Consider the following 143,107-nt stretch of genomic DNA (forward strand, 5'->3'; position numbering starts at 1 on the left):
CAAAGGGTGTGAACACTGATATATCCCCCTCCTTGTTTGGACAATTACTACAATATAATATTTACTAAACTTATTAATACATATCATTGAATTGTTTAAAGGTTCTAAGTTTGGACCTGCATGCCTGACATCAGTGAATCAAATGATTTATTGTTTTATTCATAATAATACTCTTCTGGGCATATTTCATATACCTAGAAGGAGATTTCTGAACATACAACTGTTAGCTTGTTAGCTTGTTAATTTATTTATTTATATTTCAAATTTCTGTCACTGCCCATCTCCCCCAAAGGGGGACTCTGGGCGGTTTATAACAAAATAAACAAATTAAAACCATAAAACATAAATTACGATACAGACTATCATTATAAATATAAATATAAGATCCTTCTGGTGAAAAGCTCTCATTCATTGGGAATAGTTAATTGATATTAATTGACCTTTAATTATTCAAATGGAAGGATCAGTTGAAAGATCATTGATTTTAAAGTTAAAGCTATGTATTATTGAAGATTTTATATTAGGCCCTTTTTATGATTTGGATGAAGTTAGCTTTTTGAGTTGGATATAAATTTAGATACATTTAACTCAAGCATTCTCAAACTGTGTGATCCTGCAACCCCCTAACATGATAAATGAATTTGGGTGACCCCCCCACCTCCACCCTTCATGAATTAGATGGCTTTTTGGCTTTTAGGCAGGGCAAGAATTTAATACAGCATTTATTACAAGATTGATTGATTTTTCAAATTTATGTAGCTGCCCATCTCACCAGGATGTGTAAAAGATGTGTAACTTTCATCATCCTTTCTTGACTTTTATCAGATCTACCTGTAGATTACTCCTCTTTTGATTCTCTCTTACCACACAGCAAAACCTTTTCCATTTTGAAAGGCTGCAGACATAAAATGAAGGGTAAAAATATTGAATTTCACAAGTACAAGTGCTTCTGCAAACAAGCCAAAGCTTACACATATACTGTATCACCACACCAGAAGTCATTAGCCAGCAGGAAATCATCTCTAAGCCAGAGGTTCTTAACTTGAGGACCTCCAAGGGGGTCTGTGGATAGATTTCCAGGGGTTCATGAACTTGGATGAAATGTGTTTTTTCATTCAATAATGTATATAGGCCACAAAGTAATTTGTGGCCTCTGGACTCCCAAAATGTTTGTTAACTTAAATAAATCTCACTGTCTAACATTATTATATCCTAAACAACAACAAACAACAACAAAACTTTTTTTCACTCATAGACCAGGAAAATTATGTCCATTTCAATAATTCCACTAAAACTTATATGCGATAAATGATAACTTAAAAGCTAGGATTGCTAGTACAATGTATAAAATTAAAGCACTAAAATTAAAATATAATTTTAAAATATAAAATATAAGTATATTCAAATATATACTGTATATAAATAAAATTAAAGCACTAATATCTCTATAAAAATTCTTAATATCAATACTAAAACTTTAGATTGTAGGGGGGCCTCTGAAACTACAAAAATGATGCAAAAACAAATAAAGATTTTTAAAAATTCTCAGTAAGTTCACCCATGACTAGTGTCTTAAATCACTTACCTGAGAGGAGAAAGTCAAGAAGAAAACTTTAATTATGGCTTATACCCATGTCAAGAAAGAAGAAAGAAAACTTCTTGTGTACATTGGTAGTAGGGGCAGATTTCGTCCTAAAAAGATGTCTTGTAATTGATTTAATGGATTAATAAAGAAGCGCTCATATTTCTGTATTACATCTTGTTTTTATATGCATACATGCAGATTACTGTGTTTGAGCATCAATGATTTATGTTATAATACAATATCTATGTATTTTAATTTATGTGTTTAAAGACTTTTTCTGAGAAGGGGTCTGTAGGTTTCACCACACCCCAAGGGATCCCTGGCGCAAAACGGTTAAGAATTCCTGGTCTCAGCATACTGAGTTTGGGGAAGGTTTTGACACAAGGCCAGACCCAAAGGTTTAGCACTCTCTCAAAACATGTTTCAAATTTTGCTCCCCAGTTTGCCTGCCCAGGCAAAGCAGAAGCCCATTTTGGCAAGTCTGTGCAGGGAAAGCAATATTGCTTTTAGCACTCTGGACATTTCTCCCTGTTGAGCCTAGATAGATAGATAGAGGAAAGAATAAATTGTGATCCACCTTGTAAGTTGTTCATGAGCCTCCAAGGTGTCACAATTCACAGTTTGAGAACTCCAGAGTATAGCAATATTTGCTCCGCTTCTTTTGCTGGATCTGCTAAGGGCACGACAGAATAAATCCAAGCCTCTGACCAATTCTCCATTGAATCAAGAAGCCACTTTTTTTTTTGTGCCTTATTACAGAACCATCAAAGTAAAAACAAATTTTGCTGTTTTATTTGCAGCCTACTGATTTGAAGATTTGACTTCCACGGAATTATCCTCGAGAGAGAGGGTTTACCAAGGATACAGGGTAAGCAGTCAAACGCAAGACTAATCATTCTCCAAGCTTTCCTGCAGCCTGGTTCAGAGACAACATTGTGTGAAACTGACTTCCCAGGTGCTTAAAAGTGTAGTTATTCAGTAATGGAAGATGGGTAATAAAGCAGGCATGTGGATTTTCATTATGATTTTCATTATGATTTTCATTATGATTTGATTTGATTTGATTTGATTTGATTTGATTGGCAGTCCATCTCACCAAGTGACTGGACAGTGAACTAAATTTAAAAAATAAAAACAATTCAAATAATACAAACATTAAATAATTATTATAATAAAATAATTATATTATTATCATTGTTGTTTCATTTTAAATGCATTAAAAAAAAAAAGGATGGAGTTTTTCTCCCTCTTTCTCTCTCCAGTAATACTTCTTGATTTTAAACTGTGGTCTTCAAATTACAGTTGTGTGATTGTTGTTCTTGTTCTTGGTCAGATTAAATGAAGTCACTTTGGGCAGGAAGTCAGTAGATATTAATCCCATATTTTTCCCTAGGAAATGATCAAGGATGTAATATAATACTTTAGCGCATAAACATCTTTTAAGAAAAGGAAGTGAATACGGCATTGTCCGCTTGCCTTACAAGGATGAACCTGCCAGAGCTTCAAAAAGTCGTCATTTTGCAACCTTGAAATCTTAAGAGTTTGGGTCCCATGCACAAAAAGTTCTCCCACTGGAATTTTCCTGTTGGGTTAATGAGAATATGAGTTATCAGTTAAAACCCTAATAGATCACAGACACTCCAGCAATTGCAGTTCCTTTTTTAATTTTTTAATGCAAACCTGTTCATAAGAATGCAGCTGTCTTTCATTTCCTCTGACACAAAATGCGTTTCCTAAATAGCCATTTACCGGGATGCAACGTACTATAGATTTCCAAAAAGAGATGCAGGAACAGAGGAACTCCCACTGGGGTGATGGAAAATTCTTGCTCCAGTTACTTATGGCCATATCAAACTGTAGGCTAGCTGTGGACACGGACCCACAAGTGATTTAGAGTCTTGACGTCAGAAGCAGGGGAAGGATCTGTATTTGTCAGTTCTAAAGGAGGCTGGGGATTTTAAGGGCTTAAATAAGGCACTGTTTTACCCCACCAGACAATAATCTTTGACCTCATTCAGTCTGGTGGCTACGGAAAGATGTTGGCTGGCTGTACTTTGTCTCAATGTACGTTCACTGTTCCAAAATCTTTTAAGAATTGTTCCAAAACCAGTCTAGGGGAAGCAACTGCATTGAGTGGTTCTTCTGCATCCATTATGATAAAAATGGTAATAGCCCCAAATAAATGGTTGTAATGCAGGCATCTCTCAAGAGCCTCTTCCTGTATGCAGCCCTCAGCTTCTCTGTGTGGGGTTATTCTCATGGAGTTTGTGGTAACAGCAGCAATTTTCATACAAGTATTTCAGCAGTGCTAGGGTCTGCTTAGTTACTGAGTACCCTAACAGTCCACTTCCACTTTGAAGTTTTTCTAAATGATGTGAGTGTGGAGCCAGCCTCGATGGTAGGAAAATCTGTAACTCTGTAATAGGAGACAAACTTCTCATGTAGAAGAGACTCAGATACAATCATTGGCTCTTGGAAAAGATCCCTGCCTACACTGCTGGTCGTCAGGGCACACTTTCGTGAACTCAGTGGATCCAGTTCTAGCTCAGCCTGAGACCATTTTTAGTCTTGTCAACCGGTAGAATGGTTCACCCAGCCTGTCCATCAACTGGGTAACTCTCCCAAAACAAAACAGAATGGGACCCAATTTGGTATGATGGGAGAAGCCAACAAAATAAAGTTTGAGTTTGAAAATGGGCTGGATTTGGTCAGGGGCTGCAAAGGAAAAAAAAAAAAAAGTCCCCAAGGCATCCTCTGCGTGGGGCAGTGGGCAGTGGCTCAGAATGCTGGTGACTTCTCCATTTTAATCCCACTCCCTCCTTTTTGGTCAGATGAGTGTATGCAGCCAGCCCTGTGTTTCCCAGTGTGCACAAATGCACAAACATGCAAAGACATTCTGCACAAACACACACAGACACACAAGTTACCTTGTTAAGCAGAAAACAACTTGGATGCATCCTATGACCGCTGCTGTTTAAGAGGTTAGAAAGGATTGCAAAAACCATGCTCTGCATGCTTTTCCCACCTTGTTTATCATTCCAGGTATGATTAGGTGTCCTAATCCTAGCTGCAAAGTTTGGCTGTGATATTGTGGAATTCATTGTTTGTACCTGATAAGCTGGCCATTTCCAGGGAGGTGCCCCAACTTGGGGCAGCAGAAATAATTTGATGGGATGGCAATTGAAAGCCCAGGATGTCTCTTGTTGGGAACACAGTTTGGTTAATCAGATACATGCAGTATTATCCTAAGTTCACCAGGATGTGTTTGTGTAAACGCACATCATAGTGTTCAGCGCATGAAGTCCCTCTTGGGGGAGATGGGCGGTAACAAAATTTGAATAACAAATAAAATAAAATTAAAAAGTTAGATTAGTACGTAAGGCAAAAATTTACAGTTCTAACAACTGCAACTCAGCTTCATCAGCTGAATTCTCCCTTGAAAGAAGCAGATGGCATCAGATTTTGGAAAGATTCTATCATGTCGGTATTTTTGCAAAGGAGTGGTTTGGGCTGCTGCAGAAAAGCAAGCTGATAATATGTACGTTTGCAGAAAGTAAGCATGAACGGGATTAATCTTGTAGTATTGCAGACCTTTTTGAGTAGAGAAAATATCTGGCTCCTCAGGTGCATGGGCCTGTTGTGCATGCAGCCTGTGAACATGCAAGGAATGGGGAGGCCACAGAGCCCTGGCTGGGTGGGAGAGACTAAAGCCCAGCAGGAGTTCAGAAGGAATCCATCTGCTTGAATAAATAATGGCTTGCTTTAATCTTAACTACCTTTCCTAGCAGTCGGGAAGAGTTGGACAAAGAATTGTTTTTGAGGTTCAGTAAAGAATGCATAAGAGCAGCAAATAGTTGTCATTTCTGGTCAGTTCTGTGTAGCTTTAACAAGCTCCTTGGCTTTGATTTGGAAGGCTGTTCTCCCCTTTTCCAGTGACATTCCAAGGAATCTTTGCCTTATCCTTTTCCATCCTGACTATCTGGAAACGCATAATTGCTGCTTAATGTTTTAATTCTGTCCTGTAGTGTCATGTGGGGGCCACATTTTCCAAGCTATGTGAGTTCTGTCTTCAGTTTTCCCGATAAATATTTGAAGCCTTTATTTAAATATTGGGCATTTCCTTCTATCTTGCTGGACTAACTTTCCAGACTCATTGACAGTGTAGATCCCTGTTGAAATGCTCTTAAAATAGAATTAAAGGAGACAAGCTGATTAAGAACACTTTTGGATTTTCTGATGCTCTATCTTGAGTGCACCGTTCCAGATTTACAGAATAACTTTGAGATGTGAGAATTGCTTGGAAACCCTCAAATCTGAAGATATTGTTTCAGGGCTACTAGCCATATCTGGAATGCTGAGAACTTTGGAGAGGGTTCTTACGGAACAGCTGTCCTGGGGAACCTAGTTCAATTGCAAACCAGTGATGGAGCAATTTGCAATCTGCATGCCTTCAAGCCTCCCTTGCAGGATGTTTCCTGCCTCTTTCCTTGTATCCTTTTCCTAAACAGATAGGCGCTGCTTAACCAGGCATTACAACCACCCAGGATTTTTAATTTACAAGAAAATGCATTGAGCATAGGCAGATGTAAGTTAGGCAGCTGCCTCCCCATAGCTTCCTGAGTTTGATGCTTGGATGAGCCAGGAAGACAGACCAAGGAATGCTAGCTGCGTTCATGCTGTGCCTCAGCTTCCTCGTGCTATTTTCCTTTGTGATCTCTCTCTGCACATAAGTGCATGAGCAAGACAGTGAATCTCCAGTCCCCGCCTATATCTTAATTTCCTCCTTCTTAGGAGAAAACAAGGGTGTATATCACCCCGCATAATCCCAGCCTAAACTAAATTGCAACCACCCTGGAACAGAGCATTGTTCTTTCGCTCTTCCCTCCGCAATTTTATATTCTTCGAGGGGAGGGGTTTTTGCAAAAAGTGTGCTTCTTTGCACCTCTCTCTAGCTATGCAAGTAATTTCATTTCTCAGTTACCTCACGTTGGCCTCCAGTCCTATGGAGCAGAAGAATCTGTATGAGAGGACTATATTATATTAATAATATAATTAAATTAATTATTACGGTAAATTAATAACTATCATGCAGTTTAAGCATCATGGCCTGTCAGTTTTCAGAAGGCGGAGCAGGTATGCTAGGGCTGACATTTCAGGATATCGTGTCTGTCATTGGGCACCAAGCATGCGAAGGAGACAGTGAAGCTGATGAATTAAATACAGATTTATGCGATAACAAGAGGGTCCAAGCCAAATTTTTCCTGGGAAAAGAACCAAATATGAAGTAGCTGTGCCTTTCTAAACATTGCCACATGCACGTGGCTTCTAGCCTTCCCCCAAGATGATTTAAATTGGCGCAGGAAGCAAAGCGGTAGATGCCATGTGTCATGAGTGAGGATGGCGAGCAGGGGGCTCCCATCCAGGCTGTCAAGCGCATGCGTAGCACTGAGGAACTGTTCAGCCATTCAAAGAGACACAGATCGGGACCGCCTTAACCCTTGGGGGTTATATGTCTGGGTTTTCCCACGCTTCTTCAGTTTGTTAGGATTCCTGTTAAGTACTAGCAATAAATATTAGAGACCAGTTCCTTGTCTCAGCGTGGTTCCTGGCTGTTAGGACACCATGTTTGTTTTTAAGGAAGACCCCTCCTTGTGTCGTCTGGAGATTCACCAAATTCTTGACTTCAGACAGGTAGAGTCTTTGGTGGTGGCTGAAGCATCATCTTACCATGTTATCTGGGACATCTGTTCATCATGAACTCTGAGGAAGGAGGCTGGGTCCTGTCTAAGACGACCTCTTTAAAACCCCTGCCCAGTCTAGCTTTTGCAAGGAGCATGTGAAGAGGAAGCCACCGACATCTGCAGAATTGTCAGTGCCTTTTTTGCAAGATCCAGTGGTTTTAGGTAATTATTGTCCAACACCCCACCCCACCCTTTTTTTTTTTTGAGCGGGGAAGGTTGTTGAGACAAAGTGGCAGACCAACTTTGAAGCACCCTAGAAGAAGTAGATTATCTGGAATCCTTTCTCGGTAAGGTTCAGTCCCGGATATGGGACTTAAGAGAGCATCGTTTGTTCTCTTGGATGGCCTGTCTCAGGACTTGGATGGCGGTAGTGCACCTCTCCTGCTCTTTATAGAGAGAGTGGTGGCTTTCGATATTATCGAGATAGGCAGGTTGGAATAAAAGGTACTGTTTTACTGTGGCCCTGCTCCTTCGTGTGGGTAGTTTCGCTCCACCAGGTGGTTGTGGGAGATACGATGTTGGCCTGATGGCCTCTGAAATGTGGGGTGTCACAGGGGTCTGTCCCTACTCTTTAGCACCTGTAGGAAACCTCTAGGAGAGTCATCTGACCATTTGGGATGCGGGATCATCAGTAAGTTGATGATACCTTCATATCACCACCCCAGTCTGTAGGGGCAATGCCTACAGGGTGTCCTCTCTCCATGCGTGGTTGCATTTTTAGGTGTGGGAGGGAGAGAAGAGGCTGAGATAGAACCCACATAAGACAAGGTTTCTGCTTATTATTTTATTAGTATTTTTAACTGTACCATGGATAATATTTTTCTGCATTGTATATCATGCAAGCCACTCAGCATTGTTGGACTGTAGTGGGGTATAAATGCGACAAATAAATAAAATAAATATCTGGAGCAAGAAAAATCATAAAATCCAGCAAGCTTGGGGCAGAGCATATGTTTTGTTTTCAAGGTATTTTGAACGTTGCAGATGAAAAACAGCACTTTGGCTATCCGTCCATTTCCAAGGGCAGTTCTGTTAGAGTTCAAAACTGGCGTAACTGGTCCCGTGTGTCTTGTTCTAGTTGGTGAAAATACAGTAACAAGGTTGAATACAATTGTGCATTTTTAGTAGCAGCTTGTTAGACAAGAGTTTCCCCCCTGCTCTCTACACTCTTTCCCCAAATCATCATCTTCATCTTCATCACCATCATCTAAATGTATATGCCATCCAAATCCCAGCAACTCTTAGTAATTATGGAATTACTGCTGGTGATGTGATTAGCATCTATGGATTTCCTAAGTTTTCCTCCTCTTATGGGAAATCATGAAAGCTTTGCCCTGTTTGGACTGGCTTTGGAGTTACACAGAGTAGAAATCCATGAACCACATGATTCCTTAGGCACCAAGACAGGGAAGATCATTTTCATGGGATGTCCCTGGTTATCCCTGGGTCCCTGAAAATCTGTCCTAGAGAGTTGGTGGACATCCTGAAAGTGTGTGCAGTCCTGTGGGGTCTGAGGGAATATAAAAGTGTGGGTGCAGCTTGCTTTCCCCCCCAGGTGGCTTCCTCTAACAAGGAGCCTTTGGTAGCTGCCCATTTTCTCCACCAAGTAGGACTTCACATCTGGCCAGCTCTGGATCTAATCCCTTGTAAACTGCCTATGCTCACTCCCTGTAGTGAGTTTGTTGATTTCGGCTCTTCGGTCTGATGAAAAGAAGACAGGGAAGACTTGATAGCCATGTGCAGGTGCATATAGAGAAGCTACAGGGGAGATACTCAGGAACTGTTTCCCATGGCCACCAAAAGTAGGGCTGAAAAATAGGTATAAGTTGCAGCTACCTAGATTGTGTGGAAATGTGAGGATAAAGTTCCTGACGGTAAGATCTGTACAAGAGTGGAACAGTCTACTGTGGAGCTTGTGGGTTTTCTACCTATGGAGGTTTACAAGCATAGGCTGGACAGCCATCGCTTATGGATAGTTCACATGGTTTTTCCTGTACATTCCAGAGGGTTGGACTAGATGATCCTTGTGATCCCTTCCAACTCTGTAATGCTAGGATTCTGTGATTGTTCTGCAGGGAAAATCTACATTATGGCTAACAAGCCAGGCTATGGTTATTTTTATCACTTAAAACCTAGAATTGTTTTGGAATCAGGTGGCACCTAAACCAAAATCAATCAAGAAAGCATGCACACACTTCCTATGGGCAAATTCTGGCCATCTTGTATGTGATTTCAGTCCTGTTTTAAAGGAGGACGAAATGGACTTGAGTTCAAAGCAGCAGTCCTTAATCTGGGCACCCTCCCTCTAGATTCAGTAGGGTTCCCAGGCAAAAGTGGAGAATTCACTTCACTAAAGAAGTCAGATCTTCTGGATAGAATGCACAGGAAATCCATTTTCCTAAGACTTCTTTTTTTTATCCTTGTGCACCGAAGCCTGCAGGGAAATAGTTTACAGAGGCAGTGTATGGAAACTGAAAGAGAATTGGTCATCAGGACCGGCATCTGGTGTGCCAACTGACTCATTTTAACTGGGGCACTAACCAAACTTGCAAACAGGCTGGAAAAGAATAGTTTTCTGTGTGACACAGCGGCTTGTCATGGAGGCTCACTGTGAATGTCTGGAATTAGAGTGATGCATTCCTTTCAAAAGGAAGAGGCTTGTTCAGAGATTATGATAGATTGTGCAGGGCTTGAATGCAAAAACTGCCCTATGGAAAAGACAGCACAATCTCTAATACATGTTTTCTAAAAGAAATCAAATCCTTGGGAGAAGAGCAATGACAAATCTCGATAAAATAGTTAAGAGCAGAGACATCACACTGACAACAAAGGTCCGCATAGTTAAAGCAATGGTGTTCCCCGTAGTAACATATGGCTGCGAGAGCTGGACCATAAGGAAGGCTGAGAGAAGGAAGATCGATACTTTTGAACTGTGGTGTTGGAGGAAAATTCTGAGAGTGCCTTGGACTGCCAGAAGATCAAACCAGTCCATCCTCCAGGAAATAAAGCCAGACTGCTCACTTGAGGGAATGATATGAAAGGCAAAACTGAAATACTTTGGCCACATCATGAGAAGACAGGACACCCTGGAGAAGATGCTGATGCTAGGGAGAGTGGAAGGCAAAAGGAAGAGGGGCCGACCAAGGGCAAGATGGATGGATGATATTCTGGAGGTGACGGACTCGTCCCTGGGGGAGCTGGGGGTGTTGACGACCGACAGGAGGCTCTGGCGTGGGCTGGTCCATGAAGTCACGAAGAGTCGGAAGCGACTAAACGAATAAACAACAAACAAATGAATCAGAACCAGCACACGTTTTTTTCAGCTTTAGGGTTTGCAAGACTTAAGAGCATTAGCTAGTTTTCCTGAAGTGATCTTGATTTAAAGACCTGCCGATCAGGAGTCTTCATTTTGCATTGGGGGAACTTGCCCTAAGTTAAGTTTCACACTCAGCGGTTGAATGTGAATGGGAGGCTACGCATAATAGATATAATTTTTAAAATATGCAGAAACGGTGACGGTGTATTAGTACTTAATTACTTCATGCCATTCTTAAAAGCAGGAGTCATTTGGGAAATACTCTTAAAATGTGATGTTTTTGAGTTGTAGGGTTGACAGTACATCACTTCCAGGTGATTATAAAATACTAACTCCTTCGGAAAAAGTAAGCAAGCTTTTATGGACTGTCTTAAATGAAAATTTTCCTTTCATTTTATAGGACTGGAGTATAGCTTGATGCTGTGGGTATAGCATAAAAATCATCATTTAATTTGGAAACCCAGGGGAGACTTCAGAAAATCAGAAGGACGGTGGCTTTGGGATTCAGCTTCCTGACACACTTGTGCTGTGTGTCAGAATTGCTGATCAAACCTTCTGGACGTGTGAAGATCTGGGGGTGGGGAATGGAAGAATAAGAAGGGAAGTGCGTAGCTCCCAGACAATGGAACAAGGTCAGAAATAGAACTGGATCTCATGGGTCAAAACTATGATCCTTCCAGCCGAACATCCTGTCTTTGACAGCAGTCAGTTTGAGAAAGTTCAGAGGAAATGTATGAAACAGCCTGATGTAGCAGAATGTCTTACTAGGTTAGACAAAACTGCATCTAGTATCATGCTTGATCTCATAGAATCATAGGGTGGGAAGGGACATTGGAGGTCTTCTAATCTGAAAGTTTTTGAAATTGTTGAGGCTACAGAACATGTTTGTTTGTTTGTTTGTTTGTTTATCCCCCCCGAACCTCTGATCAAGAGGCAAAAGTCTAGTGATAGAAAATTGGCTGTTTGAGTGGACTCCTCCCCATCGTTGTAATCTCTTGCATAATCCTAGGATTTCAAGGAACACAGTTTGAAAAACTCTGTTCTAGTCAACTCTAGACAAGGGTTTCTCAACCAGGGTTTGGTGGCACCCTAGGGTTCCGCAAGAGGTCACTAGGAATTCCCTGGGAGATCACGATTTATTTGGGCAACTTCACATTAAAGAGGTAAGTTTCTTTATTTTTAGTTTAAGAACATGGTTAATGCATATATACAGGCATCCACATGAAACAAATACACTTTTGAAACTTCTGGCCTATCTTTGAGCCTGAATGTGCAGGGGTTCCCCAGGGCCTGAAAAATATTTCAAGGGTTCCTCCAGGGTCAAAAGGTTGAGAAAGACTGCTCTAGTCTAACTCCTTGCCCAGGGCAGGAATCCTCAGAAGGTCCCAGATGAGTGGCTGTCCAACCTTTGTTTGGAAACCTCCAGTGATGGAGTTCCCATGACTTTGAGAGTCAGGCTGTTCCACTGCTTCATAGCTCTCATAGTCAGGAAATTCCTTTTTATTTCAGATTTGGATCTCCCTCTGTGAAGCTAGCCTGTTGGTTCTTATTCTACCCTCAGATGCTATACAGAATAAATCCACATGCTCTTCTGCAAGAGTGACCAAGGAAAAGCCTCACTGATGCAATCATTTCTAACCAACCCAGTGTATGTTGAATGAACTTTGTTAAGGAACGTCAAAAACAATTATTTGTAATATCAAAAGCATAAATTTAAAATAATCCCTCCCAGTTTGGAGAAGGCTTCCCTAGGGCGCAAGAAAAATTTCCATATAATGCTATTTGCTTTGCGGAGCTCATCTTTTCATCCAGGACTCTTCACCCCACCCCCCACACTTTTTTTTTATTTTTTCCACAGTGTTCTTCCTTATTTGTATCTTCTTCCCTCTTCTCCTTATAGAAGTCTGAAGTCCTATCAGCCATGTGAAGTTCACCTGATTTCTCTCCAGCCTTCCTTGCAAGGGATTATGGGGAGGAGAACTACTTGGGAAATAGGGATGAGGGAATAGAAGTGATACACTTAAAACCAACACCGAAAAATGGTTATTCAAGTCTCCAAACAATTTGCTTAACTACATCCCGATACCAGCAAGTATGAATGGGTGTCCTGTGCCCACTTAGTTATTACGACCTGCTCTAGTTCTTTCGGCAGATATACCATTTATCTTTGTCTGATTTTGTCCCAGCATCTACCACGTGTCAGTTCTTGGTTATTTCTCTTTTGAGACTTTCTAGAGCACATTGCTTTGTGGGGAGCGAGTTAATTTTGCCACTGAAGACTTCCTGGCCCAGCAATCCAAAAGTAGCTGCTTATTAAATGGAACTTCTCTTTTGAGAGTTATGACCTTCCCAGGCTCTCTCCATCCACCATCCATGACTAATTTTGGGGTCATATGGAAGAGACAATTTCTCCTTTATTTTTTTTCTATCAGAACACAATGGAAGTATTTAAAAGGTTGTTGGCCCCAATGGGAAATGTGGATTCCTTCTTTTCTGCCTCTACACCACAACGGTGTAGTAGCTTACCACTTTGGGCTAACTTACTCAGAGGAGCAGATAGATTTTGCTAGAAGAAGAAAAATTCTTGCTCTTGAATGTGATGCTAGGTTTTCTGAAATCTGTATATATTTCAGAGAATTTTAAAGCCTGCTTGTGCCTCTCAGTCTTATTAGCTTGCTTTTGCTTTTGGGGGGAGGCTGAACAAATGTCAAAATGCTTTTCCAGATGGAACTTTAATTCTCAGAACCCCAGCCTGACTTTTGCTCATATTGACTAGGAATTCTTGGAGCTGTTTGGGAGAGATCTTGGAGATGATTTTGAGGGATATGAAGGACATCAATTTGGGGAATGCTGGTCTTAACTTGATGCAACTAACTTAAGGAACTGTTTGATGCATTACTTTATTTGTTGTGTTTTATGTCACCATAATTTATTTCAATTTCTGGCAGTATAAAATAGACCTTAGCCTTCAAGGCCGAGCTCAATTCAGTGAACAAATCCTCTTTAATGGCTTTTAGTGGTTGCAGCAAAGATAAGGCCTGGAATAACAGAGAGAGACTGCTGAGAAACTTCATAGCAGAGGACTAAGGAGAAGTTTGTCATTCTTACTTATTTTACTGCGTTTCTACTGTACCTTTTCCCTAAGAACTCTATGTGGCACGTAGGATGGACTTCCTGCAGTGCAACCTGTGAGGCAGGGTAGGCTGAAAGAGGGAGCGACTGGCCCAAAGTCATCTGAGGCTGAATGGAGACTTGAATCTGGGTCTTCTCAGTCCAAGTCCCACAGTGTCAATAGTACATGTAGTGCGCCACATGGATCATACAGGGCGATAGTAGTTGTGGTGCCTTTGGATTACCATGGAATGTAAGAATGGGCTAACTAAGTCAAGTCTAAGGTTTCACATTGTGTCTGGAGGACTGTAGTAAGCCAGTATAGCTGTAGAGTCCTGGTGTAATTTCAAGGATTTTACCCTTGAAGACAGGAAAAGGATTGAATGGCTGTGAGTGATGTGCCCAGGCAGCATTGGTATCCACCTGTTTCCTCCAGCCAGCTGCTCTCTTTGTACTCCTGGGGTCACCAAACGGTGTGCAAAGACCAAGGATCCTGAATGGATAATGATCAGACCATGCCTGACATCTTGATTTTTAAAAGCCGCTTCAGTTCTACTCAGAAGATCATCTACGCTATCTTTTCTGCAGTCTCGATGTATTCGAGGTAGTCATGACAAGCTTTTAGTATCAAACCAAAAAAATTCAGCTTAAGAGGAAATTGCCTTTGCTTGTTGGGGAAACCACATTCTACATTGCTGCCTCATTTGTAATGTTTGGACTTTTCCCCCTGAGTTCTGTACCCAGGCAATTCAAATTCTGTGCTAAGAAAATACCAGGTGATCAGCATCATCAAACAAATGGGATAAGCTTCTGTATTTTTGACCTTAGTGTGCATAGTTTTGGTTTCATCCAAAATACAGTGCTTGAAGAAATGGATGTTTCACCTTATCAGCTGAATCTTTTGCCATATCACTCGTTTCTGAGATTTTAACTTGAGTAAGCCATATGCTTTCAGGCATCTTTTTGTAGGCATAAAATGCTAGAACTTGACAGACTGAATTGTTCCTTCTCCGTGCTGTTACAAAATAATGTCATCTTTATAATCTCTGCTTAAGATACGTCTTCAAGCAGAGGGAGAAAATAACATTTGCATATGAACATGGTAAAGACACTTGAAGAAATATGGGAATGTGCTGGATTTCTCACTCTGTGTGTGTGTGTATTTACAAGGGTGTATAGGTATGAACCAGTTTGGTGTAGTGGTTAAGGCACTGGGCTAGAAACCAGGAGACTAGAAACTGGGAGTTCTAGTCCCACCTTAGGCACGAAGCCAGTTAGGTGACCTTAGGCCAGTCACTCTCTCTCAGCCCTAGGAAGCAGGGAATGGCAAACCACTTACAAATAACCTTGTCAAGAAAACTGCAAGGACTTGTCCAGGCAATCTCCGAGAATCGGAAACAATTGAACAAATTAAAAAAAATATAACAAATTAAAGTCTCTTGCACTATAGTAATTAAGTTAGTAATGGTAACATCTCCAAGCCGATCTCCTGGTGACTTTGTGGACATACTCTGAATTTTTTCTGGAAATGGTTGCCATTTTCTTTCAGAGTGAGGTTGGATTTTTCTGGTTGTTGGCGGTATTTTCTTACTTCAGTGCAGGATCCTTAGAAAAAGATATTAAGTAACCCATGTGTAGACAATTCCAGTTTATTCAAAAAGATTCTTTTTCATGAGAAATGCTCCCCTTTTATACTCATATTCACTGAGAGAGCAGAAGAGGTCCTTAGTGTATGGAGGATTTATTTAAAGCTTGCAGTCCAAGTTCTCTGCAAACTTAAGGGCTTATCTCCTCATTCTTTGAGTATGTTATTACTTAATTGGTGAGCCGAAAACTCCTGTTACCATTCTTCCTTTATTGGTAGTCTTCCATCCAAGGCCTAAACAGGCCCAACTTGGTTAATTTCTGAGGCTGAGAAACTCAACAAAGGAGCTGTCCCCCGGTTAGACAGTTAAGGTGGAACAAAAAATGTGTTTACTTTCCAGGAAAGTAACCTGTAACAAACAAAAGGAAGACAATTAAAAAAATAAATGTATGTAAACAAGTTGGAGAATTGCAAAGCCATTGACTGCCTGGGGAATTCTGGGAGTTGAAGTCCACACAGCTTAAAGTTGCCAAGGTTGAAAAACAGTGGTCTAGACTGATGCAGGGTTTAAATTGAGGTGAGGATAAGAATTTAAATTGGGATGAGGCTCAGTTTAATCCTCATCAGTTTAACTGTTCTGTGCATCTGAAGTGTCTACCTTTTAGTCTGAAAAGCTGCTAACTAGATTCCTCCTGACTTTTGGCTACCATAGACAACACTGTTCTCCTCCCGCAAAGCATTTCATTGGCAGTTGAGATACCTCTCCCCTTTTCTCCCCATAAGGAAACTCCTTAATACATATATGAATAAGAGGTACGTGGACAGACATACTGTAATAGTGATCTCTGATTCTGACGGGTGTTCATGCTGCTGCTTCTTGCTGGGAAACCCTTGTGAGGTCCAGCAGCCAAAATATGTGGACTCATTAGCCATGACAAGTCCCATTGCCCAGGCTGCACCACGAGGAGGCTAGTCTACACTGCACCCCAATGTCCTATATTCTATACACTTTTATTTATATATATATAAATAAAAGTGTATTTATATATTGTGTTCTGCTACGCCATACAAAATCAATTCTGACCGGTGTTCCGTCCCCATGGCTTTGTGCTTAAAAAAGTTGTGCCTTGCCACATAATCTTCGTCACATGGCTGTTCTTCATGCTTCAAATTCCATGAAGCCAGAAAACCACCTGATACAGCCATGGTTGCCCTTAGCAAGACCAGCTCATGATACTTAGTGTAAATGACAACATGGCAATAAGCTAAATTAGAGGGGCAAGGCAGATACTCTTCCTTCCCTTCATCATCTCTGTACCTCTTTGCTCTCCAGCCCCAGGTAGATTCCCCATCTCTTTCTTCATAACAGTAGGTCCAAATATTCTTATAATTTCTGTGCGGTTTTTCAAGTTTGTTAATGTGAAATGGACTCGGAAGCCCTTCTGCATAGACCAAGGTCTGTGATTCAGGTTTCTTGCTTCTGGTTGTGGCTACCTTCCACCATTAAGTATCATCAGTGAAGGGTTGATATCTTTACATTTGATTAAGGGCCTCCTGTACAGAACTTTCTGTGAGGGAGAGAACATGGTACAGTCGTTTATAGTATGTGGCTAGTTTACATAGAGAATGCTGTCGTTACACATGAAAGGACTTCAGATAAAATTTGAAAGTTTGGGAATATTTTTTTTATTAATTGTCTCTCTTATCACAAACGTCGGTTACAGATGGGCCTCTCTTAAGCTTAAATTAGGACTGTCCATAGTCATGAGGAGGGTGCATTGTGAAAAGACCCCCAAGAAACATAATTGTGCAGACATGGTCAGTGGTGATTGAAACTCAGAAATCACAGCTGGATGCAACATCTGGAGCTATGCTTGAGGATGGCCCCCATTTCCATTCCTTTATTATGCATGACTCCTGGCTCAACCCAGATCTCTAGATGTTGACGCTCCATCTAGAACTGTGACGTTCCCGTAAATCTTCATTCAAAGACCTTTTGTCCTGTCCTGTAACTGTTCTCTCTTTTCAGGACCTACTTCTGTTGAGAGTTATTTTGTGACACAAATAATTCCTAAAGAGTAGAGGCTGTAAAGAACTCAGAAGCAATATTAATTGATCAGGGTTTTAATTCTCTGCACATAAAAGAGACAAGAACACTCTCTATCAAGTCATGTAGATTCTCCATTGGGAGAAACTAGGATGTGACCATTCATTTTAAGAAGTTTAGGCAGGTCCGAAGAATTCATGTTTGCTTTCTGAAAATTTCAAATAACCAGAAAATCCATTTAAGAGCTTAGCACTAGGAGAGTGATCAGAAATTAGGCCCAGCTGCTTTTCTAGTAATCACAACTAGAGAGTATGCAGACCCATTCTGATTAAGATATGAAAATTTAATGTAGGCATCCTGATCCTGTGCTGTGTTTTATGTCAGTCTTAAGTGATGACTCAACTGCAGTATGGAACGCCACCAAAATAGATTTAGAGTTCTCTACCAAAGAAAGTTGAATTCTATTCTATAATTCCACTCCCATTGCCATAATCTGGCTTTCTAGTCATAGAAGAGGCAACAGCTTTAAGAATTATCCAAGTAGTAAAAGCTTATTCAGTTGTCTCTTTGACTACAAACATCACAGCAAATGATGCTTATGTGCTTTTAACCATCACCAGAAAAGCTTGAGTAATGAAAGGTCCTGAGGTTTCTCAAGAAGCTGAATTCTTCTTGAATTGTAGCTGAATTGTAACTATGAATAGTCCCAGGGCCCTAAAGAAGTTTAGCATATTTGCAGACTTGCTTACAAGACAGTGACTGACCTCCTCAAAAATTTTAAGTGCTTGGGACTTGAGCCCATGACTATACTGGATTACAGTATTGCTTCCTGACATGAACATGGGCAGATGTTGTTTACAAAGATTTTTTGAAATAATTCATCCAATATGTCTTCACAAGAAGAATAAAAGTGCTTGGCTACCAGTGGTAGAAACTGGCTGATTGGGGGTTTTGCACAGTTCTCTGGAGAAAAATCAAATGAGACAGCTTGAAAAGAAGACTCTGGTCCAGCCTTTCTCAACTTCTTTGACCCTGGAGGAACCCTTGAAATACTTTTTGGGCCTCGGGGAACCCCTGCACATTCAGGCTCAAATATAGGCCAGAAGTTACAAAATTATGATATTCGTTTCATGGGTAGGCCTGTATATTTGCATTAACGGTGTTCTTAAACTAAAAATAAAGAATGAAACTTATCTCTTTAAAGTGAAGTTGCCCGAATTTGAAACAATTCTTTAAATAAATCATGATCTCCCAGGGAACCCCTAGTGACCTCTCGCAGAACCCTAGGGTGCCACGGAACCCTCGTTGAGAAACCCTGTTCTGGCCGGTCCAAGGAAGAGAAAGAATGTTTAGAAGAATAATAAAAGATTACTTACATTAGACCTGACAATAGATGTGACTTTAATCTAGAGGTGGGGATCTTCTTCCTTATTATTGTTGCTATTATGGAGTGAAGGGGTATCTTTTCCTGCTGGAAAACCATGAGAAGTTCTCAAATGAATAAAACAGGTGATATTTCTGCTTCTCAGTAGTGGACATGTCATAAAATCCTGCAGTCCTCCTTAGAATCATCGGGCATTACCCACAGATATTTGTTAAGGAAAATGGCAGGAAGCTGAATATTTATGTTTAAAAAGTCTTGATACTTGTAAAACTGACTTAAGACAATACTGTTGTGCATTTTTCCTACCCCTTTGCAGACTTGGAGATGTGGACGTGGTTGAGTTTAATGGCTGCAAAGTTAGCCTCCATCTTAAAAAGATAGGGGTGAACTTTAGACTTGGTGATGTGCCCTCCAACTAGTCTGAGCAGATGCTTTCCAATTGCATGGCTGGTAATACAGCCCAGAGTCCATTAACCAGAAGGATGGGAAGAAACAATTTGGAATTTAAACCCTGGGGTTGACATACACGTATGTTTGGTTTTGCATTCTGCAGTAGGCAGCTCTTTATATGATTTCCTTCATTTCTGCAATAGTACAACCAATCTACCATTTTCAAGTCCTTGAAGTTCTTGATAACAGCAGGAACTTCAAGGACTTGATAATACTAGATAAGTTGCTTTATCAGCTTATCCTAAATGAGGGATTTAGGTTATTGAAGAATAGAGATTTATTGTCATGCTTGACCCGAAATGTGACAGTGCCAACAAAAGTTGAATGCTAAAAAGAAGCGATCAAATATTTTAGGTTTAATCTCTTTTCCCCCTCTTTATTTTTCTGTCTCAAACTGCCCATTTCCAAGATAATGATATTTTTAATGCACAATTCTCTCTCCTTGTCAGTAAATCAGAGCCAAAATGATCAGGAGCCAACGGCCCTGATTCTCTCTGGCAGAAAATCATGTACTGGTTCAGAGCATACTTGTGGCTTCTGTACATTATGTGCCAGTGGGATTTCCTTTGCAGACTAAAAGAGGAGGAAGAGTTGAATAGTTCTGGAGAAGATAGGAGGAACAGGCTGGAGAAAGGGAGAGGAAACATTAAGAGGAACCTTCCAAATGATCTCCTGTCGAATGAGATCTGTTGGGGAGGTAGTTTTAGAAGCCATCATATCACGTAGCTATGTTTTGCCTTGGCTAATGTCAATAACTCCCATCCTTTTTCCTAAAATAGTGACTTGTGGAATAGTTTACTGGTTGCCCTGTACTTCCAGCTGGGAATGGAAAGTGAGGGGGTGGACCACAACATGTATGTTCTGTGTATTTCCAGATGCCATAAGACAGGTCAGGACATTTAAATTTAAGAAAATGCCGTCTTGCAGATGGCTCATCAAATATATTTTGATGAATCATAATCAACTCCATCAGTTGTATGGTATAGAGTCCTAAGAGATTAACATTTTAGAAACAAATAGTATTTTTGCAGGGCAGAGAGAATGAAGAAGGTGAAATGAGGAAGAAAGGAGACAGAGAATCGTGACCAAGATAAAAATCAAGCATTCTTGCTTTCTTGTCAGTCTAGTACAGTAAAATAACTCAAGAGCCCTATGGCAGGTCCGAGACCAATAAATCTATTATCAAATGTGTTTATAATTCTGAGAAATTTATACAGTGGTGCATATGCACATTCTCTCTTTTCCTGTTGGACCATTATTCTTCCAATTCTTTTGCATCTTTGTGGAACGAAAAATGGACACTGAACTTCCTTGGACTTCTTATGTTCTGGTGTATTTTTTTCATTGTTTTGTTCCACTTGCATTTTTTCGTTTGTTTTTAATTATAGTTTTGTAAGCACCCCTGGAATATTTGTTGAAGGCGATCTCTCTCTCATATTTGTTCTGCTGATTTACTGGTAATGACAAATCAAAAGAGGTTTATTTGGGTAGATTATTGCAATAGTTGCCAAACTTAGTTTATGTGGCTCACTCATGTTACAGTAAACAGTATTACATCCTGCCATTGTAGGCTGTTTTTAGAGCCAGCATGTTATAATTAATTGTGTTTACATTCGTTGGGCAATTTCAGATCAGTTGCCATTTCAGTGGAACCTCCATCATGGAGTTGTTATGACATAATGCTATAATTTTTAGGGTTACCATTCTTAGAAGTGTCAGAATATATATATGATCATTAAAAATAAGTCTCAGAATGCATTTCTTTCCCAAGTAAGCAAAGATTCATAAGCAGCTGTGTGTGTTTGTATGCCTGTGTGAAGGAAGTATCATGACAACAACAACAACAACAACAACAGAATGTGGATTTATCCAGGCTGGGTGTTTAATGTTATATCTTTCCTGAAAAATGTACTTGTGAGTAAACTTTATTGTACCAAAAACTTGAAGAATCTTTATGGGACTGAAATATCTATTCAGTGGATGATGTTGCAGTGTTAATGAAGAGAAGAATGATTTTCATTGGGACCACACAGATGTGTATTTCTTTTTTTAAAAAAATGTAATTTTTATTAAACGAACATTCTACATGAGATTAAAAAACGACGAAACCTAGAAGGAAAAGTAGAAAAAAGAAAGAAATATGAATAAAAGAAAAAGGGAAAGTTGACAAAAGAAAGAAAAAAGGGAAAGAAGGAGAGATATTTAAAGAAGCGACTTCTGATCTTCTTTGCAGCAGTTACAAAATAGCTATTACCATCTCCACCCTCCCAAAGTACATACCATGGTTCCCTTCTTCCCATAAACAAACCTTTTAAATTAATAAATCCCCAAATCCCCAATCATTTTTACCCATTTTCAGCAAAAGGTTAAGAAAGGGTTTCCAGTCTTTTAGAAAAAGAATTGCAGTTCCCTCCTTAACCAGGCAAGTCAATTTAACCATTTCTGCACACTCAGCCATCTTCACAATCCATTCCTCCATTATGGGTATTTCTGTGTTCTTCCATCTTGGTGCATATAATAGCCTTGCTGCAGTTACCTCATATAAACAAATAGTCCATGAGCCTTTCTAGTTGACTATCCATAAGTCCTAATGAGAAAAATTCTGGTTTCATCTCAATATAAATTTTTAAAAACCCTCTGCATCACCATATGTATTTGTGTCCAATAACTTTTTGCCTTTTCCCAAGTCCACCATGCATGATGATATTTCCCTTCACATTTTTCACATTTCCAATAGTAATTAGAAGTACCTTTATATATCTTTGACAGTTTCTCTGGTGTCATATACAGATGTGTGTTTCTGACATGCTGAGTCAAAGCAACGCAATGTGCCAAATTTCAGGTGCATTCACACTTGTAGTTGGTCTACCTGAATGAAGTAGAAATATCCCCAAACAGTGCTGACAATGGACAATGTATTGTCCTAGCCATCCCTCCATACAATGGATGGAGGCAGGGCAGGGACCAGATATCTTCCAGATATTTTGAAGTACAACTACCAAAAGACTCTTTTTTTTTTTAGGTTATATGTTTGTAGTCTAAAACAGCAGTTCCCAACCTTTTTGGCACCAGGGACCGGTTTCGTGGAAGACAATTTTTCCACGGACTGGGAGGGGGGATGGTTTTGGGATGATTCAAGCGCTTCCTCTTTTTCCCGACCTTTTATTCTTTTTTCTTCGCGCTGTTTGGAGAGAACAGCCAATGGGCTTGCTTTCTCTGACAGTAGGCGGAGCTCAGGCAGTGACACGAGCGATGGGGAGCGGCTGTAAACACTCAGGCTGTAAATTCGCTCGCTTGCCCACCATTCACCTCCTGCTGTGCAGCCTGGTTCCTAACAGGCCACGGACCGGTACCAGTCCACGGACTGGGGGTTGGAGACCCCTGGTCCAAAAGATCTAAGTGACACCTAGCATAGCCTAGCCCAGTGAAATGAGGGAACCCAGTTTGGGTCACTTCAGGTTCCATCATGATTGAAGAAATTGGCTTGGACTGCAAATCAGTCATTGGTTGGGACACCAACCAGAGGCCTTTCGGAAATAGCTGAGTCCCAAAACGTTTGCAGTTCTTCTAAGGCCCAGTAAAAAGGACCACATCTCAGCAGTTGGCAGCATCTACTTGACCTTGGCTGATCTTGGAAGTTAAACAGGGTTGGCTGTAGTTAAGACTTGGATGGGGGACAGCCTGGGAATTCCAAGGTTGTTGGCTAGACTGAGAAGTAAAAAAAAAAAAAAAAAAAGCTCTGGGAATAGGTATTGGCAAACCCCTTCCGTAATGCAGCCAAGAACCTGCACAGATGTTGTAGTCACTAGGCATCAAGTTCAACTCTTACTGTCTTTTTTGTTTTTAATTGCAAACTATGCTTGCGATACACACATAGTTAAGAGTACTCTTCTGGCTAATTGAGGGATTGTGTTAAAACAGGTTGCCCATTCTCTTTGGCTTGGTTTAGTTAAACAAAAAAATGGAAAAAAATTGATCTAGGCAATATTTTATAGATGAAAGGGTCAGGTATACTCATCAGTCAATGAATATTTACTGCAGTTTGTTCTAAATTGACCATAATGACTCACATGAAAGTCCTTCGCTGCATTCGGACAAGGAGCTGCTTCTCAGGATAAGTGCTCTCTACCTCTTAACATTACAAAGGAAACTATTTTTAATATGTTCATGAGAAGAGGGGTTTGCTTTCCCACTTGGAGCTGACATGGCCCCATTTGGAGATCTTGGGAGAAGCTCCCCAACTGTTCTTTGATAGGGAGGATTCCTTTTTGGAAAATTCTCTCATTTTCAAATTTTATTTATTCGTTTGCTGCAAATGCTTTTATGTGGCCTCCATCATTTTGACCCTGCAAGCGTCAAAATATAAGCACTAGAATAGGTATCTGGATAATTTGTGGATCCTCCGAAAACTTGGTGAAATTGTAAAGTCACTGATTTTTCCCCTTTTTAATTTTTTTTCTGGGCTTCAAGCTTTAGTCAGGAAAATAACTTTATCTTGTGAGGGACTATACCACTGTTTCTCAACCTTGGCAACTTTAAGATGTGTGGACTTCAACTCCCAGAATTCCCCAGCCAGCATGCGTGGACTTCATGCTGGCTGGGGAATTCTGGGAGTTGAAGTCCACACATCTTAAAGTTGCCAAGGTTGAGAAACACTGGACTATTCAGATTGCAGTGTGGATGGAAAGTTACTACCTTTGTCACAGTTTCCTTATAATTAATTTGCAGCCCTAAACTATTGCTTTGATTTATATTTAAACAATTGAACTTTTTGAAGTAATCACTTCAAAATTTCATATAAACCGCAGATAGTCCACAGAAAAGCTCAAATGACTGGAAAATAAACTCATTTTTCCATGTACAGGAAACTTTTTTCCATGGGAAAATATTTACATTTTCAGCTTTCCAGCAGGAAATCAAAAATGATGTAAACCGGGAAGAAATTTCATCAGTGCTATTTCTCTGCTTTAATTTGACTCAGAAATTGGAAATGGAATTTTGTTACCTGATTATAACAAAACAACAGTGAGCAGCCTGTTGAAATACATATTTTTTTTCCTATGATGCAAAAGTAATATTAAAAACTTCGTGGGGTAGTTAATTTTAATGATCCATATATCCTCCTAAATGACATGGATCAAAATAGTCTTGGGCTGTGCCTCTCTTCCTGTTGCCTATGTAATTTGCTTGATAATGTTCAGTTACTATCCCTATTACGCACTTAATATGTCAATTTCTGAAAGAGTATTAGGACATATTAGGAATACCAGATAAACTTCAGCCTTTAGTTAAAAACATGTTGATTCGTGTTCACCCTTATCTGTGTCTGCAGTTATATAAAGAGTGATTGATTATGTGCCATCAAGGTGGTGTCAACTCTTAGTAACCATATAGATGGATTTTCTCCAGAAGAATCTGTCCTCAGCCTGGTCCTTCAGATCTTCCAAGGGTGGGCTCATCACCTCTGTACTTGAGTCCATCCACCTTACTGCCTATCATCCTCTTCTCTTTCCTTCCACCTTTCCCAGCATCAGAGCCTTCTCAAGACAGCTGAGTCTTTGCAGAATGTGTCCAAAGTAGGATAATTTGAGCCTGGTCATTTGTGCCCCAAATCATCTTTGGGTTGATTTGTTTCATGATCCATTTGTTTGTTTTCTTAGCTGTCCATGATCTTCTCAGGAGTCCTCTCCAGCTCCAAAATTAAAAAATATAAGAGTTTTAAAGAGAAAGAAAAAGTGTGTATGTGTATAATATTAATAAGAAAGAAATTTGGCAACTTTTTTTTTAATGCTCATGTCCAGTTCTCCAATTATTGTGAACCCAGAAAATTGCTCATACTTGTTTGAATTGCTTTCCTTGAGGATTTTGATCCTGGTTACAACCAACCCAACTTACTTTTGTACGGGGAATGTTAGACAACTTTTCCACTGGAGAACTTTTTATCTTGTCCTGCTAGTTAAGAATCTAAAATGCAGGATCGGTTACAGGAAACAGTAGTCTGTCTTCATTCATGTATAAGGTATAATAAAAATAGGATTCCAAGTAATAATATTTAATAGTTATCAAATGTCCAAAAGAAAGGCTGACTATGCCAAGACTAACAATCTTGTCTGACAAACATTTTGAAATATGATGGACTTTTCATGCTCCAGAGCTATAGTTCAGAGGTAGCAAATAAAAAGCAGAAATATAATATATGCCTGGTGAAAGATTTTTAAAAAAAAGAAATGTAGCATATGTTCCTAAGAAAAACAGTTCACATTGATGCTTTTCAGATGAACAAGAGGTATGAATGGATTCACAACGCACTTGAGTATCATCTTAGCAGGCAAATAGTCTTCTCATTCATTCATTCATTCATTCATTCATTCATTCATTCAATAATGGGTTTATACCACCAGACTGATTATCGGGATTGTCATCATCAACGAAACCCAATCTGAGATCTTCTGGGAATTTTGGATGTCAACACCCATACATCTTAAAACTCTATAGTGGTTTATTTCCCATAAGAGCATAGAATTTTGTAATGGAAATGTAATCTTGGAGGCCATTATTTCCAACCACTTCTCTGCTCAGTGCATGAATTTTGTCACTAAAGCATTCTTTATGTTTCTCTTGAAATGTCTCCAGGAAAGGATCACTTACCACCTCCAAAGTAAATCTGTCACACTGTTGAACAGCTTGTAGTGTTGGAGAACTTTCTGTGTATTAACCAAAATCTGCTTTGGAGTATTATTTAAATGTTAAATAATTGATATTTATCAATGTACCACAATCTGTTTTCTGGCAAAGTAGAACTATTAGTTCTAGTCTTGTCTTCAAAAATGGAGACCAAGTCAGTTCCATCCTTACTTTTATCCTTTGTCCTCTCTTATCTTTCCATATCTAGGCCCTCACTTGTGGGGTGCTGCAGGACTCAACACTTTCTCCTCTCTTTGTTTAACATCTACATGAAACCACTGGGTGAGGTCATCCATCAGTTTGGGTTAAATATCATCAGTATGCTGGTTATACACCATTACACATCTCAACTCCAAGGTGACCAAGTGCACTGTGTAGGTCTAGATAGGGAGGAACAAATTCAGGCTTAATTTTGACAAGACTGAGTGGTTCTGTTTGTTTGGTTCTCCCAGTTTTGGGGTTATTTCATCTTTAGTCTTCAGTGAGGTTGTACTTGCCCATATGAGACTGGTGCGCAGTCTGAGGGCCCTTGAAGAGCAAGAGGGGCTTTGCACAAGGCTGTCTGGTTGCACCTATTCCTGGACTAGGAGCCCCTTCAGACAATCACTCACACCTTGGTCACTTCACAATTGGATTAATGTAACGTGCTGTATATGGGGCTGCCCTTGAAGACCATCTGGAAGCTACAGCTGGTCCGGAATGAAGCGGCATAGGCAGCAATGGGAACGTTGTGCTGTGTGCACGTGTCCCTGCTGCTTCATGAGCTGCACTGGTTACCAGTCAGCTTCCAGATGCAATTCAAGGTCCTGGTTATCACCTATAAAACTCATCATAGCATATTGCCTGGCCACTTGAGGGACCACTTGTCTTCATAAGTTTCTCCCCATCCGGTGAGGTCAGATGGAATGGGTGTGCTGTGGCACCTTCCAAGCAGACAATGTCGTATTATGGGATCCAGGAAGCATGCCTTCTCAAGAGTGGCCCCTGCCCTCTGGAATGACATCCCCCCAGGCATCCATATTGCTCCCACCTTAAGGCTTTCTGAAAACTGTTAAACACTTGGTTGTTCTCCCAGGCCTTGGGACAGGATGGGATTGAGTCCCTTCAGTTTTTTGTTTGATTTGTGTAATGGAATTGGTCTTCCATTTGGCTGTACAGGTAATCCTCAACCTATGACCATTTGTTCAGCAACCATTCGAAGTTAAGACGGCACTGAACAAAGGGTGGTTATGACTGGTCCTTGGAGTTCCAGCTGTCCCAGCATCCCCACAGACACATGATCATGATCTGGGTGCTTGGCAACCAATTTGCACTTAAGCTTGGTAGCAGTGCCCCACAATCACATGATCTCCATTTGGAACCTTCCCTGCCAACTTCCCCAGAAAGTCAATAGGGAAGCCAGGAGGGAAAATAGCAGGTGTGCATCTCCCCCACCGCACCGGCCACTCATGCACCCTCCCCAACCTTCCCCTGCACCCTTGAGCATCCCTCCCACTCCCTCCCCCACCCAGCAGCAGCCACTTACCTGCCTGCCAGCCTGGGACTTCCAACTTCCTGCTGGCTTCCCCATTGACTTGGTTGTGGGAAGCCGGCAGGAAGTTGTCTCACTTAATGACCATGGGATTTGATTAACAACGGAAATTGGGACTGCAGGGATTGCTGTCGCCAATTGATGCGGTCGCGCTTTACAACTACATTGCTTAGTGACAGAAATTCCAGTCCCAATTGCCGTTGTAAGTCGAGGACTTCCTGTATTCTTTTTTCATATATGTTGTTTTCTTTTAATTGTAACCCACCCAGAGTCATTGAGGAGTTGGACAGCCTCAACATTGAATAAATTGTGCTCTTTTTTTCACAAATTACAGGTCAGGTAAAAATGCTTGTGATATGAAAGCTTCTGATTTTTTATTTTTTACTTTATGGGCTTGCATATCTCCACATAGGCTTCTTTGTTGCAAAGATTTTTTTTTTTTTTAAGCTGGGAGCATGATTTGTAAGGTCCAAAGTAAATGATTGACATCTGAAATCACGTTCATGGTCCTTCTGATAGTATGGACATTTCAGAAGGTAATGGTGGGGAAGGGGTAGCTTAAAATTTCTTTTTCCTTTTGGTTTTGGCTACCAGTTCCTCTTTTAAGATTACTCCATGTTGTAATGTGCTTTGCTAAATTGTATATTAAAAATTAAGGAGGAAAGAGAATTCTATGAACACCAGATTTGCTCTGGATTTTATTCTCTCACCCCACCTAACTACAAGAACAACTTGTTGAGTATTTAGATGTATGGTGGTCTGTGGGCGGGAGTTCTGTTGAGCTGCTAAAAAATATGTGTTTAACAGTTGAACTGCAGCTTGTTGTCCCTGGATTTATTTTCTCCATCCTGTGGAGATCCTGATGGTCTGGCTCTTCCAGTGTTTTGGGCTCAGCTCCATCAGTTGGAGCCCTCCTTCAGTTGGGCTTATTCTGATCTTATTCAAGATTTTTTTTATTAAAAAAAGGTGCTTTCAAAGATTGCTCTGGATTGTTAAAAAGAAACAAAAGTTTGTGTTCTTAATATTTCTCTACATAGATGCTTCACAAAAACCTTGAGAAAACTATCCACAAAGTTACAGCTCACACTGTAACAACTGCTGTTGTTGTCAACTCATACTTAGTTGAGTGTTACGTGTGAAACCAAGCATTTGTGGTTTATTCAGTAGTCATCAAGCATGTTAAACGAAGCACAGCTCAACATGATTGGTAACCCCAGTTGAAGGCTACGATGGTGGGTCAGTTGAAGATGGGGATGTGGTGACTGATGCCTTGAATGAAGTCAGATTTTCACAGTAGTCAGAGTAAACTTACAAGCTTTCACTTATGAACTAACCTTGATTGCTCTCTTAGAGAAAGATTTAACTTCATTCATCTCTCTCTGAGCAAAGCATCCCATACATTCCTTCATTTTGCATTATAGAGAGTTACTGCTTTGAAGATCATGCAAAGCTTATGACAATTGATGTGGAAAACCCCTGAGAACTTTTTCTGCTGAAAACAGGGTTAATTTTTATTAACAAATAAATTAAAGCTTCATTATGCATCAGGCTACAATAATAGCTAACCCTAATCATTTGCTCAAGTGAATAGGATTGACTATAATTATGCTATATACTTATGCTATATTAATACATTTTAAGGAGGAAAAAAAAGGATGTGGAAATAGATAAAAGGACTGGGAAGTTCTGAATTTATTATCAAGGAGGGGAAAAATGGTTATTGAGCAAAAGTAAAGTGGAAAACAGTAGAGCCAACAGTTTGTTTTATTCTGCCATTGGAACATGCCAACTGAAAATTGTCACCCCTCATATTTATGGCAGTGATTAGGAGCAAAACAATCCTGCCAAGGACAAAATATAGAACTTCTAGGTGACTAGCAAAATAAAGAATCTTCACAGGATAAGAGATTGTAGGTGTCAGTCATGTTGAAAAAAAAGCAACAGACAATTTACAGGGTTGCCAACTGAGCAGTACAATGCTAAGTTCCTTCCTCTTCCTCTTCCTCTTTCTCTCTCTCTTTCCTTCCATCCATCTTGCCAAGGCAACTTTGGGCAGTCTTCACAGTTAAAAAGATCAGCATAAGAATAAAAAGCAAAGATACAAATATAACAAAGGCCAAAAAAAAAAAAATTGGCAACTGAGGATAACCCATCAGCAGTCAATGTATAATACCTCCCAGGCTCAGCCAACCTGCTGACTCCACGTCTGGGAGAACAGCCAGGTCTTGAAGGCTTTTCAGAAGGCCTGCAAGGTCAGGACCAGTCTAATCTCAGGTGAGATGGTGCTTTTTTCTTCATCAATGAATCAATCAATCACTTTTCTCTATTAATTCCCATACAAATCAATGGGACATACTCATTGCAAGCGGTCCATGCAGGAGTTGGGTTTTGTGCATGTTTATTTCACAAAATGGAGGACTTGAGGGGTGGTGAGGGAAAGACAACAGACAGGTTCTGCGCTGACCATGTGCAAACGCTGGCGACAACAGACCCTGGTGACACACAGTCAGAAAGAGGGACAGTGTCAGAGGCCAGGGCATTCAAAATTGCTTGTGTTTTTTCTTAGTCCCCACGGAAACCAACCTGGAGAAGCTCTTTTAGCTGCACCATCATTATCCAAAGTCAGAACTTTTGGAATTTGTAATTCTTGGAGGTTGGTAGCTTATTTTAATTAATTACTATGTTTTTGTTTCCATAATTGTATATTGCCTACAACTTGTGGGAATTTGCAATGATGTACCATAATTATCCAAAGTCAAGACTTCTGGGAATGGGCAGTCTTTAGCTCTGAGGTGTTATTCGACTGAAAATTAGACTGGCAGTGGTATTTTTTACTTTTAGTGCCGGGCAAACATTCTCTGCTATTGGGCCCTTTAATCAACATTAAATACTAATCTAAATAGTAATGTGGAGAAGTTGAAGATCCTCCACTGAAATTTGGCAGTGATCGATTTACAGTTCCTTTGTAGGTCAATACATATTGTACTTGCACTGCGATCATTTTTGTCATGGCATGTGGGAAAGACCTTGGGAAACGGGGTGAAGAGGCACTGCCAAGGGAACGGTCAGATAAGAGAGGGCAGAGCCCACAGCTGCATAATGGATGGAGAAAGAGGCTCAGAAGGGACCCTCCCTAGTTTCTTGGGCTGTAAAGGAGATTTGTACTTTCAGACTTGCAAGATTTTGTTAATGTAGCTTTACAGTGAAGTAGAATTAGCTTAATCTGATCATGTTTCCTGTCTGGTTTACCTGGAAGGGCCGTCTGGTTTACCTGTCTTGCACTTAACAACCATCGCAGCATCCTGTGGTCACAGGATCACCATTTGTGTGCTTCACAGCCAGCTTCCAAAAAGGAGGGTCGATAGGGAAGCCGGCAGTAAAATCACAAGTTGTGGTCACATGGTGTCTCCCTTAACAACTGTAGGGGAGCACCCTCGCCAGTTTCCTTTCTGGTAATAGGGGCTTTGTAGTTGGTATGCCATTTTGTCATGAGTAAGGATGGCGAGCAGGGGGCTCCCATCCAGACTGTCAAGCGCATGCGTAGCACTGAGGAATTAGGTAGCCATTCAAAGAGACACAGATCGGGACCGCCTTAACCTTTGGGGTTTATCTGTCTGGGTTTTTCCCACGCTTCTTCAGTTTGTTAGGATTCCTGTTATGTACTAGTAATAAAGCATTAGAGACCAGTTCCTTGTCTCAGCGTGGTTCCTGGCTGTTAGGACACATTTCGTGAAAACGCATATTAGCATACGCTCCAGTTTGCAAATATATCCAGCAACCCTGAATGTTAGAGCCTCTTGGTGGAAATCCTCTTTAATGGCTGGAAGAACTCAAATGACTTGACGTGGACCATCTTTTCCACATTTAAATTCCACCTGAAATGTGGCTTTGGATTAAAGATAATGCTTCTATGGACTAGTTCTGGCATGCAAACATTGGCTTGCAAACCTTGGGGGTCAACTGCCCCTTGGTCCTCCCAGCCTACTCAACTGCTGAGAGTTCCTATAACCTAACGCACAGAGGGTTTCGACTTGTTAAGAATTGCCCTCACATCTTGAAGACAGGAGCGATGTTGTGAAAGTGACTGCTTTGGGCCATTGATTCCAAATCTTAAAAGGGGAATTAAGGTGAACTAGAAGATCTGGGGTTTTCAAATTTCCTCAGGCCACAAAACTGTTTAGTTAAAAGGAAAAGAAATCTTGGAGTCCCTGATCAAGAGGCAAAGCTCTAGTGATAGAAAATTGGATCTGTTCGATGGTTTTTTCCCTCTTAATCTCACAGAACATCACTGACTTTTTATGCAATGGCAGGGATCTGCAGAACTCAGGTTGGAAACCCCTACAGTAGGAAGTGTTGTAAATCTTAGCTATCGTTGGAATACAATCCTCTATATTAGTGTTTCTCAACCTTGGCAACTTCAAGTTGTGTGGACTTCAGCTCGCAGACTTCCTCGGCCAGCATTATCTCTACATTATCATGAATAAATATGTGCCTACTCCAAATACTTACTGCATATTTTGAGGCTGTTATGAGATTCTTCTTAAATAATGTATTTTACTGTTATCTAGATTGCTTTTGATGCAGAAGCCTAATATACTGTATGTATTTATGTTACATTGCAGACTTGCAGTATATTTTATAACACATAAATATTTAGCTATGTCCCCAACACACATACAACTACACACAACCACACACACTTATAGATGCACAGTTCTCAGTGCAGCTGATTTCATAGAATGGCCGAGAGTTTCTCTGTTACAGACAAGTGAGTTCAGAATTCATTGTGAAGGTGGTTGCTGTTCTTTCATAAGCAACATCATTCATATTTTCATTCACAGTGAATGCTACAAAGGCAGACTGTGGCTTTATCTTGCGACTTTACCAGCAGTTAACAATAGACGGATGATAAAACCCTGGCAATCAATTTCCCTGAAATTGAGGCTGGGCACGGAATATTCTATATTAGTGGCCAATCTGGAATGCCTTCCCAGTTCTATGATCACGAATGACCTGCATCACAGGAAGCTGCTGGAAGACACCAACTAAAACACAGAGCAGCTGGTGAGGACACCCGACACCAGAGGTCTGGACTATAAACACTTTTGATAGAACAGTGGCTTACAAAACAACGATACATGGGAAATTAATTTGTTTTTCAGAAGTAAAAATAAACTTCAAGATAGATCAAACTAGCAAGAGTTAACTTCCTTAATTTCAGTTTATTCACCTCACCTCTTTTAATAGATTCCTTGGATTCTTACCTGAATTCTTAATGCTCCCCTGCCAAGTGTTAGTTATGATTCTTTGTGAAATTCAGAGCCCACTCGTTTAGATGTTATAAATTTGGAAGAAAGATAGCTTTCTATATTTGCAGCCCCTTTTATTTCTTGTGATATTTTTTTGCCCAGTATTTTATTTATTGTTCTTTAACCCACCCAATAACTGAAGTTAATCTACCTGAACTGAACCATAACAAAAGCAGCAAGGCTTTATGACATTTATTTATTTAGTGCCTTACCATTAAATTAAATCATGCTTGTGTGTGTGTGTGTCACAAAAAATGCATAAACATATAATACATATTAACCAGGAGCCTTGCCTGGTTATCTGGGATCGGTTTGAACCTGCTGGGCCTGAGGAAGTGGACAGAATCCTCAGGACTGCGAGCTTGGCCACCTGCTCTTTAGATCCATGCCCCTCATGGCTTGTTAAAGCAGCCTGGGGGTGTCGTGTGAGTGGGTTCTAGAAGTGGTGAACTCCTTCTTGAATAAGGGTGTTGTTCCTTTACGTCTTAAGGAGGCCTTGGTTTGCCCCTCTTCAAGAAGCCATCGCTGGATCCCACCATACTGGACAATTTTCATCCAGTATCTAACCTCCCCTTTCTGGGGAAGGTGGTTGAGAAGGTGGTTACACAGCAGCTTCAGAGGACCTTGGATGAAGCAGATTATCTGGATCCCTCTCAGTCAGGATTCAGACCTGGATATGGGGCGGAAAGAGCATTGGTCACGCCTTTGGATGATCTCTGGCAAGAGCAGGATAGGGGTTGGGTGTCCATCCTTGCCTTACCTGACCTCTCTGCAGCTTTTGATACCATCGACCACAGTATCTTTCTGGATCAGTTCAGGGGATTGGGGATGGGTGGCACTGTGTTGTGCTGGTTCACCTCCTTTCCCTGGGGTCGGTTCCAGTTGGTGATGATTGGGGAGGAGAGATCCTGCCCCCGCCCCCCACTGTGTGGGGTGTCACAGGGTTTAGTGCTCTCTCCACTCCTATTCAACGTCTACGTGAGGCCATTGGATGAGTTCATCTTTCTCCATGGGGTGAGGTGATACCCAATTATACATCTCTGACGAATTAAGCAATGCTGTGAATGTCTTATCCTGGTGCCTGGAGGCTATGAGTGTCTGGATGGGGAACAGCAGGCTTCGACTGAACCCTGGCAAGACTGAGTGGCTGTGGGTTTTGGAGCCTGCCAGTTCTAGGACTATGCCACCTTTGGTGCATTGGCAGTATTTCAAATTATAACAGGCCATCAGAACTAATTTGCAGAGGCTGTCTTTTATCTAAATCACTTTTCTGCAGGAAAATCCTCATCTAAAGAATGAATTCTCTTTTATCTCTCTCATATGACTTCATTCTGAGACTATTACTTTCTAAAAGGATAGCTGAGTCTTAGAGAGCTGGGAGGGGTATATGTAATAAACAGTTTTGGCTCCCATTCTCACTGATATTGTCAAATAAGCTTTTTGTCTGCCAAAGCAGAGTTCAAAAGCTCTCTGAATACTTTGTTGTTGCAGGTGCAACAATTAATTGTTGGGGATCATGTTAAAAGATGATCCCAGGGGCACTGCATTTTCAGTTATTGTTAAATCTTCTTTTCACAACATGGGCAAAAATGAAAGAGTAACAGGAAATGAAGAAAAAAGAAAGAAATTGAACCATTCTTCAAACTTCCAGACTCTACTTGGTTTCTTTCCTTAGCTGGGTCTTTTTATCCCCAGAGTCCAGAATCTGATACTTGAAAAAGTGTGGTCATTCTCAAAGCAATCTTGTAGTATTAGTTCTTTTTCTTGCTCATTCCTGACATTGCTCAGATCCTCATCTACTTGCTTCTAAGGGAACTCAAGTCTTTCCAACGTAACATTTTTCATGCATAGAAGACATTCATATTCTTTGATTAATTATGTCCCATTAAGTCATTTTTGACTGCTAGTGACCACATAGATAGACCTTCTCTAGGGGGATCTTCCCAAACCTGGTCTTTCAGATCTTCCAACTCTGCACTCATTGCCACTGTAACTGAGTCCATCCCCCTTGCTGCTGGTCACCCCCTTCTTCTCTTTCCTTCCACCTTTCCCAGCATCAGAGCCTTCTCCAGAGAGCTGGGTCTTTGCATAACGTGTTCAAAGTAGGATAATTTGAGCCTGGTCATTCCTGTCCCAAATCTTCTTTGGGTTGATTTGTTCACTGATCCATTTGTTTGTTTTCTTGGCTGTCCATGGTATTCATATTCTTTAAATGTTGTATGGTGTGGTGTAGCTGTTAAGGTAGTGGACTAAGAGTAGGGAGGTCCAGATTCAAGTCTGTCCTCAGCCATGGGAACTCACTGAGCACCTAAGAGCCAGTCACTCTTCCTCAACCCAACCTAGCTCACAAAGTGGTTGTGGGGAAAAACGAGAGGAGGGAATGTGGTATATAGGTATAGCAAACTTGTTAGAATTTGCTGCATTGGATTTTGAGTTCTAAGATCTTTAGCTCTTTGCTAAAAAACAAACAAAACCCAAAACAGTTGGATTGTGTTAGTAAAGAGAACTTTAATACAGTGGCATACGAGTTTAATAAATTGTTATTAATAATCTCCACCAACTAATGACCATGCCTTATGTCTAAAAACATCCTGAACTTCTAACCCTGCTGATTTTTATCCTGCCTCTCTTTTTGAAATCGCTAACTTGTTGAGAGTTCAACATCTGTTTTTTTTTTTTTTGACACAAACATCTTGGAACTGCTCCCTTCTGGAAATAGCAGCTTACTCCAGGTGTCTGTCTTGATAATAAATCTCCTGCAGTCACGTGAGTTTAATCCCCTAATATAAAATGCTGCAACACTTTGCATGTCTAATCACGCCTTTCTTTTGCATAGTGGATTATGTTGCTGTCAAGCTGGGTTAGACTCTAGTTTTCCCAACAGGGATCTGAGCAGCTTGGATCGAGATCCTTCCTTGTATCTGCAGCAGGACGTCTATTCAATTCTGCCCTTTGAACACTTCGAAGTCTACAATCCTGGCCGGGAAGAACATAGGGAACATACGGTTTCTGGAGAAAGCACTGTGGTTATGGATTAGGGACCTTAGTATCCAAACATGGTCGGCTTTCATTGATCTTCAAACCCATCATTTTGCAGAATTCACTGGCAAATAGCATCCTTTATGGAAGTTAATTCTCTCCCCCAAACCTGATTGTAGCAGCTAAACGCAATTTAGCTGGCTAAAACAAGGGTTCTGTTTCCACTTGCAGAATCTGTCTTAATAAAAGTAAATGACCTGCCAGCCACATTCCAACCTGATTCCATTCCTTTCCTAATCTCACAATTTATTTTATTAAATGCATTTATTAAACCTCCTAAAGGCTAAATGAGGTCATCTTGGAGACCCTCCAGATTCCTGCTAGTCACCGTCTTCAGATTTTTCAGTGCCCTATTTAAAACAATGGCCTCCTTTAAACAGTCCCCGCTCGCAAACTCTGTTCGATTGGAACGTACAAAAATAATGGGCTTTATCTGACTCCTGCAGAACTGTAATGCATTGATGGTAAGGCAGTACAAGAATCCAAATTAAGGCATCCCAGAAACAACTAGTCTCTCTTGGACACATCCTACAAAGGGGAGCTCACCACTTCTCTAGGTTGCTGATTCCCCTGTGTTTTTTTTTTAATCGTATGGCGTAGCAGTTCAGAGTTCATGCTGCTTTTTCTTGCTGGGAAATCCTTGAGAGGTCCAGCAGCCAGATGTGTAGACTCTTTAGCCTTCATGTTGCCCGGGGTGCACCATGAGGAGGCTAGTCTACATTGCACCGAATTGGGCTGGGAGAAAGTGACTGGCCCAAGGTCTCCCAGCCGGCTTTCGTGCCTAAGGCGGGACTAGAATTCTCATACCACTCCTGATTGGCTCTTGGGCTGAGAAAGAGGGACTGGCCCAAGGTCACCCAGCCGGCTTTCGTGCCTAAGGCGGGACTAGAATTCTCATACCACTCCTGATTGGCTCTTGGGCTGAGAGAGAGGGACTGGCCCAAGGTCACCCAGCCGGCTTTTGTGCCTAAGGCGGGACTAGAATTCTCATACCACTCCTGATTGGCTCTTGGGCTGAGAAAGAGGGACTGGCCCAAGGTCACCCAGCCGGCTTTCGTGCCTAAGGCGGGACTAGAATTCTCATACCACTCCTGATTGGCTCTTGGGCTGAGAAAGAGGGACTGGCCCAAGGTCACCCAGCTGGCTTTGTGCCTAAGGCGGGACTAGAATTCTCATACCACTCCTGATTGGCTCTTGGGCTGAGAAAGAGGGACTGGCCCAAGGTCACCCAGCTGGCTTTGTGCCTAAGGCGGGACTAGAATTCTCATACCACTCCTGATTGGCTCTTGGGCTGAGAAAGAGGGACCGGCCCAAGGTCGCCCAGCCGGCTTTCGTGCCTAAGGCGGGCCTAGAACTCACAGACTCCTGTTCTCTAGCCCAGCACCTTAACCAGTGGACCAAACTGACTCTGATTCCCCTGTTGAACTGCTCTTACTATTAAAGTCTTTTCTAATATTGAGTCAGAATCTGCTGTCTTGCAATTTAAATCCATTATTCTATGAGCAGCACTCTGAAACCATGGAGAACAGGCTGACCACCTTCAGTTACCTGAAGAGGGCTATCGTTTCACCCCTTTCTGCTGTCTTTTTCCAAGGCCAGACACATCATGTCCTCAGTCTTCATGAGACTTAGCTTCTAGTTCTCTAATCATCCCTGTTCCGTTTTTCTGCATCTCTTCTTCCAATTTTGCTGACTCCTTCTTGAAACGTGTTTTCCCAGACGGGCTCTTCGGCCAGAGCAGAATAATCTGGAACAGCTGTTTCCCATAGCTTGGAAAATATCCTTTTCTGGGTGGAACCTAAAATTGCAGTTGCCCTTTCAGCAACCATACTACACATCCGACTCAATTTCATTTGCAGTGGTCTGCAAATGGATATAAACAATGTTCTGAAAACGTGCAGAAGCTTCAGTCGAGAAAGTGAAGGAAGTGAAAATGAATCCTGACAAAGATTTTTGATAGTAAAATATTATTTAAGGACAAAGGAAGAAAAGGAAGTGCCCTGATGGTTTTCAGGTCCATAGAAGTTGTTTGGCTAAATCCTTTCCATTCAGTCTCTCAGTTCTGCCTTTTGAGGGACAAAAAGTGGAAGGGATCAGCCCACTTGGGAAATGAGCCAACCCCTGTCAGGCCACGTTAAGAAGAAAGAGTTGTGTAAGCCAATCCTACCATTCTGTGCTCTGCTCATAGTAAACTGGAATTAAGTCTTTGTTAAGCCTTAGCCCATTCACACATCCCCATAGTCTCATCTCCTGGGAAGTCAAGTATTCTTTCAATCAATCCAGCTGGAGAACAAAGAGAAAAATAATTTAAACGTTTCTGGTAAAGAGAGGCATTCCAGTGGACAAAGAGTTATATGGGTGCTTGTTTGTACAAGCGAACGAGGTCTCAAAAGGAAGCTTCAAAAGTTTCTTGTCCAAATTATAGAATTACAGTTTGTAATTCTTCACAAAGTAGTAAGAAGAAAGCTTAGTTTTTTATGAAAACATCCAGTGACGCAGCCTCATTAGCTGAATTTAGCATCAAAATGCAGTCCTTAAATACATAGAATTTATCCAAAAAGGTGGGGACCTTAATGGCATATACTTGATTTTCTTCCCTTGTTTGAAGAATGCTCCTGATGCAACCCAGCATCACTTGTCCATAGTGCACATTTGGAGACTGTCACTTGTATATAATAATATAACCTGGTACAGATATGGGTTCAGCAACAATCACATTTTTCCTCCCCTCGCCCCCATCTGCTTTTCTTCCTTTTCTTCCCAAATATCTCATTTGTTGACCTGCTTTTGGAAACTCAGAATCTTATAACTATTTTACCGACCTTCACCCAGGCTGATAAACATGCAGTTTCTACCGATTCTGAATTTTTTCCAGAAAAATGTAGGTTCTTTGAAAATGAAAAGGAAGAGAGCAAGGTACAGCTCTTCTGAACTCTCCCCGCCCTCCAAGGCACTGGCAGATTTTCCACCTCCCATCAAACATTTTGAGGAGATGAGGTGGTGCTGTTTCTGTAGATCGTAAGAGGTGATCAGCATTTTGCAGAGGCTGGTTAGAAACAAATTTCCTGTCGTACACATAGGGAGAGAAATAGATTAATAAGGCCAGAAGGAAGGAAATGCAAGGAATATAGTAATTGCATGGAAGGGCAATGTCTTAAAATAATTGTAGCTATTAACAATTGGGACTGATAAACGTTCTGGAATAAATAGTGATATTATATCTGCGAGAACCAGTTTGGTGTCGTTGCCTAGGTGCTAGACTAGACACCAGGAGACTGTGAATTCTAGTCCTGCCTTGGGCACAAAGCCAGCTGGGTGACTTGGGCCGGTCACTCTTTCTCAGCCATAGGAAGAAGAAGGCCAGGGCAAACCACTTCTGAAAATGTTGCCAAGAAAACTTCAGGGACATGTCAGTCAAGACTGACTTGAAGGAACACCTCCACCCCCCACCTCCCAAAATCTACAGGGTAAAAAAGAAAAGTCCAGTTCAGTTCCAGTGATAAGAATGGAATTCCTTGATCAGGGTTAATCCATCTTCTTAAGTTTACCTGTTTTGTCATCTGTGGCCTGACCTCCTCCTGCTCTGTATAGGTCAAGCCCTACATCACTGAGCAAGATGAAGAAAGTAAGAACATCACAGATTTCAGGAAGGTGTCTTTGGAGTAAATGTAGAATCTTGGTCATGGGAATTTCCCACTCTCATTTATAGTGATTTTATTTGGGATGCTTTTTTGTACATTTCTCTCTGCCTGCACCGAGCTGCAGTTCATGAAATAAGCTGCTGATGGCCGCCACGTTCTCTTGATTGTTTGGATCTACTCTCTCTTCTGATCCCCCCCCCATCTCTTGCAGCAGCATGGGAAAGTCAAATGTAACAGAGGTCAAAAAAGTCAAGATGGCAATCGTGGAGCACTATCGAAACTCTGCCCCGTGACTCTTTGACCCCTCCTGCAGATCCATTTGGTTTAATGCTCTTCCTTGGGGTCAGGGAGACAATCTGCTTTCCTTTTCATATGTGCCAAATCTTTGTAAGGAAGTGTTCCTTTCAAAAGCCTCCCCTATTCTAACATGACCTAATTGTGGTCTATATTTATCCTTGAGAATAAGGGACAGGAGCAGCAAGTCCCCTGTGTTTTAATGCCATTTCCTTTTCTGGAGGCCTGAGATGAAAAAAAAATCGTGCCATTTCTTTGTCATTTCCTTCCCTTCAACTATAGAAGATTCCTTCTCTCCTGGATCCAACATAGCCATTTTTGTTTGGAAGATGTTATGCAAGATGCAGTATTGTTGCTTTAACATTCTGGGGTTCATACAACTCCTGTATGACTGTAAAACCCCTCATTGCCAGCAGGGCACAGAAGCAATCAACACAGCTTCCTTGTTGGGCATGTCTTGTGACCTAGACCATCCAACACAAAACCAGTGGTAACGTAATAAAGAAAATTCCCCCCTATATTATACTACCAGATGGTTTATCTTGGGTTAGAGATGCCCAGCAGGTGGGTAATTGATGGTCATTAAAATTACCAGAAGGATCAAGAATTACCAGGAAGAGAAGAGACGGAAACAGGATTTACAGTGGAGGAGTAGGAGCAAAGAATAGGTTGGACAAGCTTAATTTAGCAAAGGTGAAAGAGTTTCCTATGTGGGAAGTATAAGACAACAGAAAAATGGATGGTCAGTGGCAGGTAATTCTCTTCCTTATTCATTGATGAGCTCCAGCATCTTGCAGAGAATTTTGGGACCAGCTTCAGCGGACGTGCAAAGGAGGTGCACGCTGTTTACATGATGTCCTGTTGTAAAAGTCCATGGTAGAGGACAGAAGGTGGCTCACTGTCACCCCAACTTTGCTGGAGGAATTCCTGATCAGCTTCTGATTGTGAGGATACAGGGAGGGACCCCAGGGGAGACAGCAGGGAGCCTAGCCTTTCAGATGTGTTTCCTGAAACGGAAAAGTGGGGTGCTATGGTTATGGATCTTAATCTTGAATAGCATTTTTTCCAGTTGTTAGTGTGGGAATTGGCTGGCTTGACATCAATCACAAATTATCAGAAGAGCATCTGGAGAGTTACTTGGGTTAATGATTTGCTCCCGTATGTTTAGGACCTTGTTTCTTCTAAGCTATCTAAAGTACAGGCTGTTTAAAGTGCTGCTGGCCATTTTAACCTCTTTCTCATCATATGATTTTCGTTTCCATCCCCTCCTGTCTTCAGCCTTTGAATAAGCAGCTTTGTCCAAACCTGCCTTGTTTTCCATTTCTGTTCTTTTCTCCTCCCCTTCCCTCTCCCCACAAATGCTGCTGTGCATTTTCAGTCCCCCAAAGGTGGTGCTCTTGAACGCTCCTTTGTCATCTTAGGAACAGCCAGACGTTCTAGAAAGGATGATGCTCCTGTCCATTGCTGGGCAAAAGCATTTAGCCAGCACTAAATAGGCATGGTTATCCTTTTCAGCTTGTTAAATATTTAACAGGCATTCCTGGTTCTGCACCAAGGCCATTGGATTTAAAAGAGCTTTTAGCTTTGGGTTTAAATATAAAACCTAGGTTACAAAGCGCCATGGTGATTTTTGGAGATGACCTTGGCCAACCCTTGCCCTCACTTAACAATCACTTAACAAACATGGGCATCTGTTGTGGGGATGCGGCTGATAATATGGGGATCCTGTGACTGACATACTTTAGTCCAGTGTTTCTCAACTTCGGCAAGTTTAAGATGTGCGGACTTCAATTCCCCAGCCAGCGCTGATTCTAATGGCTCTGGAAAGTTCTCTGTCCAATGGATGGATGGATTTCTTGTTGTCTGTTTTTTATCTCTCTCTCTCTCTCTCTGTTTTTTGGTCTGCCTTTTTCCCCATTTTTGCCAGTTAGTATTTTGATATTTGCTGATGTTTAATAACTGATCATCAAGCTACATTACTTTTGCTAGCTGAAATGGGTGCTTGCTCTGATTTCAGTATGTGGATTGACTGAGAGCCTGCTGGCTGCAAACAAATCTGGAAATTAGTGATTTTCCAACCCTAGTATGGGTGTTGGTGTGTCTTGTGTTTTATCACTTACTCTTTCATTTCCTCCATTTGCTGCATTTATCAAGCTGCCTTTGTATCAATTTTTATTTTTTTAAATATATTTATTATACTTATTTTTATGTTTTATACTCCTGCATTACTTTCATGACACCTACAGAATTAGTTTTACATGTACGTAATAAATGGATGGATGGATGGAAGGAAGGAAGGAAGGAAGGAAGGAAGGAAGGAAGGAAGGAAGGAAGGAAGGAAACAAGTCAGAAGAAAATGGCACAAGAACATCAGGAAATCTCTCCTAGATCAGACTGGAAAAAGCTTCTGCCTTCTAATGGAATTGGTTGGTCAGAAACGGTGCTGCCATCCTTTTGACTTTGGGCCACCAGAGACAAACATGGCTGTCCTCATTTATTTGCTTATTTATTTAGTTATTTAGTTAGTTATGAAGATTTGTAGGGCTGCCCATCTTGAGCACAGTTGTGGGTGGCTCACAACGACAGTATAATTACTAAAAGACAACGTGACAAAGCCCAGTGTCTCAATTTACCTCCCAGTGCGTCAGCACTGAGGATGTGCCGCATCAACTCTCTGCAGGCTCCCCCACTCTACCCCAGGGCCAGTAAAGACCCAGGTTTTGATGGCCTGCAGGAAGGCTAACAGGGTGGGGGGTCTGCCAGATCAATGGGGGAGGGTGGTCCATAAGGTAGGGGCAGCCACAGAAAAGGCACCCTGGCAAGATTTCAGGGAAGGGGCCTGGAGCATGCCCACCCTATCTGATCTAGTGGGATGGGTAGATACCCTCAGGGGGAGGCAGTCCTGCAAGTAACCTGGCCCCATCCCACATAGGGCTTTAAAAATAATAACCAGCACCTTGAACTGCACCCAGAAGTAAACTGGGAGCCAGTGCAGCTTGCGCAACAGGGGTTCTGGACCAGTACAGAAGCTTCTAGGAATGTTTCTAGATCTTCCTCTTGATGCAGTCAAATGTCCATGGAAACCCAAAAAGAAGACGTAAGGGAGTTGCCCTTCCTGTGCATGTTCTCACTCCAGTGAGAATGGGGGACAGATCGCTCTTGATCCTGAAAGGGAAACGAATAGCCAAGAGAATCTCTGTAGCTCAGGGTGGAGTCCTTGGTGCTCTCTGAGCCTGGCTGTTGGCTTGCTTGCAGACGTTTCGTGACCTGACTAGGTAACATCATCAGTCCCACCGATCATCAGTCCTGCATCAGCGCTGATGATGTGACCTAGTTGGGTCACGAAACGTCTGCAAGCCAACAGCCAAGCTCAGAGAGCACCAGGGACTCCGCAGAGTGACCTTATCTTCCACGGAACACGTGTCGATTGCTCAGCACTTAATAGCAACTTGCCTTCCTCCTGCTTGACTTTTTTTTCCTGCCTGCTCAATCCTCACAACATTCAAAGATCCTAGCAGACATTTTTCAGTTCCCAGCTGGTACTATGGGATGCAAAGGCTATTCATTATGACAAGGTGTAGCTAGAGTTTTAAATTAACGGCTACCCTAGCATGGGAGATTCACCCTGTGACAGATGACGTCATAAACTGCAATGGTGAGTGGAAACAAACCTCAAGTTTTATCTCGCAGTGGCAGATACCATTTTTGAATTCTGAAACCCATCTTAATCTTCAAAGCGTTCCCTGCAGGAAAATTCATTCCTTGACTCAACTTTTACATGCCTGAGGTAGCCTCCTGCAGTTTTCTCTCAGATGCTGTGTATTCAGCTTTAGATAATCCCTTCTTTCTCTCTTTTTTTAAGAATGCATCCATTTTTGTACATACAGTTTTGGGCTCAAAAAAACTTTTTTGTCTGAATGAGAGCTATATTATTGTGGCAAAAATAGTGTTTTGTTTAAGCAATAACTGTAGAGAGTGTGCTGTGCTTGGAAAGATTTGTTCACGTAGTTATGCATAAAATATGAAACAAGAATGAAAAAATATGGGTAGTCCTTGCTTAATGTTGGTTTAGCGACTGTCTGGCGTTATGACAGTGTTGAATACACTGACTTACGACTGTTCCTCATGGTCACGTGATCACAATTTGGGTGCTTGGCAACTGTTGCACATTTATGATGGTTGCAGTATTCCAGGGTCACGTGATTGCCATTTTTGACCTTCCGAGCCAGCTTCTGCATGATTTGTTTAACGGCCATGTGGTTGCTTAGCAACCATATGATTCGCTTAACGACCGCCGCAAAAATGGTCATAGAATCGGATCCAGATTTGCTTAGCGACTGTGTCACTTAGCGACCTAAGTTCCAGTCCCAGTTGTGGTCGTTAAGTGAGGACTACCTGCAGTTGGTATAATGCAGAATGATTTGTTTCTTCATTTTTTAAAATGTTTTTCTTACAGTCTGACAGGCCATAAGTGCTAGATAGGCAAGATGCCAACAGAGTCTGTTACACTAGAATAGGTGGGTCACCATCATCTCAAGACAATCAATAAGAACTTTAATTGATTACCCCTGAGAGGATGGTGACCCACCCCTGTCCTATTCTAGAGTAACAGGCTCTGCTGGCACTTTGCATATCGGACGCTTAGGGGCTGTCAGACTACGAGAACAAAAGAAGCTGGCTGACACGAAGTGCTGTACGGGCATCTAGTTTAATATTGTTGACTCTGGCTGGCAGCATTTCTCCAGGGTTTTGGATAAAGAGGGGGCATTTCATTGGCTGCTCCCCATTCCTTTCCCTCCCTCCCCAAATATTGTGGGAAGCTGACAACTGAACATGGTACAAACCAGGTGCTACGCACTCTGGTCTCATTTCCATGTCAGTTAAACAGAGCAGGACTGCAGATTGCCTCTTTGATTGTCTCATTAAATTTTAAATTAGATTATCCTTTCTCTCATTAAGAAGACCCATTTGAAGACAACGGGTCAACATCACCGCATTACCCAGCAGGACAGACAGATTAGCTGAGTAGTTAACTTTAAGCCAGGTATAGAAACGTTCGCCGCGTTTGGCCACAAACATTTGATACACATGCCAGCCATCAGAGATGGGCCCATTACAGGCTAATTTAGAACGTATCAATTTGAACAGGCCTGACTGGGATAAATAGGTAAGTTGTTGAATCCCTGAGGCATGTCTTTAGAGCTCAAGTGATCTGTTAACCTTGTTATATCTCCTTTTGCTTCTCCTTTCTGGTTTTGTTGCTGTTCTATATAACCTGGGCCATTGAAAAATGGTGAGGCTTTGAATCAGTGGGGAAGATAATACGGATGAATGCTGGGAATGTGCTACCCACATCCTATGTGGTGTTTGAAGAGCTTCTGGAAGTGGATGGATGGAATGTCCAGAGTAGGACGTTGCATTTTGATCCGAGTGAAGTTGGAGCTTCTTATCATTCTTACAACGTGCTACTGAATAATGAGATGAATTCTTGCTCTGCGACATCTGATTCGAGGGCACTTAACACCACCACCACCCCCAAATTATATAACCCAAAGGCCAGAAAATATTCCAGAGTCAGAAATGATTTCCCACACTTCTTTCTCACCACTGCAGTGTTGGATGTCCAGCTGGTGGCAACTAAGAACGGGTGGCCTCCTGCTCTGAACATGGCCTCCTGCCTTCCCAATTTTGCCATTGTAGAGGAAGGAACCTACAACTCTCCGTTGTGGAGTATTTAAACTCTTGCCATTCAGTTCCTCCTAAATCAGTGTTAGGTTTGGAGAAAATACCCAGTGTTCCATACCCTTCCTTTTAAGATGGCTGCTTCTAACCTTTTCCATGTCAGTGTATTTCTGACTCATCCTAACTGTACAATTCTGTAACTTCATTGGCCCATGAAGTTCATGGCCGTTGTTGACTATGCATAATGTCCACTGCATGAGAAATCATCTTGAATTTTTAGCCCAGGAAGGCAAATACGATTTAAGAGATGTTACAGAGACTTGCTTGGATGGCTTCTGGGGGTGGATTTGAAGAATCTCATTTGTTCCAAAGGCACATAAGCAGTGGAAAAGGAATTGGACAGGATGTCAAAAACATCCAGTACAACTCAGAAATTCAAAGGAATGAACTTGGTGATAGTGTAGAACGCATCTGGGTTAACGTACGTAGAGGGATGAATAAACGCATTATTGTGTCGCTTACTGTTTCCTGTCCAACCTAGGAGAAGATGGAGATGATTCCTCTCAGGAGCTAATTTCATATCGTTCAGAGATGCATGAAATAAGAGATGGGAGATTTTAAATATGTCAGCATCTGTTGAGAGACGAACTCTGCCAAGCATAGTCCTTCCTGGAAATTATTGACTTGTCTTGCTGACAGCTCTTCAGAGGGGAGGAGGATGGCCCAAGGAGATCAACTGTCCTTGACTTGATCCTAACTGAGAGGAATTAGCTAAGGAAGTGGAAGTAGCAGGAACGTTGGGGGGCGGGGTTGAAGTGGAAAGTGACTTGTGATATTGGAGTTACTGATTTTAAGGGTAACAGGTTGAGTGGATCAAGGACATAGGCTGAACTTTGAGAAAGCAGATTTGAATACATTCAGAGCAGTGATAAGTAGTGTTCTGTGGCAGGAAAACTAATGGGAAAAGCCACTGTAGACGGGAAAGAGATGCTTGAAGTTTGCAAACAATTCCTTTGAAGAAGAAAGGGAAGTCCAGAGAAAGAGCCAATAGGGGCTGCACAGAAAACTTTCTTAGTCAGAGAATACTTGCATCCTTTGAATGAGTTTAGATCTCCCGGGCCAGATAACCGAAAGAAGTAGCAGATGGATAGGCTGAACCTCTGTGTGGTTTTTGGAAATCTGGACTGGAGCAGATTCATTGTTGTCTCTATCTTCAAAAAAGAGGATCCAGAAAACTGTGACATTGACACCTGGGAAGATTCTGGAGCAGATCATAAAATGATTGCTTTCAAAACAGCTGCAGGTCAATGGAGTGATATTTTGATTAGCAAACTTATTAATACCAATAGAAGAGAATATCTGTAGCTCAGGGTTGAACTGTGAAGTCCTTGGTGTTCTCTGAGGTTGTTTGTTTGCTTGCAGATGTTTCATTACCCGACTGATGTTACCTAGTTGGGTAATGAAATGTTTTCAAGCAAACAAACAACCTCAGAGAACACCAAGGACTCCGCAAACATATTAATCACAGACTGGATGGCATAACATGTAAACACATATCACATAAAATTGGGATACATGGCTATCTTTGGCTTGAAAAATCATACTGAAAGTGATCAGTGGTTCCTCAATAAACTGGAGAGAGAGAGATACTGACCTTTTGGCAGCTGCCTCAAAGCAAAAGTAATTTTTTCCAAGCAAGATTCTCACAGAGTCTTCTTTAGCAGGATTTATTGAGATGAAAAGAATGAGGTTACAAGAATTTCAGCAACTGAACTAGTTCCCATTTAGAACCAATTTTGTCAGAGTATCTTTCTAACAGTCTTCCTATAATATGGAAGGGAGGTGGATCTTTGCATTGATAACTGAGAATTTGCAGCTAGCTATTCAAATAGCTACCTCCCAAATCTTTATCAGTCTGGAAACCCACCATTACAAATATTGAGCAGAGTACCACAAGGATTAATCCTAGATTGTCAGTTCCTAAGTGTTTTCTATGAATGATTGGATGGAAGGAATGCTTACCAAATTCGTAGATAACATAGAGTTGAGATAAGTAATATCCCAGAAGCCAGAATTAAATTCAAAACATTTATTTAGATTCTTGCACTGAATAGGCTTTTAGATTCAGTGCTATAAATTAAGCTACCCAACTCCATATTTATTTCGTTGCTTTTCAGCAGTGGCTCAAAACAGATCTCCAGATCATCAATTTTAGCATTGCAGCATGGAACACTCCTGTCTACACTTACAACAATCCTGGTGGCTTTATTTTTGCAAAAAGTGAGCATGTGGTGTCCAATTCTGGATGAGATCCCAGGGAGGGAGATTATAATCTTTTTGGAAGCATCTCCTCCCCAGTTGCTATTTGTGCGGTTGCAAAAATGTAATGCACCACAGTCATGAGTGCATCCAAATTCTTACAGCCAGAGCTGGTTGGACCTCACAGTTCTGAGTGTAATTTTTTGTTTTTACTTTGCTGAATGTGAGGCATTTGGTGGTGCTTGGGCCTGATTCCAGTAACCTTTAGAAGCTGGGCACAAGCACTGCCCTTCTTCTGAAACTTGGCTTGGTGGTTGCACACACCTATCACAATTGCATCTCAGCACTGACTTGCAGTTTTCCTGTACCATGATTAGAAGTCCACCATTTTTGAACAGTTGCTATAGCAACATAACTGGGATTCTCCACAGTGTAGCTCTTTGCTAAAGAAATGGTTATTTCTGTTTTTCTGGATGGTGCTTAGAAGGATTGATGGTTTGCAGAAGTGAAGATGCCTTCAAGTTAGATATCTGAAGCTGCAATGAAGCATCTTCTCACCTAAAAGTATTTGCCATCCAGTAGAAACATACTGTTGTCAGATGGCAACAGAATTATATCAGATGAGCACCATAGCTTTGTGGAAAAAGCTTCCTTTACAGCAAGACTTAGGAGTTGGAACCTTCTCCAGATCTTCCCCACATATTTATTTTCGTTATTTTTTTATTTATGCAAGTTCTCTACAGCCTCAACCCCCTAGTCATCAGAAATCCATGGAAGGATCTCTTCCCCAGCCATGAGCTTTATCGATCTCATGATGCCTCCCAAATCAGTGGTTAGAATTGCCTTGAAACTCTAGTTATCCAAGGCCATTTCCCCCCTGAACCTTTCCCAAAGTGTGAAGCTACAGTCTCTCCCTGGCAAGAGTGAACAGTTCTCCTTTCCAGCACCAGATCTATATTATCTCAGAGAGAAAAGAGGTGGACAGAGAAAACAAGATTTGCAGAAAACAAGTGAGGAACCTTCTCAAGGTTGCCTGTGCCAGATGAGATAACCTAAAAGGCCAGATTTAGTCCTTGGGCTGAAGGCCATACTCCACCTCTCTTCTAACATGTAGGTCGTCATTCATTTTAGGGGCCTATCTTTATCGGCGTATCTCAGAAGTCATATGGAATCGGCGTATCTCAGAAGTATGGAATCTCTGTCTAATCAAACTAAATTAGACACCATGGTTTGAATATTAGCCAGCTTTTTTATTTGCCCTGTCCACCCCTTTCACTGTTTTTTATCTAGCCTGATTATGAATCTTGGCTTGCTCAGAAGCTTACAGTCTCTTTTATGATACTGTAATGTATAAGGGACAGCTGATTCAGGTGGAATGAAGTGTATCAGAAACACAGAAAGGTAGAGTTGGAAGGAACCACAAGGATCATTTGAAGGAAACCAGTTAAACCATCCGTGAAATGTGGCTGTTGAGTCTCTTCTTAAAAACCTCCAGCGGTGGAGAACCTGCAACCTCTTTAGGCAGACCCTTCCACTGTTGTTTAGATCGTACCATCTAAAAGCTTTTCTTTCTATTTCAGTGAAATCTAGATAGCTGCAACTTTACGTATTGTAGAGGGGGAGATTCCTCCCCTTTCCTCTGTTCTTTTACCTGAAGATACTATCTTGTGCTTGGCTTTTTCCTTCTCCAGATAGCTGTGAAGTTTGCAGACCTTGGGTGGCTTTCAAACTCATTGCACATCGATTGCACCAACCATCATACAGTAATAGGAGTCTCAAGGTGCCGAATGCCCTAGGGCAGCTTATCCACATGGAACACATTTTTTCCCAGCCACCCACGGCCTCCTGCTATTCAGATTATTGGGAACATTCAGCCATTTCTTACCCTAAATTTCATAATCCTTTAAGCCTTTCAGGTAGAGGCAGGTGCAGGCCATTGTGCTGCAGAGAAGGGAATGGTAGATCTTGGCCTCTAGAGTAAACCAGGTTACAAGTGCAGAAGTTTGCAGCCATTGACGGCCTAGTTAGAAAGCTCTTTGTTTTAAAATTAGGCATGTAAGTCAGCACAGTGTTATAAACCTGGATACAAAGGCAAATGATTTGGAAATATCAGGCCATTGTACGTACAAAGAAAAACATGCTCGTTTTCCTTTTTTCAAACTGCCAACAAGAGTGGTGATGAGTCATCTCTATCTGCTTTAACTACAGAAAGAAGGGTGGGGGAGGAAAAGGATGGGTTTCTGGCAACTTCTCAAAGCTAATTTCTAAGCTGCAGAGACTCAAGCGGAGAATTTACATCAGTCTATTTCAGCACACAGGAGCGGGTTAGCAGAAATCTCCCCAAATACTTGGTTCAAGAAGAGATCCATTGATTCACTTCTGAGAGTGGGACTGGGCAAAGGGAGATCCTCATGTGTTTGTCCATATCATACAGGTGGAGATGGATGCACCCAAAATTAGCCCACAGAAAAAAATAATTGAAAAGGTAAAGGTGACTTGACTTTTTTTTTTTATTATTACTGTGAATCTCTTTGGTCCATAATACACTGATTCCTCTCCAGACTAGAGCTAGCTTTGAAGCTTTCTGGGTGACTTTAAGCAGATTAATGTAATAGTAACCTACTTTTTTCAGAGTAGCTGAGAGGAAGGAGAAGGGCCACACGCTGCTCCTTGGAGAATCTGATAGACCACCTCTGCTCATGATCTCAGTAAATGGCCTTAGCCACACCATGCGCTACCCCACTTCCCTCTTTTCCATTTGCAGTTAAAAATAATGCCAAGCTCTCTTAGAAGATGGTGAAATATTCCAGAATTCTTTGAAACAGAAACTTTATTGTATGCCGCCCAGAATCACATTTTGTGAGATGGGCGGCCATATAAATATGATGGATGGATGGATGGATGGATGGATTATAGGCAGGCAAACAAACAATGGTTCCACCTTGGGATTCCAGTAAAAAGGACTGATTTCCACTTCTAGCAACCAGAACCAGATAACGATATTTCCAGATCAAACTCGGTAATTGCCACCCAGCCAGAAAACCCCAAGACTTCCTTGTGGAATAGATCCATTGAAACAGGATCATGCAGGAATGTTTTCCTTCCTTGCCTTTTCCCGCTTGTGATGAAGAGGCATGAGGTCAGCTATGTTCTAGGGAGTCTGCAGGATGCAGCAGTCGCCCAACAGCTGTGTGTATGTTAATATCACAAACATTTCCCCTCCGTTTCTGAATTGCTAAAATGGAAGAGAGTGTAGGGTGGGAATGCATTTGTGCTGAGTTGTGTTCAGTCATCAGATCCTTCTAGCAGGTTGCAAAATGTGACTGCTTAAAAACTATTGGGGTGCTGCTGCTTGATAAATACACTTCCTGTGGAAGTGAAGATGTTGCCTAGCCTGGCGATGAAACGTCTGCAAGAAAACAACGAGGCTCAGAGAGCACCAAGGACTCCACAGTTCAACCCTGGGCTACAAATATTTGCTTTGATAAACACCTACATTATCATTATGGTTTATCCTTGTATTGTAACTTTGATTAGTTGTGGGTTGTTTTAGTTTGTTTTTATTTATTGTGGATGCCTTACCAGTTAAGATGTTTTGGTTCTATAGTCTCTACTGATTTAGCAATATATAAGTATAAAAACAACTGCAATGTTTATTTTGTTTTTGTTAGGAAAATATCCCTTCAGTGCAATACTGTTCAAGAATTTTAAGTTCTTGCTTTTCTATAATATGATACAGGCGACTAGTCTCTGACTATAAATACAATGTATTTATTGTCATGCTTTGAATCTTTCGTATTAAAACTTAGCCTTCGGTTATGGCCGTCCTCTATTATACAAGGAGAAGGACACTTCAACACAAAAAAAACATTTATTCTTTCAAAGAAATTTCACCACTGTGCCCTTCACTGTTGAAAGGGTGTTCCCACTTTTGATTGCAGTCCCTGGAGTCTGGTATTAATAAGCTGTTCAGAGTGTCCAAGAAACTGGTTGTTTCTGATAGATGTTCATTCCCATCCTGTCAGCAGCTTCTCAATACATCTTCTGAAATCTAGAATATGTTTTCCCAGCCACTGTTTTAAATTTCTGTATCAGTGCTAAGATCTCAGCAGGAACATCTGAAAAAGTACATTGCCTTCTATTGCTCATTAAACTGCACAGTCTTCCTCCCCCGGGTCATCTGAATGATACCCACCTTGTGCACTTTCAAACCAAAGAGAATACTTTAAATGCCATTGTTGGGATTGAAAACTGATGTAATGTTGGGACAATAGGCCCTGAGCTGGACAGAGCTGGACAGAGGCAGAGGACTTGGCTTTTGTATCATTTCTACCAGGCAGATTTTCAACAGGAGAAAGAAGCTATCCTTTCTTGGCTCCAACTTGCCTTCAGAAGTCCCAGTGAAAGAACCTTCTTGAAAATAACAGATGTGGAGGCTAGTAGAACATTTAAAACTTAGTAGAAAAAAAAATAGGAACTGTGCTGGATTCTATTTACCTCTTAATTTTGTTTTTGATTTGTTTGGAATTGGAAATACAGTCCTCTGGTGTGATTTAAGTGGTTCAGTTTTTAAAATGGAGTAGCTCAACAGCTTCTTGAAGAAATCTCAGTTGTACCAAGTTAGCATGTTCTATCAGTCAGGTGTCTCTTTGGTCTATGGCAATCATGTGTCTAATTTTCATCCAGGCCCTCATTTTGTCTGCAGACGTGCTTCCCTTCCTTTCTAAAGCCCTAAGAGATAACTCTAAATGAAATGTGTAACCATAAAGTTCCTGTTGTTTAATGTAATAAGATTTCCCTTGTTCTCCTTATATAATAGTGAGATTTTTTTTTTAGTGAGTCGCTTGTTGGAGTGAAGGTAAGTTTGGCAGCTAATGCTAGAAATTGGGAAATCTATTAGCTGCTTATGCAAGAATTGGGAAAGAGCAACCTTGAGGCAATGAATTTTAGAGAATAGATGCTACCATGGAAGGACATTTGCTTCTACACAAATGAAGAGCTCTGTGTTCCTTCAATTACCCACTCGGGAAACTACCTGTGCATTCATGTTACTTAATCCAAGGAAAATGTTTAGCTACAAGGAAAGCCAGCATTGGAGGACAAGATATGTTGCATAAATCAAGCACATTTGCGTGACTTAAGGTACACAGTTTTTAAAGTTTCCAATGGTAGAGAATATCTGTATCTCAGGGTTCAGCTGTGGAGTCCCTGGTGCTCTCTGAGCTTGGTTGTTGGCTTGCAGACATTTCATGACCCATCTAGATAACAACATCTGTGTGAGCATCGTCAGTGCACTGATGATGTTATCTGGTTGGGTAATGAAACATCTGCAAGCAAACAACCAAGCTCAGAGGGCACCAAGAACTGCACAATGTTTAAAGGATCATTGCTCATTTTCCTTTCTCTGACTGTCTGGTGCAACTAGCTGAAATTCAAGAGCTGCTGTGATAGCAAATTGGCCTAGTGTTCAGCAGTTGGCTTTATTTACAAATAATGCACCAAGTCTCTTATGAAAAGTGTTGTGGAAAGGGCCATTAAGAACAGTTTTCAAAAGAAAAGGTATTTGTAAGGACAGAGAAAGACCTAGATTTAGGTTCGCAGTGGATAGTATCCATAATAATTTCGTTTGTAGTTTCTGCAGTCAGAAATAGGCACTCCTTAACACCTCACCTATTGTTTAGCAGTGTAAAGGGCAACTCCTATTTCTGTTTTGCTTATTGCACAACATGAGAGGCAGTTTTGTGTAGTGGTTAAGGCATCAGGTTAGAAACCGGGAGGCCATGAGTTCTAGTCCTGCCTGAGGCACAGAGCACCTTGGGCCAGTCACTTCTTCTCAGCTCTAGGAAGAAGGCAATGGCAAACCACTTCTGAAAAACCTTGCCAAGAAAACTGCAGGGACTCGTCCAGGCAGTCGCTGGGAATCAGACACGATTGAACAGATAAAATATATAATATAATATATTGCACAAGAGACCTTCACGAAGGTATAACACTGCTTGTTGTTTATAGGCGAAGACCGTGGCATCACTGTGCTTTTCCTTTCCCACATCATTGCATCTGTTGTACTCAGCTATTTGATAATTTTTGTCAGGTGTTTATATGAGTGTGGCGTAGCAAAGTCATTGCTGAAGATGTGAAGAAAAATCCTTCTAGAAGGATCCCTTGAGTTGCCCCAGGTCACTTCATTAAAACTGCCACCACCCCATTCATTCAAATGAAGGCAAGTAAATGGGCAGTAGCTACAGAAGTAAAGAAAACTGTATCTTCTATAATGCAAAAAGCTCTGATTGTCTATTGACTGCATTGTAATTTCTTTTGATTTGTTTCCGGTATACAAAAGGCCTGGATTGAAAGACTCATGACAAAAAGGGACTTTTTAAATGTCTCAAACAGCTTCCGCCCACATCCCATTTCAGGCCCGAGAAGTTTCAAAAGCAGTTTGTAGCATGTTGTCCAAAGGAGATCCTCCAAAATTGTACAGGGAAGGTCTGAGTGTATGAGCCTGTCTAAAGAGTAAAATTTTGAATACTAACCTGTTTGAGGAGTTTCCTGATAGAAAGATCCACCAGAGGAGCAAGGAAACAAAAATGATTCTAATGTGAGGAGAAAATGGTTGTAATTCTTTTCTGAGTGACGCACTTCACTATTCTGGATTGATGCTAGAGAATTGACTTGAAGCAAATTTGTATATCTACTTGCTTTGTGGAAGGCCTGTGAATGCAGTTCATGTTCCTGGAATTTGACAGGAGATCTGCTAAGGATCTTGTCATGCTGTCAGTTGTAGAAGTGATGCTTCTAAGACAACTCAGATGTAGGGAAAAAATAGGTATCAAAGTATAAAGGCTAATTCTGCATGAACTGAGAAAGTGGTGGTGTAAAGATCCCAGATTTCCTCTGTTGGTCCACACACACCCCACGCACCCAAAAAACCAGACCTACAGACAGAGTTGCAGGAGCAAAACTAGATTAATTTGAAATGTGTCTTTCAGAAGCAGATCATAGCGGTTGCGTCAAACAGTTTTACTTCTGAGTTGGTAGAGCTTATAAGTTGGGCGATGTGCCCAAGACTTTCATTATTTCTTTCTTGACTGTATATCCAGAGTTGAGCAAAGATGGAGTGGAAGCAAAGTACGAACTAAGTAGAGTGCCAGCAGCCATCACAGGAGATCTAATCACAATCAGCCATTTTGGCAAATTCTGGCAGGTCGTCCTCTAAAGAAACAAGCTGGTAAATCCTTTATGACATTTACGATGAGGCAGAAAAAACATGATCTCATACGGCAGGAGCGGAGAGCTCCCATGTATTATATGTTGTTTTTTTAGTTGTAAATCACCCAGAATAATTTACAAGTTGGGTGGCCTGTAAATAAAATAAATACATTGACTCCCAAACCTTGGCTTTATACCTCTGTAGCTCCCACTGAGTTTCCTCAATGGGAAAGACACGCATATTTTTATGATGGACTTAAAAGTATAGTTCCTCCCCAAATCATCACTGGAATTCTGGCCTCGCCATGCGTATGACACAGTTGTACCCAGTTTGTATCACCTGCCTAGACTCTGGCCCTTGCTCTTTCAGAAATGTTAAATGGGGCTCCTAGATACCCAAAGATTGTGTATCTCTCTTTGGTAGGCCATCGTGGCTGGGAATTTTGGAAATTACGGTTGCGGCATAACTGGAGGGCACCAGCCTGCATAGTGACAATATATTTTATGCAACACCCATATGGAGCTGGTATAAACCTGTATCACCACGTTAAGTGGAAAATGTGGTTGAATAGTATCTATTATTGAGGAAGGAACAAAGCTTTTGAGTGGTGGGCTGAGAAAGTGGGGAAGATTTTGCAGCCCTTGTGTCACAACCCTAGGTTAGCACAAAGCGTGCCCATGTCAAATGCATGTTGTGGCTGTGCTGTCACTCCCTTTATCTCTTTGACAATTGACTCAAGACACACCTAAAGCCACACAGTGACTTTATAATTTCAGGTATAAATGGACAATTAAAGTTACCCCATCTAGTCATCTTAAATTCTACCTCTATACGGGTAGTCCCCGCTTAGTGACTGCCTAACTTAGTGACCATTTGAAGTTACAACGGGGCTAAAAAACAACTCGGTGACCAGTCATCACATTTACAACCGTCGCAGCATCTCTCGGCTCTTTCTTTCACTTGCTTCTTTAACCCGTACCAAGATGTCCTCCTACACAAAGAGAAAGAAGCCCAGTTCAGCTGAAGGAAGTAACAAGGAGCAAAGGAAAACTGAAGTAAGCACAGTCGTGGCCACATGATCCTCACTTAGCAACTGCTTTGCTTAATGACTGAGTTGCCGGTCCCAATTGTGGTCGTTAAACGAGGACTACCTGTAGACTGCCTGGCTGTCCTAAGATCCCAGCAGAACAGCTCTCCTATTCCTTTCATATTAAATATCATTTTATAACCATATCCTTTAAGATGTTGTGTTAATGGTTTGGTGCCTCCTGAGTAGCACCAGGAGTACTTTCCCTGGGTTGCTAACAAAGGTTTTCTTTTTATTTCTCAGGCCAATATGGGTATATGCTTCCTTGTTATCCTATTCAGCAGCTGCTTAACATACCTAGGTGTTGCCAATATGACTTCAGGTGAGTTATGTGAGTGTCATTTTGGGAGACTGGCTAAATGCAGACATAACATGATCTGTTAGGCATGCTGTATGTCTGCGTGGTGTGCTTCTTGGCTATCAGCATACTTTTATTTCATTATAATATCTCTGCGTTTGTAGGTGTATACTTAAATCTGCATCTTTGAAACAGTACGTGAAGTGCCAGGTGTTTTAATTCCTTCTTATCCTGTTTATTCTAAGGATAAGGGGATTAGACACTGTTTTTACGTATACATACTTGTATGCATTCATGTCTGAGCCGGAAGTAGAAGTCAATTATTTATATCACAGAAAGTGAATCACTGTCTTTTAATCAATGGAACAAACAGCATCACAGGATAGCCACAAAAAGCTATAAACTAGCTGTATTTTAAGGTTACACACACTTTACATTTTAAAGCTGCCATTTAGTTTGACATCATCAGGAAACTAGGACTGTGTCCAGATTTGGGGGAAAATAAGCAAAACTGAGCAGAGATGGGAATGGTCTGGAAGGCAGTTAAGTACCTGTAATAAATATTAGGACATTAATTCTTGGAAGCTTGTACCAGTTAATCTTGCATCGTGCCTTGTGAATGCTGTAATATTAAAGATACGTTCCATTGCTTATTTCTTTGGTTTAATGACTGTTGATTTCCTGGGAAATCATTTACTTCTGTTCTTTAAAATGGGGCTTTGCTAGTTGCAAGAGAGAATGAGGTCCTCTTCATAAAAGCAGCAGATCTTGGAAATGTCCTTTTTATTCTTTTGTTCCTAGTACAACCATCGACGGAGAGCCCCTTGTCCACCGGTTTATTGAAGCTGGTACGCAGTTCGCAGTCAACTAGTGTGAAATCCACAAGCTCAGTGAAGAGGCCGACCACGTCACCCACCGTGTCTCCGACGGTGGTACAAAGCCACGCTCCTCCGAAAGAGCCAGAATTCGCAGGCACCACAACCATCACCTTGCCCAGCGTGGGAGTGGCAACAACTTCACACAAAACTCTGCCCACTTCTGGGCCCACCACCATCCCACCCAATGCCACAGAATCACCTCTCAATGTCACAACCACAAATAAAACCTTGATGACTGTGGAGGCCAACGTCACAACTGCTCTGGCTACTTCGCAAGCCTTTAACACCGCAAGTATGGAATAACCCTACTCCGTTTAATTTTCTGCCATCAGGATATTGCAGTTAGCAGCTTATGAATTAGCAGTTAGAAGCTGGGTCTATTAATAACGGCTGGACCAGCAAAACCACAGGGCTGTCTTGTACTATATTGTTTCTGTTCTGAAATTTAATGTATTTTCAGGATTGTTGCTTTCAGCAGGCTAGAAACAACAGATATTGGGGTGTTGTTGTTTTGTTTTAATTCAGAATATCAGCCTAGATGATTGGTACTGCTCTCTGATCTGTGACCCTCAATGGATGACCCCTAGTTTGTGTAGCAGGTTTGCTTGATCAAGAAGATTCTTGGTTTGGGCTGTTTTTCATCAACTTTAAAACGGTGGCTTCATAATTGTCATTGTACTCTGGATCCTTTACTTCAGATTAGACATTACTTGAAGACATTGTTCTCCATGGCACTTATTTATTAATCCGTTTAGAACACTCATACTGCCCAGATTATCAAACCACACTGGACATGTACCAAATCATAAAAATGATCCATGCAATAAAACAATTTAAGCTCCCCCCCCCAAACAGGGAGTAAATAACTCTCCCAAAACATATACAAGAATAAACTGAAGCAGACTTGTCACTACTAAGCTTCAGAAGCCTGCCTAAATAGAGTTCCTTTCAATTTTCAGTTGTGTGGGCTAGGCTTACCTCTGCGAGGAAGCTGTTCTGAAAGCTTGGCGGCCACCACAGAGAAAACCTGCCTTCTGACCAGACCCTGCCCCCCCCAAAGGGCCTGGACCTTGAGCAGACCTCTCTAGACAACAGGGCAGGATAAACAGGGTCCTCTTGGAGAAGCGATCTCTGCTGAAGTGAATAGAGAGGGTTCGTCCTTTCCTGCCCGTGTTCTATATGAATAGATGTCCAGTTTTGGGAAATCTCTTTGAAGAGGGAACTTCCAGAGCATTGATCTCCTCTCATTCTCATCCCAATGATTTTACCAATGTGCTTTTGAAGGGTGGACATGATATTCCGTATTTTATGACCATCCCAATGCCATCCCAATATTCATGTTCATTAGTCTCTCTCATTTCATGTGAACTCAGATTTCCTTACTCGGATTACATCAAGGGTTCCCAGCTTCTTGAGGTGTGGGTAACTATACAAAATGACCACCAGAGAGCTTACCCATTCTCAAAATGTTGGAATATGGTCCCACATCTTCCATAGGTTGCTCCTTCTATCCTGTTTGCTTTTTCTGAGAGGTGGGCGTACCTCCAGTGTGGTGGAGTGTGCTGGCTTGGGGATCCCTTTGTTTGAATCTCAAGCAAGTGGTTGAACCTAAGTCCAACCTCAGCTACTGCTTTCAAGTCACTCTGACTGAAGTAGAACTTAGTTCACTTCCTGTAGGAAGAACTCTCCACATGTAGAAACTTTTCCCATTCGATTTCCTTTCCTCCAACGCCCTGGCACATTCTTCCTGTAGCAGAGCCTAAATCCTGTAGCACCACCTTAGCTCTCCAAGATAATCAGCTTTCCTTTCTCTTTCTCTGTGTATCTATTGAGTTATAAATGACTTTTTTCTTACCTTCCCCCCCAAAGCATAGCCATGTGAATTAGGTTGGGGTAAGAGAGGGCCTGGGGCAAAGTCACCCCCAGGTAGCTTCTGTAGCTTAGGGAGGACCAGAACCTGGGTCTCCTTGCTTCTACTGCAGCATCTTCACCCCTGGACCACCCTGGCTCTTGGGTTGAGAAGGAGGGATTGGCCCAAGGTCCCCAACAGAACTGTCATGGCTGGTGGGGTGGGGGGCAGAACCTGGCGGTCTTTTGTGGGTCTCTGTGTATATATATGTAGGCAGTTAAGGTCATGGAAAGAACTCCAATATTCAGCAGGATATCATCAGTGAAAGGAAATATATACAAGACAAGACAGTATTTGGAAAGAGGACAGAATTCTTCACAAAGAAAGAAAATGAAAAAAAACTTCTGAGAAGAAGGGAGAGAAGTTACAGTGTGGACCTAGCCTTTTATAGAAAAGGAAAAATAGCAAATTTAGAGGGAGCTGTAAAAGACTTGAGAAATGATGTTGAATCCTGAAGTTCCTTTGCAAATGCTGTGTGCTTTCTACTTTTAGCTGAGATGACAAGTCATGCTGGTAAGCACATTTTGCTGTATTTTCTTATTTTCCTCTTACTGTTTGAGCAAGAGATTCCCATCCTTTGTGACTGTGAACCTTCCAAAGCCAATATTAAACTTTTTGACCTTGGGAGCATCTGGATAGCTACAAGCAAGGCCGGGGGAAGAGGCCCAGAAATGTCTGCCTTGTCTACCAATTGGGAAGAGGGAAGAAAAGACGCATGTGGGTTCACCATATGTATCAAGGCTCTTTCGTAATAATAAATGTTTCACCCATGTGTGAACACTTTGCTAGACACCACAGAAAGGGGTAATTCAGGCATTCTCCTTGAATTAGCTAGGGAAATGCAGATGAAACTTTGAAGTCTGAATGATTAGATTTGACCCAAAGTAGAGGGCAAGGAGAAGTTATATTTGTATTTTTTTAACCATGTGCCATTTTCATTATTTTTCTGTTTCGAGAAGAACCTCATGGCAGAAGGGTCAACATTTCTTTGGTGGTCAAAGTAGAGATCATTGTTGCTGGAATCAGTCTATCACACTAATAATAATCTTTACTGTATGACCATTGCAAAGTGAGCCTCATCTTATATGAAGGCTGCCCAGGGAATAAATAATGCTAAGGTTGCTGCTTCATAGAGCATTCTTGTTGTTTATTTGTTCAGTCGCTTCCGACTCTTCGTGACTTCATGGACCAGCCCACGCCAGAGCCTCCTGTCGGTCGTCACCACCCCCAGCTCCCCCAGGGACGAGTCCTCTAGAATATCATCTATCCATCTATCAAAACCACTAGAATATCATCCATCCACCTTGCCCTTGGTCGGCCCCTCTTCCTTTTGCCCTCCACTCTCCCTAGCATCAGCATCTTCTCCAGGGTGTCCTGTCTTCTCATGATGTGGCCAAAGTATTTCAGTTTGGCCTTTAATATCATTCCCTCAAGTGAGCAGTCTGGCTTGATTTCCTGGAGGATGGACTGGTTTGATCTTCTTGCACTCCAAGGCACTCTCAGAATCTTCCTCCAGCACCACAGTTCCAAAGCATCGATCTTCCTTCTCTCAGCCTTCCTTATGGTCCAGCTCTCGCAGCCATATGTTACTACGGGGAACACCATTGTTTTAACTATGCGGACCTTTGTTGTCAGTGTGATGTCTCTGCTCTTAACTACTTTATCGAGATTTGTCATTGCTCCTCTCTCAAGGATTAAGCGTCTTCTGATTTCCTGACTGCAGTCAGCATCTGCAGTAATCTTCGCACCTAGAAATACAAAGTCTTTCACTGCTTCTACATTTTCTCCCTCTATTTGCCAGTTATCAATCAAGCTGGTTGCCATAAACTTGGTTTTTTTGAGGTTTAGCTGCAAACCAGCTTTTGCACTTTCTTCTTTCACCTTCATCATAAGGCTCCTCAGTTCCTCTTCACTTTCAGCCATCAAAGTGGTATCATCTGCATATCTGAGATTGTTAATGTTTCTTCCAGAGATTTTAACTCCAGCCTTGGATTCCTCAAGCCCAGCATGTCGCATGATGTCTTCTGCGTACAAGTTGAATAGGTAGGGTGAGAGTATACAGCCCTGCCGTACTCCTTTCCCAATCTTAAACCAGTCCATTGTTCCGTGGTCTGTTCTTACTGTTGCTACTTGGTCATTATACAGATTCCTCAGGAGGCAGACAAGATGACTTGGTATCCCCATATCGCTAAGGACTTTGCACAATTTGTTATGGTCCACACAGTCAAAGGCTTTAGAATAGTCAATAAAACAGAAATAGATGTTTTTGATCATACCCATTTTGGCCTGGAATTTACCTCCATGTTTCTAATTTTCTGGAAGAGGTCTCTTGTCCTTCCTGTTCTATTGTCTTCCTCCACTTCCGCGCATTGCGTGTTTAAAAATAATTCCTTATCTCTTCTGGCTAACCTCTGGAATTTTGCATTTAATTGGGCATATCTCCCCCTATCACTGTTGCCTTTTGCTTTCCTTCTTTCTTGGGCTACTTCTAGTGTCTCAGCAGACAGCCTTTTGCCTTCTTGGTTTTCTCTTCCTTTGGGATGTATTTTGTTGCCGCCTCCTGAACAATGTTGCGAACTTCTGTCCAGAGTTCTTCTGGGACCCTATCTACTAAGTTCAATCCCTTAAATCTATTCTTCACCTCCACTGCATATTCCTTAGGAATATTAGTGAGCTCATATTTAGCTGATCTGTGGGTCTTCCCTAATCTCTTTAGTCTGATCCTAAATTGTGCAAGAAGAAGTTCGTGATTGGAACTACAGTCAGCTCCAGGTCTTGTTTTTACTGACTGTATAGATGTCCGCCACCTTTGGCTGCAAAGGATGTAGACAATGTGATTTCGGTGTTGTCCATCTGGTGAAGTCCATGTATAAAGCCGTCTCTTAGGCTGTTGGAAGAGAGTGTTTGTTCTGCAGAGTGAGTTGTCTTGGCAAAATTCTATCAGCCTATGTCCTGCTTCGTTTTGTTCTCCCAGGCCATGCTTACCTGTAATTCCAGGTGTCATTTGACTGCCCACCTTAGCATTCCAGTCTCCTGTGATGAAAATAAGCATTCTTACAGCATCCCAATTCATTTGATAGAGCATCCTTTAATGACCATCCTGATACCCAAAGTGCTGGCTTACTTTTCCATTGAGTGCTGTGTTTTGCATCTAACATGAAATGGGAAGATACAGTGAAGTCATCGCCTTTATTTTATTAGATTCAACTGGGTTTGATTGGGAAGGAAGGAAGGAAGGAAGGAAGGAAGGAAGGAAGGAAGGAAGGAAGGAAGGAAGGAAGGAAGGAAGGAAGGAAGGAAGGAAGGAAGGAAGGAAGGAAGGAAGGAAGGAAGGAAGGAAGGAAGGAAGGAAGGAAGGAAGGAAGGAAGGAAGGAAGGAAGGAAGGAAGGAAGGAAGGAAGGAAGGAAGGAAGGAAGGAAGGAAGGAAGGAAGGAAGGAAGGAAGGAAGGAGCTGTGCTTTGCCTCTAGAGCCAAAAAGGTCCATGTGCCATACCTATCAATGCCTCCTTAAAGCAGCTGCATCTTTTCCTGGGCCCACACAGTAGCTACACAGTCCCAGCACTTGAATTAAAGAGATGCTGACAGTGCACCCAGTCTTGCTCTGAAGTGCCTTGTCACACCCTGTTGATACCTCCTTAACCCAGTTATATATTTACCTGGGATTGCGTGGCTACTGTGCAAGCTCATGCTGTTGCTTTAAAGAGGCACCAACAGATACAGCATGGATACTTGCTCCAAGGCCCTATTTTTTGTATTTGTATTTATTTACTTATTTACTTATTTATTTATTTAATAAATTTATTCACTGCCCATCTCTCCCTCACAGGGGGACTCTGGGCGGTTTACAATAAAACAGGATTAAAATTCAAAACCATCCCAAGTACGAAATACAATAAAATACCAATACCAAATACAATAATAATAGAATCTAAATGGCTAAAAGATCTTAATCAGTCCTTGAATGTAATAGGTACACTTGCAATTCCAAGTGCAGCAGATCCCTAACAAGGATTATATTGCTACCTCCCATTTGACTGCTTATATTCCCTTTCTTCTGCAAATTTCAAGTATTAAGCCCAGGTGATAGAGAACACATGGACAGTTGTAAAAGGAAATTAAGATCTTCTGAGTACTGAGACTGGTGTGTTTTTAATAGTAGATAAATGAGCTTCAGTTAGATAAGTAATACACATTTGCTGACGGTGGCAAATATTCAGGCTACTGAAAAGCAGCAAGGGGTTTCAGAGAGTTTCAAAATAATATTTTATGGGAACAGGCAATAGCATGGCAGATAATCCTGTTCCATTCAACCTTGGGGTGAAAAGTCTAATTTCGTATATATTGCTGTTTGAGATAGTGGTGGCTGACCAGGAGAAAGGTCTTTACTGCAGACAGTTGAAGCATCGACCCATTATGCCCCTTGTGAGCAGTGCAAATTTGAGGCAACAGATAGCCAGGAAAGGCGTCTAAAAATGTTTTAGATATTTTAATTGCAAGTATAACATGAGCATTCTTAGAAGACAGGATTATTTGGCATGGGAATGTCTGGTTGCTGCATTTCAAGAAAGATTGAAATGGAAAAGATTCCAGAAAGGATGAGGATGGGCCTGGTTTTACTCCTCTTGAGTAGGTTTTTACTTGAGGCAAAAGAGGCTCCTGGGGTACATGAGGAAAATGAATGAAATTGTCCTAATCTGATGAAAACAGATATGGAGGTTTTATTCTTCTTTGCCAAGCATGCTGAGTGGTGATCAGAAATGGCAGGAAGAACAAATGGGAACACTTTCTCCACATTGGCTTTTGAAGTTCTTCTCACTTCCAGATGTTCAGATGACTTTAAGAGGTGATTGGGAAAAATGCAGACATGCACAGCTATGATGGCTATAAATTACGATCTCACTAGAAGCAGCATTCAGCTCACAAATACAAATCACGGGAAACCACAATAGCAGGGAGCTATTTTTCTGGGCTTCCACCCAAGTTAATCCAGGTTTGATTAGCTGCCATGGGAGGTAGGATGCTGAGCCTTTGGTTCCATCCAGAAGTCTCTATGTTCTTACTTTTTTTTCTCTCTTTTTGCATTTATTCAGATGATTCGGATCCTCGACGAGGTAAGCTGATCCTCTTAAACCACCACTTTTGCAATTTTTTTGTATATTGCCTGGCCAAAGGTCATATTATTATCATTCCACTGGAATATTATATTTTACTTAAGCTATAAGATTTTCACAACTCTCTGTTTTGCAGAGCTCTTTTGATATTTTGCATGATATTCCTTTCCTGAAGGTCAGGGAATAGAAGCATGTTTTATCTCTGTCTTAGTGTAATACACTTTATTTCAATTTATAGGGCCGCCACCTCAAGTTGATGACTCTGGGTGGCTAACAGGGCAAAAATAAAAATATAAAAGCATAAAAAAATGAAAACCAAGACCCGCAAAACGTATTTTTGGTATTACTGTATTTTTATTATTGACTGCAGCAGTTGGTAGGAAGGCAAGACACAAATATATCTGGTTATTTAATCCAGTCAGTGTTTGATTAAGAGAGAATGGAAGGGCAAGGATTGCACTATTATTGCTATGGATATCAGGGATTTGAGCCTAAGTCATCTCCCCCCAAAATCCCCAGATTTAATCCGTCATGTCTTTTACCAAGATTCTTCTGATGTGTAAGAGCAATCATTGGGATTCATGTTTGCTGGTGCAAAGAGTTCTAACCTACCACATAGTGAAGGCCCTGGGTAGAGGCAGCCTAGCAATTTATTTAGACAAAAGTTTGTAGATTGCCTCCATCTCAAGGCTCAAGGTTATTCGCAACCATACCATATGAGCACTAGCTTGCTGTGTTTTCATCAGATTAAAGTCTTTGCCTGATGTCTAAGGGGAATAACATTCATAAATATGGAAGAGGTTTGCACTGAACTATGTAAAGCAGAAAAAAAGTTGGCCTATTTCGGCTAGCTAAAAGTGAGAGGACCGGACCAGGGTTTTAGGTATTTCTTTCTTATTCTCCCAAAGGTACCTTGTCTTTCTCCATTCCTTGCCTTGGTGACTCTACTAGAGCTGTTTCAGTTCTCCAACCCCTGTCAAGTTCTGGCAGGCACAAGCCATGCCTTGATCCAGTTCCATGTGCTCGATTCCTGACTTAATATTTCAGGCCACAATTAAAGCAAAACACCCCAATGAGTTTGCTTTCTTGTTTTATTTCATTTTATAGCTCATAGTAATCTCGTGGTGATGTTTGCACTTCTCTGCAAAGTTTTTCATAGGTGTGTCATCATTTTGTACTTAAAAGGCATTCCACTCTTAGTAGTACTGCTAAAAAAGTCACTTCCCTAAGCGTTTTGTTCATGGGTAGGCCCATAACTGCTGCCAGAAAGAGGCAGGGTAACTCGCAGCCCTCTGTTTTCACCCAGGAGTGCTTGGCAATGATAAGTTGTTGTTGGTTTTGGCCCAGCCTGACCCCCACAAAAGACCAAAGTCAGCTGAAATGTTCAAACAGAATACACCGCGTAGTAGGGTTCCTAGTTCCCACACTCCACCCAAGGATGTAGTCAATGCGCTGAGCAACTCTGCAGAGGGAGCAGAGCATGAAGACTTTGTTTTCCGATCTTCTAGGCCAGGGGTGGAAGGAGTTCAAGAGAACAACGGGAGGATGACTCAAGTAACACCACCCCGACAAATTTGTAGCAGGTTTTTTATCTGGGATAGGATACTTCCATTGGCTCCTTCAGGATTCAATTCCAACCCCCATGAGTATTTTGGAGACTCGTACAGAATCAGGAAAACTTCATGAAACAGCTGGGCCACCTTTTGAAGGTCACAAGTGCTGGTAGATGTGTATGAATGCCTACAAGCCTTTTTCTTCTTTGTTTGGTAGAACGGTTTCCAGAGTGAGGGTGAGGAATAACTTCCGTACAGGGTGAGAACCAGTTTGGTGTACAGATTAGGCTGTTGGATTGGGGAAATGCAAATTCAAATCCACCCCCAACCGCAGATGCTCTCTGGATATCTTTGGACCAGATCCTCTCTCTCAGCCAGCCAACCTCATAGGGCAATTTCTAGGTCCTCGGTGCCTCTTAAATCAACCTTGGGCTATTGTGTATTGACAATAATAAAGTTGGCGTGTTCTGTCTACACACGTTCTTCTGTACAGACATGGGAAGTCTGTCCATATTTTCCGTTTCCCCAGTTGAGGGGGGGAAACCCTAGCTTTTAACATTTGCGTGTTGTAAATGAATGGCTCGTTTCCTATAATGGCCTTTAAGGATGCATGCTCCTTCCTGACAGAGGTTATATTCTTGTCACTTTAGAAGATAGGAGACTCCTGGTGGATCCGACTAGAGCAGTATTTCTCAAACTTGGCAGCTTTTAAGACATGTGGACTTCAACTCCCAGAATTCCCCAGCCAGCACGCATGGACTTCATGCTGGCTGGGGAATTCTGGGAGTTGAAGTCCACATGTCTTAAAGTTGGACTAGAACATCTTATTCCCATGCTGGTCAGCCAGATTCCTTTGGGGAACCTAGAAGGACGATTGGAGTCACACCTCTGCTTACGTGAATGTCTTATCCTACCAAACTCAAGTTCTCGGGCACCTTTGCTAACCGTATAAACACAATATACTGAATAAGAAAGACAAGAGAAAAACGAACTTCGGCCATCATTGTTTCGTAGCCAAGATTAGTTCTTAAGCACCGAAGCCTTTTCATGATAGTGGAAAGGACATAGAATTTTCTTGGCCGGGCATTCTGGAAGGCTGATAGCTTCTCTGCCAAACCCCCCTTTCCTCTTCTGTAGGGTCTTGCCTGCTTTTGTCCATTTAATACTGCAAACTCCTCGAATGCGCAAGAATCGTTTCTACGGGCGTTCCACTCTGGGTGCCGAAATTAAAACCGCTTAATCTATTGACAGCCAATTGGTGAGAGATCTATAAGAGATCACCTTTGGTGGCTTTAAAGTTGGGGGGGGGCTTTGCACTTCCCCTTTCTGATACATCTGGCTCCAAATTGGAGCTTTTTCGTTTCTTTTCTTCTTTCACGGTTGCTGTTAACTGCAGGCAGGAAGCAGAATGCAGAGTTTCCAGCTGCTTTCTTTTGTGTTCACTGGTTGGTTTCTGCCTGCTGTGATGTCCTTCCCCTCCCCTCCCCTCCCTCTCCCAGCACAGAGGTTGCAGGGCAAGGTCCAAACTCATCAGCTTTCCAGGCCAGCCCACAGTTCATTTGTAAACCTGTTGCATGCTTCAAAGGACGGGAGAGGTGCTTTGCAGTGCTGTGGGCTTGCAAAAGAATTGTTTTATTGCTTGCTTTTCCTTTCCTTTCCATTTGTGGGGGAGGGGTGTCTTTCTGCAAAAAAAACAAAACCAAACCACACACATATAGAAAAACACAGTCTCAGCTATTCCAAGCATGCGCTCAGCAGCCTTTTATTGTAGAATGTCAGCATGTAGCATCAGCTTGCCTGGAATCTAAATGCTCTGTAAAAAAAAAAAAAAAAAACACCTTTGGAGGGATGAATCCTCAGCCAGCTCAAACTTTCAAACTTGGAACAGCTCAGTGGACTTCATCAGAAAGTAAACTAGACAACACAGAAATCAGGACACAAACTCACACATTTGATGGTTGATGTACTGTATATTTTCCTTCTTTAATGCCTGTCCAGCTGTCTCTGCTTCTGATTTCAACTCCTCTATCATTCCTTGTAATAGTTTGGATTGTATAAAATGGGCAGATTTACAGAGCTGGATTTCAGATTCAGGTTCAGCTACGAAGGCTGTGGAGTGGTCAGTCGCTTCTCAGCCAAATCTATTTCCAGGGTTGCTAAGACGAAAATTGAGAATATTTTTATTTCTTTATTTACTGGGTGGATATGCTGCTGCTATTGTTGCTAACTCTGAAAGGCTTATATACCCTACCTTCATAAATAGGGTTAAACACAATTTAAAAACAGCTGCAACAACCCATCTGATTCACACAGCAGAGAAGAGACAATAACACTGCACTAGCAACAAGGTTATTGCCGTTGCAAGAGGAAAAACCTCGTACCGTGTCCATCTCCAAGGCTGGTTGGGATAGCAAGGTTTTAAATGCTTAATCCAAGATGACGATTGCCAATTCTTTGGATGTATGGATTCGTATACTGAAGGCTGCTTCCATAGTTGATGTGAAATGCGTGCTGCAGAGTTTGTGCTTGTCAGAACGTCTTTACGTGGTGGTGGGGAGAGAAAGTTGGGTTTTCGTTTCAATCATTCCAAAGTGACAAAGGTCCCCGACCATCTGCATGTGAGAAGTAATGGTGCATCGGAAGAGGTGTGTGATGGGCGGGGAGGAAGAGATGAAAATAACTCTCAATTACACCAGGATAAGTGAATAAAAAGGTTCTCGCTTGAACGGGGGAGCCACCTCCCAATGTTCTCCCACCCCTTGGGAATTGAATGGAGAAGCTTTGAAATGATTGCCGTTGCCATTTTCTCAGCCAAAACAAATCGCCCCAAATATATATATATATATATTTTCTCTCCCTTCCAGATGAAACACCAATCATTGCAGTAATGGTGGCGTTATCCTCCTTGCTAGTCATAGTATTTATTATTATTGTCCTGTACATGTTAAGGTAAGTGAACTTGTCCTCTTGACTTTCATCCTTGCACTGCATTGCCATATGTTTCTCATGGGGTTGCAACAGATTATTGTAAAGACACAACAATCTACTATTTGGCTCCGGCTGCCTTGAATATGTCCCTCTGCCACCTTGTGGGGCCACCACACCTCCCACAGCTTCCCCATAAAATGAAATTCTCAGCTTTCCAATGGTTGCCTTTATTTCCCTTGTGCATGCAAGAGACTTACAACAGGGCCAGGCACAGAGTCTCTGACAGTGGCTTGATTTCAGCCAAGCATGTGGTGGAAAAGAGAGTTAAATGTTGTGAGCGAAGAAGAGACAGAAGAAGGAAGTTCTTGATGTCTTCAGGAATCTTTCTGGTGTGGGAGGAAACCGATCATGGGTTTCCAAAGTGCAGGCAAGCACAGATCCACTAGATGTGTGCCCTGTTGTCAACAAAGCAGATGGGATGATAAAGAATGGGAAATCACGGAGAAGGATCTGGATTCGTGTATTTGCTTTTCTCATACAAACAAGTCTTTGCTTGTCTGTGATTCTTAGAATGGATAGATTTAGGTTTCCTTTTCTGGAAATGCAACCCTTTGCCTGCTTATTTGGATGTGGTTACTCTCAAAGAAGCATGTAAGAGGTTACCGAGAGATGAAAGCTAACCTCCCTCTCTCACACATTCTTCAGCTCCAAAAATAATGTTGAACTCATAAGTGACAAAGGTCCCCGACCATCTGCATGTGAGAAGTAATGGTGCATCGGAAGAGGTGTGTGATGGGAGGGGAGGGAGAGATGAAAATAACTCTCAGTTACACCAGGATAAGTGAATAAAAAGGTTCTTGCTTGAACAGGGAAGCCATCAAGTCACTGCTTGTAGGAAGCATGTTGTTGGTGGTTTGCTGTTATCTGAAATCACCTGAGCACCCAGAAGTGCTGTTTAAAAAGTGGCTGCCCAGACTGAAACACAAAAAAACCTCTCCCAGTGGCAGGAAGGGTGGAGAAGTTTTTGTAAATTGATATGGAAGGGGCAGGTTTGATCTGATGCTTCATTTGTTAGAAATGAAACCAACCACACAGACACTCTTTCCTCTATGTCAGTGTTTCTCAACCTTGGCAACTTTAAGACGTGTGGACTTAAACTCCCAGAATTCCCCAGCTAGTCATGGGGAATTCTGGGAGTTGAAGTCCACAGGTCTTAAAGTTGCCAAGGTTGAGAAACACTGCTCTATGTGCTCTTGAACATGCTCTCAGCCATCATACTACATTGCAAAGCGATGCTGGTACACCGTAACCAAAAAAACACACATCTCCTTGCAACTTTTGCAAAACAAAACTCCTCTGGTGATTCAGAGTGGATGAAACTCGCATGCAAGCAAAGTCATCCTGTGTTGGCGGATGCTTTCTTTCTCATTGGCCAGACGGATTCCAATGAATCCAGCCTCAGAAAAGGCTTGCTAGTTTAGCTTCATGGTGCGGAGAAGGCTTTATAAACTTCTCAGTGTTATCTGCTGATGACTTCCCAAAGAGGGGTCTTATGCAAACTTCCTTGTGCAGCCTTAAACCCTGGATTGACAGGGACACAATTTAGGCTTCTTGGTATGTTTCAGCCATGTGCGGAGAGGAGGGTGCAATGCTGTGGTGTGGAATAGTCTATGCAGTTACCAACGTAGCTTAACTCTGAATACTCATGCAGAGACAAATGTGTGTAACACCCATGATGGGGGATATTGTGTGCAACTGACTCCCTAGCTCTTTGGTCAGAATAGCTAATTAGGAAAAGAAGAATTTCGCAGCAAGAACTTTTATGCTAAGCTTGGGGGCAGGGGGGGAACAGTTTCTTTTTAAAGAATGGGTTTCAAAAAAGCGGCATAGCAAGACACAGAGACCGTTGGAGGAATGAAATGGATGTGTCCCCTCTTCTTAGGACAGAGCTCAGTGAATGCAATATATAAATATAAATATTGTGGGTATTGTATCTCTGTTGATCTGTTGCAAGGTTCCTTGAGAACCAGATGCAACAGATCAACAGCTTTGAGATTATTTTTTTGGAGGTGGAAAGATGTACCGTTTTAGGGTTCTACAAGCTCATTCAGAGTTCTGTCTGCTCTCTAGCTGCGTAGTGAGTGTCTGCCTGTGGTTATGGCCATGCATATTTAAATGAGGATGTGCTAATTTTTGCATTCCTTAGAGGCTATGTGCCATGCTTCACTGAAAGTCTTGTGCTTTGAAGACCAGCTTACAAGAAAATTACTTAGTCTCATTCTTAAATATTCAGAAAGTTGCCTCGTTTCATTCATACAGTATACATTTAATTTCTCTCTGTCCCTTTGCACAGACCATCCTTTTGATGTAAGCTTGTTCTTATGTCTGGTGTTGCCTAGAGTTGCTGGCTGTGTGTGCAGAGTGCAACTGCGTTGGGATATTATTTTTTGTTGGGATACATACGTATCTTTTGGATATTCATTATGCAGAATATTAGGCTCCTTGGGTTTGACCTCTGCTGATTTCCTGTTTATTTTTTTTGTTAATAGGTTCAAAAAACACAAGCAGGCAGGGAGCCACTCCAATTCCTTCCACTTGTCCAATGGCCGGGCAGATGATGTAGGTGAGTCTTGCAGTCTCTTGTCTTCTGTTGGGAGCCAGAATCCCTAAGTCTCGTTCTTCACCCTCCTAGATCTGTTCCTGCATAATGTTCTAAGACTGCCTGGTTCTTCCACCTTCTGACTCCTGCAGCTGTGCTCTGGGGCGAAGGCTGTTGCACAGCTGGTCATGGTACTTCTGCCCAACCCCAGAACCCAGCTTCTCCTTATAATGGGGTGGGCAAGTGTCCCCCCACCTGTCATGTGTACTGATGGCGAGCAGGAGGGGGCCTCTATCCAGGGGGGAAAACGCATGCGTAGTACTGAGGAATTAAGCAGCCATTCAAAGAGACACAGATCAGACCCGCCTTGACTTTCAGAGTTTATCTGTCTGGGTTTTTCCCACGCTTCTTCAGTTTGTTAGGATTCTGTTTTATGTAGCAGTAATAAACACTAGAGACCTACTCCTCGTCTCAGCGTGATTTCTGACTGTTAGGACACCACCCCAGCCCACCTTCGCCAGCAGCGAAGAGCCATGGGTCTTCCATTTTCTCTCTATCTTATCTACCTCTTTTTCTTCCTTCTGCTTCCCAGCATGCTGCTCGGAAGGGATGTTCTTGCCCAAAAACTAAATTGATACCTTGCAGAGAGCTTGTGAAACTAGGCTGAGTGACATGGGTTGCCTGTTGCCACCTAACCTATGCTTTAGCGCTGGGGGGCACCTCTCCCCTTGCATAACGCTTTTCCTCAGCTAGGGATGCAAAAGGTATCACAACAGAGCGGGAAAGGAAGCCCTTGTACGGGGCCCAGTGCCTGAAAAGATTGCCAACCCCAGAACTAAGAAGAAAAACAAGAGATTTGAAAAGGTTGTTGGGATTCAGTGGATCACCTCTGTTAAGGAGATGGATTTGTTTTCTTGAAAAGAAAAAAAAGATGGTTGGTGCTTGGGGGATTCAGCACTTTGTAAAGAACTTCGCCTCTGCATTTTGTCTGTTGTTGCTTTTCTCGTAGAAGCTACAAGGTAGGCTGACCATATTTCCTTGAGACAAAAATGGGACATTGGGATGGCAAATCAGGGCAGGGCTGGGCAACGGGCTGGATCGGCAGGCAGGAACTTCTCCGGTTTTCTTGGGCTGGGAATCTTCGGATTCCTTCGTTTGTGAGAGGCAAGGCTGGGCTGGAGAGTCTAGTGGGCGGTTGTCCCCGACAAGCCGTTCCTCCTCTGGCCGTGCTTTTTCGTTTTCTTCCTGCTGTTTCAAGGCAGGAGCTGATCGGCTCGCCCTTTGATCACTGCCTATCAGCTGATCCTGTTTTTTTCTTTTAGGTTTCCCGCCGGGCTGAGCTCTGCGGCTTTTCCCCCGCCGTTTCTGCTGAGCTCCCCCTCCTTCCACTCAAAGTCAGACTGCCTTCTGACAAGTTCGCGGGAACTTTCAAATGTTTAAGTAAGGTTTTTAAGAAAACGGGACAAAATGGACATTTATATTAAAACGATGGGACGGTCTGGAAATGTTTAAAAAAACGGGACTGTCCCGTTCAAAATGGGACGTATGGTCAGCCTACTACAAAGCCTTTATGGGCCCTCTCTGCAAGCTCAATTTGCTTGGTTGCGGGGAGATCTGCTCTTGGCTCTTCAGAGAAGAGCATCACTCCCTTTCCTTTCCACTGGACTTCCGGGGCCCAGTGGCCAGTGTTCACAGCCAAACCAAAACCCCGTTTCTCTTCTGTGTGTCTATAATGCAGAACCCCAGAGCATGCCACTGCTTGCCAGATCCCCCAGCACCAACAGGAAATACCCACCATTGCCTGTGGATAAACTGGAGGAGGACATTAACCGGCGCATGGCAGACGACAACAAGCTCTTCCGTGAGGAATTCAGTGTGGGTACTTGGCTAGCCTTTGACGGCACTTCCTTTTCTCCCCCCTCCCCAACCCCTTGTTCAGTCCTTCTGCATTTTGAGATGGTGTGCGTGTGGGTGGGTGTGTTTTTAAAAAAGCAAAGACTTGCTATCACGATGGAAACCAAGCTTATGCCAGTCCAAACGGTAGGGACCTTGTCCTTCTATGCAGAAAGCATCGTTCCTCTAGTATAAACCATACCTTGATAACTACAGCGTGCCTGTAAACATTAATCGTTCTTCACACATTAGTTGTGGAAGCCAGTGAGCAACACACACTGGGAAAGGGTGTATGCAATGTTCTTGGCATCCAGAAGCTCCCAAGGACCTGAAATACTGGAAACAGGCATAATCTCCATCTGTAACCAATTAGGTTATATACGGACAATTGCAGTAGAATATAATTATCCTTCATGGTGTAACTTTTCATACATACGTATATGAGAAGCCATTTGATTGACTGACTGATTGATTGATGGATATGCTTTCATTGTGTTGCTTTCTTTTATCCTTGTCTTTTTTCCTTTTACGGTTTTGGTATCTTTTTTCCCCTGTTCAGTTTTATGAGATAAAGGCAATTTAAAAAGAGAGGGACAGAGAGACAAAGCAGAAGGAGCTATTTCTCTACCTGCTAGTGACTTTACCGGTCACAGAGCAAGCCTCGGGTTTTGCTGCTTCTCGTTTACATTTGAATCTGGAAGGTCACAGGAATGGGTACTGCCTTGTCTGAGGCTTGATTTCTGGTTCTGGGATGTGCTGCTCGCTTTCTGCATGGCTCCATCCCTGCCATCCAGACTTTCTAGTTCAAGAGTCCTACAGGCTTGTCCTCAGGTGACCCTGTTGCTTGGACTCTGCTCCAAACACCTTCACACACACTTCCTGTTTTCCTAATGAAAATTGGCTTTATGCGCTATTGATCTAAACCAGTGTTTCTCAACCTTGGCCGCTTGAAGATGTGTGGACTTCAACTCCCAGAATTCCCCAGCCAGCAGAGCTGGGAGTTGAAGTCCACACATCTTCAAGCGGCCAAGGTTGAGAAACACTGATCTAAACCCACACCAAGCCCTTGAAAGCTAATTGTGACTCTGCTAAGATCTGCAGCCACCTTCCGCTGAATCCTATGCTTTGGTGTTGGTCCTACCATAGCAGGCACAAATGGAGCTTTGCTATTTTGTCACCGCACCCTTAGAAAGAGAGCGCCTGCTGCGAAGGAATGCTTTGGAGGATGCTGAAAACCCTTCACAGGCATTTGACTATTGAAGTCAAGTGTGGGGGATGATTGGTGTCAAGATGGGCAGCCTACAGCCTTAGGACTAAACACTGGGGGCACAATTCCTCACATGTTGGGGCTTGAAGAAGCATTTGAAACTTGAGAGCTCTCAAAAAATCAAGAAGAATTAACTCGGTTCACGTGGCATCACTTCCCTGCCCTCTGAAGGACTTGGTTTATCCGAGCTTCCATCTGAAGCCGGTTCATCTTTTAGCTTGGCTGTTTTGACACGTGCTTTCCCTAAATACGTCAACTGTTATCCCAGATTTGGTCATATTTATGACAGTGCAAAGCCCATCATGAAAAGGGTGGCATAGTGGTCAGAGGATCGTTCTGGGAATGGGGAGAACTGAATTCAATCCCCCCGACATTTGGGGCAGTCGCTAACTCCCAACCTCAACCAGCAAAGTTACTGGTGGACCCACCTACCCAACAGTTACTCTTGGATTCAAGCACGGGAGGGCCAACCCCTCTCCGCTCCTCCTTAAACCCCTTTGGAATGACAGTAGCAGTATCTGCTTTGTTTGGGATCATTAAGGCATTGGTTAGAAGTATAAATAAATCTCTTTCTGATCACGGCACAAAATGCAGTTAGATATGTCAAGCTAAGTCAGGGATTTGCTGGAAGATACACAAGGAATGGTGCTTTGGCCAACATCTCCCTTTCTTCTCCTCCTCCCTCCCTCCATATCTGTGTTCTGTCTAGTGTATCCCACTGAGAACAGATTTGAAGGAAATTAAGAATTCACATTGTGTCAAGATTCTCTCACTGCTGTTTGCAGCTTAACATCTGTTGGGCAACTGGTTTTGAATGCCTGGATCCAGCTCGCTTTGGGCGGCTAACTTTGAGAGGAGGCTGAAGCTGGAAAAGTGATTGAGATGTTATTCCTCATTCCTTTACCTCCTCTCTTTTTGCTGGAGAGGGAGCTGTCGGTCCAATTGAGTTTTCCTTGTGAAATTTTACAGGCACGGTTTATTTGCTACCCATCATTTTGAAATGTGCCTATTTTCAACTTCTGCTCCTAAAGTTGAAGGTTGAACTGAAGGAAGCTTTGCTGCCACCTTGTGGTGCAAGTCAGCAGCAAAATCCTTCTTTCCCTGAAAGCCGTTTGCAAAGTTGGTTGGATTAGTTCAGAACCTTTGTTTAAAGGATTAGTGTGCCCCAACCCCACCCTGTTAGCTAGCCACTCCTTGGATCTGATGAAGGGAGCTGCAGCTCACAACAGTTGATGCCTTTTAATAAAATGTGTTACTTGGAAAAGGTGCTAGATTCCTGAAATTCTGTCCCCTCCTCCATTATTCTTACCCATTTAACCATTTTCTCTGGCCTATAATTGGATTCCTACGTGAGGAATGCCTCAGATCTCTGTGGACAAGTTACATCCTTTATGCTGTTTTCCTCTCTCCCAAAAACGCTGTGATATACTGTTGATGGTTGAGAGTCAGTGATTAGCCCCAAATTAATGGGGTTTGGAACACAATTCTTCCCATTCCTAGCACGATGCTCTGACCACCATGCCGCACTGTCTTTGCATGATGAGCTTTGCGCTGTGATAAATATTCCTAAACGTAGGGTAATAGTTGACTTGTGTTTAGGGGAGTCACACGTCAACATAGCCAAGCTAAAAGACGAAAAAGTTTCACAAAGAAACTTGGATAGGCTAAATTCTGGAATATCCATGAAACTCCTTCGAAGCACTTTGGATCTGAATAGCTACACATCCCTACTGTGAAGTGAAATCTTCCACAGCCAAGACATGAGCTCTTGCCAAAGCCCGTCTCCTTAATTGGTGCACGGTGGTGGTGCAGCCTCCAACTCACGATTTTCACAAATGAATAGGAGGCTAACATGCTACAAAGCACGTGCTCTCAAACTTGCAAATGTGTGTGCTAGTTAGAAAAGTTGGGGACTTCTAAACTAAGCCAGGTTCCCACTTGTATTCTCCAGTACCTCCTCAGGTGTGATAGGTTGTACTTATAATAAGAGACAAGTTGTTACTCATTTCTGGACCAGTTTGTAGACCCTAAGTGCCCCTTACTGCATTTTTATTCCTTGATCGGGAATGCCATACTGTCCTGAGGATAGGGGCTGGAGGTTTTCCATGATGTTATGCCAACCAAGAATGGCACGTGTCTTTTGCAAGCATATCTACAGAGTTCTTGTCATGCTGACTTGGATAATGGGAGTCACAGCCCAACAGAGCTTTTGATGCTCAAAGGCTACAGCACTGGCAACTCGGTGTCTTCCCTAAGACCTTCTATCCATGCCTTTGAAGCAGAGGTCCCCATGAATTTTGGCTTCTACAAAACAGGCAATGCTAAACAGCAGTGAAAGTGGTTGATTGGTTAATGTTTGGCTCTTGTGTTTAGCAGAGACATAACAGGCAGGCTGTTTATATTCACTGTGTTCTTTCAGGCACTTCCAGCATGTCCTATCCAGGCTACCTGTGAAGCTGCCTCTAAAGAAGAAAACAAGGAGAAGAACAGATACGTCAACATTTTGCCTTGTATGTACTGATACTCACTGGTTTCTGCTGATCGCTTTCTGGTGACTGTGGCTGCAACTGTAAGAACATAAACGGTGCCCTGCTGGATGAGACCCCTGCCCCATCTAGTCCAGCAGTCTGTTCTCACAGTGGCCAACCACCTGCACATGGAAGCCCACCAATCTCCCAGCAGATGGCCTTCAGAGGCTGTCATGTTGCCATCAAGGCTAAGAGCCATTGATCCCCAGGACTTCCATGAAGCAGTCCAACCTGTGTTTGAAGCCAGCCAAGCTGTTAGCCAGTACTGTCTGTTGTGGTAGTGAATTCCAAACTTTAATTACGTGTTATGTGAACAAAATATTTCCTTTTGTCTGTCCTGATTCTTCCTGTAGTCAATTGCATCGAGTGACCTCTGGATCTAGTATTTTGGGAAAAGGAAAGGAGCTTCTCCTTGCCCACTTTACCCACACCATGCATAATTTTGTGCACATCAGTCATGTCCCCTCTCGTTCTCCTCCTTTCTAGGCCAAATAGCCCCCAACAACACAACCTTGTCTCCTAGCCTAGTTTCTCCACCCCCTTGATCATCTTTGTTGCCCTCCTGTCCTACAACATGGGAATCCAAGCAGTGAATTCTCTCTGCGCAAAAAGGAAAAGATTCAATCTTTGCTCAGAAAAGTACAGGAGAACAAAGTACCTGAGGTCCCCGTACACCAAGTGGTCCAATTCCCAGAATTCTCAACAAAGGCCATGCTGTCTAGGGAATTCTGAGAGTTGAAGTCCCCACGTCTGGAAATTGCCATAGATGGGAAACCCATGAATTTATAACAAGCAGGGAGGAATGGGACAGGAAGGGCCCCAAAGTAGAGGTTCATGTACCAACAGAGTTGGGGGGGGTCAGGGAATCTGTTGGACATTCCAGACAGAGATCCATCCTGGAAGCCAGATCGGGACAAGAGAAATGGATGATCTAATAGGAGTTCATTCCTTTTTACTTCACTACTAAGTGAAGTGGATCACATTTACAGGATTGTGGCTGGGGGGTGGTAGCTTTGAATCTTGGGTAGTGCTGGCTGAAAGAAGCCCTTGCATCCAAGGTGGCCCACAGTCTTCTCTGCTGTCCTTCTAAAGGCCGTCTACAGTTCTCTGCTCCTTCTCCAAAGCTACTCTATGCTACCGTTTGACTGCTTAAATATCCAAAGCTCCAAATACTGATCTCCTCTGAAAAAGAGACAGTTCTCACCCAGTGAGGAGGTCCTGTTATTGTGAAGGTGCTGAATGGAGGCTTGAGGATGATTGATTTTTGGCCATCTTGCTTTTGTTGCGCCAAAGCAAGATGCAGTGAGGCGAACGGGGTTGCCTAGGAGATGTGGCCTTAAGGAGTAGCAAGATGCCGGAAAGCAGATCTTGTTGAAGAGCAAGAGTAACAATTCTGATTCCAGTACTTGGTAGAATGGCTTCATTTTGGAAGATGAAGTCAAGAAATCATTTGGGTTGGGTGTGAATTAAGACCCCAGTGACCACAAAGGTGTGTGTGTGTGGGGGGGAAACAGGAGTAGAGAAAGGATATATTTTTGCAGAAAAGCAGTTGCTGATCGCGCCAATTCAGTTATTTTGCTGTTGATGTATTTGTTCAGTTTATATCCTGCCTTTAGATCAGGAGCTCAAGGCAACATACAGTAAATAGCGCCCGCTCCTCCCATTTCTCTTCATTGGTGTCAGCCCTGTAAGGTAGACTATTCTAAGAAACCAATGCCATATAGGTCAGAACTACTTTTTTTTTGTAAAGCTGTAGTAACAGAATCTTGCAGTCTAAATGCGCTTTCCCCCTCCCTCACTCTATCTTCATGTGAACTAGGGAGGGGCTTGTCTGAGATGTCTTCTCACATTACTTTCTTGGCCTGGGCTCAAGCCGCTCGTATCTAACTGTTGTCTTGGTAGCGGCTCATCCTTGTGTCCTTCAAGGCCATTCCCTAAACCCTCTACATCTAACAACTCTGTGAGGTAGGTTGCACGCACGCACATGCGTGCGCGCACACACACACAGACAAAGCAACTGACCCAAAGTCATTCCATGAACTTCTGTGGCTGAAGGTAGACTTAAACCTGGGTCTCCTGCATCCAAGTCCAGCGCCTGAACCACGACACCACATTGGCTGTAGGTATAAATGTCACAGTGATGTACTTGCTTTGTTTGAGGCATTGATGATACAAGCACCTGGCCTAACAAAGGATTCTCTTGTGTACGCTAAAGAACCATTGTTGTGGTGTCTGGCTGGGAACATGGACTTTAATGGGCCATTTTGGTTCAATCACCGTCTTTTAACCCAGCTTAGCTCATTGGGGTTGTTTTTTTGTGGAGCTAACAAGATGAGATTCAGTGATAATATTTGTGAATTAGTGGTTGATATTCTACAGGTTGGGTGTCCTCCAGGATCACAAGAACCCGTGAAGAACCTCAAGTCAATCCTAAGGCAAATAAATGTGTGGGAAATCTAGACCATAGTACTGAGTTGGGAATAGACTTCATAAGTAGTAACAACTTTCCTAACAAAAGATTCCCAGGGCTGGACACTCTTCAACTATGCTCAGGACTAGGCAGGCTAAAGAAGACAGCAATAGGTTATAAAGGGTTGTCACTTCTCTAGTTTTCCTCTGCACTGAAACCAGACCTTGTGAAGATTGAGCTTCTTGGAAATATATTTGACTTCACTGAACTTCCTCCATTTAAAAGTTGCCCTGACGCTTTCGCCATTCATGGTCCTCTTCTCTCCTAGATGATCATTCCAGAGTTCATCTGACACCTATAGAAGGAGTTCCAGACTCTGATTATATCAATGCCTCATTCATTAATGTAAGTACCTGCTAAAGGGTAGGAAGCAGGGTAGGACTTCCTTACTGTTAGGAGAATGAATTCCAACTTGGTGTAGCATCAGTGACCCAAATGGCCTAAAAATATTATTGTTGGCAAAATTGGGTAGGTTGTTTGCAGCTCTAGGAATCACTGCTTTCTCTAGGTCGCAAGTTTTCAGCTCTTAGGACTCTGAAGTACACAAGTAGGTCTGACTCACTAGATCCTGCAGCTTAAGAGCTGTTGGGGATTGAACAGATCTCAGCATTGAAATGCCAATATGTAATGCTGGTGCTTGCTTGAACCTACTGTCTTAGCTAAAAGCGCCTGAACCCAGATGGTTTATTCTAACCTTTCCTTGTTTGGAGGAAAGAATATTCACAGGTTGAGTTCCTATTTCTTGATTAGCAAGACATACCTTTCTTTCCAGTTTGGTCTCTTAAAAAGACGAACAAGCTAGGGATCTCAGATCAGATGCAACGCTAAAGAACTCTTCGCTGCTAACACTGGAGCCTCCTGTAGAGGTGCAATTTCTTAAAAGATCACCAGTCTGAATCCAGTTTTGATCATCTGCTTTGTTTCTTTCCTTGCCTCTGGCCATTTGCCTGCACGTTGCATATACCTGTGCATATGCATAGTCCATGGATTAAATGCATCAAGAGATTATAGAACTGGAATCAATTAGAGTGATTGCTTGCATCTGTTGTTCTCCATGACACTTTTTTTTTCATGTCACCCATACCCATTTTATAGTCTAAGAGTGTACAGTGTTTCTCAGTTTAATGTTGGTATGTAACAAGATCATTAAAACCTATTAGCTAGGTAAAAACCTTCTTACAGTTGAGAAGGAAGGGATCTAGCTTCAACTGCAACACTAGTTCTGCCATAATACAGGCCTCACCAGGGAAAGCAGGTTGATACTAGACTTATCCATGGTGGGACCGGCAGAAATGCCCCCCTGCAGATCTCTGAGCATGGGATGGACTCTACAGAAACAGGTGGTCCTGCACAAAATTTGAGGGAAGATCAGATGCAATGAACTAAGATGCAGGATATGTTTGTCCTCCTCTTGGATTGGGTCACAAGCATGTGCACATTTCCATGTATCCACCTCAGATGTTCCCAAGGAGAACATCTGGGAGATTTACGTACTCTTCCTCTTCAAGCAGAACAGAAGCAGCAGTAGCTGTTGGTGCTTGTGCCGTCTTCAGCTGTTCTAACCCATAGATCCAGGGCATTCACAGATGCCCCAGCATAGATCTTATCTTTCTTGGCTTTAATCTAGTTTGTATACAGTGACAATATTTGCAAAGTAAAGAGCTTACCGTGTGTGAGAAGATGCCAGTGTTTTGGAACTCGACCAATGCCAGACACGTTTTCATCCCCCTGTTGCTTCTGTTCCTGCAGGGGTATCAGGAGAAGAACAGATTTATTGCTGCACAAGGTAGATAATGCCTATATTCTTTGGATTTCTATACTTCTTGGACTAGCAATGTGTATCTGGAATGTCTCTTCCTATGGAGTTTTTCCAAGCTGGTGTTGATGCTGCAGTGGCCCCTAATTTAAAGGGGGGGGGGGAAATGCTTAGATAAATGTGGCTCCCTTCTTTGTGATTTGGGGGGGAAATCCAGACAAACTAGCCAACTTCCTACAGCTCCCTGAAGGCTTTGCCTTTTGAGTTGGCCAACAACATATTTGATATCAGATCAAAATTCAGTTGCATTCTGACTTGAAAGGTGAAGGTGAACCATAGTGAAATAGTGGCTCTGTTTGACACAGTAGGTGTTTGAGAGGCTCAAAGAGTACCTTTGGTTCCGTCTGTTGGGAAAAGAAGAGACTCTTTTGTTCAATTATAGTTTCTATAATTACACAAAATCCATTGCAGACTTTCAGTCTGCAGTTTGCACATTGAGCACACACGCTCTGCACATATACAACTCTGAGCTCTGTCTTTGCTACCTCTTGTTTTAAATAGTGATGATGATGATGATGAGTCAGGTCTGCAGATGATCTCTGCTGCAAACCTGGGTAAAGTGATGCTGGTTTGCAGTGGCTATTGCTGGGCGAAAAGATTAGCTTGATTCTGTTTCAAGCAGCTTCATAAATTGGGAGGGAGGGGCTCAACTCGCCTGTTCCTTTCTTATAAATAATGATCTCTGGTGTTCCTCCTTACCTATTTTGTCTTGGCAGGACCAAAAGAAGAAACCGTGAACGACTTCTGGAGAATGATTTGGGAGCAAAACACAGCCACAATTGTTATGGTGACCAATCTGAAGGAGAGGAAAGAGGTAAATGATTTCAGAGGCAGCATAGCAACAGAAAAGAGGGTAGGGTGAAGAGGACATGTAGATAATGACCTAGCAGGATGCACACAGGATTGTGTGGTTTGCCTGTGACACTTTTGCTGTGGTTATCTAGTAAAGAACAGAGGGGACCTGAGAAAGGCTTGTGTTTTCCCCACTAATGAGATCTGTAGTGGCAGAAGTGGGAAAATGCATTTTGCAAAGAAAGATATTCTGCAGGCCTGGGTTGAGACGGATGTGAGAGAGACAAGCCACACCCTCTTCTGCAGAATCTGGTTTCCTGGAAACCTTTTATTTCTGGAGTTCAGCTTTCTTTTAGTGAGGGTGCTTGTAGGATGGAATTCCCTGTCCTTCTTGGTTCAGGTCTCTTGCAGTAATTCAGCAGTAATTAAAATACCACAGGGGGGAAAAATTAAGTTTTGATATAAATGTATAGCTTTGGAAACCAAGCACATTTTGAGGGTGGGAAGAAATAAAAGCGTTTGCAAAAGGAAGAATAGGCATATTTTAAAAAGGACTACTCAAAGTTTACAGTTTCTACGTTAAACCGAGAGACCGAACCATCTTTCAAAGCCGATTTAGGGGATGATCACCATCCTAAGTAAACCAACCGTTTACGAAAAGCATCCATTTCCAAGCCGCGAAAGTAGTTCAGACAAACAATTTGTCTTTATAGTCTGAGTCGGTGAGTCCCGAGGTCTCCTCCATCCCTGTGATGCCTCTTACAGGTCCTTTGTTATCCTACAACAGCCACAATCACTACTTCACTACCACCCTGGTGTTTTCACCATCACAGTGTGTGACTTGGAAGAAGGATGAAGGCAAAATCCTGCTTGCCAGGCCGTTGGGCTGCTTGAGGGGAGGGAATCTCGCTTTATGCGAACGCATTGTCTGCCCTTGGCCTGCGCCCCCCATTGCACAGTTGGCTACCTGAGCGGTCCCTTTGCTGCTGCTGTGCAGGAGAAGAGACTCAGGCAGTTACCTGTCAGGCCGTTTCAGCAGACTTGGCAAAGCCAAATCTGTAGGTGAGGCTGCCCAACCAAATTTGGAAAGGCTTTTAATATACATACAGCAGATGTTGCCCTGTGCCAGGAGGGGACTGACCCTGAGAAGGTCTTGGCTGGAGCATTCTTCAGGCCTCTCTTCCGCACCGCATCTTGGTCTGTTGTGTGGTCTCTCTCCAGTGTAAATGCGCCCAATATTGGCCGGATCAGGGCTGCTGGACATACGGGAATATCCGAGTGTCTGTGGAAGATGTGACGGTCCTGGTTGACTACACGGTGCGGAAATTCTGCATTCAACAGGTACGCCTGACTGGCATTTGGGTTGCCTGCATATCTATCCCCGAATGCTGCTTGCTGATTTATTTGTTATGTAAATGAGTACAGGGAGTCCTCGACTTACAACCATTCATTTAGCAACTGTTTGAAGTTACAATGGCGCTGAAAAAAGTGACTTACAACCAGTCCTTGCACTTACGACCACTGCGGCGTCCCTGCAGTCATGTAATCAAAATTCAGGAACTTGGTGAGTGGCATGTATTTACAATGGTTGCAGTGTCCCAGGGGGTCACAAAATCACCATTTGTAACCTTCCCAGCTGGCTTCCGACAAGCAAAGTCAATGGGGAAGCCGGATCCACTTAACGACCACACAACTCACTTAACGACCGCAGTGACTTGCTTAACTGCCTCTCTTAGTGACAGAAGTTCCGGTCCCAATTGTGGTCGTAAGTCGGGGACTACCTGTACATAAATTGCTGTGTAAATTGATATATAATGCTTGCTGTCATTAGAGTCGTCCTAGCCAGACCAAAAGCCAACACCTTTCTCTCTGTCTCCCGCTCTCCCTCCCCCCATGAAAAGGCATCACCCACCTCAGAGGGAAATGGCAGTATTGACCAACCTGTTGCCAAGCTGTGATTAAAAAAAAAAAAGCTTGCTGAGAAAAATAAGGGAAGGAGCGCCATCCCCGTTGGTGTGTTTCTCCTCTCCATCTTCTTGATTGCTCCACTATTCCTTCCCTCCCTTAATCTGACCTGCCCCACTTAATCTCTGCAATGGGCTTTTTGCAAGGCCAGGAGGCCAGGCAGGATTCCAGATGCCTGAGGACTAACCCTGGGCTCTGTTTGCCGCCTTTCCACCTAGGTGGGCGACGTCACCAATAAAAAGCCTCAGCGCCTCGTGACGCAATTCCACTTCACCAGCTGGCCTGACTTTGGGGTCCCTTTCACCCCTATTGGGATGCTGAAGTTCCTGAAGAAAGTGAAGACGTGTAACCCCCAATATGCTGGCGCCATTGTGGTCCACTGCAGGTCAGTGCGTGCTTGGTGGAGGGAAACAGCCACTCCCAGCCTTTTCACTAGCCAGGATATCTGGAGGCACCATCTGGAGGCGGTTGAATGCTTCTTCAAGTCCATAGTCTTTCCACACATGCACACGCACACACACACACACAGTTGGATCTAGTCAGACAAAGAGGAAGGTCTCTAGATGACCTCAGCCCTGAATGCAGGAAAGTTTGGAGACGGATACGATCCAGGAGTCCAGCAAATTCCCACCAGAAAACTCCCACAGGAGTTTTCCTTACTGTCCACCAGCTGCAGGCCATGATCCAAAACATCTGAAACTGAAATATCAAAGGGGTTGTTTTCTTTTTTTTTTCTCCCCCCTCATCACCCCGCCCTTTAGTGCTGGTGTGGGACGAACAGGAACGTTCATTGTGATCGATGCCATGCTGGACATGATGCATGCGGAGAAGAAGGTAGACGTTTATGGGTTTGTGAGCCGAATCCGGGCCCAGCGCTGCCAGATGGTGCAGACTGATGTAAGTCTTCTCCTGAAAGACAAATCTCTGGCAGGATCCATTTTCCCAGGTTGTGTCGTTGGCCTGGCTCTTCTCCGGTAGTTCTTAATCTGCTTGTAATCCTGTTGGGATTACAGTAGTTCCTAGCCTGTAATCACAACTGTATTGCAAGCGGTCCTTAAGTGCAAGTACTGGAGTAAAAATTACTGGTGTGTGTGTGTGGGAGGGAGCTTGTATCTATGGCCAACATTTCTGGAGTTGTCAAGTCTCAACAAGCCGTGGGGGTTCTTGTCCAAAGTCTCATAAGATTTTGGGTGAGACCATCACATTTTCATGAGATTTGACTATCCTGCAAAGTGTGTGAGAGCGTTCAATTCATTTTGGGGGGCTCTGCAGATGCCATTTATGGTTGGCTGTGTGCCTTCAAGTCCGTGTCAATTCTTAAGTGACACGAAGATAGACCTTCTCCAGGATAGGCTGCTAATTCTTGCCTTCCCTGGCATTAAATTTATATTCCTAAACCTGTCATTGGCTGTTGGATGATTTTCTTGGCTGGGAGCCAACCTTCTCTTAGACCTATCCTTCCGTCTCTACCTCTCCAGTTCCTCTTCTGCCCCCACTTCCATCCAGAATTTTAACTGGGAGGAGGTACCCTGTCTTTGATGGACAGTTCTAATACCCAAACATCACAGGCTCTCTGAAGTAAGCGGGGATGTCTACCTGTGTGTCCTAAAATATGGCTTTTAAATAACTATACAGAGATTCTTCTGCATTCCAAGTATAGATTCCTTAACTGGACTGTCTCTTTCAGTCAATTTATAGGCTGTTGAATGCTTCTTCAAGACCCACCCATTGCAGAATCCTCAAATAATCTGTTAGTAGCTTCCCACTTCCATGAAATCAGAGTTATGGAGGTCACAAACATGTTTTTGATGTGATGTTATGGATCTCCCTGCCACCTGAAATCTGATTAGCCCCTATCTTGTTAAGCTTTAGAAAATTATTTAAAACAATTGTTTAAGAGGGCCTTTTTATTACTGTTCTTTGTTACTGCTTTTTGATCGGTTGTTTTTTTTATTTCATCTGTGGTTTAATTTGGAGGGGGGACTAAAATTATGAAATTTGGGGAATATTTTTTTCTTTGAGATTGAGACTGTGGAGTTCTTGGTGCTCTCTGATCTTGGTTGTTGGCTTGCAGACGTTTCGTTACCCAACTTGGTAACATCATCAGGGCACCGACGATGTTGCCTGGTTGGGCAATGAAATGCCTGCAAGCCAACAGCCTGGCTCAGAGAGCACCAGGAACCACACAGTTCAACCCTGAGCTACAGAGATTCTCTTCTGTTGGGAGACTGGAAATGCTAAGAGTCTCTTGACTGCAGCAGGCAAAAAAGCAAAATGAATAAAATAAAATGAAGAGCTGAACAGAGCCTTCTCTCCTTTTAGATGCAGTATGTATTCATCTATCAAGCTCTTCTAGAGCATTACTTATATGGAGACACAGAATTGGAGGTGACCTCACTGGAGGTCCACCTCCAGAAGATTTACAACAAAATTCTGGGGAGCAGCAGCAATGGATTAGAGGAAGAGTTTAAGGTAGGGAGCACCCTGACCAGCCGGAGCCACGTTCCCAGAGAAATCTCAGGCATCCAAATCAGGGCTGCTGACTGAACTGGGCAATTAAGCCAAATCATTTTCTTTCACTGTGAACGCACAGCTCATTTGCACTCTAGATTGGGGTTGAATGCTCATGAATTCACAAGCATAACATTAATGACTGGTATTATACGCAAGGCCATCCGGGCAACTGCTTGAAGGCTTGGGGGCAAGGAGGCTGTCAGGCTGGAATGGTATTAATGGGTCTCGGGTTATTGGCATCATTCAAGTATAGCACACCAGATCTGTGGCCTTCCCACCCAACCATCTACTGTGCAAATCTGCAACCTTGGACCCCACACTTCTCAATCGGTTACCTTGAGAATTTCTCATTGTCAGTAGGCTTCTGTAGCACAGTTGTTCTTCATAGAAGCAAGAGGACCTGCTGTACAGAAAGAATTCGGAAGAATAGTTTTAGGCCTCCTGTTTCTGTAGTCCCAGAAAGGGAAAGAAGGTGGGAAGAATTTGTGCCCGCCGTTGCTCCATGCCTTTCTGGAAGATGAAAAGTTTGGGTAGCTAAGGTGCGTTCATGTCTGGTTCCACGCTGAGCGCAGGGCCACCCAATATACAGCGACTTCCTTGGGGTATCCAGATCTGGTTTTGAAGTTTATGTCCTGCTTCTTTCTTTCTGCAGAAACTTACCTCCATCAAAATTCAAAACGACAAAATGAGAACGGGCAATCTGCCAGCCAACATGAAGAAAAACAGGGTGCTGCAGATAATTCCATGTAAGGAATTACGTGCCCAGCTGAGAAACACTTGCAATGCATTTTTTAGGCCATGGGGAGCCATTGGAGGACCTGACTTTTGCATTTTTGCTTCACAATCGTTGGGCTGGAGGGCAGAGTGGAATATAGAGCCTCACTTCTTTCATCAGGGGATCACGGCTTGATGTTACAGAAAAGCAACCGGGGTTATTTACGTTTTATCAAAGTATTTCTGCATTTCAGTTTTGCAAAGGGGGCATCACTGCTGTTCTAGAATGGCCTGTGCGGAGAATGCTTGCAGACAGACATCGCCTTTTTGGGCTGTTGCTATGGAAACCCATCTCTTCTGAGCCACATCATGCCCATTGAGAACCCTCCCCTAAAGGCATATTGCCAAACATTTCTAAAATGGTTGTCCCCTTTTCTCCCTGTAGATGAATTCAACCGGGTGATCATTCCAGTGAAGAGGGGTGAGGAAAATACAGATTACGTAAATGCTTCCTTTATTGACGTGAGTGTTTCTTTCTGTTCTTTGACCTTCATGAATCTTCTAACATGAGCTGAGCAAATTTAGTCCCTAGAATGAAAGTCTAGGGTGTTTTTTTTAAATGTAGCTTTCTTCCTTCCATTTATTGACCAATGGAAACCAGATTTCCTTCTCCTGCTGCCTCACTGTTTTTCACACTCGATTGATGGCTTTAAGAGTCATGCAGGATAGCAGAGAATCCATGGCCAAACAAGACAGCTCTCTATAATGTTACTCAAACCAGCTGGATTCTCCATTTTGTGTGTCCTAGCAAGATGTTACATTCAGCAGAATTAACGTTTTCCTGAACCAGGTCCCTGAAGATGGTGAGTGACGGTTGCAAGGTTCTACAGAAGAAGTCCTCCCTGCATTTAGAGAAGCCGCATCTCCAGAGGAGACGTGCTAATGTGCTCCCTCTCTGTGAGCAGGGAGGATGTTTTGTGCTGCTGTATTCCAGTGTTGTGTGGCAGCCTGTCCCACCAGCTGACAGCTTATACACATCAAGATATTCTGAGCTTCAGCAGAACTTGACTTGCTCCCAATTCGTTCCTTCTTGGTGGCTTCCCAGTCAATTTCAGCCTGCCCAACCTAGAGGCTGAATTATTTTTGCCCTACTGCGGGGATGGCAGGATTGATTGATTACCAGGTTGGTTCCCACCACAATCATAAACAAGCTCTCAACCACTCACAGTAAGAACAAAGCTAAGAATAATACAATATATATAAGAAGGTACACTACCCCACCCCCACCCCCCAACAATATAGTATCTGGCATCATCTGGAAAAGCTCAGTTTTCAACTTTTTCCAGAAGGTAGATAATATTGGGGATGTCCACTTTGCCCCTGATTAAGGACCCCATTCACACCCTTTAACCATGGTCAGACTAAGGGATGATAGGTGGAAACACACATCATGCTAAGCTGGAAGCAGACAAACCACCAAATTATATATTTAGAGTTTACTGCTTCTTAAGGGACCTCACTTCCCTCCAACCCATATGTTTTTCCCAAGTATAGCCAAATATGTATTACATATTTGTGAGTCCAGCATCAGTTTTTGGCCCTCTGGTCTCCGTCCTTCCCAGTTTAGTCAAAAAGTCCTTTGAGGGTTTCTAGAGAATTTGGTTTAGTGTCCTTGCTAACCTCGTTCTGTGTGAATTGACTGTTCTGCCTTTGGGCCCTGCTTAAATGGAAGCACTTTTTTAAGAAGATCACCCTGCTCTGAACCACCCAGATCTTCTCCATGATAAGATTGTGGTGGGGTATTCCTTAAATCAAGGTGTTTCAGTGTTCACACCTGCATCCCACTTCTTTATGACTGCATCTTGGCATTCCAGGGTTACCGTCAAAAGGATTCCTACATTGCCAGCCAAGGGCCTCTCCAGCACACCATTGAGGACTTCTGGCGGATGATCTGGGAGTGGAAGTCATGCTCCATTGTGATGTTGACGGAGCTGGAAGAGAGGGGCCAGGTGAGCCACCATGGAGAAGAACAGCCAGATGAGCAAATGGTATCAAGGTCTTCTTGAAGTGGCACTGAGAGCCGTCCTGGATCAGCAGAGTCCAACATTTTCTTTCTCACAATGGCCAACCAGATACCTCTGGGATTCTCACGAAGAGGTGGAGATTTACCCCTCTTTTGCCACTGTTTCCCTGCAGTTGGGCACTGGGAGGTGTGCTGCCGCCAAATCCAGAGGCATCATTGATTTTTCAAGACTCAACCGACCTCCAATATTTTCATCCAGTCCTCTTTCAAAGCCTCCCTAGATGGTGACCATCATCATGTCTTGTGGGAATGAACTCCACAAGTGAATTAGGCTAAGCTGAATGGTCTTGGCTGTGGGAGCTGTCTGGATGCAAACAATGTAGAAGCTCTTGTGAGCTCCTCATAGGAGTAATAACAGGATAAATAACACACCCGAGCAGTTAGAACTGCATTGTATGACCAGGTCTGGCTACAAGTACACCAGCTTTTTAAAATTTGGGATGGGCAATCCTTCTGGGGGGCCAGATTCCCACACTCTAGCTCCTGCTGGACCAGTGGGTATCAGGAGGTGGGAAGTTGAGGAGGAGAAGCCCTGCCTTCCCAGAAGCTCCTCCACCATCTGGGGTCCCACCCCCTTTGGTGTGTCTGTACAGGAGGAGGAAAGGAGTCAACTTTTCCGCCTTTCTTTTGCAAGAAGAACAGCACTCCACAAAGGATGGTTTCACATCATGTCCTGCAGTGAGCCTGCCATCCATCCGTCCATTCATTTAGCAAGTGTATACATAGCTTCCCATCTCCCATCTGGGCCATGTACTTTCAGACTTGCAAGATTGATGTCAGCCTTCCCAGGTGGACCAGACAGGAAACACGACCAGATGAGCTAATTCTACTTTATTGTAAGGCTACATTAACAGAATCTTCCAAGTCTGAAAGTACAAATCTCCTGCCGTCTCCTTTACAGCCCAAGAACTTAGGGAGGGTCCCTTCTGAGCCTCTTTCTCCACCCATTATGCAGCTGCGGGCTACGGCCTCTCTTATCTAACCATTCCCTAGGCAGCATCTCTTTGCCCCATTTCTCAAGGTCTTTCCCACATACCATTATACCTTCAAGGAGAGAACAAACGAGGACCAGTTCTTCTAGATTAGCTTTCTCATGATCCTGTCTTCCCTGTTTCCTGACTTGCTAGGAGAAGTGCGCTCAGTACTGGCCTTCAGACGGCTCTGTATCTTACGGAGATATCACTGTGGAACTGAAGAAGGAAGAGGAGTGTGAGAGCTACACGGTGCGGGACCTGCTGGTGACGAATAACAGGGTACGTGTTGGGAAACCCCACCTAAGTCTACAGGGACCCACCAGCAATAGCAGGGGCCTGGCCTCTGGAAGAGGATGCAGAGCCGATGTAAGCTATAACTCTGTTTCTCAACCTTGGCAGTTTGAAGATGTGTGGACTTCAACTCCCAGAATTCCCCAGCCAGCAACACTGTCTGGGGAATTCTGGGAGTCGAAGTCCACGCATCTTCAAGCTGCCACAGTCGAGAAACACTGGGCTATAATAACGGCAGAATTTTGAAAGCCTCACAATGTTTCTCTTTCCCTTCGTATACCCAAGAAAGTCAAGGCTGATTTACTGTAAGTTTCTTTCTAACGCCTTCTTCCTTTCCCTGGGCTGCATTCATGTGTTGCTAATTGCCACATTCCTTTCCCAAGGCCATTTCTGTGGTTTTCTACACAGCCACAGGCAGGATAGTAGAGAACCACGATACAATCCAGCCACAGCTGTAAACACAGGCTATGTTGCTTCTAGACAAAGAGGGTGGGAAGGCATGAAGAGGCTTGGCAGGGGCCTCACCCTCATCCTCGATTGTCGTCGGCCTCCAGCGTGTCTTCCGAGGAAGACAGCTCTGTCAAAGCAAAGGATCCAGGGGCAGAGCTGTGCTGCTGGCAGTCTGTTACAGGCCTTGCGTTACCAAGCGGGCTGTTTCCCAGGAGCTCTCTGGAGCGAGGATCAAGCTTTCTTCAACGTGTCTCCGCTTTTCCCGGGCAGGAAAACAAAAGCCGGCAAATCCGACAGTTCCACTTCCATGGTTGGCCAGAGGTTGGAATCCCCAGCGATGGGAAAGGCATGATCAATATCATTGCAGCAGTGCAGAAACAGCAGCAACAGTCTGGGAATCACCCCATCACTGTGCATTGCAGGTAACTGGGTGGGTTGTAAGTGCACCCCCTTCTCCAGGATTGGCTCGTAGCCCTGAGGTTTCTGAGCAGCAGCATGGCGTGATTCAGCTGATCCCAGAGACCTTTCCTTCCGTCTACATCCCTCACCATCCCTGGGGAGTGCCAGAATGTGGGTGACCCGCGTGTCCATTTCCAGGTCTAGAAGGCAGCAACAGAGGCAAGCTATGTTGTGCTTAGGCGTACTCAGGCAGCACACACACAGACACACACACACACGAGATCCTGGTTAAATAAAAACCCTACTTTGCACTGCTTATTGATTGATGTCATCTATTTTATAACTTCTGAATCCCAAAGCTAAATTACTGGTCCTCTTTCATTAACAATAACCCTGTAAAAGGATAAAAGCACAGCTGTAAAGTAAGATAAACAAAGCCAGCATAAATGAAAAAGGTTAAAAGATCTAAGGATACAGAGGTCTTCCCATAAGACATCAGTATGAACCCTGAAAACCCCCCTCTGGAACTTACAGGAAGGTGCTTTTTCTTCTCGTCCTGCCCCATGCAAGATTTCTTCAAGATCTCCATGTCTGTGCAGTCCTGGGGTAGATGGTGACGTCAGAATACTGTTTGACCCAACCCTTCATCCTTCAACAGAACATAATTTTCTCTAGCATCCCTTTGAAACTCAGTAAACCTTCATGTTCCTCCCACTGCCACTGAGTGGAACTCACTAGTTCTTGCCATCTGCAAGTTGGGTCTCTACAGAAGCAAGGACACCATTCATCTCACTGTTTTTTTCGCAGTGCTGGAGCAGGACGAACAGGGACTTTTTGCGCATTGGGGACTGTCCTGGAAAGGGTCAAGGCTGAAGGAATTCTGGATGTCTTTCAGACAGTGAAAAGTCTGAGGTTACAGAGGCCACACATGGTGCAAACACTGGTAAGCATCAACCACTGTGGGGAAACAATGGCGAAGCCTCATAATGGAGCAAGGAGTTCTCATCTCCATGTGCTAACTAGTCCATGAGCTGGTGTTTCTTCTTCATACATTTCTTTCTTTGAGGTACGCCTGTTTGAAGAAATGGATGGCTGAAACACAAATATTGGGAAAGGCTTTGCGAGAGTTAGATCACCTGGTTCTACTCTAACTAATATGGGTGGTGACCGGCCCTCATCTGCAATCTTAGAATATTTGTCCCAGCCTTGCCACCTCAGTTCTTCTTAAGATACCTGGAATCCTTTCTTGCCACCTCCTTGCCTACCCCAAATAACTTCTCTCAGCTACATGCTTATGTTGAGCAGCTGTTTCTGGTTGTGGAGATCCAAGGAGCCGTGAGATTACCCAAATCACCAGCCCTTCATGCATCAAAGGCAGGATCTGGCCACTCACCATCCAGATGCTGGTGGACTTCCAAGATTCTGCTAGGGGGCCCTTGTGTTCCTGGGAAGCTTATCCGTTTTGTCAGACGTAATCCAGTGATGGAGCCCGTACCTTTTTTAACTTTCCATATTTATGCAAGCTAATAATGTTGGTCCCTGGCTGGCTTATAAAATGGAATCTAATAGCGATTTGCAGCACGAATGCTTTTAGTCAGCGTTTCTCAACCTTGGCAGCTTGAAGATGTGTGGACTTCAACTCCCAGAATGCTGGCTGGGGAATTCTGGGAATTGAAGTCCACACACCTTCAAGCTGCCAAGGTTGAGAAACACTGCTTTTAGTAAAGAGAAAAGCAGATGACTAACAATGTTTGCAGTGATTCCCAACACTAACATACAGAATTAATTTGAAAGACCAAGGAAGACAGCAGCCTTTCCTGGAAAGATTTTATATAACCGCTATACATCGATCAAGACCTCAGGATACACCCAAGGCCTACCTGGTTTATCTCCTCCAGTGGCCAGCCAGATACGTTCTTTGGAGGCCATGAGCAGGATCTGAACTCTGGAGCCCTCTCCCACTCACACCACCTTCATAATTTCACCCATTTTGCTTCCGTGGGTGTGGGACCTGAAACAAGACCTCTGCAGAAGATCTCAAGCTCTTAGAGATACATGGGAAGGCACTCCTAAGCCACGCTACCCTCGGCAAATGGTGTGATATGGTCCCAGCCCCAACTCCCAGCCCACAAGCTTCCAGACCTGTCTTAGGCCATGCCTCTGACCGGGCATTTAACTCACTTGAAAAGTCCCAACTACAGTCCTTGGGGTCTGCAAGTAGGGCAGAAAAAAAACCCTGCCCCAAATCAAAAGAGCTGCTGCCAGTTGGTGCAACAGTCTAAGTTATGGGAACTGACTCGGTATAAAATGGCTACTGGTTGTTTCAGGATGACTAGCAGGAGGGCTAAAATGGCAAGACAAAAATGTGTCCATAAATAATTGCATTGTTTTGATCCCTGTAACCTGAGGGATGCTGTAAGGCACTGCCTTAGAGGGCAATTTCTCCATGCATGAACTTCAACTCCCAGAATTCCCTAGCCAGCATGGCCTTTGCTAAGAATTCTGGGAATTGCCAGGGTTGATCAAAGATGTTTGGGGAACAGCGGTTTGTTCTGTCACTCATAGTCCTTTCTCTTCTGCCTAATCCCTAGGAACAGTACGAATTCTGCTACAAGGTGGTTCAGGAATATATTGACGCCTTTTCAGATTATGCCAACTTCAAGTGAACCTGACGTGACAGAAGAAAAGAGTTGCCTTCTTTAATACTTTGTAATATTCTGTTTGTTAATATCCCTGTCCCCAAATGTGTATATATCTTAACTGTTCTAGAGGGTTGGTACCATAAGATTGCTATTCGCTTGAGATTTTATATGTAGCAAAAGTGTTAGAAGAGAGATTGTAGGCACTTTTTTTTCCAATGTTTTATTGGGGAATTAAATAGTGTGATATTTGGATTAATATTGTCAAAACTCTCTCCTGGAGAGTTTATGCAGGCTGTTTTTGTTTTGTAAATCTTTTTTTTTTCCCTTGAGGGAGTAAAGCTTTTTAAAAACCAAATGAGATTCTTCCTATCAGCTGTTTCTTTTAAAAGAAAAAAAGTGGCACACAAATACCATTTTTTTAAAAAGCTTTTTTTCCCCTCCCCATTCCCTTGGAAGGTGATTTCATTATTTTCAAGGGTTTTTTTTTTAAAGAATGTTTAGCAGATATTTTTGTGGAAGAGGAAGAAAGTTGCCCCTTTTGCGTCTCTCCCCAAAGCTCTTGAGTATAGGCAGTTCCTCTCCACTTGAAAGTATGAGATCTTCCCTGCACCTTGGAATTCACGCTGGATGCTCCTGGCCGATGTTATAAACCACCATCTTTGGAGAACCGGGGATCCCAGCTCAGATGAAGAAGGTGCTCCATTTTTGGATCATCTGCAAAGGTGCTTCTGAACATTTGGGGTGTGGCAGGCAGACATGGACACCTTCTCAGTCCCTTCTTTCTTGTGACTACTAGCAAGTTTTCCAGCTGAACCCCTGGAGGCCGGAATGCTCCAACCTGACCTGTCTCCTTTTGGCACCTTTGTGCATTTTGCACTGGCAACACTGCCTGTAATGGAATCACCTACATGGCAGCTTCCGTTTGTGTTGCTCATTTCACTTTTATCCAGCTTGGAAGTGTAACTACGTGTGATGCGCAGTGCAGTCCTGCCATCTCCCCCCTTCCTGCAGTTTTAGGCAGATGTGCCCATGGTGGATTGCCATCTTCTCACCCATTCCCTGCCTTTGCAATGTGGGCTGATAAAGCAGAGCAGAAACATTCCCAAAATTACGACTCTCTAAACATCCCGGAAAGAGGTGGGTCCCCCCCTCACCCCATATGTGGGCTCACATGTCCTCCCCTCTTTATATAGAGCTCTCGATTTCCAGAAGTTTAGCTGAAATTCTTGTGGAGTTTTTTGAAGAGAATAGGTAACATTTTCTTAAGCTTCGCACACCTTGACAGCCATAAGCTGCCCTTCTCCAACTTGGATCATTCCGAATGCCCTGGGATTTCAGCTTCCAAAATTTCTGGGCTAAGTGGGAAAAAACTGCCTTTGGCCTATTTCCTTCTTCTCTGAGACAGCTGTGCTCAGCAGGCCTCCCCCTGGCTAGTTGGCAGAAGTGATTCATGCTGTAAAACTTGGATTTTTTCGCTAAGGTCAAATGAAAAATGTACAGGGTCCTGTTGGATCAGAACGCGTTCCCATCTTTGGAAAATGAAGATGGGACATGGAAGGAGAATGCGGGAATCTCTTTGTGAAACAGGCCTTTCTTTCCAACCCGTATTGTCTTCGTGTCTCTTAGTACGCCCAATTTTTTACTTTGGGAGAGCAGCTTTTTGTGTTTACAAGGGTACGCTAGTTTTTGAAAAAGTCCACCAAAAATAACAAAAAGGGAAAAAAGGAGAAACTTCATTTAAAAAAACGCATACATATGAATACATACATAAAACAGCTCACCAGATACTGTAGTGTAACCTTGAAATTTGCCAAAAGAGGTGGGATGAAAGGAAGCCCTCAAAATGTATCTTATCACCAAAAATCCTGCCCCCCCAGATCCAAAATTGTGATTAGATGGTTTGAAAATGCCCTTCTGCACTCCTTTATCAGAAATAAATACCCTCATTTGAACACTGGGAGAGCCACATATGTCAGCCACCACTTTTCAGGCCGAGTGAGGAATTTCCCCCTCTGTAGGTGAGAAATGCTTCCTCTCTTTTAAGGGGTAGAGACATGCTAAGAAAGTCCTTGTCTTGGGGACCCATCTCTGGGTATAGAGAGAGGGAGGTGATCCCTTGTCCTTCTCAGTTGACCTACGTTAGGGTTGCTTCTACCACGGACCTCCATGGCTGGCGAGGACCTTTTGATGCTGAAGTGCAGCCAGCCTTGTGTCTACTCATGAGCTCTATAGAGAGGGTGAGTTACGTCTGTCATCTGTTGAGAGAGGTGCCTGGACCAGAGAGCAAAATGCCAAGATCATACCACTGCATGATAACCAAGTAGGAAGCATTGACCTCAACCTTACGTGGAGACCTAGGTATCTTTCTGGACTGTGATGTGGTGACATGCTGCAGGACATACATCACCCCATACGTATTGGATGTGATTCTTCCCACCCACCCCAACCTGGAGTTACATGCCTCTTCTTTTCCTCCTTTTTCCTTTTCCTCTCTCTGTTAGAAGCATACCATCAATTACAACTCCTACTAGGATTTGTCCAAGAGCCATTACTCAGGAGGAAACAAATGTTTGGAGGGAATAGACAGGCAGTGATGTGCCTGCCAAAAGAACCTGTTTCTCCCACTTCATTCATTCATCCTTCATTTTCTTTTTCATGAATTCCATTCATTGTCTCTTCATGTGCCAGCATCCATTCAGAATTGAGCAATCCCTGTTTCTGCATTCCTCCATCTGCCTTTCATCATTCTTTTTCGAGGACAGCACGTACACAATGGAAAGAGGGTTGGGTTTGTGCCAGCTTCCCCATATTTCATCTTGTTCGCTCCCTTCCTTGCACCCCCCCCCAAAAAAAAAATGCACCCAAAGGCATTTTTGTTTCCCTTCCTCCCTCGGTCACATGCACTCTCTGCTTCTGCATGGCATGCGGGTTGCTTTTGGTGAGGTGGACAGTCAAAATAGGCATGCCACATCTGGGCTGCAGCAATCCAGGTAGACCACTGGAGGCACCAAACAGTGAATTGGCTTGAAACTCTTTACAGCCCCCTAGTGGTGGTTTCTGTTTCTGTGGACCAGCCATTTAGGTCCACAGTCCAGCTAGGTTATGCCTGGGGGAAACACCAGCAGCCTCGATCAGCATCAAGACGGAAGATTTTTGCTTCTACTTCCCCCGTCCCCCGTCCCCAATCTTTTTATGGCAGGAAATATGAGGGCAAAATCAGCCAAGGGCAGGGTGGTGAGAGGCAGCGAGCACTCAGACCACCTCCCTCCCCCTCCCAAGGGCTACGCATGGCTGTGAGTCACGCCTCTGGGATGCAGCTCTTTCTTCCATGTGGTTCTTCCAGCAGAGCATTCATGATGCAGGCAGGGTGCCTTTCAAGCAGAGGAGCATCAGTCCTTAGGTGCTACGATGGCTGATAGGGAAACCATCCTACTCATCAGCCTTCCTCGACCTTGTGCCCTCCAGACGTGGTGCATCTCAACTGTCCGACTTGCTAGCCGGCTTGAAGTCCAAAGCGCTGGGAAGAATCCCGCTGGGCAAGGTTGCTCTGCTTCTGAGATACTGAAGAATCCCTGCATGAAATGATGCTTGGGAGGTCCTGGACTCTATCCTTGCTATTTGCCAGCAAAAGCATCTTGTATGAAGAATCTGGGAAGGTGATGCCAGTCCAGAGAACCAGGGTTGATCTTTATGGGCCATAGAACTGGCTCAGTATAAAACAGATCCTCATGGTCCATCACACTCCAAGAAAAGTATGGGACATGGATGAGGAGGTCTTGGTACAGGCAGTCCCCCCTCTGTGCTGGCACATCCCAACTTGCAGAGCCTTTCACTCTGGCTGAAACCCGGAGCAAGTGGTTGTTGGAACCCTGGCTACCCTATATAAGCGTCTCTCCATAATAAAGCTACACTTATAAACCAATTGTGGTGTTGGTATGCTCATAAATAGCAACTGTTGTCTCTCTCGCTTTTGTTCTCTCATTTGGCTTGCAATTAGAGGGGGCATCATAGCTGCCTTAACCAGAGAGGTCAAGCTCTGTGCCAAAACCGAGTCTCTTGTCCCCTGCAGATCTGCCCCATGAACACGCCAAGGCAGACCAGTCAAATTTCATCTCCCTTCTGGTGGTCTCTGTAATTGTAATTCCATTCTGCCTCATTCCGAATGTCTTAATATCTTGTATTTATTTTTGTTGACCAAGTAAATGCTTTTCTTTTTATTTTTTAACTGGCCTGGTCCTTTCTTCTACCACAATATAACTGAGATCATGTTAAAGGGAGGATTCAAACAAGCTTGTGGGGGGAGGGAAGAAACCATAGATTACCCTTGGATCCTCTTTAGTGCCACCTTGTCATTTCCATCTTCCAATCAATGCATTTAATCAATAGATGGATGGTGGATGAATCTTAATTTGAACTTGGAAGCCCTAGAGATGATCCATTACCAATGTGTGGTTTCCACCTAGGAGTAGCTTGGTTATCATCAGTAAATAGTTCGGTAAGGAGCTTTTTCACTGCTCCCTGGACAGACACGTGGCAAAACAATCCATCCAAACAAGCACATGTTGGTATCTTTGAAGACACACCAATGAGGTCCAAGGTAAGTTTTATGTTGACTTTTGGGGGCCAAACTAAAGCCATTTGGTGTCTACTAGCCACAGAGTGCGGGCACAATTTGTGAGAGCGAAGAAGAGGAAAGGATCCATTGCCAAACCCTTGCAAGTTTTCTTCAAAGCCAGTGGATTACCCGCCCACCCAAGGTTTGAAGGCCTTATCTCCCAACTCTTTCCTACTACATACTTCTACTCCAATCCATATTAAACTAACAACTGAACTCCCCAAACCTTTCTCAGTTGAGTTTGGAGGAGGGGGGCTGCTTTTTCAAGATGAAGTTGCAGAGTTCCCATGCTTTGCCTCTCCTAACTTTCCTAAACTTGAGCCGGGTGTATATGTGAGCTTGAAAGGTGAAGGTGAAAGGTCCCTGTGCAAGCACCGAGTCATGTCTGACCCTTTGGGGGGATGCCGCTTTCACAAGGTTTTCTTGGCAGACTATAGAGTGGGGTGGTTTGCCTTTGCCTTCCCCAGTCGTCACCTTCCCCAGCAAGCAAGCTGGGTGCTCCTTTTACTGACCTCGGAAGGATAGAAGGCTGAGTCAACCTGAGCCGGCTACCGAGAATCCAGCTTCTGCTGGGATCAAACTCAGGTCATGGGGAGAATTTCGGTTGCAATACTGCCACCTACCACCCTGTGCCACACGAGGCTCTCCAAATGTGAGCGTAGTTGTCTTCAAATATGGAGAATTGAGAGCTACATCATTGGGACCCTGCTGGAACCTCTTTGCAATATGCTCTGGGATGGTTTTTGTCCTCACTTAATACCTGGTCTAATCTTGCCACCATGAACTTGATGAGCACATTGGTTTTGCCAAGGAGAGCTACTGGCATACTGGCTGGGAATTTTGGAAGTTGAAGTCCACCCATCTTCAAGTTGCTGAAGTTGAGAAACACTGCTTCAGACCGACTGGGGTACTGGGGATATTCAAATCATGAGCTGTGGGGCAGAGAGAACCCAGTGAGCAGAAGGAGGAAGTTTGCACCTAGGAAAGACAGAAAACAAAAAAATTCAGTACTCTTGTCTGTAGGGTTGCTGAAGCTACTCATTGCTTTGTAACAAATGGATGATTGGGGTTGTGCAACATAGCTTCAACTCAAAATCTCTTTTGCAATGTGGCTGCTTACAGAAATCTCCCTTGGGGAAAAGATTCCCAAACCAGACCAACTGTTTCTTGAATCTGAATATCAGTAATTGCTTTTAGTATTACACATAAACTTTGAATCCTTAATTTTGGGGCTCTGGCCAAATTGTAAGTTACATTCAATCAGTGTGCTCATTCAGAAGAAAAATGTGCCCTGAGGTCTCCATGAATTCTTATTCTTGCAAGTTGGGGATGAAATAATTATATCAACTGGTTATTTGGCTTCTGAGCATGCAACAGTATAGTTCATGTACCTCCCAACTGATGGGATGTGGACAAGAGTATGTTGGTTTGCAAAATTTGTCTTCTGATTATAGATCCTAGCTAAGAGAGAGAGAAAGGATGTAACATCTGCATGATGTTGGTTGGATCTTCTGGAACAGAGCTGATGAGTATGTGCATGGAAGTGAAGCTGTTGGGTTCCTTATGAAGGGGACGTCAAAAAGTGTGGATCAGGGTTGTATTGAATTGGTGGGTATGTAACAAAGTAGGAGTCCATAGAATAGGGATACTTGAATCTTACGCTCCAGTGAATTGGGTGATTGTTGTTCAACATTCTGAATGAATATAGTCTGGGAGGTGGGATTACTCTGCTAGGTGACATGAATGGATGGGTGGAAACAAGAAAAATAAACAGAAAAAGTAACTCAACAATTCAGAGATCGGAGAACGAATGAGAATGCGCTGCTCCCAATGCATCTGGCTGCAAGGGCATTCATGTGCAGGCACTTAAAAGAAATCAGTTGAAAAGCAGATTGGTTTGATTGTTTATGACACACGATTGAAAGAATTAGGGAAAGGTACAAGGGTGGTGAGTACAAAGGACAATGGGAAAATTTTAAGAGTTCTTCAGGGGAGTAATAGTGATACCTTAAGAATGGAATTGAAATGAATGTAATAAAGAGGATGGGGGAAAGGTTAAGATGATAATTACTCAATAGAAGGGCGGAAGGCATAATTCTGGGTTTTTTTTCTTTTTTATTCCTTTCTGTATTCTTTCTTCTTTCTGCTTGTTCATTTTTACTGTACTGAAATATAAATATAAATATATATATGCATGCATTCAAGAACAAAGAATGGTGAAAAGGAAATCGTAAATGCTGAGAGAATGCTGGAAATTGTAAGATTGCAATATAGATGGTGTAACTGGAGAAAGGTCAAAAGAAAGAAGAAAGGCTTCACTTTGCCAGCACCCCCCCGCGCAGACCGGCAGCTCTTCCACTTCACCTTAATGCGTAAGATGATTTGTTTCTTGCAGATTCGGCCTGATATGCAAACCCAACCCAAAGAAGGAACGTTGTGTTTTTGTTTGTTTTTTTGGCACAAACCAGAATTTGAAACCCCTGCTCCTGCTTTCCAATCCTGGCTTGCTTTAATTATTGCTCGCTTTACATCTGAACACAGAATCCTGATTGTGTCTCGGTTCGTTCTGGGTGGTGGCAAGAACTGGCTAAGGGCACCACACTGCTCGTTTGCAAGCCTGACTTTAATTTGTATTCTATTTGCACGCCTGACTTGCAAATTGCATTGTATTCATCAATACAATGAATCCTGGCTTAGGGTTAGATTGGAATGCAGCTCTGATATTACTGGCCTGGGGCTTCTCAAATGGTGGTTTATAATGAAGTTGGGTTGGGGTGCAGGAATAAGTTGTATTTGTTGCGTGGCAAAAGCCTTGGCAATAGATTTAACAAAACAAAACACTTTTCCTGAATTATGACGAGCAGCGATGGCTAGCTGTGCAGGTTGAAATGGTCGATGTTCGTCTGGCTCCTGTTTGCTTAGCATCTAATCAAGGGCTTGGCTGATGAGATGGTTGCGGTGACACAGGAGAAATGACGTGCTTTTTGGCACCAGACCCCTGATACAATTTGTTTGGGTGGCTTTGTTTGCTCTTTTTAATACACATTTTCAGAAGAGACGAGCAGGGGTAAAATTAGCAGTGGCCTTTCTTAAAATTTGATTTGCAAGTTGTCCATTGCGGGTGGAGGGAAGATGAGCACATTTCCTGTTTGGGAAACTTTTTTTCCTCCCCTTTGATCGTAATTAAAACATCAGGAAATGCTGTTAGCAATAAGCTGCCACTGTTATCCCAAGCAGCTGGTTTGCATTCAGAAATATCCCTGATCACTTTTGCTTCTAGGGAGATCTCAGCCAGCACCGTCCAAATGTTACTTAACAGCACCATTTCTAGTGAGCTTTGGTTGTGCCTTACTGAATAGAGATAAACAGCTCTGAGGTTGAAGTGGAATTTCAGTTCACAAAGCTCCTTCTCTTCCAGTATCTTCTAGCACAAGGCTGGGGAACTTCAGACAATCCAGATGTGGCTGATTCCAATTGCTATCAACTTTGATGTTTGCTGCAACTGATGGGAGTTAGCATCCCAACATCTAAAGAGAACTAGTTGCCCCATCCTCTGTTTTATCATATTTTAGCTTTCCCAAATGACTATTACTAGAGCTTGAATCTTAACTAAAACAGCCTATGTGGCCTGTCCACTCATCCTGCCCACGTTATTTTTCTACATATTTGTTTTAAAACAGCTGGAGTCTCACAAGATCACCTGACCTCTGTGTTTTCAGAAGAAATTTTTCAAGTTTTAGGCAAGAATTTGAGATTTGATGAGATGTTCAGCTGTTTTCAGTCCACCATCCAGCCATCTCTATCATGTATCTATCTAGCCAGACTTCTGTCTTTGAAATGCCACAACTGTGGAGATGGTTCACCCAGTCCGGTGCTACCAATAAAGATGCACAGGCAAGCCTTCCAGGGTATTGGAGATGTGTAGGCCTCATCAGCTGGGAATCAGGACAGGTTGGTAGTTCCACACACTTGAAGAGACCTGGATGGGGACCATGATCTCTAATGCTCATTTTAGGTCAGTTGCCCTGTGTTCTCCACTCTTGAGCTTCGCCTCTACAAGCACAACCTGTGGTATTTTATCCAACTGTGGCTCAGCTCCTTCCTCCAGAATCCTTCACAATGGAATTAGTTTTTCATATGACACTCTCTAGAAGACTCAAGGGACCCAACTCCTAGCAGGAACATTCAAAATCGCTAGATGGGACAGCTTTGGATGGAGATGATTAAGGGTGAGGACAGCCAGCTGCCAATATATCACACCCAGTTGTATCCCTGTGGCCTTCATGTTATCTGTTGATACCAAAATACCCTTTTGAATCAAGCTCAACTCCTGGTCACTTCCCTTGATGAAAAGGAGTCATTGCAACATGAGATGGGCGGTGAAGAAATATGATAGATAGAGATAGAGAGAGCCAGAGAGAGAGACAGAGAGAGAGAGAGATAAAATGGAAGTGGCCTGCCATTATCTTCCTCCAGGGTCTCTCTAGTCCAGCTTACAGCTGTAGACTTTCCTAGTTGTCTCCCATCCAAATATTCGCCAAGCCAAGCTTGCTTAACTTGCAAGCTTAGTCTAGGTCAGCTGCCTGCTGAGGCAAACTGGTGCTAAAAATGTTATGAGAACTTTTTATTAAGTGTTCCAAGATCAAGGGGTCCAAAGCCAGACTGCTGAAAGAGTATTAGCATTGCACAGCCTCACAAAAGCATCCTGGAGGCTCGTAGCCTTTCACTGATACAAGATGCAGCAAACGTCAACCTGCAGCCTGTCAATTGGGTGACCACTTGCTTGCATGGCATGCGTGAAGGAGTATAAGTATCCGGAGTGTCGTGCTTGAGCGTCGGTCAGATTTCAGGACACAGGAGGAGGACTGAAGAAACCATCTGAAGGTGAGCAGATTTTTGCTAAGCTTCTCTTACAGTTAGCATCTTCTTAGCAACTTGGGCTAAGGGTGGGATATGAAACTGGACTTCCACATGGGCAGCTTTGTTTCATTAGAGGGAACATACAATTGCAAAGATGTTTCATTTGCTACTAGGTTCCCCTGGGCTGTGTTACGATGCTTTTTTTCACAACCCAATCAGTGACAGGCGAGTGGCCTATGAACCTGGTTGCACAGGCAAAATGAATTGCACACCTTGCCTTGAAAGACTGGGTCACACAATATTGGAACAACCACAATGTTTGGCGTCTGCTGCTAAATTAGGGTTGGGGTGGAGCAGGTATTCTTTGCTCACTTTCTTTGCTTTGCACCATCTGAAGTTCCCTCTCTGATGCCTAGATCCAGGAAAGCGATCAGAATGTGTGGCAAAAGGTTCTGAAAAAAGACACTTCCTTTCTTAGAGGCAGCCAGGCTCTTGAGGCAGCTGATGTGAGCAACAGATGCTGTTAGCAAGAAGAGGGTTGCGGTGCCCTCGGTACAGATCGCTGCCTCCAATCCTTCCTACTGAACTCTAAAGGAAGAGGAAAGAGAAATAATGTATAAAATACAAAAAAAAAATGTGTATACACTGTTAGGCAAAAAAGGGATGGAGTAAGTGCATCTGTTTTACTACATAGTAGCTGATGCTCCAGGATAGAGATCCTCACAAGTTGTTCCAGTTGGGAAAGGAAAATCCAGATGCACTTAGACGCCAACTTACACCCCCCACCCCCAATGGTTTGCCGGGTGGCCATTTGTAGTCCCACATCCAAAGAGCCATCCTTGCTTCAGAGACCTGTCCTCTCTTTCCAAGATCTAATTTTCCTCTGTGGAAGGAACCAGGAAAGGATAGAACTCAGAAACAGCCAATGCAACATCAGCAGCTCAGCATCAAGAAGCAAGAACCCCAACAAGATGTAATTAAGTTAGATGCCCAACAGAAATAGTTGCTGCTTCTTCAGTTTTTGATTGATCATTCTTGTAAGGGGAGAAAGAATTGGGGCAGTTCTCTGGAAGATTAGAAGACAAAAGGGGCTTCTTAAAAATGAATGCTTACATACAACAATGTGCTTTCGCAGAGAGAGGATGGGTTGGGTGCTGTGTGAACCCCACAAGGGAACAACAGTCTTGAATGCCTATATTTCCAAGTTTAGAACTCATAATTCTTAGGCCATTGTTTATTTTATTTTTATTTATTATTAAATGTATACACCGCCCATCTCACTATAAAAGAATTACAGGAATGGAAGCCCAATACACATCCATTTTCTTGGCAATGTCTGGGCTAAATAGAGAACATTTTATATACACATTCTACAGAAATAGAATGTGGTGAGGTGGTCCATAAGGAGGAAACAAACCCCAAATCCATAATCTGAGATGCTTTCATTGAGATTTCTGTCCTGAATGGAAGGTTAGACTTGATGGCCTCAAGGCACACTTTCCATCCCTAAGATTCTAGGAATCTCACACTTTTGTGTGAGAAAGTGAGCTCTCCAGAACTTGATTCTGCCCTTGTGGGAACACACTGGGAGTGCTAGGCATGATTCTGAGCACCACATTTCCAAGAGATTGACATGTCCTAGGAGGACAGGGTGAAGGATCTGGGGATGCTGGGTCTGGAGAAAGGAAGACGGAGGGGAGACACAATAGCCATGTTCAGGTACATGAAGGGAAGCCACAGGAAGATGGTCAGGACCCCTTGTACATTGCCACAGAAACTACAATCAGAAATAAGAGGTACAAATTGCAGCTACATAGATTTTGGAGAAACATGAGAGGTAATTTCCTGACAGTGAGGTCTGTACCACAGTGGAACAGTCTCCCTATGGAGGTTGTGGCTTTTCCATCTCTGACAGTTTTTAGCAGACACTGGACTGCCACCTCTTGAGGATGATTTCATTGGTTTTCTTGCCCACCATGGAGGGTTGGATTAGGTGAGCCTCATGCTCCCTTCCAACTCTGTAATTCTACTATTCTTTCTCAGATTGAAACCATATTTTTTCAGAAGAGTTTTGAGGATTGGAAGGCACCAAATAAATTCCAGAATTTGGTGGGAGTTGGGAGGAAGGCTTTGTCACTGCTACCCTTAAACCGCATCTGAGAAAATAGTGCCACATGGAGGAGAACTTCTCCAGATGGTCTTGATGGGCAGAGGAGGATCCTGGCCAATCCTCCATAATCGTATTTCACTTAACATTAGTGGGATGAGACTTGGCAGCTGACAGTAACCCTCTGAGAAACATTCCAGACTTGTTTTTTTCCCCTCCTTCCAGATTCCACAGAGATAGCAGGGCTGCGGACCAGACCATGGTGTGCCAAAGATCCCTCCTGCTCTTCTTCTGCATCATTTTTTCCATCAGCATACATCTGACAGGAGCTCAGCACTGGTCCCACGGCTGGTATCCTGGAGGGAAGCGGGAGATTGCTTTGCCCTCGAGCCTTGAGGTACACCAGTGCTACCTTTAAGCTTATATCATCTGTCCACATCGGTCACTTCAGATGTGTTAAGCTGATACCGTTATGCCCAGACAGCCTACTAGCCAAAGAGGATGGGAGCTGCCAGCTCAGGGAAGACTGGTCTAAATTTACTGCTTTATTCTTCCTTCTTCTCATTTTCAGGACTCTGAAGAGAGCAAATTTTGTAGAGGGGGCCTGAAAGTCCCAAGAGATAAAATGGTGAAGCACTTACTGGTAAGCAATTGGATACTTGGTCTGGATTCAAACTCCTCTGGAGAAGAACATGCTAGTGATGAAAAGATCCACTGCAGGAGAGCTTCTTGGTATATCTCCAGTGGATTTCATGAGAAGATGGTCTGTAGGATGGCGTTCAGTGAGACTGAGTAAAGCCCTCTTTGCATTCTTACATTGAGTAAGTAGGTTGTCTAAGGACCAAGGCATCAAGACAACCTGAACAATATTCCAGAAAAGTAACTCAAGCAGAAAGATTATTGTGGTGGGACTTGGGAAGGGAGAACTCAGTATTTCCACAGAGTAAAACCAAGAGCAGACTCTAGTCTTCCTAAATAAAATAATCCAAGACTCAGCCACAGTCACTGGAATATGTGATTTCTGGGACTTATTTGAAAAACTGATATAAAAAGTAGCTAGGAAGACTTGTGCAATGTTCAAAGATTCCTGGAAATGTATTAGAGGAACTGATTCATTCATTCAACAGATTTTTTTTTAATAAAAAGACATATATTTACAGACATACAATAAATTGAAGCCATGATTCGTTACAGTCCTCCATAGTTGATCAATTATGGATTCAGAAGTTGTTATTGCCCACCCAACTCAAAATACTCTGGGCAGGGTACAACACATTAAGATTGTGAATGCAATGAAGGAATAAATCAAAACATAAAGAAAATAACAGTAATAATACACCAAACCAAGGTGAATGCCTTAGCTAGGGTTGAAGGCCTAGTGAAATAAAATTGTCTTTAAAGGTCTTCTGAAAACCATGAGGAGGGAGCTTTACAGACTTCTGGGGGTTAGAGAGTTCCAAAGTATGGGGGCCACCACAGAGAAGGCCTGTCATTTCATCACTTCAGAGATGGGGGGCTCTTAAGAAGTAGGTTCCATGGATTATGATGTTACTAGCCTAGGTTAGCTCTACTAATGTTCTGCTGATGAAACCATCAAGTAGTGGCTTGCATGTCTGAAGGGAGCCATCACCAACTGGACGCTGCAGAAACGTAAGGTCTTACATCACTCAGAATGCCATTATTTCAATGTCATGAACTATAAATCATCAAAAGCTACTAAAGAGTTAAGCAAGTTCATGCATCCATTCGGTTACTCCTTATCTTCATCCTTCTAAGAAATGGTTTGGAGTGAAATAGATCCTACTTCAAACACTGGGACTAACCCTCTGGCCTAGGGACTACATCTAGCATCCTCCTCCCCATATTCATGTCCCCTCATCTTCACAGAAAGGCTGCCTTTGGAAAGATCTTTTTCCTCCATACCAGGTGGCTTTTAAATAGATGAAATAGAGATGAAGAAGCTAATTTTTCTCCACTGGAGGTGCAGCTTCCTTTGAGATATTGCCTCCCTGCCTTGCCATCAGATCTTCTGCCACCTTCAATTGTTACCAATAGAGACCATATTAAGCCTAATTGCATTTGACATGTGACAGAGTGAAGTGTGCGGCCCACTTCATGCTGGAAAAGAATTGCTGCAACATGCTCCAATTAGGCTATGTTAAAGTCAGTTTGCAAGACATAGCTGGTATAGAACATGGCTGTCTAATAGGGCTACCTAAATTGGTCCTGAAAACACTGTAGTGGATACATATGAACTACTGGGCCCAATTTAAATATGCTGTATTTCTTTCTTCTCCATCTGCTTCGGCTGGTGGAAATCCTCGTTTGTTCTAATCCTAACAGTTCGGAATCCCTAGTAAGAGATCAGTTTGCACAGCATTACCCAATCCATGTGCCAAGATCAACCAGGGAAGTTCTGCTTGTGACCTTCTCAGTTCATGCTTCAGATCATCAGCAGGGCTTTTTTGGTGAAAGAGTTCAAATTGTGAAACTTTTCCACAGGGAAATATTACTGGGTCTCATACTGTGTTTCCTTTAAATGAGTCCACTTGGGCATTTGCTAGAAATAATCCTCCAGGAGAATGATTTTTAAAAACAACTTTGCTTTCATTCCACACATTTTTTTAAATAAGTGGTTTTATTCTTGAGAGCTAAAATGCTATGATGTTCTTCCCTTTTATAGTAGAATTTCCTTGGCTTAACTGAGTAACGTGCCCAATATTATAAGTGTGTGTCTACACCGTCATCAATATGCTTTGATTTACTTTTATATTTTAACCTTGTTTGCAACTGGAGCAGTTTATGAGCTCAGGAAAATAATTATTTTTTATTCTCCTTTTTCAGGAGTAGTATGAAATGAAAAATACAAGTAATACAATGAGACCTACTGATCATGAGACCATGCTTTCAATTTTAACAGGCTGGCATCCTGGCTGGACAACTTCAGAAAAAGAAATGACCGTGCGCTTTTGGGAATGCTTTGCTCCTGAACAGTAGCTTTCCTCCCTTTGACATCTCATAACCCACTTATAGAACTAACATCCTCAGTGCATTTGAGATCTTCTGAACCAAGAAGCCAAGGTTACAGATTCTCAGCATGTGAACGCTAAATAACAGAAATGGCTGAAGAAAAAGTAGATGAATGAGTGATTGGAATAAACTCCCACAGAAAAATCTTTTATGAATGTGGAAACACCAATATATTAAATGAAATACTTTATTTTTACTATGTAGCTACAGAGAGACATGTCTGCAGTCAAGCGCATAGTATTGTTTCCAGATTTGACCCTGCAGTCATACTCCTAAAGTTCAACACTTGTGACTCTGAATCAGCACCAGTTCTTCTCCCCCTCGGAGATGGCTGGAGAAAAGGAATCTTTTCAAAATTTCAGATTTTATTCTTGTGACTTTTGGAGAAGCTGCAGATTCTCCAAAGTAAAGAGCCTCTACCGTTCTTGTTCTGGTCTTCTAAAGTTGTAGCAGAAAAGTTGTTTTCCAGTCAATGCACAGATAGAGAGGTCTACCGAGGCCGTTGAATTTGTAGGAAGTAACCGAGGCTCCCAGTCTTCAATCTGGTTGCTTCTGGGCCAGTACGCTTTATTTTTCTTGAAATTGCAACCTCTGACTTACTCACATGGTACGATGCATCTTCCCCACCTGTCCCAATGCCACTTTTTTTTTACTCTGCCTTTGATGCAGAACTCTATCGTTGGTAGTTTCTGTGTGAATTTTACTCTAGTGGGATTACGATTTGACTAGGAGCAGCGATTTCAAAACGGTAGGAGAGGTCTTAGGCAAGAATACCAAAACCTCATTAGATTGTGCACAGATGGCATCATGCAAACTCAGGGCAAGAAGACAAGGGTTTTATAAAGGATCAGAACATTTAGGAATTAGTCAGCGGGGCAAGAGGAGGAATGCTGCTTTAGTGCAGTGTGCCAGAATAGTCATTTGAAGGGCACCAGGGAGAAGAACAGGACATCCACAAGGGAACCACGATCGTCTTGATTTTTTGACACTCTCATGCCCCCAGCAGACACGGATCAGAAGACAAGACCAGTGAAACCCCTTTACAATTGGTTTTTGCCTTCAAAACTCAACGTTCTGCTCACATCAACTGTATTAACCAACTCTGATCAAAAGACAGGCAGAAATATACCATTTATGACATATGATAGACATAAATACGCAGGATAGGGGTGCAACAGCAAGGCAAGATTCTATGTGCAACTTGGGATAAACTGGAAATGTCATCTTTTTCTGCAGAATGTTTCAGCTACTTCTTTTATTAAAAATCTGGCTTTGCGTCCAATCAAATTAATTGAACTGTTGTTTTTGTCCTTGCCTTTACTTACTCGATCCTCAAATATTCTGGTGGCTTGTCACAGGGAGACATACAGGGGTGTTTTGCAAGACATGGTCAAAGAAGTCCAGATGGTAGGCATGACAGAGTCCACTGAGTTGGGGGGGGGGACAATAAAGTTAAATAAATGCAATTAAATAAAAAAATGGTATGATTGAAGCTCTGCCTGCTTTTTATGGGCAATGCATGTAAAAAATGGGCAGAGCTTTGATCACATCATGGTGACTGCCATCTGGACATTTTTGACCAAACCATATGGACCTCTTTGGAGACCTAGCTCCAAGTCCTTATGCAGCCAAAGAAGCTTCAAACTGCTAACACAGGCTAGATATGTGGATCATTACACACCTACAGTATACTGAAAAATCTGCAGGAGTTACCAATTGTTTACCATGCACACATTTATGTGCTGATGTTGATCTTTATTGTCCAAAATGGCTTAGGACCTGACCATCCAAGGGACCTTCTCCTGCTGTGGACTTGTGCATTGTTAAGATCAGCAACTGCGGCTCATCTGAAGATTCTCCTATCATCATCATCATCATCAATCTCCCACCTTTAATTGGTACAACTCTAAAAACTTTCTAGTCCAAGGAATAGTTCCTTCTCTGGCGTAGTTCCCAGGCTGTGGAATACCTTTCCTCGTTGCTCAATGCATTTTGCATTTCTTTCATTGCTATTTTTAACCTGTCCTGCTACCTTTTTACATTGTTTTCCATTTTCAAATTTGCTTTAGCCACCTTGAAGGCAGAGCAGAAAGGCTGGCTATGTATCAACTAAACGAGTGAATTAAAGAAACATTTACTAATTCTCAGCCCCTCCTACCTCACAGGACTGTGGTTCTAGTAGAAAAAGACAGGTTCTCTGAGGTCCCGAGAGATGGCATAGTAATAAAAACAATAAATAGCAAATAAATCCAAACAATAAAACAGCCAACTTAAAATCATTCACCAACTAATACAAGTTCCCCATTCACTCCATCCAAAAAGCAACAGCAGCAGAGATTATGTGCCATCAAGTTGGTGCTGACTTAGTGACTGGATCCATCCCCAACCTGGTCCTTCAGGTCTCCCAAGGGTGGCCCCATCGCCACTGGAACTGAGCCCGTCCCCCTTGCTGCTGGTGGTCCTCCTCTTCTTCTCCTTCCTTCCAGCTTTCCCAGCCTCAGAGCCTCCTCCAGAGAGCTGGGTCTTCGCATAAGGTGTCCGAAGAGGGATGATTTGAGCCTGGTCATTCGTGCCTCGAGTGAGAACTCTGGGCTGATTTGTTCAAGGACCCACCAGTTTTCTTGGCTGTAACAGCAGCAGTACTGGTGGCATATATGCAGGATCTTCCTGTGACACTGAAGATTAACTTGCCAGAGAAAAGGTTCATGGTGTAATCTCTAAAACTCACCCAACTAGATCCTAAGGAGAGAGGCTCTGCAAAGCCACACTCATGGTAGCTCCTCACACAGCAGATCCCAAAATTGGTTGGAGTTGGGCAGCATCCAAACTGAATAATAAATGAATTATAAAAACTAGGGTAGTATCAATCATCAGGAAATGTTTGCACTGGGAAGAATCCTGTTCATTCCTCTACTTCCTTCCAAAACCTGAAACGGTCTGCCGTTCCCTGACACCTTTTCTGTCTAGAAGCAAGCAAGCAAGCTTCCTTTTGCCAATGGCTCTTCTCCGAATTCTGTCTCCGGTTTGGAACAACCCCAAAGTTTATAGAAGTTAAAAAGTTTTAGGAAAGGGATAAAGCATCTTGTAGCTACAAAACCTAACCTTGGTGTTACGGTTGTAAGCTAGAAAAGGGGAAAGGAAGTGGAATATCCTGGAAGCAGAGAAGTCTGGATGAAACTAGACAACAGCAGGAGTGAAAAACATTTGTCCAAATGTGGGACTGCTTCATTAGGATTGGAGATCTGGATTCAAAAGGAAAAAATGGTGGGGGACACCTTGAAGAAATGACCTTTTTCTGGGATCATGAAGACTCCTGCACAGCTGTCCCAGGAAGCAGAAGATGGACATGGTTTAAGGCAGTGCTTCCCAAACCTGGGTAAATTACAAAATTGGGTAAAAATGGTTTTTATTTGGGTAGTGACACACAAACCCATTAAAGTGACTTAAAGTGTTTTGCCTGCATTGGGTAAAAGGAACTTTCTGGTAAGTGGTTTTGGGTAATGAAGGAAAAAGTTTAGGAAGCACTGGTTTGAGGCATTCCCAACAATTCCAAATCCCATCTTGCAGATGGCTGTGTTCTCAGGGATAAGGCTACACAGCCTCTGGACAATCGTTGTCTCTTATAGTAGCCCACTTCTCATTATCTCACCCTTAGCATAGGGGTGAGAAGGGAACAAGCCACATCTGCTGCTTTCAGCTCCAAGGATCAAAGGTGGAATATAAAATTAACAGGTTTTAAAAGTCATGAAACTGTTGGCTAACTCCTACTGATTTCAATTATGTTAGATTTATATTCTGCCTTGCCTTCAGCAGTTCGATGCAGCATTCGTAGTGTTCTCTCCTCTGGCTTTTCCTTACAACCCTGTGAGGTAGATTGGGCTGGAAGGTTTTGGCTCACCATCACCCAGGAGTGACCAAAACCTGGGTCTTCTCACTCCTGATCCAACACTTCAACCAAACTGATTTTCCAAGATCTTTTGCCTTCTTGCATGTACATATATTTAGATTTAGATGAATTTATGTATTTCCCCCTTCCTCCATTTTTTCCCACAACAACCCTTTAAGGTAGGTTGGGCTGGTCCAAAGTTCCTTGGCTGAGGACAGACTAGAATCAAAGTCTCCCAGCAGCTTGTTCAATTCCTTAACCACCTCACCACGCTGGCTCTCAAACCAAGTTACTCTGAAGGAAGTTCCTTGTTCTTACCACTCTTCTGCTGTGCCCCCACCCGCCCAGCTGGTGCTGCAAACAAAGCCACCACAAACAAACAGCCGGGGAGCCAGAAAGTAAAATAACTGTGTTTAATTTCTGAGCAACCCAGAGAACCTGTTCTACAGGTCAATTATTTTTAAAGGGAACACTTCAGTAAGTGTCCCATTCCCTTTTCTAAAGAAAACCAATCTGTGAAAAAGGAACAAATGGGTTGCACACATACAAAGACTGCTTTTTCAAAGGCTGAATTGAGTTCTTAAACACAGCAACGATGGATTAAAAGGCCAAATCTCTGAAGAAGATCCATTTCTTTCTGCAAAACAGCTGGAGCAATTGCCAAACCAGAGCTGCACAGTTTGGAAAGCCTGAACTGTCCACCCTTCAAAGCCACCCCTTGAGGGCGGTGAGGCTGATAGGGAGGAGCACTGGTGACTCCTTGATTCTTCAGAGGAAACCTGGGAGCCGGATGGAGCACTCCTTGCTCTGTGACAGCAGCTACGGCATGACAGTCCGCTTAACTACTCTCCCTTCTTTATCAATGGCAAAATTGTAATTCTGCGCATTGTTCAGACACTCCTCGATTCGCTGATCCAAGTTTTCAAGAGTGATGAAGTTCTTGGATTCTTCCTGTATCAACAAAAGGAGAAGGCAAGAATGAGATCAAAGCTCACCAACTACCAGGGCATGCTCACTCTGAGCCTTAATGCTCAGAGGGAAGAGAATTTGAGGGAGGCCTTAATACATCCTCTAGACCTCTGCCTGATTTTAAGCCATCGCTGCTAAACAGTGGCTAACAGTGTCAGATCATCCAAGCCATAGCAGCTCCCCTCTGAAGTCTCTCCGTTATTTGTGGTTAACCAAACACAGCAGGGCATCCCTGGTTAATCCTGAAAAGCTAAACAGGGTCAGAACGGTTTTGCATGTGGATTGGAAGCTACTAGGGAATCCCACAACTGTAGGCTGTATTGAGAAGTTGGGGGGAAAAGCATTCTGGAAAAGGGGAATAAGAAGCCGCTCCCTGATAAAAGAAAGGTACACGGGCGTGTCCATGAAATCACCAGGAGCTGCATGTGGTTTGGAAAAGCCTTTAGCCCTTTTTGGCATCTAAGCAGTACAGGCAGGAAGAGATTCGCCCTGAAGCAGAGGGTTTTATTTATTTTTTTTAGATTTTTTTATCCTGCCTTTATTATTTTTTATAAATAACTCAAGGCAGGGAACAGTTAATCCTCCCTCCTCCTCTTTTCCCCACAATGACAACCCTGTGAGGTGGATTGGGTTGGGCTGAGAGAGAGTGACTGGCCGAAGGTCACCCAGCCGGCTTTCATGCCTAAGGCAGACCTAGAACTCCCCGCCTCCTGGTTTCTCACCCGTTGCCTTAACCACTAGACCAAACTGGCTCTAGTTTGGTTTAGTTTCAAACTGATTCCAGTCAAGACGACCCTCTGGAGCCTTTGGGCTTCCCTACCTGCAGCTGGAGCACCTCCTCCTCTTTCTTCTTGAGCAACTCCTCCTGAAGGGCTGCCCTCTGCTGCTCAACCCGCAGCTCACGGGCTCTGGCCGCCAATTCTTCCTCCCGGAGTCGCTCCATTCTAGTGCAGCAACAGGAAAGAAAGAGCACGTTTGCAGTTCCCAGAGTGGCAAAGGCAGAAATATACTCACCTCCTTTTCTCGCCAGTGGCCAGAAAAAAAGATGCTGCTAACAGGTGGAATGAGGCAGGTGCAGGCTAGTTTTACCTCCGCTCGAGTAAACGCTTATTTTCTGCATCATTCCAGGCCATTAGAAGTTGGTGTTCCTCTTCCTCCGCCTTCTTCTTCTGCTTCGCCAGTTCCCCATACTGGTTATCATAGCGTTTCTGCATTAGCTCTTCCTTCAACTTGATTCTAGCAGAGAGCACAGGAGGGAATGTTAAAGGACCCACAGCATTTCATCCCCAGACTACAAGATGCCTCTAGCCCAGCGTTTCTCAACCGTGGCAACTTGAAGATGTGTGGACTTCAACTCCCAGAATTCCCCAGCCTGGAGTTGAAGTCCACACATCTTCAAGTTGCCACGGTTGAGAAACACTGCTCTAGCCTTTCAGCACCTTAAGCATGTCTGGCTCCGGTCACCCTAATCCACAGCTTCCCAGGCATCAAGCACAGAGGAGCACTGAGGGGGCTACCTTGGCTCCCCACAGGACACAGATAGGGAAGTGCTTTTGGCCCCATTGGTTTAGCAGATTTGGGTCAAGTATCCAAAGTCCGGTGCAGCCTCTTTGTGTGTTCTGGACGCACACTCACACCCTGGTCTGTCTCACAGGGGGAAAGAGAAGTTGTCGGCTCAGAGTACAGGAAGCAGTTGGAAGCAGTGGCTCTGCTGGAACCAGGTTTTGTTGATAAGTGAGACCAGGACCTTGAGGCTTCTTCCTTCTCCCAGGGAGCAGAAACTTCAAGGTGAGCTTCTTGGGCGATTTCAGGACACCTTCCAGCCCAAATCTGGCCAGACGCTACAGATCCTGATGCTGGAGGACAGTCTCTGATGCAAACCAAGAGGGCAAAAACTCAGAATTGTGCAAGGAGACACTCCAGGCGATTCAACCGGCACCCCTGAACTCCTGAGGCACCATCTCAACCAGGAATTGCATTGGTTGTCTTAACTGGTGACCGAGGGGTCTGTCTGGGAACCCCGGCTGCGGTTTTACAGGTGTGGTTTTTGCTTTTGACGCTCTGTGCCTTTTTATTAGCCACCCAGAGTCATGAACCTGAGATGGGCGGCCATATAAATGGGAAGACTGTAAGCCAGGGTTTCTGAACCAGGGTTCCGCAGCGCCCTCGGGTTCCGTGAGAGGTCTCTGGGGGTTCCCTGGGAGGTCACGATTTATTTAAAAAATTATTTCAAATTCGGGCAACTCCACCTTAAAGAGGAAAGTTTCATTCCTTATTTCTAGTTGAAGAACGCTGCTCGTGCCTATATACAGGCCTACCCATGAAATATATATGATGGTTTTGTAACTTCTGGCCTGTGTTTGAGCCTGGATGTGCAGGAGTTTCCCGAGGCCTGGAAAACATTTCAGGGGTTCCTCCGGGGTCGGAAGGTTGGGAAAGGCTGCTGTAAGCGATCAAGGTGTCGCCGCAGCACCGACGGGGGGAAAGGGCCTCTTCTGCAGCCCCGGGGACGCTCACGGGCCGCCCACGACCCTTTTCCGCCCCTCCAAGGCCCTCCCGTGAGTCCCCCGCGAAGAGGCTGCGGGGGATGATGGGGCCGGCGGGGGATGATGGGCCGGCGCCCAGCAGACTCGGAGGGCAGCCGGGGGGGGGGGCTCGCCAGGGGGCCTCGAGCTGCACCGGTGGAGCGGCCGCCTGCCGCGGGGCCTCACCTGACGGCGCCCACGACCCGCCGGTACTGCTCGTAGCGGTCGAGGACGACCAGCAGCTCGGCTGGGTCGACGGGCGGCGGCACCTTGATCCGGTCCGCCTTGGACTTGGCCGGGGGGTCGAAGCGGGTCTTGCGGCCGCGCGCAGGGACGAGGCTCGGGAGGCCGCGGCCCAGCAGGGAGGCCCGGCCGGGGAGGCCCCGCAGCCCCGCCGCCAGCATCGCCGCCGCGGCACGACGGGAAGGAGAGCCGGAGCCGGAAGTGGGGCCAGGGACGCCGGGAGATGTAGTCCCGCCGACCGCAAGCGGAAGAGCGAGGAGAGAGGCCACCCCGTGCCCTTTCCGTGCCCGCGGGGGGGACGGCCTCCAGACCGGAAGTTACGCCGAGCGATGAGGGATGATGAGCGGCGGAAGAGCGTCATCTCAATACAGGAAGTAGCAACGGGCGCGATGGGGAATGTAGTTCCCTTCTAGGAGGTTCCCGCGCCCTGTCTTTATCACATCCGCTTGAAGGAAAAGAAATGAAAAACGTCCTTATAACAACTAATTTGATTCAGTTGCCAGCTCAAAGGGTCAAAAATTGGAGCGCCCCTGCAAGGGCTGAATTACATGGCTTTTGGGTCACACACCTCACAAGCCTGTGTCTGAAATGATGCCGGAAGTAGATCCTTAGTATTAATGGAAGCTTCTGAGTTACTACGTGAGCAAGTTAAAAGGACAATTAGCTCTAATTTAATAAAACGAATCCAGAAAAATTGAAGACAACATTAAGTGCAGGGAATATAATTAAACCCAACAACGCTTGGGCTGCTCCGACTGCGACTGACTTGACACAAGTTGATAGGACACATTCAGTAGAAAACAAGAAAACGAGCGTGACTCAGGCTTTCCACCCAAAAAGCAACATTGACAGGCTCTACTTTGCCAGAAATAAAAGTGGGAGGGGATTATTCTATGTCGAGCAAATAGCAGAAAAAGGGACACACCGTTTGAATGATTATAGCAGTGTTTCTCAACCTTGGCAACTTTAAGATGGGTGGACTTCAACTCCCAGAATTCCTCAGCCAGCCTTGCTGGCTGGAGAATCCTGGGAGTTGAAGTCCCCACATCTTAAAGTTGCCAAGGTTGAGAAACACTGGATTATAGCATGCCGAGTAAGGAACCATGGCTGGTGGGAGTTTGTAAAGAAAAACCCTACTAAAGACAGTACAAACTCAAAAGACTGCCAGAAAGAAGCAACCAAATTCATATCTGAGAATCTAAACCTCTTCCCATTCAATATATACTTGATTCTGAAGGAAAATCAGATCACAGTTCGACTGGCTGAAAACAGGAACTCATAAAGAAAGCGAAAGAACAGGGATGACAGCACAAGAGATAGCCCTGGAAAGCAAGATCAAAGCAAAAATCAAAGCATTTATGTTAAAGACAAAACTGTAGATTGCTCATTAGTGGCTGTAGCAACATTGTCCAAACTGAGAATAAGGAATGCCAGGATAAAGGTGCAGAAATTGTGTACGCTGGGATCTATACAGAAAGGTTGGCTTTACTGTTACAAAAAGGACGTGGACCATATACCTGAAAAAGTCTTCGAGAAATGAGGAGGTTGGGAATCTATGGGATTTTAGAATACAGACCCTTGAAGCAAACCAGACATTACTATTTTTTTAAAAAGAAAAAGATGTGATTCATAACTGCAGCAATACCAGGAGACAGTCGAACTAAAAAAAGTAACAAAATATTAGGATTTGCAAATTGAAGTTGTAATGCTTTGGGGAAAGAAAAAGAAAAAAGTCAGCCATAATGCCAATTGTAAACAAAGCTCTTGGAACCACACTGAAGGGGTTCACCAAATATATGGAAGTCTATGATTTAAAATTTAAATTTATTACCCTCGACACCATTGGCTTTGCAAAACCCCACTTTGCTCGGAGCTTCCTACGTACTACGGCAATACCCCCATGATTCCCAGGTTCTACTTCAGAACCCAGTTCATCAGAAAATAGCCTAAAGACCGTGACATTTGATGGATGTCTATTATCAAGCAGATAATAATAATGCATTAAAGGGATAGACACTAAAAGAACATGGTGATTTCCAGAAATGAAACTTTGAGAATTTTATTTTCCCATTCTTTTAGAAAATCTGTGAACATGTCATGCAGCCTGAATATAATTGTCATTGGTGTATTGACAGGATTTTTATGCAAAAGGATTCAGAGAACTAAAGCTGTTTATCCCAATTCGATGCGAAAGGATGCTTTCCGTCAACATGCGAGGTATATTTGTATGACGGTATTCACTAGATGTTTGCATTTAATGTAACTGCTTTTCTGGGTGTACTTGCCATGTCCTGAAATGTTTCTCAACATCTCCAACATTACACCAGGAGAGAGTCAGATATCAGTCTTTTCTCTCTCATACTGAAACATCTTTAGCTGGTAGAATTCTCTACATTAAATTTATTCCTATGTAAATAAAATATAAAAAGGAAGGGAAACAAATTTTGTGAGATGAACTCTATATATGAACCTGTCTTCTCAGATTCAGGATTAACGACTGGAAATATCAGTGTTGGAAACTGATTTATGCTTTGATTTTCATTCTGCTGCTCCATCACTATATAAACATTGATATTTCTCTTTTAAGAGTCAGCCTGACTGCTTTTGATGTAATTTTTGTGGGATGCAAAAAACCTCAAAAATAGCCAGTGAGACCAGAAAGTGAGAAATCCTCATAATTGAAGCCATGAGGCTATCACATCAAATTCTTGAGTTGCCACCCTGAACTGTTTTTACTAGTCAATAGAGGGAGCTAACTAGACCCCTGCTGTCATTCAATCAGATCCTAGGCATAAGATAGTTTTAGAGAAATGGGGCAGCTAATCCATTTCTGGCCCAAATTCTGCATCCCATGTGCTTCTACAAAGAATCCAATCTATTCAAAACATAAACCTTACAAGCTCAAGGTATGGAATGCTTTCTTCTTGCAATCAGATAAGCAACATCTAATTTAGCTTTTGAAGAACTTGCTAAGGATCCTTTGATTACATCCAACATTGGGTACCTCTGAAACACTGAAATTGCACAAATTCTTTTTTATTGTTTCATGGGAATTTTTAATATATGTTTCTGCTTTCCCCGTGTGTGTGTTTCTGAGCCAAATCACAGCCAGTAAAGCAATATATTTCATTTTCTCACAACTTGTAAACCAAATGGGCACTTAACTATACAAGACATCTATAAATGACTTTATTGGAAAGATAAGAGAACATACATTGTAGATTTTAATGGTTGTCCAAGTTTTATTTTGCACAAACATATGAGCCACAGGCTTCTAGCAAGCATTTCTGAACACTGAATAATATATCCCATCAGTGTGGTTTTGTTGTCTACAAGTTCATAATCTAAAAGTGTTTTTGCACTGTTCTTCCTTGAATCTTCTCATTCTTGATCACATACAGAATCAACCATGCAACCCTCTGCAAAGGCAAAAAGAAAAATAATGGTAAAGAAGCCAATATCAACAACATAGTCCAAGTGGAAGTGTTTGATTTAGGACCAGCTGCATCTTTGGGAGCTGTAGAATTGTTGAAGTTAGATTAGATATTGGACCACAGCAAAGAACTTTCTCAGCCCACTAGGTAGACCAGACAGGGATATCAACTTCACAGGAAGGCTAAAGCCACTTTTATTGAGATTGGCTATAATAACAGAACCTTGCAAGTCTGATTGTGCTGGACCTCCTCATCCTTCCTATAGTTCAGTGAATTAGGGAGGCATCTGCTTGAGCAGCTTCCAAATGTTACCTCATTATCTCATTCTGGGCTTTAAAAATGCTTTAGTCCCTTTTGCCTGGGCAACGTATCTCCATCAAGGTCATCTTCCCTACTCTCTACAAGGTTAGATATTGGGCCAGAGCAAAGATAGGTTAGATATTTAACCAAGCAAATGTAGTAGCCATTTTTGCCCTATAACTCCATTAATACCTTGAAGGAAAGTGACAGTAATTTTTAGAGGAGGCCTTCAGAGGCTGTATAGCAACTTGTGATGACCCTAATCTTCCACTCAGAACTGAAGTGGAAATGAAAACTGGAAAAGGAAAAATAGCCTGCAGGGCAACTCTTAGCTATTTCATGTGTGGTTCTGCTCCTCAGCATAAGACACAAGCTGTAGACATTGCACTGTCTGTTGATTTTCCAAGGTTGCCCAAATATATCCAGAATTTGCATGTCTGAAGGATTTCTCAATGAGAATTTAAAGGACAGCTTCATCTACCTCTTCTTCTCTCCCACCTGTGGTGCTACTTTTTTTTGGCCATGCGATTTGATGCTATTTGAAGAGCTTATCTGGATGCTAACAACCTTCTCTTTGTGCTGTGCTTACCCTTTATCACTTGTTCTGTGGAGGAGAATGGGTGCTCTCATAAACAGCATGGAGGGGGCTTCTGGCACCCGGCTTCTGTTTTTGAAATGGCATCTTTGTCTCCATTAAGGCAAGTCCTGGCTTCATTAAGAGCCAGAGAATCTTTTTCGTTTTTTGTTCTGGTATATTGCTAAGAGTGTTAATGATTGTGCTGATCTAAATCAATGAATAGATGGCTCCTCAAGTTTGTAATAATTAGGAATTGCTACTGCCTTCCCCTCATTTCTAAGTTTTTGGAATGGATGCAGAAGGCACACGTCTTTACCTAATAGGATTTCAGTGAGGCTTACAATCTGATTTACATGAAAGAGGGCCACAGATGTTTAACTGCCTTTGGTTCTTGTTATGGAAATTTGACTATACGAATTGGCCCGATCTTTGATTTTTCAAAGGGTTATGGATCATATTTTCCATGATTTTTAGACAGGTTTTTTACTGTATATCTAGATGATTTGCAGGTTTTCTTAGAGCAGGGTTTCTCAACCTTGTCAACTTTAAGAAGTGTGGACTTCAACTCTCAGAATTCCCCACCCAGAATTATTATATGAAAATAATTTAATGTGGAGTCCTTGGTGCTGTCTGAGCTTGGTTGCTGGCTTGCAGACATTTTATTACCTGACTAGGTAACATGATCATCTGATGATGCTACCTAGTTGGGTCATGAAACATCTGCAAGCCAACAGCCAAGCTCAGACAGCACCAAGGACTCCACCCATGGCCACAACTGTGGGGGGGGGGGTGAGGGCTACCGGGGTATGTGCTGCAGTGGATAAATCTTTTGGGGGTAGGGAGAGGGCTTCATTATTTTCTGCTATGAAGAGACCAAGATTGCCAAGACGTGTTTATGAGCTTTTTGCCAAGAACACCAAGTCCTGAATAAGGGTGGAGAGAGCTGAGATTTACAGCCATGCCTGTGTGAAGCTTGATAGATGCTGTCTCATGTCTGTCTTCCACAAGCTGATGCCATCCAAATGGTTGGCACCAACTCCCCTCATTCCCCAATCAGCACCCCCAAGAGATTATGGGAGTTGCAATCCAACACAACCAGACTGCAAGGCAATTCTGAGTTTTGTGAACTTTCCAGGGGTCAACATCAACAGCCTATAAGAAATGTGATTACTATTTTTTTTTCAGGAAGAGGGTTAGCAGACGCTCACCGTGGTTGCAGCAGATGCCAGATGCAGCACATGTTCCTCCGTTGCTGCCACAGGGTTTCTTTCCAGACTCGCAAGGGGTTGGCAGGAAGTTTTCTTCTTGGCATCGCAGGGTTTCTGCTGTGCCCAAGTAGCAGCCCAGCTCTTCTCCACAACAGATGTTGGACCCAAAACAGTGGCCTCTGTTTCTAGGTCCGCAGGAAATGCACTATCAGGAAACACAAGCATTCAATCGTTTAGTAAGTATCACCATCATCATCCTCTTGCACAGAGTAGCTGGCAGAAAACCACCACAGTATAATCAAAATACAAAACCTAAATACAAAACTGAGACATAAAAGCAGTAACCATTTAAAATATTCCATCTTTCAGAAATAGCAGATCGTATCTTAAAAGCATCAGAAATGTACTGTAGATTTGCAAATTTCTCCCCTTCTCTGACTCTGCAGCTTTAATCAAAGTTCCCAGTTAGACTACCAATTTTTAACAGAGATCAAACTGCTGTATCACTCGGACTTATTCTAGAGTGAAGATCTTCCATCGGGCGATAAAGCCGGTCGGTATAATATTTGGCCTTTCAATCTATTCCTGTGAAACTCAAAGGTACGCCTGTCAATGAGCAGCAGCGTGGCTCATGGCTCAAGTTTTGTTTAACCATCCCCAGCTTAGCAAAATATGGGGAGCCAATCAACTTTTTTTGAGTTGTGCAAAAAAACCAAATCTTGCGAATGTCAAGTTCCACTGGATCTATAGAGGGGAAATTACTTCTGAGCAGGTACTGATTTCTCATCCTTTACCGCCCGCTAATGACCAGCAGCACTGACAAAGCCTGTAAGGAGGGAAATGTTGCTCACCTTCAAATTCACAGCAAAAAAAAAATAGAGCCCCTTCCATCAATATTCGTAGTCGCTTGAGACTATTCTTAGCTGTTGGGGTAGCCAAGCGGGAGGCCTGCCCGTCAATTCTGAAGCATGTACTAATACCTCTGTATCAAATTCCCCGGGGACCTACCTTTCTGACTTCCATGTCCAGAATGGATCTCTTCCCTCCAATGGGGCAGTTCTGGATGTAGCATGCTGAAGAAAAAGCAAGCAGTGAAAGTAAGCAGAAAGTTAACATATTGTAAGTCATATCTGCAACCACTGCTGGTCGCCTCTTTTTTAGGATTGCAGAGAAAAACTCATCCAGAGTTCTTCTTTGATAGCCACCAGCCTTTATACTGATGAAAGGCCTGCGTAGGCATGGCATCAGCCACGTTACTCATTTCTCTTAAAAAGCAGAAGACATTGCTTTTCATGCCAGATGCCTCATCTAATATGCCAAGGTCACAGGCGTGAGGTGAGTAGAATATGGACAATTTGCTTTTGCGCATTTTTCCTCCAAACTTGAGGAAAGATATATCAAAGGCCAAGACTCAAGAAGTCATGGACGTCATTGGGGACGAGCAAGTGGATACTTTTCTTTGTACTTTCAAGAGTTCTGAATGGAGGAGACAAGTTAATGTCTTCCTTAATGAGACTCTGGCTTGACCAGAATCCTCAGTTTGAGGAGTTGGGATTTCAGTTCCCAGAATTCTCAACCAGCACAACCAAGATAAGATAAGAACATAAGCAGTGTCCTGTTGGATGGGACCCCTGGCCCATCTAGTCCAGCAGTCTGTTCTCCCAGTGGCCAACCAACTACAGCAGAAAGCCCATGAGTCTCCCAGCAGATGGCCTTCAAGGGTAGCCCCACTACCATCAAGGCTAATAGCCATTGATCCCCAGGATCCACCAATTTTTGAAGCCAAGCAAAGTGGTAGCCAACACCATATCTCACGGTAAAAGATGCTTTCCTTGGGAATTCTGGATCCTGAATTTTTGTGGGTGTCAGATCCTATCCATGTATCAGCTACTTCCCTTATGGAGTACATGATGCATGTTCCAATCTATCGTGTGGTCTTCCCCTTAAAAAATCCCACCTGGGAATTCAGATATCCAAAGAGAAAAGATGTTTTGGAAGGGACATGGGCAATCTAATTGCATCTTGTTAAAGAAGGTGCAATTTTTCTCTGGGCTGACACATTAGCCATCCCAGGAAATATACATTCAAATTAACCTTTGTTTAATTCACTAATTACTTACAAAATTGTAAAATATGACACTTTTGAAGAAGAAACTGAGAGCCCCTATTAGGTTTTAAGCTAGGGACACCTGATAGTATAGTAGAACTCACTATCTAGGACTTAGTCCAAATTAGGTCAATACTGGACATCTAATTTTCCGTAAAGATGAGATATAGTCTCTATATGATGAAAATCTCAGATTTCGGGTGTGGTTCAAAGCTGGGTATTAAACTGTAATCCAGACATAGTTTCTGATTAGAACTGGATTCTGGTAAGCATTGAAGAGGGTGTGTAATAGCCTTGTTGTATCCTGTGAGTAACTCCTTCACTCAAATAGGACCACGTGGGACAAGTGCAAGGTTTTTAAGGAGGCACCAGTGCCCTCACCCCTTCTCCAAAGCAACTGTACACATTTTGGATTCAGATAAGTGCATTGTCCCCATATCTAACCACCATGCGCTTCTCTTTCAAAATAGCGAATATTATGCAAGGTATAGGTTGTCCTTGCTTAATGATCACAATCGGTACTGGAATTTTGGTTGCTAAGTGAAGCAGTCATTAAGCAAATCCAACCCAATTTTACGACCTTTTTTGCAGCAGTTGTTAAGCAAATCACTGCAAGCGTTAAGTGAACCATGTGGTTGTTAAGCAAGTCTCCCGGTTCCCTATTGATCTGGCTTGCCAGAAGCCAGCTGGGAAGGTCGAAAATGCTGATCACATGACCACAGGACACTGCGATGGTCATAAATGTGAACCGGCCACCAAGTGCCAAAACTGTGATCACATGACCATGGGGGATGCAGCAACAGTTGTGAGGATTGGTCATAAGTCGGTTTTTTCAGCACTGTTGTAAGTCTGAACAGTCACTAAACAAATGGTTGTTAAGTGAGGATTTACCTGTACAGAAAGGAAAAATGAACTAGCAAAGTCAAAGGAATTAAAGGCAGGAGTTAAGAAAAGGAAATAAAGCTAACTCTAGTTTATACCAACACCATTTATTTACCATATCTTTCTTTCCTTTCAAGGCATATATACGTATATAGATATCCAGAAGGGTAAGCATCAAAAAAGAGTAAGAATGAATAAGAAAAACAAAGGCAGAAGATAAAAGAAATGAAAACATAAATGTAGCTTATAGCAGTACCTCTCCCTGTATCTCTCCATAGCTTTCAGGTCTTGCAAACCATCCTTGCTTCTAGCACATCCAGACACCACTCCTCAGAGGGGTCTGCAGGGTGTGGTCAAAAAAGCCAAAATGGCAGCAGCCAGGGGGCAATCAAAGCTCTGCCTGTTTTGGGGAGGTGTCGCAGAGCTTCAAATGCGCCGCTGTGGCTGCCATCTTGCCTTTTTTGACCGTACCCCGTGGAGATCCCTCCCCTTCTTTGTACATTTCCTTTTGTTCTTTCAACTTCTCACCTGTCCCTTGTTGAGACTCTCTTTGGGTTCTTCCAATGATAACTTTCTCTGTTTTTACTCTTCCTCTTGAGTCATTCGTTCTTCAGGGTAGTTGTTCTCTTTTGTAGTCAATGTGGATCCTATCTCTTGTTTTAACACACACATGCACACACACCCACACTTCTTAAGTAACTTTTCACACCAGACATACGCAACTTCACTTTACTTCACAGAACAAAGTGAGCAGAAGCGTCTTTCAAGATGCACAATAGACTGTATACAACCCTAACCGTTTCATCAGGAATTACACGTCTTAAAATTTTTCCATCCATTTTCCATTAACATTCATCTACTAACTCATCATTCTTCAACCTTGGCAACCTGAAGATGTGTGGATTTCAACTCCCAGAATTCCCCAGCCAGCATGGGGAATTATTCAGCGAACTGATCCCAATTTTAATTTTATCTCTCATTCTAACTATATTGTGTTATCATTTGTACTTTTGGTTGTCACAAACACCTTGTTGTATGGGTAGAAAGGCAGGCAACAGAATGCCTAGATAAATCCATGATAAATGGATAAACAGCCAAGCCAGTCATATATCTTGACAGCTCATTTGCAGTCTGGAGGCACTGATTTCTGAAAAAGAGTCTCAAAGTCACTGTTTTCTAGCCAATTTTCCAAACAGCAGGGGCCTCTCCACCCATATTATTTTCACAGCCGTATCTGTTTTTGTGAGGGTGGATTAAACAGTCTACGGAAATAATAAATGTTCCTTCCTCCAAGCTGCAATGGCCATGATGAATATAAATGAGTAATACCAACTATTAATGAATCTCAACGGGGGTCATATTTGTGCTGTTGCATCTCTTTTTTCTTTCCTTGTTCGACCTTCATCAGAGCCAATCAGTCTTTTTGCAAACTCCTCAGCAATGGACAAAGTCTTGAAACACTTAACCACATTCCCTGCATTGGATTAATAATCTATCCAACCCTGTTTCAGCTTGGCTAATTGTTTGGAAAGTAACCTTTGGCACTTGCTTTCTCTGGCTTTAATATTGGGCACTTAAGCAAGAACCAAGTGGCTAATTGCAAGGTCAAAGAACATTTTCTTCTCAGCCTTGGATTGCAACAAGGACAATCAGCTGGGTGGCCCTAATTATCAGTACTCTTTAAATAACATTTTTTTTTTAAAAAAGCGGAAAGACAGAATATGAGACTGTAGAGAGAACTCTGTTTTACAATAGATCTGTGCACGGACAGAATAAGGAAGTAATGGCCACCACCTTGACTTTTTTGACCCCCCTGTAACCAGTTCAACTTTGTTATTGTCATCTGTTTACTACCATCACCTCGCCAGAGTTCAAAGCTGGGGCTATGTTCCTGCACCACGCTAGAGCAGGCTAAATAGGAGTTTGTGATGGGAACTCAGCATGTTTTGTGAACTGGGCCATCATACTAAGCAATAATATGGTTTGTCACTTTGGACACAGCATGTTAGTTGAATATAGCAGTTACATTTTATTAATCTGAGTTGTCCAAAGTATCCTACTTCGGACACCTTATGTGAAGACCCAGCTCTCTGGAGAAGGCTCTGATGCTGGGAGAGGTGGAAGGAAAAAGAAGAAGAGGAGGACCAGCAGCAAGGGGGAGGGGCTCAGTTACGGGGGCACTGGGGGCACCATTAGAAGATCTAAAAGAGCAGGACAGATCCTCATGGAGAAAATCAATGTATGTGGTTGCTAGGAGTCAACAATGATTTGATGGCATGTAATCAATCAATCAATCAATCAATCAATCAGTCTGAGTTGAGTGTTTTGTGTGACCCTGGCTTTGAATCTGTTCACACATATTAAGCCATTCTGGTCTGCTGGCTTGTTTATTTATCTTGTATCTACTTGGCTTATCCGCTGCTTCCATCCAGAGCTTCTAAGCAGCTAACTACACCCCAATTTAATTAGGTTTTAAAAATGCAACATCAAAGCCAAATAAAATAAATACACAATCAGCCTGGCTCCCTCTAACTAAATCCTGGTATCAGCTTTTTTTTTACTTCTTACACTCCATCCCCAAAGACCGTCTGGAAGAGGCAGGTCTTGACCATCCGCTGAAAGATCAACAGGGATTGGCATCCTTGTCTTCCCAGGTAGGCGTTCCAGAGGAGGGGGCCTGACAGAGAAGGCTTGTCCCTGGCTCTCTTCTCATTGACATTCCCGGGGGGCATCTGCAACCTAGACTCCCTCTTCGTTCTTGATGGATGAGTAGATGCCACTTGGAGAAGTTCTCTCAGAAAGAACCAGATCCCAAGCCATAGATTGGTGGCTTTAGTGATGACCAGCTGGTAGCCTTAGTAAAGACCAGAGTTGACAAGTTGACGTTGCTTCTTGGCGACCACATAGATAGATTTTCTCCATGGTGAACTGTCCCCAACCTGATCTCTCAGGTCTTCCAATGGTGTACCCACTGCCGCTGTAGTCGAATCCATCCCCCTTTCTGCTGGTCATCCTCTGCTTCTCTTTCTTGCCACTTTTCCTAGCATTATAGACTTCTCAAGGGAGCTGGGTCCTTGCATTGATTGACTGACTGATTGATTGATAGATCGATTGATGTGCCATCAAGTCAGTATCACCTCTGAGTAACCACATAGATAGACCTTCTCCTGGGTGATCTATCCCCAGCTTGGTCTTTCAGGTCTTCCAGTGGTGCGCTAATCTCTGCTGTAGTCGAATCCATCCCCCCTGCTGTTGGTCATCCTCACCTTCTCTTTCTTTCTCCTTGTTGTAGTATTATGGACTGCTGCTTGACAGAAGTGCCAGCTTGCCTTAACTGGGCAAGGAGGGCGTGTTGCAGGCCCATCTACGAAGGAAGGTCATCTGGCGGGACCCAAGAGGAGAGCCTTTTTGCTGCATCCAATCTGGAAGGCCCTTCTGGAAGGCCAGCAAGACCTGCCCCCCCCCAAGGTCAGATTGGCCCCCACCTTGCTGGCCTTCCAGAAGGGCCTGAAAACAGGGCTTTGCCATCTGGTAACGTGGGTATGGGGCCTGCAAAGTGGCTGCGTTGCTAGGGAAACTGATTGCGCTTTCCTGCAGATTTGTTTTTTAAAGTAGTTTTTAATGGCCTTTATTGCTTTTAATTTTTTAAAATGATTTTAGTTGTCCCCTTTTTGCTTATTGTGTCCTAGTGTTTTGTGTTTTTAATTTTGTACGCCGCTCAGAGTCACATACGTGAGATGGGAGGCTGTACAGATGTACCAAATGACGAAATAAAATACATTCTTGGTGTTCGTTCCTGGTGTGACTTGCTGAATCCGCTCAGGGACAACCATCGCCCTGATGAGGCATCACAGCAGGCCTTGAAGGACCTCTGATTTAGCCTGTTATTATCATCTTCAACCAGTAATCGCATAGGCCATATCCATTCCTGCAAGTTCCAAAGACGAGGCTATTGATACCCATGTGGAGCACATGCTCCATGACAGAGATGCAATCAGTGGCAGTTCCTGTATCCCTGGTGAGCCCACAAGCTTCTGTGAGCAAGACTTCACCTCTCGCTTCCTTTGCGGAAGGATCCGCAGAAGCCACACAAGTTGAAATGCCTGTGATCTGCTTCTCAGCATCCCTACGTGCTGGGTTGGAAACAGACAGCTTAAAGCTCCGCCCACCCCTTGGCTCCACCTTTCCCTCTGCCCCGCCTCCTCCCTTAGAACGCATAAAAGGAGCAAAGTCCAAACTGCATTCATTCTTCAGCAAAAGAGCCTCTCAGCCAATGCAAATTTTAAATTGAGGGGCGGATGGGTAAGCCAGTCCCTTTTCTTCTCGGTTCACAGTTTTGTCTTTTTCTTGAACCTCATCAGCCTTGCAGCTTTTTCTAAAAAGGCAACAGGGTGGTAGAGTTTATTTACCTAGGCTTGTTGGGCAAGGAAGCTTATTTAGAAATTATATAGCAAAGTTTGGTTTTCTGTTTTCCCCACACTCGGTGTCCTTGCAAAGTTGAAATTGCTGCATACTTGGGCTGAATCAAGGACTTTTCTCACCAGCTTTGCAGACATGACTCTACAGCCACTATTTTGACACTCTGGACAGTATATAAATCTATCAGGAGAGCAGAGAACAGACCAACACTTATGTTGAGAGAGGCTAGTGTTTGATGCATTTGCTTTTTTTTTCTCTTTTTAAAAGTTGAAGGAAACTTGAGAAAGAGAAGGCATGCAGGCAATTTATGTTTCATTGTCTTTATGGATTGTGTAAGCTGCCTTTGGATATGGTCAAAATGTGGGATGGATAATAAATTTCACTGTAACCTGTTACAAATGTATATCTAAATGGGTTGACCCAGCTGTGGACATCAGCAGGCAGAAAGAAAAAAGGGATATGCCAGTAAAGGCTAGCTGCAACGATGCAAATGGAAGCAAAGGAGACAAAAGCAGAGGAAGTGAGGTAGGTCCCTCAGAAGGCATCCACAGTTGAGAAATGTATCAGGCTCAACTGAAACATCACAGAAATCATAAACGATTTTTTGATTTTTCCAGGGCTTTTCCTTCAGGTCAACCAGAAAGAAGCTCCTCAACATGGTCATTGATATCAACTGATATCAGTCGGATATCTGCCTAAGTGAGCATGCAGAAACCTCAGTCCAGAATAGGACTAACGTCTGATTCCAGCGTGGTTATTGCTGGGCTGGATTTGATTACAAATGCATTTTATTAGGACCGCTGAATTAATAAAAGTGAGCTTTGGTCTATTTTGAAGGATGAAAGTTTTCTTTAAAATGTTAGGCGAAATCCTCAATTAACCAAAGCCAATATAAGCAGCAGAAGTCAATGTCTATGAGTCCATCTGGGGATGGCCTCGGCATTTGGAAGACTGTAATTTGGATTGTGAGTGGATGATGAATAAAATGAAAGAAAGATAACTTGTGTGTTTCTGAAACTAAGAAAAAAGGGAAGGATGCAGTATATTTAAATGAAGGTGGTCTGTTCTTGTAGAGCAGAACTGAGTGAAGATGGTAGTTGCATATCGTGCCCAGGTGAATGGTGATAATGGAAGAATCGGGGATGAGTTATGAGAAAATGTATGCAACATTCTGAACAAATGTGATCAAGGGAAAGAAAATAATTTTATTAGGTGACCTGAATGAATAGGTGGGAAGAAGATGAAAGTGCCTGGCTATTTAGAGAGTCAGAAATGCATAAGAATGATGATTGTTTGGTGAATATTGTCTTAGGAAAAGGTCTGTCTGAAGCAACACCCCATTTTTGGATGTGCAGGAAAAAGGAATGAATTGGAAAGCATAACCGGTAGCATATGATGAAAAATCAATAAAATTAGTGAAGGATGCAAGAATGATTAAAGGTTCTGAATGCTGGATGGACCACCCTTTGGAGTGAATTGTGGGGAAAAGTGGACATGGAAGAAAAGGAAAGAAGTGAAATAAATTAGTGGCAAAGGAGAACAATTGTAGAAGGAGGAAGTGCAAGGGCTCTATGAAGAACTATAAGAAGATAGATCGAATCCCACAACAGAATGAGTAGAAAGTGGGTATAAGGAAAAGGAATATGAAGTTGCTTGGAACAGAATAAACAGAATTAAGTTAGAGACATATGTGGAGTTACAGTAATAGGAAGTATGGAAAAAGGATGGTTAGTGGCAGTGAAAGGGACCATGGATGAGAAAAAATGCATATAAGAGAATTCTGAAAAACTGGGAATGAAAGAAAGTTATTGCTGAATGTATTTATAGGAAATTGGGAGTTGCAAAGAATGTCATTGAAGAGGGTGAGGAACAGTTAAGTTAAAATGAGGCAATAAAAATGCAGAGTGATTCTGATGGAAATTTTAAAAAATGTTTTGGAAGTGGGTGAAACAGAGACTCAACAAGGAGCTTCAAGAAGAATGAAATTAACGAGGACTTCCGGGAAAGAAATGGCGGACTGAAGACAGTTCTGCAAAAAGCGGAGCTGACAACTGCAGCAGAGTGAAGAGATGGTGAGTAGACGGTCTCTTTGTAATTCCTCTCCGGAGAAGGAGAGGACTTGAGATCACCGACAAGTGCTCCAGACAGCTGCTCCTTGTGAGGAGACCACAAGATGGTGGTCTCTGGTGGGTTTAGAGCTCTGGGAGATGTTGGAATAACCATCTTGCTCAAACTGTGGTCAGCGCCTTTGAAAGGACGCTAAGTTTGCATACCACTTTCAGAAATTGCTTGTTAACCACATTTCTGCTATTAGGAACCTTCGGATCAACATGTGTTACAGCACTGGTTGAGTTTCCTTCAATCCTTAGTGAAAGAATTGTAGAATTTTAACTTGTAGAATCTTAACTACAAGTTTAAGAACTCAAAAAAAAATTTTTTTTTGAATAAACAGCAAAAGGGTGATTAAAACTTTGATTTTAAAAAGCTACAAGCAGACTAAGGGTCCAGATAAATTTGAAATAAGATTTTGGAATTAATTATAAAGATTCCTTCCCATGGGAAAATACTTTTGTTTTATTTTTTTTAAAATATAATATTAGATTTTAAAAATTGGATGCTAGAGGGAACCATAGGGAACTAAAGATTACAATTAAAGGAGAAGAACACTTAAACTCAACTTACAATTATAGAATGAAGCAAAATATTTTAAATGGACCCAGAAGTTAATATTAATAGTGTCTACCTCTATAGATAGACTATGTCTAAAAGATGTTATAGAAGAGAAACAAGTTTTACCTGACAAGATTGAGACTGTAGGGAAAAAAAATGTTACACTGGACATACAAAAGAAACCGGCTGATGTCTTAATAATTAAAAAGGATATACAAATAACGAACCAAGAGACCAACCTGGATAATCTTCCTCTATTGGATTTGCAAAAGAGACTTGTTAAAGTTTTGAAGAATTTTGTGAGAAGGGACAAAGAAAAAATGAAAAGAAATCAAGTTCTATGACATTATTTGAAGGGACTAAAAATTAAGATTGTTAGAAGTAAAAGGAAGGAATATAAAGTTGGATTATTTGATCAAAGTTAAAATAGATATGTTGTGTTCTCTGGTTGACATCAGGACTGAAATGACAATGTTTTATGGGTTTGTTTATAGATAAGAGATGGGACATAGGATGAAAAGATCATTGGTTGTAAATTATGAGGAGGTGAAAAATTACCAAAATTGTTTATACTTGTGACGAAGGTTGGAAGTCACGTCTTTATATATTTATTTTCTTTTTCTTTACTATATTCTTATTTTTTCTTTCTTTTCAATTTCTTTTTCTATTTTCCCCTGTTTTGTTTCTTTTCTGCACCTTCTACCCTTTCTTTTTATTCTTCTATTTTTTCAGTTTGTATTAGTTTTTACTGTTGTAATTATAATCTTTAATAAAATTACTATAAGCAAGAAGAATGAAATTAACAATAAAAATGATGAATTGAGTGAGGGAACCTTGAAAAGAGAAATTTGTATCGGAATTATAATAATACATCAAAGAAGAGAACCAGACTGAAAGTTCTTTAGGTCCTCCTAAGGAAAAAACGATGAAAAGAATGTCATAAATGCTGTGAAGATGTTGGGAAATGATAAGGCTTCAGGTGTAAATGGTGTAACTGGAATGATGTTTCCATCTGGATGTGCTTTGCTTATGGAGTGTCTGTGTGACTTGGTTCAAGTGTGTGTGAAGGCTGCCTCTGGGCTGAATGAATGGAAGAACGATGCTCTTGTTTCCCTTATCTAACAGGAAAGATAGCAAGAGTGAATGAAAAACTTTGTGGGATGAGTTTGTTTCTTCTGAATTCTGATTGGAAGGGTACAACCTGTGGCATCAAAGCTAATATGGGAAGTATGGTGCATATTTGTATTGAATAGGATCTGTGGAGAACAAAGTTCTGCTCTTCAGCTGGTAATTGAGATACCTATGTATGTGAGAAAGCTGATTTAGAAAAAGCATATGATAAAGTAAATAGGCCTGAATTATGCCATATTTTGCATGAGTACAGAGTTGGTTTCATGGAGAAAATCTATCTATGTTGTTGCTAGGAGTTGAAAACCACTTGATGTCACATAGTCAGTCCATCAGTCAATCAACAGAGTTGGTTAGTTGCTGAAGAACACTGAGTGATGGAAGTAACGCATTCTTATTGGATGCGGAGAGAATGGGTAGCGAAGAATGTGGGTAGAAAAACAAGAAGCAATAGGATCAAGAATAAGTATGTGCTGAATGAATGTGGATTAAGTACAAAAGGGGTCCTCATTCATTCTCTCTCAAAAAAAAATCTTTCTAAATCCCTTTTACACTAACCAACTCTGTTGATTGATTGATTGATTGATTGATTATGTGCCATCAAGTTGTTTTCGACTCCTTGTTTAACCCTTTTTGACCCATTTCCAAGATTTGTTTTGGTTTCCATCAAAACAGTTCAGGATTTTTTTTCTGATTTAATCTTTAAGGTTTTTTTTGCTCTGACTATATTCTTTGCAACTATTTATCTCTCCACACTATACAGTATCTTTCTCTTATCCTCCTTGTCTCTCATCCACAGCCTCTTTCACTTCATCATTCCTCCAAGCTTCCTTTTCCCTACTTCCCATTAGTGTAACTCTAGACAATTGTGTGGCATTTTGTAACATAAATCTATTCTAGGCAGCTTTCACCACATCCTCTTTCTTACATTCACATTCCATTTTTCTGCTGAGAGATGAATTGTTCTTTCCATACCTTATTGTTCATTTCCTCTGCCAGCAATCCTCCTCTTTTCAATCTGGTTTCTTTCATTTCTTACCTTTTCTTCCATGTCTCCTTTTCCCCAAGGTTCACCCCTGTCATTGCCAAAAAACAGTCTGTCCACCATTCAGAACCTTTGATCGCCCTTACATCCTTTGGTTAGGATGAAAGACAGAATATTAGCAATCAGTCTGATCATTCTTTTAGATTTATATTGATTCCCTTGCCATATGTACTTATGGACAGACTTATGCTTAAATCCTATATTCAAAACTAGCCTATTTCTAATTAGATACCCACTAGTCAGCACCCTTCTTCATTCCTGGTGATCCGAATGGCCCAGTCACTTTTTCTGCCCTCTCTTTTCCCATCCCACCCCTCCATTAATTTTATCTAGCAGTGTATGTTTCTTACTCATCTCTGGTTCTTTGGTCATCGCCACTCATAGAGCATAACATGCAGCTATCACCAACTTATGGACTGCCACGACTGCTTTCCTTTGTGCCCACAGCACCCTGGAAGCAGTACAAATATTTTAGCCCTGTCAGTCATAATTAAGCTAACATTTTCCCTTCCATGTGCATATTCGTCAACATGAGATCAGACCTCCTTTTAGTTTCACAGACAAGCAGCCTAGATATTTTCCTTTCATTCAATAATTCATGCTTGCCACCATTACTCTTCTTCCATTCTGAATCTCAAACTTCCATATTTCATGGACATCATGAGATGGTGCCTAGATATTGACCTCTGCTACCCCCATCAAGGCTTTAGTCAACTGAGGCCTCTTAACAAGGCAGAGGAGATATACAGTAGGTTACTGACTAAGACTTATATCTGTGCCATGTGGAGCATTCCTGGCTACCTGTAAATATGGTTTGGGCACATTTTGACCATTCTGTCACAAGTCCAACCAAAGGCCAGATTTACTCCAAGCCTCTCTATGCAAACTAGGATCTCTGTTGTAGAGACCACGTTGTAAGCCAAGATTCTGTCCCCCACTTTCCACAGACTAGGAAGTACATCAGCATGACACCCCTTGGGATATGTGGATGGGAAACGTTTCATATGGAACCAGAGGTTCAGTCTATACTCCAGACTTAACTATTGTGGCATCCCACAACGAATCCTTGGAATTTTAACTGGTGTGATGCTGGCTGTGTTCACACAATCACGCCTAATTAAGTCAAAGACCAAGCAGTTGCATTCACACAACCTCCAAGCTTAGTTAGCGTTAACCGTGGTTAGGTTTTGTGTGTGCGGTTGGCTTAGGATGCTGTGAGGATCCCACCCATTTCAAGCTGATGTTTCAAGATATTGTGCAAACTTGAAAATGAATTAACGTAATGACTTTGTTTAATGTGTGGTGTGAATGAGCCACTAAGGATTATTCTACAGACACACCTAAGCCATTCTATCTCATTTCCTTCCATTTTTCAGCATTGATTAAGTTTAAGTCAGAAGCCTGGATATATGTGGAATGAATCTTAAGCAATTTTGGTAGTAGGTGTTCTTTCCCAGAGCAAAATACGATGGTGGTGGTGGTGGTGGTGGGGCATCTTTAATTTAATCTGTTCTTCTTGTATTTCCAGAAAATTATTCATCACTTTACAGTGAGGGAGGGTGGGATAAATTCTGGATTTTTCCGGTCTCTCTGCAGCAACTCACCCATCAGGAGAATGTAGTGGTACATGGACCCCAAACCAAATTCAAAGCCCATATGCATACAACATACTGACCAATGAGGGATTGTTTGCAGGTTGTGTGAAACCAACTCCTGCAGGAGCTTAGGGCTTGGCGTGTCATGCAAGCTCTGCAAACGGAACACACCATTGTTTAGTTAATCACAGGTTCAGCTGTGAAGAAAGCCTAACCCGACTCCTAGGAATTATAGACAAAGAGCTGCCAGCCCCTGTGTCCTTTAGAGATCTTTAAAACTATATATAACCGCAAAAGGACTTTGTGTCCCAACTTTACAGAAAGAATGGGAGTCTGTTGTCTTCAAGGATTTCCTTTTCTTACCTTCCTGATGCGCTTGACGTAGCAAGGGCCTTCTCTTCACAAACGACCCCAAACCAAATTTGTCACACAATGCAAGAAGACGTTTATTTATTTATAATTTTTTTTATAGAGAGTATTTACACTTTGTTATAGGCCTTGGGTTGCTTCGGGCCGCTTCTGGTCCTAAGGCCATTACGCAAAGGGAGCTCCGTCTCTCCGGTGCCTTAATAGAACGGCTGCTTCCCCTGTTGCCGCCTGTTGGCCAGGTGCATCAGTCTGAGGAGGAGGTCTCCGGCTGAGCCATCCAGGACAGTCAGATTCCTTTCCGAGGACGGTCGGCCCCTGTCGCCATTCTCATCGCCACAGGCGGCATCAGAGACGCAGCTTTCTGGGAAGCAGAAGAACAGGTTGAGTTTCTGCATTACAAGCGATGCCTCCTGGGTAGGTCCCAGAGAGGTAGGGAAGGCTATCAAATCTTTTCCTAGCTCCCGCTCCTGGGGTTATAGCAGCGACCCACTCTGCGTGGGGCTAAGGTTCTCCCCCAGCCACGGAAAGTATTGCTCTCTTGATTCCTGCCAGTTAAAGGCCTGGGAACAGGCAAAGCCGTTTTTCATTCCTGGCCAATGGACAGACCAGGATGCCTGCTCTTTTGATCACGCACAGTTTGTTTATGGGGAGGGGGGCTTTTAGAGGATTGTAGGGTTTTCTTATGGAGCTGAGAAACCCAGCCATGTGGGAGAGAAAAGTGCCGATACAGGTAGTCCTTGGTTAGCGACTGCAATTGGTTCCGACGACTCAGTCGTTAAGTGAAATATGTGACAGAGAGAGAGAGATGTTGCGAAGATCACTAACTGCTGCCATCTCATTCAGATGAAGTTCTCTCTTATGGTCTCCTGTGCCTGACCAGTTTTTTCCCCCCCCTTTTTTGGCCCCCTCGCAGGGCGGAGAGCTGCTTAAACAAGCTCTCTCTTCCTGAGCCGCTTTTCTCCTGAGGCAGCCTGGCCCTAGACAGCGCTAACCACAAGTCAGCAAGCTCAGCTCTGTGACCTTAATTAGTTGGTTAAACCCTCCCATCAGCTGGCAGATGCTGCCTGAAACTGACCAGACCTTAATCAGTTTCACCCTGAAGGCTTTTGTTGTCCTAAGTGCATGCATTGGTTGGAAAATGAATTTTTTTATTACAGTTCACTACCGTCATTACGGTCACTCTCTGAGGCAGTTGCCAGACGAGGACTACCTGTATTGTCTTGAGTCATACAGGAAAGAAGGAGAGGATGATCTCCACTGCTTGAACTTGGCTGAAGCCTTTGCAGACACCTCAGACTTTAACTCCCAGAATTCCCCAGGCTAGCAGGAATCCTGGGAATTGAAGCTCAACGCATCTGGAAGGCATCTGGCTAGAGAACAGAATGTTTTAGGCCTTAAGAAAAAAAGTGCACACCACCAATCACAATAAAATCTGGCTGATGCTGAGTGGCATTAGGGTTTTGTCTCTCATCTGGTCTTTTTTCTCTCTCCACCTCCCCTGCCCCACCCCTGGTTTCCCCCCCGCAACAAATACCGTCATTGCAGCAAATGCCAGAGGTAGCACATCGTCCACCCGCACTGCAGGGCTTCCCACCAGCCTCGCAAGGAGAAGGGAGAAAATTCTCCTCCAGGCAACGCAGGGTCTCAGCAGTACCAAAATAGCATCCCAGCTCTTCTCCACAACATATGCTGGGGCCAAAGCAGTTTCCTTTGTTTCCAGGACCACAAGGGATACACTAAAAGGGATGGGGAGAAATGAAGAGAAGAGGATTGACATCTGGAGTCTCAACTGCAGAAGCCCCTTCCCAGCGTTCAGTCCCTGAACACTGAAGTAGAGTGCTGCTAATCTTGGAGGTTCCCTAAATGGCCAATCCCCTGTGCAACTCTTCAAGCCTCTTTCGAAAGCCATGTGACATTCTGATCCTAGGCGTGCTTTCCCAGGAGTAAGGCTGCTAAAGAGACATGCTGCAGAGAAAGCCACTGGGGTCAAATGAAAAATGCAAGTGGCCGAGTGGCTGGTGCCACACCTGAAAGCCACACAGGCCCCAGGAATAATGTGTGTCAGTTGGGAGATATCAGACCTTGTTAATTTAACTTGATGTTGAGTTCACTGTTCCCTAGTAGCATCCAGCCATCATAAAAAGTTTCAGGCAGATGTTCCCAAGATGGGACCTCCAGATGCTACCTGGGATGGGAGACCACAAGGAAATCTAAAAAAACCCTAGGAGAAGGAAATGGCATGGCTTCCACACTGTTGCCAAGAAATCAATAGGCAATCCCCAGGAACTGAGTTCAATTCAAAGGAGACTTAAATGTAGAGCTTGAATAAGAGACCACAAGGAAATCCCAGAGCTATCGCTTAGCTTGGGAAAACTTAAAAAAAAAAAATCCTAGAAGGAAATGACACAGCTTCCACATTGTTGCCAAGAAAACAATAGGCAATCCCCAGGAACTGAATTCAGTTCAAAGGAGATTTAACTTTAGAGCTTGGATGGAAGACCACTGTGAAATCCCAGGGCTGTCAGCTAGATTGGGCAGTCAACAAACCATCCCAGAATGAAGGAATGGTAAACCATTATGGTATAGTTGTCAAAAAAAACAACAACCCACAACCACATGGATGTGTCCATGCAGGATTTGAATTCTAAGGTATCTTTACCTATCTTTACTTTTCACTGTATCTTGATTTCGTGTTCCTCGCCACTTCCACTGAACAAAGTGGTGTGACTCTCTGCACATCCGTTTTCTTGGCAACAAGGTTCAGGGATTTTTTTTTTCTTTACTGTACTCACAGAAATCTCTCATTCTGCAAATGTGATCAGATTTAACAAGCTGATGGCACAGAATCATTTAGCTACAATGTCCACTGGGATGACTTCATGGAAGAAAAGGAATAATTCTCTTCTAAAAGGATACTGCATTTGAACTGCATTATCTCTTCCAAGCAAGCTTCTTAAATCAGAATAGCAATATTTACTATAATGGGATAGTTGTGGTATAAATAGATTAACCTCTTTTATACTGGGAAGTTTGCCTCAAATACACAGAATCTTCCAGCTGGTGTTAGTTTATTTTTAGAGGCATCCTTATTCTGTATACACAGGTAACTTTTAAGGACAACTCTGCGTACAGATATTAGCAACACCTCTTTGAAGAATCACCAGGTGCAAGACATTAGCAAACCACTGAATTTATTCTGGTGTGGATTCCCAAAGGCCCAAATGTTGTAAAAAAAAGTCAAGAACTGAGTTGACTATTTTTCCTAATCTGTCGACAGCTTTAAACCAAACACAGAAAGTGTTAAAAAGGTAAGACTGTAAACTTTAGCTGACTGTTTCATTTATTAATTATATTTAAATGACTGAGTAAAAACTACTGAATTCATTGGATTTAATCTGTTTAGACAAGCTTAGAACTGTGTTGGGAAGCATTGGTGGCTTATGGATTAAACCACCATCAGTAGGTTGGCATCACTGGATATTACATTAAATAACCAAAGGAATTCCGAGATAACTAGGTTTGCACAATACACCTGGCTTAATTGTGAAGGAACCTGTTTTGTGGATCTGCACCAAACACCGCCAAACCATTAGCTACATAAGTAAATAGGCAGGATTCTCACAACCCTAGCCGCCCCCCCCCAACATACACAAATCAAACTTAACACAAACTAAACCTTTCAAGTTGTGCCTCTGTGTCTTCTAGATCTTTAACTAACTTAATATGGCATCTTACACCTACAAGCCACAGTTTTGTAAAAAGGTTGAAAGCTGTCCAATGCACCTTAAAAGAAAGTTATGCACTTGTAGCATTTGGGTGGTAAAACGCCTCTTTCGGTAAATCTGCATACTTTTCGGCCATGTTCCCTCTAGGTGCTCCACCTTATTCTCCACCTGCTGTCCTCTGCTGAATTGCAAACTCACCATCTCCAATCAGCACAGATCGATTGAGATTTCAAGATCCGACTTTGCTCCTAAATTCTCCCCTTTGCTCTATCACCTTTGGGTCACAGGTGTAGCTCACTGATAGGGCTCCCAGCCTGCTTGAAACTAAAGATTTGGTAATATATGGACAAGGAAAGAAGAATGGGAAGAAGGCGAAGACCCCATTCGGAATTGTTCTTCCTTAAGATTGAAGGCCGGAAGGGTCAGTCCAAAACACCCGGGACACTCTGCCTTACCTGTCGGATTTCTGCATCAGGCAGGGCTCTCTTTCCTCCTCGGGGGCAGTTCTGGATGTAGCAGGCCGAAGACAAGGTGAGAAGGCAGAAGAAACAAACAGCAAGAACCCCAGCAGGCATTTTAGAAGGCTTGGCAAGGCAAATGGGCGGTCCTGCTGTCTTGCCTTCTTGCCGTTGGCATCTGATTCCTGGCTGGATCCTCTGCCTATTTATACGGTTTGGATCAATTATTTGGAGCTGCCGCGTAATGCTGCCCCCATCCTTGCTAGAGGGGGTGTGTGCCCCCCTCCCTACACACACTTCCCACCCACAAGCTAAGCTCCGATCGGATGCAATAATTGAGCAATTCAGTGCAGAGACCAGTTCATCGCTCCCAAGCTGCGGCTTTCTTGTCACCCAATTATTTTTAATAAGGGCATCGTAAGAACTGCGAGTCGGATGGCCTGCCCCACTGGAGGATGCAGGAACGAAATTGGCTTGGAGCAATGGGAATAAGAATGGGGTGATGTCCAAAACCTATTTTTCTGGCAGGGATGTTGTGTTTCTCTGTTAAAACTTCGTAGGCATTGCTGGGTTGGCTGCAGAAGGCATAAAAATTCTCCCCCGCTTTTAAAAACATATGCCACATTTTGAAGTAACATCCAGCAGGATGCTTGCCCAGAACAATAAAGGTACAGTCATATGTTTGATGTTTTGAAAAGCTTCCTTGACTTAAGCCTAATTCCTAGTGACTACATGTACCCATACAGTTTGCTACTGACTTTTCGATTTTTTTTAAACTTTCCAATCTAGGATTTCCTGGTGGTCTCCTCTCCAGCCACACCACCTGTTACGTAAAGATAGCTAATTCTCTATCAACATGTGAGTAGGCAATCCACCTCTACTCCTTCAGTCCAAAACGTCCAGTCCATGCAGATGTCAGACATGCCGTCTGTTTCCCACTGACCAGCTTATGACCCTCGTTGGCTGGTCAGTGGAAATAGATCTCTAACTTCCTGCTATTGCCAGCAATGGGAGACCAGTCGCTGAGCAGAACTGCTGGGAGTCGAGAAAAATGCAGTTTTTTCTTTCCCAAGTCCTGCTAGAAATTTTGTGAAGCGGAAGGACAGAGAGCCGCAAGCGGATTGATGAGACGGAGAGACTGTTTCAGCAGCATCATTCCAGCAGCTCTGCTCAAGAGGAGCAGGGAATGAATATCTGAGTGTGCGTGACAGAGCAACAGTGAATAAGTGTGCAAACGTGTTCAGGTGGAGCTATTCAGCCCCCGAACAAAGTGTTTAAAAAATACATCCGTTTATTCATTTAACGGACAAATCTCAAGTTCATTAGGGAGCAGTGTTCATCGCCACGTTCCTCTTAAATTTTCAGTCCGGTGTTGAGTAGTGGTGAATTGGTTTCCCAGCCGCATATTCTTCAGATGTTGCACAACAAATCTAAGATCACGAGTTTGGATAAACTGGAAGAGAGGAACACCATGAAAGGAGCTGAGTTTAGAGCATAGGTCTTTTCTATCTGCACCATCAAACTCACTACATGTAGTCCTCGCTTAACGACCACAATTGGGACCAGAATTTTGGTTGCTAAGAAGCAGTCATGAAATGAATCCAACACGGGAGGGCGTGTGACAAATTTGCTAAATAAATAAATAAAATAAAACACGATTTTATGACCTTTTTTGAAGTGGTTGTTAAGTGAAGCCCTGCAGGGATTAAGCGAACCATGTGGTTGTTAAGCAAATCATGCAGTTCCCCACCGATTTTGCTTGCCAGAAGCCAGCCAGGAAGATTGAAAATGGCAATCACGTGACTATGGGACACTTCGATGGTCATAAATGTGAACTGGTTGCCAAGTTCCCAAGTTGTGATCATGTGACGCGGGGACACTGTGACAGTCATAAGTGTGAGAACTGGTTGTAAGTTGTTTTTTTAGCACCATTGTAAGCTGAACCGTCACTAAACAAATGGTTGTTAAGTGAGGACTACCTGTAGATGACTTTAAATGCTGAGAGAATTTGTCTGCTGCCCTGAATTCTGGAAGAGAAGGACACCAAGATTTAAGTGTGTTATTGTCGTAGGAAATGGAAAAGCATATGCTAAAGAAGACTTTTCAGTTTAAGCATTTTCCTCTTTTCCTTCACTTCAAGAGAAGGTTTTGGCTGAACGGTGTGAGCTTGTTGATCCATAACAGTTTCCCCATTTATACCAAATGCTTAACCGCGCTTCAAATTTCAGATGTGGTTTTTTTCAGCAGTTCCTAGAAAAAGCAAGACAGAACCTCATCCTTTCTGGATGCCAAATCTGTGATCGACTGCAATGTCTTTTCACGAAATAAGGGCTTACAGGTGATCCTCAATTAATGACCATTCATTTAGTGATGGTTCAGATTTACGGCGGTGCTGAAAAAAACGACTTACAACTAGTCCTCACACTTACAACCATCACAGCGTCCCTGCAGTCACATGATCATGATTTGGGCACTTGGCAAATGGTTCACATTTATGACTGTTGCAGCATCCCATGGTCACCTGATTGCCATTTTTGACCCCAATGGGGAACTGTGTGATTCGCTTAATGACCATGTGGTTCGCTTAACAACCATGGTGATTCGCTTAATGACCGCTGCAAAAAAAGGTTGTAAAATCAGGTCAGATTCTCTTAATGACCACTTTGCTTAGCAACTGAAATTCCGGTCTCAATTGTGGTCATTAAGCGAAGATTACCTGTATTTCAAAATCAAGTTGCAATTTCGTTTGCTGCAACAGCTGGTTGATTTATGGAAAAATATTTCAGTAACCGTTTTTGGCGAAAGGCCAGGCTCAGCCTTTTTCCAGGGGCTGCCGTGCAAAAAGAGTGCGAGATGTACATGTCATCAGTGGGAAAGCAAAAGGGGAAAAATAAGACAATTTCCAGAATCACCTCTGAAAAGAAA

The 143,107-nt window shown here is 42.9% G+C and overlaps 5 protein-coding genes across 6 annotated transcripts; 2 read left to right on the forward strand and 3 right to left on the reverse strand.

Moving 5' to 3' along the window:
* Positions 1-2,388: 2,388 nt before the first annotated feature.
* On the forward strand, positions 2,389-98,255 carry PTPRA (protein tyrosine phosphatase receptor type A). Of its 2 annotated transcripts, XM_063310354.1 has the most exons (23): positions 2,389-2,453; positions 56,199-56,277; positions 57,055-57,423; positions 64,132-64,152; positions 68,570-68,654; positions 71,183-71,256; positions 72,971-73,107; positions 76,812-76,902; positions 79,659-79,735; positions 81,140-81,176; positions 81,923-82,020; positions 83,220-83,339; positions 84,182-84,348; positions 84,725-84,860; positions 86,286-86,435; positions 87,130-87,223; positions 87,637-87,713; positions 89,066-89,200; positions 90,402-90,527; positions 91,260-91,411; positions 92,196-92,331; positions 93,980-94,097; positions 97,377-98,255. In XM_063310354.1, exons 2-22 carry the CDS (start codon positions 56,205-56,207, stop codon positions 94,052-94,054), a joined length of 2,430 nt encoding a protein of 809 aa, XP_063166424.1. In that variant the 5' UTR covers positions 2,389-2,453; positions 56,199-56,204; the 3' UTR covers positions 94,055-94,097; positions 97,377-98,255. The 2 variants fall into 2 exon arrangements, with proteins under 2 accessions (XP_063166424.1, XP_063166423.1); XM_063310353.1 differs by having other exon boundaries at positions 93,980-98,255.
* A 7,616-nt stretch (positions 98,256-105,871) lies between these two features.
* Positions 105,872-108,571, forward strand: LOC134502409 (progonadoliberin-2). The gene is made up of 3 exons (XM_063310749.1): positions 105,872-106,009; positions 106,184-106,255; positions 108,533-108,571. The coding sequence occupies exons 1-3, from the start codon at positions 105,872-105,874 to the stop codon at positions 108,569-108,571; spliced, it is 249 nt and encodes an 82-aa protein (XP_063166819.1).
* A 4,358-nt stretch (positions 108,572-112,929) lies between these two features.
* MRPS26 (mitochondrial ribosomal protein S26) lies at positions 112,930-116,517 on the reverse strand. Its single transcript, XM_063310269.1, has 4 exons — positions 116,209-116,517; positions 114,587-114,733; positions 114,318-114,441; positions 112,930-113,479 (listed from the first exon to the last, which is right to left on the reverse strand). The coding sequence occupies exons 1-4, from the start codon at positions 116,424-116,426 to the stop codon at positions 113,348-113,350; spliced, it is 621 nt and encodes a 206-aa protein (XP_063166339.1). The 5' UTR covers positions 116,427-116,517; the 3' UTR covers positions 112,930-113,347.
* A 3,129-nt stretch (positions 116,518-119,646) lies between these two features.
* On the reverse strand, positions 119,647-122,912 carry LOC134502109 (neurophysin 1-like). Its single transcript, XM_063310282.1, has 3 exons — positions 122,793-122,912; positions 121,785-121,989; positions 119,647-119,684 (listed from the first exon to the last, which is right to left on the reverse strand). Exons 1-3 carry the CDS (start codon positions 122,910-122,912, stop codon positions 119,647-119,649), a joined length of 363 nt encoding a protein of 120 aa, XP_063166352.1.
* Positions 122,913-136,144: 13,232 nt separating this feature from the next.
* Positions 136,145-140,308, reverse strand: LOC134501993 (vasotocin-neurophysin VT-like). Its single transcript, XM_063310060.1, has 3 exons — positions 140,180-140,308; positions 137,534-137,735; positions 136,145-136,360 (listed from the first exon to the last, which is right to left on the reverse strand). The coding sequence occupies exons 1-3, from the start codon at positions 140,297-140,299 to the stop codon at positions 136,197-136,199; spliced, it is 486 nt and encodes a 161-aa protein (XP_063166130.1). The 5' UTR covers positions 140,300-140,308; the 3' UTR covers positions 136,145-136,196.
* Positions 140,309-143,107: the final 2,799 nt, after the last annotated feature.

This window comes from Candoia aspera, chromosome 8 (genome assembly GCF_035149785.1).
Source record: "Candoia aspera isolate rCanAsp1 chromosome 8, rCanAsp1.hap2, whole genome shotgun sequence".
NCBI lineage: Eukaryota > Metazoa > Chordata > Lepidosauria > Squamata > Boidae > Candoia > Candoia aspera.

Coding starts and splice junctions, on each gene's coding strand:
- PTPRA (XM_063310353.1), top strand. CDS start 56,205: ATGGGTATATGCTTCCTTGTTATCCTATTCAGCAGCTGCTTAACATAC. Junction 79,736..81,139: donor TCAATGCCTCATTCATTAAT/GTAAGTACCTGC, acceptor CTGTTCCTGCAG/GGGTATCAGGAGAAGAACAG. Junction 87,714..89,065: donor TAAATGCTTCCTTTATTGAC/GTGAGTGTTTCT, acceptor TTGGCATTCCAG/GGTTACCGTCAAAAGGATTC.
- LOC134502409 (XM_063310749.1), top strand. CDS start 105,872: ATGGTGTGCCAAAGATCCCTCCTGCTCTTCTTCTGCATCATTTTTTCC. Junction 106,010..106,183: donor CTTTGCCCTCGAGCCTTGAG/GTACACCAGTGC, acceptor TCTCATTTTCAG/GACTCTGAAGAGAGCAAATT. Junction 106,256..108,532: donor AAATGGTGAAGCACTTACTG/GTAAGCAATTGG, acceptor CAATTTTAACAG/GCTGGCATCCTGGCTGGACA.
- MRPS26 (XM_063310269.1), bottom strand. CDS start 116,426: ATGCTGGCGGCGGGGCTGCGGGGCCTCCCCGGCCGGGCCTCCCTGCTG. Junction 114,734..116,208: donor CGGGTCGTGGGCGCCGTCAG/GTGAGGCCCCGC, acceptor GCTCTCTGCTAG/AATCAAGTTGAAGGAAGAGC. Junction 114,442..114,586: donor AAGCGTTTACTCGAGCGGAG/GTAAAACTAGCC, acceptor TTGCTGCACTAG/AATGGAGCGACTCCGGGAGG.
- LOC134502109 (XM_063310282.1), bottom strand. CDS start 122,912: ATGACTTACAATATGTTAACTTTCTGCTTACTTTCACTGCTTGCTTTT. Junction 121,990..122,792: donor TGGACATGGAAGTCAGAAAG/GTAGGTCCCCGG, acceptor GTTTCCTGATAG/TGCATTTCCTGCGGACCTAG. Junction 119,685..121,784: donor TGGCATCTGCTGCAACCACG/GTGAGCGTCTGC, acceptor TTGCCTTTGCAG/AGGGTTGCATGGTTGATTCT.
- LOC134501993 (XM_063310060.1), bottom strand. CDS start 140,299: ATGCCTGCTGGGGTTCTTGCTGTTTGTTTCTTCTGCCTTCTCACCTTG. Junction 137,736..140,179: donor CTGATGCAGAAATCCGACAG/GTAAGGCAGAGT, acceptor CATCCCTTTTAG/TGTATCCCTTGTGGTCCTGG. Junction 136,361..137,533: donor TGGCATTTGCTGCAATGACG/GTATTTGTTGCG, acceptor TCTGCTTCCCAG/AAAGCTGCGTCTCTGATGCC.